The sequence below is a fragment of the Rhipicephalus microplus genome, chromosome X (assembly GCF_043290135.1).
Source record: "Rhipicephalus microplus isolate Deutch F79 chromosome X, USDA_Rmic, whole genome shotgun sequence".
NCBI classification, from domain to species: domain Eukaryota; kingdom Metazoa; phylum Arthropoda; class Arachnida; order Ixodida; family Ixodidae; genus Rhipicephalus; species Rhipicephalus microplus.
The window spans coordinates 296415476-296559654 of NC_134710.1; the positions used below are offsets into that span (position 1 = coordinate 296415476).

The following is a 144179-nucleotide window of genomic DNA, read 5'->3' on the forward strand; positions in this document are numbered from 1 at the left end:
CACTTTTAACGCGACACGGTTTTTGGTATCTGGTTCTACGTGCTTCAGCTAGCACCTTAATCACATAATATACCTAGCCAACGGAACGCTGTTCGAGGCATGTCGTGATAGCGTTGATCGTGCAAACAGAAACGTGACAGCCTTACTGCGGATAAGCACTTCGCGTGAAAACTGTAGCTGACAATGTGTGCTGCGCGGCGGTAGAAAACTGAGTAGCCTGTGCATAGCACGAAAAGCCGTTTCTGGCATAGCAATCCACTCGGCGGTAGATGGCGCACCACTAGGTGGTGCGGACAGGCCCTTTGGCACGCGCTCACGTGGTCCGCAATATTTTGTGGTTGACTGTACTGAACGGCACGCTGACGACAAATATGTATCCATTTGGTAAAGCAAATCCAATAGTTTTCGCTGCTAAGATGGTATTAGAGTAACTCATGAGAAACACGACGTGACGTATGAGAGAGGAGGATTTAGTGCTGAGCGTCATCTCCATCACAGAGTGTTGAACATGTCGAAACGCGGTGGCTGCATATCTGGCCAATCAACTTTGTGGGTATGAGCCAAAATATTTTAGGCGATTAACAAACAAACAAACAAACCCGAGTGTGACACAGCAAAGAGCTCTAGATGTAGATGTATATCCTAAACTCATGGCTCACACCCACTCTGGGGGATCGGCCAAGAATCGGGTAGCTTACCAAAAAGAACGAATATATATAATTAAATACTGGCGAAAAAAAAACAGTTCCTCGGCGTTGTGCAGACCAGAAAAAGAAGAAGAATTTTTAAACCGCAGCGCGTGAAGATATCACGAGAAAAAGGCGCGTTGGCATGGAAGAAGAAAGACGTTTTACGTTCGTTGACACTTTGAAGTGGTTCGAGTGTTTCTGTGTTGTATTGAATTCGTTTGATCGATAGACGGATTTTCAAGTATGGGAGACATCTCGCCCGGTAAGCATATTTGCCTACATTATAGTTAAGTCATAATGCCGATGGGTAGCTCCCGCTGATCCTATTTTGCTAGACACGTTTTTATAGTTGTGTAACGTCACTTACAAAACAAGTGTGATCAGTGTTATCAAATGTGTACGGAGCAAGGATCCGACCACTTTTTTTGCGCGAATGGTGTGGCTACTCTAGAGTAAAAATCTCGTTACTATACGACATCACTCATGTTACTGTAATAGCACTAAGCGCAGCAGCAGACAAAGTACGCGTGTTGTGTATTTGTTTTCTGCATGCTTATGCGTTAGTACTTGCGATGAAACGTCCAATATAGCTATATAGCAGCAACGGCAAAACAACTGGCTCACTGATAGCTTTTTCATGCTGTGCACGGAAATATTCCTGGTTACAGCTAAACGCAGCCAACGCATAGTAGTTCTGGCAGTAAAAGCTTACAGTTTAATTCTTTGAAATATTCCTCTCTTACCGAAAACAAAACGACTGTGCGCCGAACTTTTATTTGATTGTGTCGACGTATAGACGAATTAGTATTGTATTACGCATATGTTGAATAATTTTAGCTTTGTGTTGTGTATGCATTACGCTTGAATGGACAATTAAACGCCGAATAATAAATCATGTGTTGCTCAACGACCAGCTTTTACGTGAATATTTGCTGTTTAAAAAATTTTTCTGATATGTGTGAAGGAGCAATTTGTTGTCTTGACTAAATCGTCATAGGCAACTCATGCTATCTTTAAACAAATTTGCGTAAGTTATGAGTAAATGCTACACAATATGGTTGGTTTTAAGGGAATTCGAGAATACTGATGAGGTGCTGTTTACCGTTATGTCAGGTAATGAGTTCTAATTGTACAAATCATGAGCTGTTGAAACTTAACGGAAGCTTTCCTTTCTCACTATATTCCCGTGCTTTCCATCATCACGTCCTACAACGAACAACAAAGGGAGCCAAGAAAGTAAGTTCACTTTCTTCTTCTTCTAATGTGAACACGTTTACAACAGTCTTCACCCTGTCTTATAGAACAGAAGAAGAAGTCCTCATCGAAGGTTCTCACGACACTCTTCCCAAGGGTGAGCTCCCTACAAACGCCGTCACTCTGAAGTGTTGTAGTAAATCGTGAGCGATGACAAGCTGCAGCTGAGGATGGAATTCTTACAAGGATACAAGTAATATAAGTATACATAGAGCCTAATATTAACTTCATCTGACAATGGAACTAATTTCAGTTTGGGAGGAGCCTCGTTATACGACGCAGGAACCTAAGCTGACTAACATCTACCTAGCTAGTGAAAACATACACTAGAATGAGTGATTGAGTGGGTGAATAATAGAATCTTTTTTATAACGAATCTGATTAACTCTAGCGAAATTTTTACATCCTGTCCTATCCACTTTTTCTCCGTCTCTTATTTTTTTGCTCTCTGGGCAGCAAGTCAGTGAAGAAATTATTATAAACTCATTTCACACTCTTCTGAAGTCTGTTTTCAATTCTGTCAGCCAGCACGAGCTCACAGCATTAGCACGTGTATCATATCTTACTTTGTGCGTACGTCAAGTTTACAACAGATAAGGTGTTCTCCATGTGAGAAGCTCACAAATGTTTGAAAAAAAAAAGAAAGCGTGTCAATGCGTTAGGCAAAGAACGAATAGATTATAGTTATCCGCCGAAGTAAACCGATGTTTATGTGGGTCCAACCAGGTCTGAAACAGTATCTAGCGGCTGCATGAGAGCATAATCACTAGCGCAGAGCAAAGACAAAGCCTCTTTCTTGTGGGGCATGACACAATACAAAAGAGCGAGCGACAATTTTTTGAATTGGTGCATGGTAGTACGTTTGTTTGTTGCCTGCTGTGCGTTTATTGTTTGCGCAGCATTTGTTACCAGCTGTACGATCAAGATGTATATATATATATATTTTGCTTTGCATTCACTACTACACGTTGCTCACAAACACGTTGTTTCTCTACATAGGCTAATTTATACTGCTTGAACCTGGGGAAGCTGGTAATTCATGATGGTTTGAACAGTGCGGACATATTAGCAAAAGACAAGAAACACCGGTCATCGTCTGTGTTTTTTTCGTCGTCCTGGGCCGCTATGTTCCTGCTGTTACTACCATCGTGCTTATGCCTTCATTTAGAACGTATCTTTCACAGCGTAGAAATTGGCGTCAGACGAGCCCTCGGCACTCTAAGTAGTAAGAGGCTTCGTTATCATGACAAAAGAGAGTAACAACACATAAATTGTTTCGCGAACTCGGAAAATTCGAGAGCACCACCATATTCCCATGCAACGGGCCCGAAAATTAGGTGGTCATTAACTGCTGAGTTCAGGCTCGCCATTCACTGACACGTGCTCTGCAACAGCCCAAACATATAACGTAGTAGAATGAGTACTGAATCATGTAGTAGCCTCGCCAATTATTTACTATACGCCCATTGCAAACAATATTGTTGTTGATTAAACTGCATACATATTCGTAATGACCCTATTCTTTCATGAGCTCCGAGAGCAATGTCGGGGCAGCTTCGTTTCTTGATTAAGCTATGTGCTTTGCCCCTGTGCTATATATAGAAGGCTGCCATGTGACCTCCTCATTAGCCAGCCGGCCTAAAATACCCCAGACTAAAGGTCTCACACTCAAACTAACCGCCGAATTTCTCGGATTCTTGAGAGACTTCCGCCTATATAGACTCGTGCTTGCCATTTCGTAATCATGGCTGTTTACTCTGTTTAATTAATGGTGATTTAACTTCTATCATTCAGAATGAACAATAGCGAAGGCAAGTGAGAAGACAGTATTAGAGTTTCCGTCTTATGGTAATGCGAAATGACCTTTGCTTATCCAAAGTTCGACGTTCTTAATGCGCTGCCTTGTATACCGGTTTGTGTGCACTTTTGCAAGCCCAACAGTTTGCGGCTTCAAATGTTTGATACGCAAAACCTATAATCAATCACAATTGTGGTGCCTAAAATGTATTAGCTCACTGTGGACACAATAGAAAAAATGACATATGCCATTGGCTGCACATATTTTAAATTTGCGCTGAAAGCATGCCTATTGAATTCTACTGTGCAGATCCCGAAAGTAACAACAGTACTGCTTGAGTTCTTCGTGAAACGAGAAAGCAAAGTTTCCCTCTTCCGCGACCCCCTGTCACACTTCTGCCAGGAGCAAGTGGTTCTGGCGGCCCAAGACTGCTTACAGAAGTTGAACCGGCAAGTGATCACCTTCCAGGACATCCGCGACATGGTCGAGAACCTCATCGGCCTGCACAGTTTGGTGCGTGCATTGCCCCATGGCTCCACGGGTATTTGCTGTTATTTTGTAGGAAGTAAATGAAAAGTAAACGCAGTCGCAGGAAACCATTTCATAAAAATTTAGTGTGGGATCGAAGACCTCAGTGAAGAAAATTATGCCGCTTATGATAGTAACATGAATGAGTAGTGCAGACGCCGGTGCATTATTTTTTGCTTTTCTCTGGCCGAAAGAGGTATTTGAAAGATGAGTTGACATCAGGTAGAGTATTGCAATGTTAATGCGAGATATTAATATTTTAAATGCCCCAAAGTGCTTTTTTTTCTCACAATGACCTCTTATGAGCAAGTAAAAGCACCAAGGTCAAGCAAATAATGTGTCATTCGAATATGGTTGTTAGAGAAACTGAGAGTTTGGGGGGTCAATATCACCCGCTCAACACGTGTGCATACAAACTTCCAACGAAGAGCACTCTGTTTGTCGGAATCACGTTCTGAGACGCTTACTCTAAAGCAATCTATACTCTGCTTCAGAAGTTCCTTTCAGCACTGTGGAGGCTACAGGCCCCTCTGCTAACAGCAAGGGCGCTCAGCCCTTCTACATTTATTCATTCGTAACATGTGCTCTGCTCACCGTATAAACGCCGTCTGCTCACCGAATTGTAGGTATTATGGCTAGTTTATTACCTTTAAAATGCAGTAACGCTATTAAACAAGCAACTACACCGAGAACTTCAAGAAGCGTGAATTTTTTACTCTGCTCCAGATAGGTAGATGCTCATTCTGGCGAAGAACTTCACATTGTGGCTGTTTATTTCTGGCGTTATTCGTGGCTCTCGTATGTCGGTTTCTCCGTCGACGCGTTCCTTCGCGTGTCCCGTTGCAATGCTTCTTTTCTTCCTTTTTTGTTTGCACTGAAAAAGGATCCGACGCGCAAGGATGATGTGCGAGGTTGCTGGTCTGATATTTGGAGATGCAGCATTCTTGGTCTGACGACGCATTCTGAACACAGTTTTGGTGCGTTAGGCTTAGCTGGTGTGGCTAAGCAAGAAACATATCTCGCTAATACCGACAAAACGTACATGATGCTTTACTCTCCGAGTGAGATGAAACAAATTAATAGCTGATTTCACCATTTGTTTACTGCTGTCAGCGCAGTGGGCGTGTAGCAAGAGAGAGTCCAGATCGAAGCGGGAGGTCTCTTCTGGATAGCAGCTGCCAAGCTGATTTGTGAACACAGTGAACGGCGGTAACCGACACAAACATTTAAAGGTGTAAGAAATAAACACAAAGAAGAATAAAGATTTTATGTATAGACGTGGCTTAGAACACCAAAGAAACGCCAATTCTACCCAACCCTGTCAATTTCAAGGCACTTGTATGGGGGACTACGTTTCGCTATGCAATTGTGTGGCTTTCTTACGCTCTGTTGCTTTGGTAGTGCTGAACCAAAATGGTAGTACAGAGTATAGGGCTCTATAAAAGGCTTCCCCACGTCTATTTGGTAGAAATAGTCTCTTGGAAGTATATTCAAAATATTTTTATCGCTAAGTGGGCTCTGATAAGTATTTTGTAGATCTATAAATTTTATGTCACCTCAATCTTGTGACGCGGCGATACCATTGTTAGAGAATATCGGTGACAATAAGGCCGAGGACTCAGTTCAGTTACACACCCATGAATGTATACCAAAGCGTTCAGCTGTGGAGACATACAGGCTTACAGCAAAAGTGCGTTTACTTTATGAAGTAATTTAATTGATTTCGGCTGTCAGTACTAAAATACTGAGAAGATACATGACATTATTTTTTTCCATTTAAGCACTGTATGAAAACTCCACATGCGCCATGTTGTAAAAACGTAGCAAAAACAGATCGAATGCAACAAGAGATAACAGATATCAGGGTAAATACCAACTCAGCCCTTATAAGCTGTGCTGTCTCGTGTCACAGCCTCCACATATACCTATGTGGAGGCTGTGAAACGAGACAGCACAGCTGAATTGAAGATAGTGAAGCAGACGCATTTCTCTAAGTGATTTCGTGGAGCATTTGAACACTTACGCAAGATGTAGCGTTAATATTAAAAGCCAAATACTGAGATATCAAAGGCTCCACATAGCAGAGTGCACTAATATTGGTTAAAAAGTATTGTTATGTCTTTGTATCGGAGAAGACCTTGATGGTAAATTTAACGATTATAAAGTTTAACCGCGTTGTTGTTTGAGACCACAATTTAGTCATTACCCAGCAGACTGAGATAGTGCAAGCATTGCCACACTGATTGTGCGTGCGAAACGAGTTTGATTAGAGCAATACTATAGTGGATAAACCATGACTACGACCGTGCAGCTTGAACCCGGTTTACTAAACCCGGAACTACCCGAAACCCGGAAATACCGAACCCGAAACCGGTTTACAGAACCCGGAACTACTAAAAAAAGGGGGACCAAAAAGCTTTACTTGTGAATAACAAATGTAGTATGCTGTGACCGCGTGCCTCTACGCTGTTTGAGTGTCACTATGGTCGTGCACTGTGGGCCACTTGACTATTTGACAAAGCAGTATTAGTGTGGCTAACAAACCTCTGCTGTCATAGTACGTGCGGACCTGCTGGCAGTCGTACGTGGCTGTACAGCAACCCTCTCTCGCAGTGCATGAAACGGGCTCCGGAGACGGCGAAAGAGCTGGGAACCACAATACGCAAGCTGACCATTATCATTGGCGAGCTGGCGACTTCTCTAGAGAAGATCTGCGAAGTGAGCGTGACAGACTGGATGGCAATCGGTGACAGCGTGGTCAGCAAAACAGAAAAGGTGCGCATGTGAATACTTTCACAGGGGTTTTTGAATAGTAACCCAGGTTTGTCGTTCGAAAGTGTCTAAGGTATGAACGAAATGATGCGTGACACTGTACGTTTTCCTAATGATATTCTTTTATTTTCAATATACTGTTCTCGCAGTGTGAGGCACTTTAGGTGCCCATTTTTCTACACGTCTGGTTATTTCCAAATTTAGGAACTTAAGTGGTATTAGAAAGTACCGCGATTTCTATAACGCTACTTACGCTCGGCAACCTAGCATATTCCCAAATTTGAGGAAAATTCGGAAATGCGTTCATAATCAGTAAAACAAACTGTTTCCCCTCAGTTATACAAAAATAGTTTGCTCTTATCTAAAATACGAAGCACTTATTTATCCACCCATCCGTCCGTCCGTCCGTCCATCCGTCCGTCCATCCATCCATCCATGCATCCATCCATCCATCCATCCATCCATCCATCCATCCATCCATCCATCCATCCATCCATCCATCCATCCATCCATCCATCCATCCATCCATCCATCCATCCATCCATCCATCCATCCATCCATACATTCGTTCATCCGTCCACTCACTCACTCACTAATCCACCCAACCATCTGCCTACGTCTGGATGCTCTAATGATCATGTCTTTGGGTTGGTAGATGCCAAAAGTGGTATAAGAGGGCATCAGTGTATACATAACGAACATGATTAAGAGGTCATGACAAGAATAACGTGACTTGTTTGTGAAGTACGGCACAGAACCTTTTCCATCAGTCTCGCGTGCTACATATCGAGATGTGGCAGCCTTAGTTTACGGGTAGGCACCCCTGGTGGTTCAGTCTATATCCACCTTGACTTGTGACAGAGCTCGCATCAAAAAAAGTGTGATGCTCGAGCAGCCACTATTATTGATGGCTGAATTGTTCCGGTGAAGAATAAAACCGCCCCACCGCGGCGGTATAGTGTCAAAGGTATTCGGCTGCTGACCCGCGAAAACGCTGTAGGCACGTGTGCTCATAGTTGGGTGCACGTTATAAAACCCCAGGTGGTCAAAGTTTCAGGAGCCGTGCACTACGGCGGCTCTCATGATCATATGGTGGTTTTGAGACGTTAAACCCGACATAACATATATTGAAATAATAAAGGTCAAACTCTGCAGATATTTTTTTCATAAGGGGAACTGCTGTCGGCTCCTGGGAAGACGACTCGTAGAATTTTCAGTTTTTGAAAGGCCCCTACCAGCCTCTGAAAATACAAAAATCGAGCTTATAATTCTTCCCTGCATTTCTAGATTTTCTGATACACTTCGTGACGCATGAACATTTATTCATATGATGTAAATAAAGTACAATCTTTTGATTAGTCCATAAGCACAAAATATAAGTTACGAATTGCCTTCTCCTTTTCTTTCCATGCCGCTGCCCACCCGTTCTTTTTGTATCGCATGACTATTATGAGTGGTCAACTGATTTAATCTTATTTTGTGTGTTTTCGACTGCGCGAGCGGATATAAGAGCTTGCAGCCGACAAACGAGGAATATCGATAGGCTCCTCAGTTCTGGCATTGTACACGTGTTTTAAGAAATAGGTGGCGAGGAGGAGATACCACCTGTTTAAGAAGTGTAGTGAAGGCAAGAAAGTGACCAAACTGTCATCTTTGTGCTAGAGGTGCTGAGGGCGCCTTCAAGATACAGTTTGTGTTATAATGCTCTATGTATGCTTACAATGATGACGTCATGAGTATCCCACTGGCGTTAAATTGTCATGTTGCCGCATCTACACCTGACCAATGTGACATATTGGCAAAATACGTGTCAGTTTTCTCAAAATGAAGTGCTGATGATCCCTCCTTCTTGAGGGTCGATTAGTTACACAGCAGAAAGAAAAATATTATTTCGCATGCCTGACGAGTTTGCTCGAAACATCATTTACATGTTCGACTACTTTCCAGCGTCCACCACAGTGGTGTAACGATTACGGTGCTCGCCTGCTGACGCGAAGGCCGCCGGTTTGATTCCGGCCACGGTAGTCGCGTTTGGATGGAAGTGAAATGTTAGAGCCCCGTGTAATGTGCAGTGTCATTTCAAGTAAAAGAACAACATTTGCTCTAAAGCTTCTCTAGTCATACACTATGACGTCTCTCGTAATCTTATCGTGGTTATATTTTGTAAAACTCAGATAGAATTATTACGTTTTTCTTCTTGTGTGCTTGATATAAAGTACAAAACTTCCGAATCTCTCCACTACGGCGTCTCTCATAAGCTTATGGTGTTTTTGGGACGTTAAACCCTACATATCAATCAATCAAATTGATATGAGGTTCGTCGATTACGGCGCTAGAGTGAGCGTTTAAAAGAAAATATATCGCTTGTAATACGCAAAAAGTTATGACTCATGATGAAAAATGATCTTTAACCAGGATGAAAGTAATGGTACATACTCTTTTTTCCCCCTTTTCAGCTTAATGTGCAGGCCATTCCGCCTTACACCACTTTCATACCGAAGATGAAGGAATTCAGGCCCCTGAAGCTCCTTGGTGCTGGTGGATTCGGGTAATCAAATCATTGATTTTTATTTTCAATCCTGTTTCTACGTGTTAAATTATATATATATATATATATATATATATATATATATATATATATATATATATATATATATATATATATATATATATATTGTAGGCATCTATTATGCGCTTCATCCTCATTTGAACAGCAGTCAATCATCATCATATGTTCTGGCTGACAATCATCATCTGCTTGGCACGAGCGCTTCTTTGTCGGGTCCGTTGCGCTTGTTCGTTCCCGAGTTCACGGCCAATAAACCTCGCTACAACCGAGTCGTCATACGTGGTGGAGGTGGATTGACGTTCCCAGTACCTCTACTTACAACGCCTACTCGCTGGAGCTCCGTTCAGGCCGCCGCTTGGACCCTCAGTCCGCCAACATGTCTCAGAGTGAGTGGGTGGATGCCCTTTCGGCTCCCGTCTCTGCGCCGCAATTCGTCTCTGCGCCGCAAGCCCCTCCTCTTTACATCGTAAACCACCAGCGTGACCCTCCGATCTTCGCTGGTCTCCGCGGCGAAGATGTGGAGGACTGGCTCGATAACTACGAGCGGGTCAGCGCAACTAATCACTGGGACGACTCTAACAAGCTCCGCCGAGTATCACTTTATCTCACGGGCGTTGCCAAGACATGGTTCTTGAACCATGAGATCGACCTCACCGACTGGCCTGCCTTCAAGCAGCAGCTTCGCCAAGTATTCGGCACACCAGCCGTTCGATCTGCTCTAGCGAGGAGGGCACTAGATACTCGCCAACAACATCCCGGCGAGTCATACACATCTTATATCGAGGATGTCCTTGCGCTTTGCCGGCGCGTCAATTCTTCGATGTCCGAGTCGGACAAACTGCGCCACATCCTGAAGGGCATCGGAAGCATTGCCTACAATGCCCTTGTTGCCCAGAATCCTTCTACTGTCACGGACGTCGTCTCTACGTGTCAGCGTCTCGACGAACTTGATTCTGTTCGCCTTCAGTCGGGCAATAGTGAACACCGTACCGCAGACCGGGACCTGTGTGACATGATACGGGAGATCATACGAGAAGAACTTCAATCAACGGGTATCTCAAAACCTTCTCCATCTGTCACACAGCCTTCAAGCATGGCCCTCCGTGACATCGTAAGGGAGGAACTAACATCATTCACCGGTCCAGCCTACGTCCAGCCACCTCCGTCTAGCCCTCCAACGTACGCGCAAGTTGCGGCCGCGCCTCCTCGCAACGTAAACTCTACTTCACCGCTGCCATCATTCACGCCGGTTGCTGCTGCACCACCGGTCCACTTCCGGCCAATCCCACCCGAACCTCCGTCAGTCCACTTGAGTGCGCTATCTCCCGGTGTGCCGAACGCCCTCTACTACCCGCCTTGGCGCCCGTCTCGCCCAACATGCTTTTACTGTGGATATCGTGGCCATATATCGCGCTTCTGCCGCAAGCGCCAGCAGGACGAGCGTCGCGGGTACGACATGCGCGAACGGGACTTTTCCAGAGGGGACTCTTACGCTCGGAGTTATTCATCTGGACAGCAGCGGTCTCCATCTCCGCCCGCGTCGACTGAGACGCGGAACACTTACCGTTCAAGCCGACGCCGATCACCTTCGCCCTTCCGTCGCTCCTCCTCTCCTCTTCGGCCAGCCTCGTTTACTACTGATAACCGGTCGGAAAACTAAATGATGCAGTTTTCGGAGGAGAAACTGCATGTAACAGTAGGACTCATATTCCTCCAGCGCGCCCGTTCAACATGGTTTCTGTTACGGTGGAAGGAGTTCTCGTGGACGCTTTGGTGGACACCGGTGCTACAGTTTCTGTGATTAGGTATGATTTGTGCAAACGCCTGAAGAAAGTAATGACACCTTATAATGGACCCAATCTAGTCGAAGCCCAGGGGAACGCTATCCGCCCTTTTGCTCTTTGTACTGCTCGTGTGTTTATTGATGACATTTTGCATTACATCGAGTTCACTGTGCTTACCCGGTGCTCTCACCAGCTGATTCTAGGGTGGGACTTCCTATCTTCTTCTTCAGCCGCTATATGTTGTGGTGAACGGATTCTGCACCTAACTAATACGGACTCCATGTTCGACGAAGGCGTCTACAAGCCTCTACGCCTGTTCGCTCGCGAAGATCTCGAACTACCGCCACACCAAGAACGAATTGTGACCCTGATTTCTAAGGACATCGACCACGGTGACGTCTTGGTGTCCCCTTCGTCGACTTGCGTCGCAAAAGGCATAGCCCTTGCATCAGGTGTCGTACGCTTTCACCATGGCTCCGCGCTCGTCATTGCTACGAATGAAACGCCAGAGAAAGTTCTCCTGCCAGAGGGCACTGCAGTAGCCTGTGTTGTGGATGCTGAGCCTGTCAGCGTCACGCCACTTAACCCTGCCTCTACCAACGACCGTTCTATGAGTAAGCCTGCCTCATCCTCTCCCTTCACAGCTCTTATCAGTGATGACTTAACAGCTATGCAGGCGCAGCAGTTGCTTGCGTTATTAACGAAACACGCCGATTCTTTCGACACCTGCTCCTCAACGTTGGGCCGAACTACCACTGCAGCGCATCGCATTCAGACGGAGGGAACATCTATTGTACATCGCCGCCCGTACCGCGTGTCTCTCGCTGAGCGAAAAATCATCGAGGAAAACGTCGCTGACATGCTCCAACGAGAAATAATTCGTCCATCAACTAGCCCTTGGTCATCCCCTGTTGTTTTGGTACGGAAAAAAGATGGCTCCGTGCGCTTTTGCGTTGATTACCGGGCACTTAACAACATCACACGCAAGGACGTATACCCCATGCCACGCATCGACGACGCCCTTGATTCACTGCAAGGCGCCGAATACTTTTCAAGCCTTGATTTGCGTTCGGGATATTGTCAAATTCCCATGCACGATGACGACAAAGAAAAAACGGCATTTGCAACCCCCGATGGCCTATACGAATTTAACGTGATGCCTTTCGGGCTCTGCAATGCGCCCGCGACGTTTGAACGCATGATCGACATCGTCCTTCGTGGTCTGAAATGGAAGACGTGTCTCTGCTACCTTGATGACATTATCATCTTTTCATCAACGTTTTCTCAGCACCTGAGCCGCTTGGATGACGTCCTAACATGCCTCGCCGGTGCGGGTCGGCAGCTCAACACTAAGAAGTGCCGTTTCGCCACCAAATCCATCAAGGTTCTCGGTCATGTCGTCAGCAAGGACGGTATTCGCCCTGACCCCGAAAAGATCGCTGCCGTCCTTCGATTTCCATGCCCCCCAAGACTTAAGGATTTGCGAAGTTTTCTTGGCCTCGCATCATATTTTCGTCGCTTCATACAAAATTTCGGTTCAATAGCTGCGCCACTTCACAAACTACTTGCATCTAATGCACCCTTTGTGTGGTCCGAGGAATGTCAGTCGGCGTTTCACCTACTGAAGAAAGCTTTGACGTCAGAGCCTGTACTCTGCCATTTTGATGACACCGCCCCAACACTCCTGCATACCGACGCCAGCGGCTGCGGTATAGGTGCTGTTCTCCTCCAACGCGATAACTCTGGACGGGAAAGGGTCATCGCATATGCTAGCCGAGTGCTAACTTCTACCGAAAAAAACTATACCATCACTGAGCAGGAGTGCCTCGCTGTGGTTTGGTCCATACAAAAGTTCTGTCCTTATCTGTACGGCCGTCAATTCACCATCGTAACGGACCACCACGCCTTATGCTGGCTTTCTACAATGAAGAACTTGTCCGGACGCTTGGGTCGTTGGATTTTACGCCTGCAGGAGTATCAGTTTGAGATTATTTATAAATCGGGCAAAAAACATCAAGACGCCGACGCTCTTTCTCGTTGCCCACTACCTACAGCGTCGTTCGACACTCCAGCTGCCACCTCCAACGACACCAGTGCGGACGTGACTCCCACTTCTGTTGCCTTGCTCGCCTCGCTGTACCAACCGCCAATCGACGATGAACAACCCTTCAGTTCTCACCAGCAGGCTGACCCGTATTGTCGGCGCATTATAGACCACCTTTCAGGAGCTACGCGTCCACCCAATGCACGCCTTCGTCGACAACTCGAGCACTTCAAGTTTCAGGACGGTGTGCTGTATCGTCACATATATCATCCTGACGGCACACGCTGGGTACCTGTTCTGCCACGCGCTCTTCAACATCATGTACTTAACGCCTTTCATGACGATTTAACTGCTGGCCACCTAGGCTTTCAAAAAACCTACGACCGCATTCGAAGCCGCTTTTATTGGCCTGGGATTTCTACCAGCGTAGCAAAGTACGTGGGTTCCTGCTCTCCATGCCAACTTCGCAAACTTCCGACATCTCCCCCAGCTGGTCAGTTACAGCCAATGACGTGCCCTACAACACCTTTCGAGGTCGTCGGTCTCGATCTTTATGGACCCCTTCCTGTTACTGGTGCTGGAAATAGATGGATAGTCACCGCAGTAGACCATATGACACGCTACGCCGAGACAACTTCAGTAGCTACTGGTTCAGCATCGGAAGTTGCTGGCTTCGTCCTTCAGGCCATAATTCTACGTCATGGTGCACCTCGTGTACTTCTGAGTGACCGTGGAAAGGTGTTCTTATCACAGCTTTTAGGTGAATTTCTTCGCGTTTCTGGTACCACACACAAGATGGCGTCTAGCTACCATCCTCAAACAAATGGTCTGACCGAGAGATTTCATCGAACCCTTGCCGACATGATCGCCGTATACATTCAACCGGATCACAGAAACTGGGATAAACTTCTACCGTTCCTCACTTTCGCCTACAACACCGCTGTTCAGCGCACAACAGGCTACTCACCGTTTTATCTCGTTTACGGACGTTCACCTACTTTCTTTATCGATGTTTCCTTCTTCACAAGCAATGGCCCTACATCACCATCTTCTTGCGAAGAATATATTTCTCGCCTTGCCCAGTGCCGCCAGCGCGCTCGTATGAACACGGAAGCTACGCAACAAGCAAGGAAGGCCGTCTACGACACCTCTCATCGTGTGGTATCATTCCGACCGGGTGACGAGGTGCTGCTATTGACACCAATTCGCACACCTGGTCTCTGCGACAAGTTCCAGCCTCGATTCATCGGCCCATATGTTGTTTTAGAGCAGACTTCACCTGTCAACTATCGTGTGACGCCTCTTGTCGTGCCAACTGTATATATATATATATATATATATATATATATATATATATATATATATATATATATATATATATATATATATATATATATATATATATATTTATATATATATATGAATAATTCTGATGGTATCTTTTTAACCATCGTCTTTGGACGAAGTAGAAGAATGAATCCCGCGTAGTTCGTAAAAAGTCATCTTAGTAGATTAAAAGTCGAGTCGCAAAATGCTTGAAATCCCTTGACGCTGCCCTGAGAAATAGCATATGAAACGCGCATCCAAATAAATGTCGACTTAAGGTGTCCCTAACTCTCAGAAGCTATAGAACACTATAAAGGACCTTTCAAGACCTTTCGGGACTTTTCCATAGCATAGTATGACGTTGATGGCTCACGAAGCTTCAAGACACCTGCTGCTTGTCACATCACATCACTGTTATGTTTCCGCAGCCATCGGCAGCAATGCTGCTGCTAAAATTCAGCATTCGGAACTTAATATTTAGAGCTTTACATATGTGCAAATGGCTCGCATAAAATGACAAGTCATACTTTAGCGTTTGTGAATTTAATACAAGTACATCTACCGGCGTCTTTTTGTACATCTGCAGTGTTCCAAGAAACGAGGCACTCCGACATGCATTTATGTTCACAAGTACAGCTAACTGAATGATGAAAAAAGTAAACTCACCCTGACACTGGACGCAGACACTAGGATTCGGGCGCGGTGGTCCCCGATTCCATGGCGGCCAGAAAATAATTTCATTTAGTGTATACGTGGCCAGTTCATTATAAAAGGGTGTCCCGATATAGTCTGATTTAGCCTTTCTATGTTGAGAAGTTTCAAGTACAGTCCGATGTAGTGCCACTCGTTGTTTATTGAGGGGTATCGGTTAAATAGCAGACCTAACGGCAGTCCTTTGTGCTATAAAATAGTTAACAGCATGACAGAATGCCTGTAAATCTCAATATTGTTTAAATATATGTTGTGTGAACCTCTTATTGGCTTCCAATATGCGTCATTGAAGGGCGCGTCTTGGGCTTGCCATCACACTTTGTAGAGATTCAGTAGAAGGGAAAGTAAACGAAGTATTCGACTCAAATTTCGCAATTTTACAGAACAGTTATTGCCCAAACTAGCAATCTGCTACGCCCCAGCTTTTAATTTTAGCCAATTCCGTTCACAATATCTAAATATTTATCAAAATCTTGGCATCCTACTCATTCAGTAGTTCTTTTAATAGAGATCGCCAATCATCGCATACCGCCTCATTCATTAGGTAATATCATGAGATATTATTCTTACCTATATCCTGATCCACAACAATTGTAGCAGGTTTTCAGTGCATAATAATGTTTTGCCTAAAATTAGAGTGAACTACGGGAGATTCACAGCTAGCTTTCATGGTGCTTGTCTTTGAAAACACACACCTCTTTGTGTTAATTCATCTCATTTTGGAATCTTTTAAATATAACATGAAAAAGATGCTGTTAAACGAACGGTTGGTTCATTTTCAGTGTATTTATATCATCAATACATTCTTTTTAAATCTTATGTGTGTTGTCTACTATTGTATAAGACTGGTATGGTAAATAAATCAATTTCGGTTTCTCTATACATTTCTCTGTATTAAAGGCATTTTTTGTTTTTCTTGTTCGCACTTCGAGCTTTTGCTGTTGCAGCTACTTATCTTACACGTACCCCACTAATGATTGGAGGTCCCCCTTACAGTCTCTTATTTTGAGACCTCCTGGTGGTTAATTTATCACGTAAGCTCATCTTTTGTACGTGCAGTAACAACGAATAAACTTGAAATTGATGAGCAGTACAACGAATAGATAGTCCCATACAGGCTCTTTATTATGGGCAGGCAAACTAAACTGCGTAGTGAAACTACGTATATCTGTACAACATTTGAGCTGAAGCTGCTTGGGTAGTCAAAGTGTGGAGACTAAATTTTCCAAAGCCTTCACGGCGTAATTTTAATCAGATGAGCCTATGGAAAACGTTGAACGTGATCAACAAATTTCGCGCAAGCTTTACAAAAAACGCTGAATACAGGGACGAAAAGAGAACAAAACACATTAGCGCTAACTAGCAGCTGTTCAGTACATGTATGAACATGTTATATACACACTGACGACACGCACGGCCTAGTTAGCGATGCCACCTAGCCTTGTTTACTAGCTCAATTTCCACTTGGCTGAATACTAACTACGGAGCGCTCACTTACTCGCCCCCTTTCAACAATTTTATAGCGTAGGCTTGACTCACCTCCTTTTCCATCTGCTTATTTGACATGTGCACAATTTGAGTTTCCTTCAAACACACATGCTGCAAATAGAGCTGAATAGCGAAGCTGGGTGGCATCGGTAGCAAGCGCAGCAATGCGCAAGCGTGTGGCCAATGTATATACGACATTCTTATCTATCGAACAGTCTTTAGTTTTCACTGATGTCTTGTACGTCTTCTGTCATTGTCTTCAGTTTCTTTCCTTAATAAAGTTTGCGCAAAAAAGTCTATTCTGGAACAGTTCGTGTAAATAATGACTAATATGGGAGCCGTATAGCGCTAAGAAAGGAACAGTCAGAGCATCTAAGCAATGCAAGCAAAACTTTGCTACACTGGTAGGAGTGACAACAACAATAACAAATTGTCAAGGCACATTTTCGATGGACACGAAAATGCTTGAAGCCCGTATGCTTAGATTTAGGTGCAGTTAGAACCCCAGGTAGTGAAAATTTCCGGAGCCCTTCACTACGGCGTCTCTCATTACAAACGGTGGCTTTGAGACGTTGAATCCCGACGACGACGACGACGACGACGACGACGACAACAACAACAACAACAACAACAACAACGACAACAACAACAACAACAACAACAACAACAACAACAACAATAATAATAATAATAATAATAATAATAATAATAATAATAATAATAATAATAATAATAATAATAATAATATAGCTATAATTCAAAAATATCTGATAGGACAGCCAGCTGGTCGTACTTTCTCACATTCCTGCTGTGGAGGGGAAAATATTCCGAGGTTCGGAAGTGTGATTAGCCGGAAATGAGTTAGCACGTTTGACAGCAAACAAGTCGACATTTCAAAGGAACTATAAACATTTAAACACACACACAAAGACACACACACACACACACACACACACACACACACACACACACACACACACACACACACACACACACACTTACGCACGCATGCAGGCGTGCACGCGCGTGTACGGCTTTGTTTGGGTTTTTTTGCAGCGTCCCGTAAAACCGCAATCTCTTGATCACATAATAAACCTCGAGCATAAAAGACTTTTAACACAGTCAGAAGTGTGAGCTAGTCTTATTCCATTTGTGCCTTGGATTTCGCGCGCCCATCTTCAATGTTGAAATATCAAGAAACTGTGACAAAGTTATTTAAATGTGACATATGCCCGCGAAAAGTAGCAGCATTGAAGTGCAGTGTGAGATAACTGGAACGTTTTGCAGTTAATGCATGGATCAAAAACAAGTTTGTTCTTATTGATAAAAATAAGCCCTACTGCAGATACACACTTAGTCATTTACTTACAGGTGTTCGAAGTATTAAAGTGACATTTTCATAACTTAGTGAATAATGTCGTAACCAAATAATCAGAGCATAAAAATAATGCATTTTCATTTTTACGGTGTTATTTGCATTTCATTTAAATAAGGTTATAGTGAGTTACTATGGTTGAATTCGAAACATTTCAACTCAACATAACTGTGTCATTCCCTCGGGAGTGGGCAGAAGTGGAGAGTCTCAATTGTCAGCTCCTTCCACTGCATAATAAAATTATAAAGACATACATGCATGAAGAGAATCGGCCTATCTATATAAGTATGACTACTAATTATTTTAAGGGTGCTCCTACAGGAGGTTTGTCCACTAGTATAGATAAAATTCTTAGTGTATCTTCCAGAGATTCTGACTTTTGTGACTACCGTGGCATCAACTTGCTGTGTTTTAGTGCCAAAACGAAAGTAGAAGAAGCAATATGGGACTTGCATCTTACTTACAAGTTGCAAATGTGTACAGTTCTGATTGCGAACACGCTTTTACTGCAGGGCGGTGTACAAAGCGGTGTACACGCCGGCCAACTACGTCTGCACCGTCAAGTTGGTTGCCATGGATCGATTCACGCGTCATAAGCAGGCCTGCATAGACAAGGTGGTCGCGTCCGTCATACGAAGCCCATTCCTGGTTAAATACTACTGCTGCTTCTGCGCCAAGGCAAGCACACCTCGCATTTCATGTGCGTTTAGTTTTACATCGAAGCTGTGAATACTAGGGTGTTGTAGCAGTGTAGTTTATCATACGGTAAGTATGAAAACACCTTATAGCGTCATGCGCGGCACCCCATTTTTAAAAACGTTTAGGACACGTGTGTTGGTCACTGCGCGAAGTAATGCGGTGATTTGATTGATGGGGCTAGAAAAACTCTTGCGAGCTAAAAAAAGCTTTGCGCTGACAGCGATGGTACGGTATTTCCGTTCTTACCATACAGTACATTGGCACAGCTAAAAGACCCAACTGTAATAAAATCAGTAATTAGCCTGTCACGAAAAGCTTTCGGAAAAAAAAAGGAAGGAGGGGGGGCGTGCAAAAGAAGCTTCAGTGGCTCTCAGTCGGCCACATAGAGTATGGCCCCGCCGCGGTGGTCTAGTGGCTAAGGTACTCGGCTGCTCACCCGCAGGGCGTGGGATCAAATCCCGGCAGTGGTAGCTGCATTTCCGAAGGAGGTGGGAAAGTTGTAGGCCCATGTGTTCAGATTTGGGTGCACGTTAAAGAACCCCAGGTGGTGGAAATTTTCGGAGCCTTCGACTACGGCGTCTCTCATATTCATATGGTGGTTTTGGGACGTTAATCCCCACAAATCACATCGAGTATGCGAGGGCATACAAAAAATGCCATCTATGATACGCATGAAGTGTTGAATATATAGGATAAATGCGGTGGTCACAAAAAACTATCAATGTCTTTATCGCTCAGTTTAAGAGTAAATTCCAGGATGTTTGAGACAACTGCTGTAAAAGCATTGAAAGCGAAATTAACCAAATAATACAGCAAAGCCACGATTCAAATTTTGTAGCGTAAGCTACATTGGTGGAGATTAAGGAGTTTCACGTGGCTAACGCAGAGCTGTTAGTTCTATGTTAGTTCTATGCGCAGTTAGTTCTATGCGATGAGCAGTGACGTCACATTGCCCACGGCTGGCACGCCACTTTTAGACTGGCGATTTACTCCCGTGAAAACGCTCGCTCGCTAGTCTGTCCGTCCGTCCTTGCATCTGTGGTTCGTCCATCCGTCCATCCATGTTTTGATTGTCAGTCGTTCATCTGTGCGTCCGTACGTCCATGGTTCGTACGTACGTAGCTGACGCTACGTGTATCGACTGCTAATTCTCAGATACGTGAATTACAGAGATTTCAAATCAATTTGGCCGACTCAAGACTTACAAATCTGCACCCTAACACGCAACGGAATTTCAAGTTCCTGTATGCCACCATTATTGAAACAACTCCGATGAAACTGAGATATTGCATGCAAGTTTATGCTCGAATCACAATGCCCCTATCATAGTGGGTATCAGTATTTAGAATGACACTGAAGCAGTTCAATTATGTTGTGCGAATAGACCTCCAAAATGACAAAATTCGCACTAATCGAAGCATGCTGCGCAAATAACTGTTGTACCAAAATAATAGCCAATTCGAGTGCTACACTGTAATAATAGCAAGAATTTGAAGCATGTTGGTTAGAAGGAGAATGATACTTAATTTTCAGTGAGTCACAGTTTTGTCGCAAGGACGCTGCAATCAGTGCAACAGAAACACCTTTAAATTTCGTATGAGATAAAGCTAGCAAGTCACTCGGCATGATACCTCGTATCACTGAAAACAAGCGCTGAATGCTGCCCAGTTAAGAGGGCCAATGCTTCCCAATCTTGCTGTATTGAATGCTAGGTCATCGTCCCTTCTCCTTGTGCAAGCACACGCGGCCACCACCGCGAGTGAGGCGACCTTCGTGCCGTATTTGGCGTCAGCCGAAAGTTTGCGACGAGAACACGTATATGAAGGTACGCGCCATTGCTCTATCTCCTGTGAATATACTGTGCGCAAGGAGCGGCGACTGGTGGCGAAGGCTCCATGAATATAAACTCATACGTTCAGAAAATCACGGCTAATGAGCTGCTCATGGGGCTTAGCGCCATCTCGGTGACGAGGGAGCACATCCGTCGGAACAAAAAATAAAGCGGATGTGAGGCAATAGCTGGTAAGCAAGTGATGTCATTTTGTGTGCACCAGCACAAATTTTGATCTCAAATTACTGTTCATGGGCCCTGATCGCTAAGTGCTCGCACTAAGGCGATTGCCGGCGAGTCATACACCAGTGCACTCAAAGTCAACGCCAGCTTATCTATTACGAACTCAAGACTAACTAGTGATGTTAAAGTTTACTACCATTCACCTTGCCGCAGTTTCACAAGGAAACTTATTCTTCGAAATTTTGTTCACCGTTCGTGGCATGTTCCACCGATGGAATAAGGCAATCAACAGCGTAGCAGCGTGTCAGATTTGGGTGCACGTTAAAGAACCCCAGCTGGTCGAAATTTCCGGAGCCCTCCACTATGGCGTCTCTCATAATCATATGGTGGTTTTGGGACGTTAAACCCCACAAATCAATCAAATCAGCGTAGCAGCGTGTACATCTGATACCTGTAGCGTGAGTTATTTGTTTCACACATACGCTGATTTTGTAGCGAGCAGAATGCTTGTGATCTTCTGTTTTAACAAGCAGAAATGATGCCTAGTCACGCCAAAATTATAAAATTTTAATTTTATTTAATGATTGCAAAAACTTATTAAACTGCACAAAATGGTATTAACAACAAGTCTGCGGACACACCCTTCGTTATGCTTTTGTTTTTTACATTAAGCTCTGATAAAAACCGCTACATACCGCTACACCGCATCGCACGAAAAATCGCATGCCTGTCTCGCACTTTAAGTGCGAGACAGGCATGCGATTTTCCGTGCGATGCGGTGTGGGGCGTCGCATGGTGCTGCGTGCCGCATGCGACGTTTTGGGACACACGAGGGCAAGGAGCTATCAGCGGCAGGCTCCGCCCCCATGCGGCGCCTCGACATGAAGGGTCGAACGTCTTGGTATCCTCGCAATGAGGCTCAAAACAAACAACACTGCACAGCCACGCTTCGTTCTATAAATATAACTATTTAATCGCATTCCTGAACGACAAGCACGTCGTAACCACGGCAACAGCTGATTATTCACGACTCCGACAGGTAGGCCTAGCATCGCGGGAGCCTGCCGGCGCTTATGCCATTTACACACGAGCTCGTCATCGAGCGCTTGTTTTTGACAACACTATTAAGCATTGCACTCGTATGTAATCCGTTAGCATACACTATTACTTTATCGATGCTATCAATGTGAAGAGCAAAGGTGAAAGCGAAGTGAGCCAGCGCAGAGACGCGTAGCCGTGTTTACCTGCGAAATGACCTTGCATCGCTGCTCACGATCTCCGATCTCACTAGCGGTTTCAAAACGGGCGTTGTCGTGCAGAAAAGACACTTCAATCATCGCTTTATTAAATCCGAAATAGTATCACCTCACCAGGGAAATGTACTCGATATATGTCACGCCACCGCAGTCGGCGATGTCAGCAAATCCACGCTCGCACCGCTCCATCGACTCGCTTAAACTGGTCTGGATCACGGGTGATGGGAGCGGCAACAGGAAGATGGCTCCACTAGCAGCGTGACGTCTCTGCTCGTGTTCTGATTGGCTGCTGCAATGCGGCGGTGCGATACGGCGACGAAAATATCTGGCCGGTTTGATGCCCGCCGCACCGGCTATGCGGTGTTGCGATGCGATAAAACGTCACGAAACGTCACCACTCCAGCAGTCTCATCGTCGCACCACACGCCGAATCGCAGAGAAAATCGCTCGTCTGTCTCGCGCTTAAAACACGTGAGGGGGTGTGTCTTCGCAAACGAATGTTACGAGTGGGCCAAGCAGGCCTTGCCATGTAGACCTATATAGTGCAAGGGCTGAACTGAATAATAATAGCTGGGCAGAGGGCGCTAGAAAAAAGTTTTTTGTAATATCAAAACCGTCGTTAATTCTTTGTTATTTACACCCACATAATAGTATTGAGGACACAAAATCTCAGTTGTAAAACCTAGTGATTGCTTCGAATTTGAATCAAACTTGTTTTTTTTTTTCACTATTAGTGATTGTTCACTCCACACACAATCGCTTTTCAATTTCAGCTCTCATAACTCCCCATGCTGATGTTGCTGGCAATGGCTTCTGAACCCCTTTTCGCCTGAGGCTTCGCGAGCTATTTGAATAGACCTTACGACGCGCGCCACTGTGGTAGACCATGGCAGGCTATCAATGAGCTTTTCCGTTGTTTTTTCCTGCGGCCATAGTGGCAACTCTTTCGTCCCCATCCTCTACCCTCCAGCCCCTCTTTTCGAGGTATTCGCGATTATTTGCGCAGTTCCTGAAACGCCGTAGTGGCAATACTGCAGAGAGATGTGCATGGAAAGCTAACATAGCTAATGACATTTCTGTGATAGTACTAAATAAAACAGTGCGCAAAGTATAATCAAAACAACAAATACTAAAATAGGAGCAGACAATTAAAATTTTAGTACAACATGGCACATAGATAGCATACAGGCATAAAATCTGTAATATAAATGTCACATTGCGCAACAATGGGGAAAAGCACTGTTGTCACTCAAGTTTACTATAATTCCGTAAGTTAAACTGACTTTCTAATTATCTTTAAAAGGTTTGGCAAAACAAGCAGTGTTGAATGAGTACTCTTTGGTTTTACTTGCGTGTCGTTTCAAATGATATGTCGTGCTAAAAGGTATTCCAATTTTTCATGTCCTGCTAGGATATGACACATTCTATGCAAAAATTTTGATCGACGTTTGCGTCTTCTTGACTGTCGGTTTCGAGATTAATGTGGTCTTTAATCTGAGATACTAGCCAACGGGTTGTAGTTATTGCTGATGAATGGGGATGCTAGGTGGAGTCAAGAATCGGGATGCTTGGAGCTCAGAGGTGTCGAGAGTATGCAGCAGACTATCCAAACCAGCATGATCTTTTTCGATTGTAGCCACGTCATTACTAATCGTTTTAGGAAATAGTATGGGTGAGTTATCCACCTTTTTAAACAATGACTCAAAATACGCGTCAAATGCTTCAGCTTTCTCCAAGTCGTTTGTTATAGTTTTTTTTTTCACATTTAGAAGGTCAGGGACACCTTGGTCATCCTTGCTGTTGTTCTCGATGATCTTTCAAATGATTTTTGGATGACGCTTCAGGTCTGTGTTTAGCTTGTCAAAAAGACATGCTTTGCCTGTTTACTTAAGCTGTTTTTTGTACTTTTCAGCATTCTTTCATTTACTGCTGTTTTGTTTTTGATGAACATTTTGTGGACATCAGCTGCTTTTCTGACAAGCTTGCGTATCTGAGAGTTATACTAAGGTTTCTGCTGCGTTATGCATCTTAGACACCCTCAAGGTACGCGCATCTTCACGAGCTCTGTAACCATGTAACAGAAAACTGACTGAAGTTCTACTATCTCACATGACTCTAATATCACAAAACAGTTGGATAAGGCAAGACCGTCTCTTTGTAAATATCGCTGAAGTCCTCTATTTTGTACATGAAAACGTTGTGATAAGCTTCCCTACATGCAGGTATTTCTTCTAGAAGCGTTTATTCTGCAACAACAAAACTATGGTCACTAATTGAAGTATAATGTTATTCCTGGACATAAATTTGTGTGGACAATAAGTTTCATTATTGCGTAGTAAAATATCTAGTATAGCCTTAAGCCTTGTTGGCTCGTTCACATATTGCTGTGAGCTAAACATACTCATTAGCTCTGAAAACATAGAACAACTTTGAAGTTCTGTGGGACTATGCCACTAAAATCCCATTTCATCTTTGGCAGATAGAAACACAATCCCAGTATTACGCAATCAGATATTTACGGTAACATGTTGAAAAGCTGTATTATCAATGCATTGCTGGCTTCAAGTGTGTGATCAAAAATGATCCAAAAACGTTGTTGTTACCCTAGAGAAATTGGACGCTCCACCACACTGATTATTTTTTTATAATCGAAAATGACTTCTTTTATGGGAACGCTACTTGGAAATAAAGGAAACACGCCACCGTCGTGTTTGTTTCTACAATTCCGGTACACTGTAAAACGTAGTGGAAGTAGTTTTACATCTGAAACTGTGTCTTCAAGCCATGACTCGATAACAATAACAATTTGTGCTTTCACTGTTTCAACTACAAATATAAATTCATCTAATTGGTTTTTTAAACTTCAACAAATGACAATTGACAATAGCGACAAATTTTTCTTGATGGTATCTTTGTCATCCGTTCTTAAGGTAGAACGTTCACGTCATTCACTCCCAGATGTCTACACATGTGTCCGAGCAGAATCTGGTAGGTGCATATCAGTATTCCAAGCAAACGCTTGCCATTGGCTGTCAGTTCGTCTTAATTTAAATGCACTTAGTTTTTTTGTGCAGTTGTGAAGTGACCAGCGTTTTTTTATTGTGTTGCTGTAATCATCTGACACTCTATAACATGCCTTTGAACTTGAATACGTTTTGCAGAACAGAATCACTTATCATCCAGCCAGAAATAGGTGGATGACGCCTCTGCTTGAGCCGCGTTCGTCGACATCGCTCGCTTAATTTTTCTCAAACATAGAACACACAACACATGACGTCCGATGTTATAGAATTTGGCTATAAAAGAAACATGATAGTAACACCAACGACGACGGCAGAAATGTGTCTGTAGCATCCAAAGAATTGGTATCGCAAAAAATTAATGCGGTTTTGGTAAAACGTCCCATATGAGAGATTGCAAGCTGTAGCTGTGACCCCTCTAAATAATATTTTGATCTCTATTTTCGCTCAACTATGGAAATATACCTCTTAAAAACAACCCCTTCAAATAATTGAATATTTATGCGAAAAAAAGAGAAATATTTGATTCCAGTCTTGAGTCAGCCCGAAGCGATGTTAGAAGCAGATACATAGGAGGACCAGAAAGAAATGTTATGTCAGCAGCGTCTATCGCGCAAAGTAATAAGTACGTGACGTCTGAGATTGGCATGATAGCGTCAATGCCCTTCAATGAATGATAGTGAAGAGTCGCATCAATCTATATTACTTTGCAAAAAATTTAAGTGCCAAACACAATATAGTATGTTTCTGTCATGCGTAACACACGGAACTCATCATGTATTTAGATGGTAACTAGAGACAAAAGACGTTGAGTTAAAGCACAATAGTTTAAACTAACACGTATCACAATCTAAGCCCCTGTTTTGATTCAATACAATCTCTGAAACTTAGCCGAGCTTCATTTCATTTTTACAGCCGTTTTCTGCGAAATCTGCACGCGACTATCTAGGGTTCGTTCACTCCGCATTTATTTCGCTCATTGCAAGCTATGACATACACTTCACAATTCTTTCATCAACCTCATATTTACTTTGTTACACTGTTGTTCACGCGTAGCTAATCTCATGCGTTTGTTCAGTAAGTGCAAACAAGCTCGCATGACGCCCACCATGGTTTGAAAATATATGAAAGAAGCACCCACAACACTTAATAACCATGTTAGGCTGTTCAGGAGTGTCGCCCCTTCCCCTATTCATCGTGTTCTGTTTCGCTGCATATGCATAGGACTCGTACGTGACCATGATGGAGTACATCTCGGGCGTGGACCTGATGCGCGTGGTGACCAAGGCTACGTACCTCAATATCGACCACGTGCAAATTGTCATAGCGCAACTAATTTTGGCGCTGGAGCACCTTCATTTACGAGGCTTCTTGCATCGAGACGTGAAGGTGTCCAAGTAAGTCAGTACACCGTAGCTGCGTGAGCCGTATAGAAACGTCTTAATTAAGCGAATTGCAGCATGCTCATCATTCCTGGCGGCCGAGTCAAGCTGATCGACTTCGACACCAACAAGGTCTGCCTCGGCCACTGTGAGTATTCTTGAATTACACGAGAGGTCACTGCGCAAGCCTGCTTAACTATTTCTATCTTTATAGAAGGTAGAGTACCTTCACAGGTTTTGCTTTGAGGTGCCGAGATAGCAGGTACAATTGAGATGTTTAAAATTGTGCGGCAAGTATTGACGTAAGCGTTGTAAGAAGTCCCGTGTAAAATCTTCGTAGCTCAGCTTTGTACAAACGCATTAGGATTCTCATACTGGTATATGGTCATGCGTTACAAAAACGTAGTGGTGGTAGGTCACAATGGTGGATCACTGGCTACGGTGCCCGGCAGATGTCGCGAACATGACGGGTCGATCTCGGCTGCGGTGATTGCCATTTGGTGGAGGTGAAATGGTAGACGCTATTGTACTGTGCGATGTTAGCTAACGTTAAAAACATCAGATGGTAAAAAAGTTTTGGAGCCCTCTACTATGCCATCTTCTAATCATGACGTGGGTTTGTGGCGTAACACCCTAGATAATATTATTTAACAGCCGTGGGGTAACAATGCAAAGAAATGCGCAAAAACAAAGTGGACTGGAAGGAACTCTGCCCAGCCTTGTAGGTTTACCATTTAGCATAACATGAGCCCACTAGCCTAACATGTTTTCACAAGTGCAACAACAAAGCTCTTGAGAATGCAGGTGCACAGCGTACTTATAGCCACTTCGTTTTTAACGTTCACCTTTAGTCACATGTGGCGACATATATATGCACAGTTCCCCAGCTACTTCAAGCCACAATAAAGAACTTGTTGACACACTCAATAACGACGCGACCGGATGCATGTTGCCAACTGTTGTCCGGAGTAAGTGAGACTACGTTTTCTGTCCTAATCAATTGTTTTCAGGCCTCTTTTATTACAAACTTTTGAGGCAATGAAGCTTGGAAAAAATGCAAAAGATAAAGATCTATATCATGCTGCAAAATGTCCCGTGAAACAGTTTTTAATTTCTGTTAGAGTTTTCAAGTATTAATGTTCTTCTGTGAACTACGGATTCCAGCGAAGTACAAAAAAGTACCACGTGACATGCCCGCTTGCACGCTACACGCACATTGGTTCTGGTGCTCCTTAACGTTTTGCTTATAAAGGACATGCTTTCCTCGCACTGGTTTATGAAAGTGATAAGCAGTCTCAGTGGTTATTGCCTGGGTGGCCGCTACAAAAACGTGTTTCTCGCAGAGCCACCCCCATCGTCACTTCACTGTCGAGACAACAAAATCGAGCAAACGATGCGGTCATTCGCATGTTGAACGCTAGGTATCGCAAGAATCATCGCGTGCTCTGGTGCGTGAGCGTTCAAGTCAAATGTTTTTTTTGTGTAATTTGTTTGCATTTGTTGAAAGGAGAGAAACAAAAACAAGCCATATAGAAAAAGTTGGCATCTTTATAACCAGACACTTTTCAAGCAAATCTAAAATTTTGTCAATGTATTTGTTTCGCGCATCTTCGTGGGTTCAAAAGTTAGTTATATGAAGCGGCATAATTACGCAATTCATCAGAACACAATAAACAGTGCTACACACTCCAGACAACAGTGGACAACATGAATTTGGTCGTGCTGTTATTGAGTGCATCGGATTGATTTTTAGCTCGGGCTCATGACAGTTGGGGCACCCTCTATGTTCGTATACTATAGCTGTATAAGTATCTAACGCTGTGGTCTATTGAACAGTTTCGAAACGACTCGTAAAGGCATTCTTCGCCAGGACAGCGTTTGAATTTCATGACGGCGAATCGGCGGGAACGATACCGTACATGGCTCCCGAGATCCTTAAACGGCGGCCGTACGGTAAGTGCACTGCACAAATTCCTGCCTGCTATAACTTTGCTGACTCCTGCATGTGTTTCTTGCGTAGGAAGAGCCTGCGACTGGTGGTCTTCAGGCATTGTATTTTACAAGTTAATGACTGGCCGAGTACCCTTCAGAGGAAGGACGAAGCAGCTACTGCGAGATCGCATCATTGGAGGTAAAGCAAGATGTGGCTTAACCATGGGGCTGCGATGTAAATCCACTGCCCTTGTTTTACAGGCAAGCTAACCGCTGTTAGGACCAACCACGGTTGAGTGCGTTGAACCGAGCTCACTGCCAACCACGGTTTACCAATGTTACACAGTGCAAAATCGTCATCGGTTATGGCTGCTAACCCATTCTTATGGATGCCACAATTTCCTCGGTGAACTGCCAAACCTACGATGCCAAGATCGGTTTTTTAAAACCGCGGTTAGCGGCTTCACCGCTGTTTAGCGTATTGTGTAACATAAGCGAATCACTGTTACACATTACTGCGTTTACGTTAAGCGCAGTTGTGGCTGCCTTTTAACAAGGGTATAAACTCTGTGTGTTGTCGGCGTACGAACTCAATGCGCTCTCCGACGATGCCAGGTTTCCTGAACAAGAACTTAACGAGGTGATGTCATTTTACCGCAAATATACAGATAGTCCATATGCGTTTTTGTCGATGACGTTCGCCGCTGTGACCACTTTTTTTAGCGTTTTATCTTATCAGGAAAAACCACATGCTAAAGGCGCGAGCAGCTTGCGTTACTTCGTATAGCGTCCTAATTTTGTACTATCACATTCATTGCTTCATTCTTGACGTGACTGAATTTTTTTTGCTTATCTTGATGACGTGCAATCAGCAGTCTGCGATAGCAAAAACCAGTACTTATAGGTATACCGCATATATTACCGAGAACGAAAGAAGTAGCGAATAATCTTATACATACTTTAGCGATGTACGGGGGAATAAACTCAACAACTTGTCATCGCAACTTTTAATGGACACTAAAAAAAAACGTTGCAATATTGTAATTAATTTGTTACTTTCAGACAGCTCTTCTTCATTCATATGGCAGTAAAAGATTTGTAGGAAAGATCAAAATTTCCTTGTAGTATTGAAAAAATTTCGAAGCATTACATTGTGATCGCTAATTTTTTTCTAGTCATGAATTTTTTTCACTTTTGTTTTTGCAAATGTTCCCGACTGTCGCTCGGTTTATCGTTTAGTTCAGTTACATAACAGTGCGTCGGATCCACCGAAGAGTACAGTCTCCGGAAAACTCCACTACTAACTGTACAACGGGGCCGCCACATGCATGCGCGTGCATGTGCATGTATGTATGTATGTATGTATGTATGTATGTATGTATGTATGTATGTATGTATGTATGTATGTATGTATGTATGTATGTATGTATGTATGTATGTATGTATGTATGTATGTATGTATGTATGTATGTATGTATGTATGTATGTATGTATGTATGCATGCATGCATGTATGCATGTATGCATGTATGTATGTATGTATGTATGTATGTATGTATGTATGTATGTGCGCGTGCGTGCGCGCGCTAGTGAATGTGTCTTATCTATAAAGCATGCCTTTGGCTGCAACACTCTTGCACTTTTGTTTTTGCAGCACCCCTGAAGTGGCCCAAGACCGAGGAGCACCCGCACTCGGCAACGCCAGAAGCTAAGGACATGGTGTTTAAGCTTTTGCGGAAAAATCCCATAGAAAGGCTCGCCTCTCGTCATTACCAGGACCTCAAGAACCACCCTTTCTTTAGCGGCTTCAACTGGAAGGTGCTGAGTGCTAACAAAATTGTATGTGAAATACCAGCCATCGCAGAAGCGATGGGTGGTGCTGCCGCCTCTTTGCCCGTCGCTGACGAGGGAGGCGGCCGCGAGGGCTCTAAGAAGCCCCGGTCGTCCAAGCCTCCTTCGAGAGGGGAGTCTCCGCCCGATAGAAAGGAGGAGCAGCAGCTTTGTGAGTGGCCACTTTAGGATTGATGCATCTGCCATCCTTCGTCAAGTCCTGCAAACAAAACTTCTGAGTAATAGGCTATTTCAAAGGAATTGGATGTATAAAAAATTACCTTAGGCAAATTATCTAACGCAGCCACACCAAACTTTCGTAAATTCACACGGCAGATTTGTTGTATCCATTATCGCAATTTCGATGACCAAGGTACTCACCATAAATCAGTCGGTAGATAGAAGATGAGCGCTCAAGGTCATGCTGGTCATAGGAAATAAGAAGTCTTTAGGGCTCGCTTTCAAAAAAAGCACTTACGCTAGAATTGAGTGTAAGATAAAATATTAGGCAATCCTACATATACTCATAGCAACCAGTCAATGAAAAATTCAGTTATGGGAGAATAGCTTTGTCTATTTGACTGCTTGGCGCGCATGCTCAAAAATGGCTGGCGCTAAATATTTTGTCAGATGGTGGTGTAGCCAGTCACAATACGGAACATATTCCTCAAATCATGACCATAAAATGTTATTTCATTCTTCTTGCACGTATTTTAATTTGGAGGCATACGTTTTCTCTTTACCCAAGTGACTGTTAATTCAAATAATAATAATAATAATAATAATAATAATAATAATAATAATAATAATAATAATAATAATAATAATAATAATAATATGACTATTATCTGGAGTGTGACTTACCACGCCATGACTTCCTAAAAAAATTTACTCAATGGGTATATTGAGTGCAAGTTAATAAATACAAAGCACCTTCCCGTCCAGTAATACCTCTGCAACAGGGACGACAACATTATTAAAGAATGAACAAAATGAGACACAAATTAGATAAGCTGGGTTATTGACTTGTAAGTGCGATTTCAAAAAAGAAGATTTTTAAATGTGGCGCTTTAACCTTGTATTTCAAGTGCTATCAACTTAAGAACCAGTTCAGTCTTGCTGTTGCGGTCTGCTACCTACTTTATGCTTCTATTCAGGCAACTTCATTTATTTATATTTATGCTTTGTGCAATTACCCAGAGCCTCCTTTCATGTGCTTGCAGTAGGTTTACTGTATAGATCTTCTAATCTGTAATTCCAAATGTGTAATCACTTAAACACGCGATCACTTCGTTGGCGAAGAGTATGTCGATGCTAAAACTTTTGTAGCTTATAAGTGGGTGCGTCAAGCTGAGCTGAGATAAGCCTCAGGTGAAAATCAACTGAGGTTACTCGTAAGATTCAAGTTGGTACTAATTAGTGCACAAATCTTCCAGCACAGACCTGATATATTTCAACCTTGCAACTAGTCTAAGAGCGAGCACTCATAATCGTGTCCTTAATTATCAGTTGAGATGAATAGTGCGGGGGCTGTGGGATTTGTTAAGCCACAACACTGGCGGCCAGCATGCGATAGGAAAAGTTTAGATGCAATTCTGGTCGTCAATTCGAGATGACTAGCAGCACTACTCATAGGTGGCTGCCCGCTGCAAGCGGTGAAAATTCTGGGACCACATTCACAACTAAGTCTTACGCCAACAATTTTTTTCGTAAATATTTCAGCCAACCACAATTCCGGTCATAACATCAGCGAGGTTGGTTAACCTATGGGAAATCGAACTTCAGACAGTAATATTGTGAACCATGTCTCTGGCCTGGATGCAATAAATCGTGTTCGCAGCAAGGCATATTGATTTTTTTTTTTGCAAACCACTCAACTCAGAGGAAGTGACGAAAAAAGGATAGGCCGGTAGAGTGATAAATACAGGGTAGCTATCAACCGACAAAGCAATCCCTTTACTGCGAAACACTCGCCTTCCACATGACATAAAGCATGAAATAACCACCGATGCCTTTTCACTTACAAAGTGGCTCGAGCCCTCATGACACTAAATGCGGTAACGTGACATAACTATTCGATATCAAAAATGATATTGCACTAAAGAAACGTCGCTCTCAGTAAGGTGTCAAAAGTACCGAGATTTTGACTAGTTTAGCATAGTAGTGCTGCCAAGAAGACATTTTTGAACGGTCACATCCAAATACGTTTTTGTGGATGCCAGGAGATCCGTACATGCTTTGAGCTCAAAGAACGTTGAACGCAATTATGAAGCAAAATCATAACACATTTGTTCTTTGTGGACTTGATACAAGAGACGTCTCCTTTGGATGTGTCTACGAGGCTCCCATTTGCAAAGATTGTATGGACGAGGCAAGAAAAGAATGGTAAATTTTAGGAGATCGTCTTTGTTAGACGCAATAATATTCAGAACTGAGAGACAATAATCCCAATATAGTTATAGATATCAATAGATAAAATTGTAATGTAAACATAAGGAAAGAAAAGTGGACGAAAGGACGACTAGCCGAGAGCAGTGACCTAACCTGCAACCTTTGATTAACGCATCCAATGTGCTACCAATTAAGCTACACGCGAGCCCGTCCACTTTATAGGGTATCCGCGTATATGTGCATTGAATGGTAGACGCCCGCACACCGTGCGATGTCTGTGCACGTTGGAGAACACCAGATTATATAAATTTCCTGAGCTCTACTCTACGGCGCTTTTTATATTCATATCGCGATTTAGAGACGCAAAACTCCGGATAATATTAATAAACATGGGACCGTCAGTCAGTGCCACCTGTTTCCATTAGAGCGAGTGTGAAACTCTATTTTCCTGTCTGTTGGCCTCACGCGCACGTGACACGTAGCTTGTGACGATCATCAGACGCACAAATAGAAGGTCGCAGGTTGGGTCTCTGACCGCGGCAAATGGTATGTCGTCCTCTTTTTTTTCACATACTATACAGTATATTTAATACTGATAACGTTTATTACACTTTCCGTGGCGTTATTTCTGATTAGTTCTCACTACTATTGTGTCCATGAAATTTGATGCAGCAGTTCAACTTACTTGCACCAAAAAATAAAAGAAGTTTTAATAGATTATTGTACACTGCTCTAGGCTCCAAGAAAAGAAGAAACACTGTAATAGACAGCACAAACAGCCGAAGCCTCATCTATACCGAGCGGGAACTGATTAATACTGCCTAACTAAGGGTGGCTGTTTGGGCTTGTTTGTTTCGTGTGATACAGGTTGAAAGCGCTTAAGACGAAGACAGAGAAGAGACTTCACACTTACGGGTGCCTGTGTCTTCGTTGCTTTCATCTTATGCGCTTTCACCTTGTGTCGTTATTACTACGTTACTCGCTTCGCAGTTATTTCTGCCAGCATCCATATAGTGATCCAAATGAACATCATAAGAAGTATTACATGGTGATTGTTTTCACAGCCGCTGGTGCCACGACGAACACAAAGAAGCGAAAGCTGCAAAAGATCGAAGATATGATCGACATGGAGCCCGACCTGCAAAAAGCGCTCTACACGTACTCCTCATCCAGCTTCAAGAAGCTGGTCCTTACGGTGAGCTGAAACAATCTGACGTGTCACATGTTGCCACTCGAAATTTCATCTAATTAGTTACGGACACACCGTCCGGTTAGTATGTACCATTCTGATTTATATATCTCACAATTTTACTTAATTATGAAAAGAGGTTGATAACTTCTCTTCTGGACTGTACAGTTCATCAATCAGCCACCTAATGTAGATTTATTGCAACATTGAAGAGAATACCGATGTTCCATCTGTAACTGTGGATGAGGTTAGAAATACTTGAACACATGTCTGGTGTAATGGAACTTAACAAAAAAGCACAGTACAGGATTTGAGAAATTTTAAGAATAACTTGTAGTTTTATTTGCTCTCTTCTTTCTTTGTTATTACTTGCTGCATAATTATACCTCGTACCTGTTTACAAACGTTTCCGTGCTGCGGCTCTTTTTTTCTAATGCTGTGTGTGATTAATGTGAATAGCGCAATTTGAAGCCGAGGCAAGCGATCCAAATCAGCGCCTTTCACCTCCTGAATCATGACACTCAATCATTCTCAAACATATGAACAAGCACAAAATAAAAACAATAATAAACAAAGAAATAAACATAACAATTTTGAGAAACTAGTTTTTTCAGCCAAGCTCGAGCTAGATCACACTGGTGATGATATATAATGATGTACAGGTGATGACGGTAACTAAAGAGAGTGAAGAGTCATTCGCTTGTCACGCTCACACTAATTCCTCCGTGCGGTGAAAGCGACCGCCTGGTCGCCTGAGAGTATTATGAAATGCGTAGCGCATAAGGCTTCAAACCAGATACGTGCACTATTTCTGTCCCTCGGCAAGGATGATCAGGATTATTGCTAAGAGGATAAACGCGGCAATTGACAGTAGATGTCTGTTCTACCACCGTGTAAGGCCCAATGAAGCGACTGATGAATTTGTCGCATAGGCCGAGGACGCGCAGTGGAGTCCATAGAAGAACTTCGTCACCAGGGCAAAAACTCACAACACGGTGAGACAAGTCGTAGCGAGATTTTCGAGTGTCTTGAGAGAGGCTGGTATTGACGCGGGCCAGGTGACGGCAGTGTGCGAGAAGAGATAAAAATTCTTCAGAAGAAGGAGCCGTCGAAGGTGCATGGGCCAAAAGGAAAGAGACGTCCAGAGCAAATCTTGGCGAGTGACCATGAGTGAGAAAAAATTGAGAAAAGCTGGTAGTGCGTTGAGCAGCCGTAATATAATATAATATATAGCCGTAAGAAGGAATTCGGCCCGGCCGAATTCCTTCTTTGCTGACGAAGTGGCCGAGAGCTTTGATCGTCTTGCTAGCAAGGAAACATTTCTTGGTGTTAAGCTGCAGACCGGCTTTTGCAAGGCATTTGAGGACTTCGTCAAGACTTTGTAGATGCTGCGAGAACGTGGATGAAAACACTACTATGTCATCGACACAGCACTGACGCGTTTTCCATATCAAACCATGCACTTCGCCGTCTCTTATGCGTTCGAAGGTGGCTAGCGCATTACAGAGTCCAAAAGGCATCACAATAAACTCGTACAACCTATCTGGCGTTGAAAAGGCGGTCTTCTCTTTATCAGACTCCGACATTGGCATCTGCCAGTAGCCTGACCTAAGGTCGGGGCTAGGAAAATGCTCGGCGTCCTGTAACAAATGTAGTGCGTCGTTGATCCGGGGGAGAGGATAAACATCCTTGCGAGTTTTTTTTGTTTAGCTCCAGTAATCGACACAGAAACGCACTTTCCCATCTATCTCTTGAACTGGAACAACTGGCGATGACCAGGAACTCGAGGAAGGACGTATGAAGTTGCCTCATAGCATATCTGAGACGTTTTCGTCGATGAGTTTGCGTTATGTTTGAGACAAGCGATATGGACGCTGATGTACAATACGAGAGCCATCAGTATGAATGCTTTAGGTAGCGGTGGTAGTCATGCTGAGGACGGGCGAGTTCACGTCAAATAGAGAATGATGTCTATTCAATAGGGTGAGCAAATCTTCAGTTTCAGCAGCTGTTAAATCAGTGCTTATGGTTGCCTACAAAGGTGCGGAAGAGGCATTAAATGGCTGTCATTGTGACTTTGGGACATCGTTGTAGTTGATCGGAAGAGCAACAATCGCAACAGGCTGACTGTCGACCATGCAAAAGCGCGGTCGACAGTGAGCCTGTTGCGATTGTTGTTGAGCCACAGGGGAGCAGTACACACTCCGGCGTTTGTTTAGGGCGGTTAGGTAGCTAGACCCATCGAAGAAGCGAATAAGCCTTGGTGTGATCACAATACCCCTAGGTAGGGTATGCCCATAAGAGAGAATTAGTACGTCACCATTCACAATGTTGGTGAAATTAACACTTATAATTTCTTCGATGTATGACCCAAGTACATAATCTGACGTGATGAGAAGGCGGATGCGTCCATCGTGTTCAAGCGGCGAAGAGTTAGAGGCATTTATATGCAGGAGGCGCTGATGACATGATATGAAACAGACGCAGAAGACAAGAAATCTCACCCCAGAATGAGAGCATGGGTGCACTCGCGAAACACCGCGAAAAGGATGTGATGAGGAATGCCTTCTATGCAGACACGAACACTGCAACACGAACAGTGAACAGTGCACTGTGCAAGTGCACGAATGGGAGCATTGGTTGCTGTCCGGAGAGGTGGACCGCCATAAGGCGTGGTGACTTTTCGAAGGCTGGAACAAAAATCAGCATGAACAATAAAAACGGCAGCGCCAGTGTCAACAAGAGCCTTAACGCATACACCTTCTAAAAACGCTTCTATCTAAATTGATAGCCGCTCTGGAGGAATTGTTATCTGTCCCGTGGATGCAGTTTCCCCTCCTAAAACTGCATCAGGGAGTTTTCCGCGTGGGCGTTCGTGAAATGGGAGGCGGGCCGCAGAGGCGACACTGAACGGCGAGCTGGCGAAGGCGACCTGCGGCGATACGTACGGGAATTCTCAGGCATGCATATGGTAGGTAGGAGACGGTGAACGGTAATAAGACGAGCGGGAGGGTGGTCGTAGGTAGTTCATGGTCGGACGGAAGCTTCAATGTTCTTCAGGACCCTAGCCTCACTGCTCGTCTTGTCGGCGCCTTCGACAAAACCGAGCGATATGTCCTCGATAGCCCCAGTAGTAACAGATTGGCCGAGGAGGGCGCTGAGGTGCGTAGTAAGGCGGTGCACAACATGGCGGCGACAACGAAGCCACAGGTTTATGGTCTGCTGGTGTGGGCACAGAAACGTTGGGTGAGGCAGAGAGCGCAGCAACGTCGGCGTACGTGGGCGTCTGGCGCACGCAGAGACCGTCAGAACACGTCGGACGCGATATCTTGTTTAATCAGGTCTCGCAAGCTATCTTTTGTAGAAAGGAGAGTAATTTCCACAGCGCAGGAAGAGCAGCACCCGTGAAGCTCTTCACAAACGATGTCGCGTATAAGCGCACGCAAGTCGAGGGGTGCAGGTAAGTGAATGTCGGTGGCATCGTAGCAAAGGCGAAGAGACTTAAGCTCATCAAGTCGCTGCAGATAGTTATCACGTACTGGGTGGTGGCAGGATTTTGCGTGGCGAGGGCGTTAAAGGCGACGGTGTTGGTGCCTTTAATAAAGTGGCGTATTTGGTCGTTCTGAGACATGATGAAGTTGACACGCTTGCACAGTTTAAGGACATCCTTACATACGAGGTGTAAGATTTACCTCGCAGCTGCATGCGTTAAGTGAGCTTTTTTTTCGCTGCCTCAGCGCGAACTGTAGGGGCACCGCAAGTTTGACAAAGTTGCTGCTCAAAAGTGGAAGTCGGGAATATCCGTGTGGTGGTGCCAGAGCCTAGTTTTAGCAACATCGGACAAGTAATACCAGTGTCAATTGGGTACTTTTGATCGCGGTCAGAGTGATCAGGATAAGTTTTCTTGATCGAGATAAACTCTATGACCACTGCTACACGGCCCAAGCTAATCCTGTTCGAGCTTAGGCCAGATTAAATGCCCCAGGTTGCATTTTCGTGCTGGAAAACATGCCACTGACAAAACTTGGCGTGCGGTATATCTATAGAGCCCTTTATCAGCAGTGTTATTTGTGCAAGAACCACTCGAACGTCAAAAACTTCGCATGCCACTACAATAGTTATTTCATAAATCTATCATTCGATAAAATTTTCCTAGCACCTAATTGTATTGCTGTGTGAGCTTCTTAACCTTCGATTTTATTTCTGATGGCCTCCACTCGTAGCCGTGTAGTCTCAGCGAAACGTCAATCTCATTGTACGCTCCAGTGTTTCACTTCTGGCTTCTCGAGTCTGTTTCAGTCGCTCCTACCAGCGGTCAATCACTGTAAAGGTATTTTCATTCTACTACGAAGTGCGCGTTCGTTGCGACGTAGTCGAAAAGCTTGCGACAGTCATAATCAGTTTGCTTCAAGGTGCTTCAACAGCTATGACGGGGCCAGAACTAAGCGCCTAAGGCAACAATCGACTGCTGGTCGTCTGCTTGTCGTCTGCTTCTCCCGTAAGTATACATGCGGTCGATTTCAATCTTAAAATATGCAATACTTAAGATATTGTGCCAATTTAAACGATTTGGAATTACTTTTATGAGCACTTAACTGTTTTAAAGTGTTTTGATTCAACTATCATCGATTTTCTTGTTTATTGTGCTTTCAACAAGCTCAGATAGGGGTGCAGACAGCAGCGAAATCGTGATCTCTCAGGCACATCGCAATGCACAAATCGCGATAGTTGTCACGGGTCCCGTTAATTAGGGAGGCGATCGCCGGGCTAATTATTTCCAAGGGCCGAAGTATCGGCCCCCCAAACCGCACCATGAAATCGTGGACAATTTAGAAGTGGTCCTATTTGGCGCGCCAGCAGACGCCGGCTGTGGCCCAATGAACAAGTCAGAGCCGAGAGTTGATAAACAAAACAAAATTATATTCTCAAACATGGCAGATCAAAACAATAAACAAGTATGCACACACCACAATAGTTGAATACAATGTCACCAATCAAACAACGTACTACACAATACAATCAGCCACACTCGAAACAACGGACACATACAACAATACGCACTAATATGCAGTCGCATACCTCGAACAACCAAGACACTTAAAGACTGAAGAGTTAGAAAACTTATTCAGTCCAAAGTTCGTGGAACAAAAGTCTGAATGATACTCTTCCGAGAATCACTCACTTAGAGTCCAGCGTTGTTGTCGTTCCGCTGCCCCCGAAATTTCTTTTCCAGGAAAGCTCGCATCTTCAATTGGCTGCTCTCCAATCTCCAAACTTCTCCGGTAACACGTCGGCTTCCCACACGCAGCTTGTCCACGGGTCTTCGCTCGCTGGCAGTAGACACACAATCTTGCCTGTAGTTTGAGTCTTCACCCCTCAGGTGGAAATCCTCTTCTCCTCCTTTGTCACTGAGGACAAAAGGCTTCGCCGACAAGGCGGAACACCCTACACACTCTGGCGCAATATTCTTCTCCTGCTTTGTCACTGAGGACAAAACCTTCGCCGATGACACGGCAGAACACCCTACGCACTCTGGCGCATACTTTCTTCTCCTGCTTTGTCACGAAGGACAAAACCTTCACCGACAGACGCGGCAGAAGGACCCTCACGCACACTGGCGCTAACTTCCTTCTCCTGATCTCCCGTCTCTGCTGCTCGGTCAAATACCTTCCACGCGAGATTCTAGAAAGTTCTCATCATTTCGTCGGCGCGATACGCAGCGAAGGCTAGGGAAAGCGCGAGACGGTTCGAGGGCCGTCCGCCACAGAAGACGCAACCCTGCATCACCACGCCCCTTTCCATCGAGAACTTTTCAGGGCTTGCTCGGCCGCCAATGTGAGAAGGTTCGTTGGCGAACTTACGCTTTCGAGGGAGAGAGACGCGTGCCCGGGGAGTGTTTGGATGTTTGTTTTCTTTTTTATCGTTGACCTCGACGCCTCTCTCCGGCGCTTCATCGCGAGAATTTGGCGGGGTGCCCTTTTTGAGCGCTCGTTTTGTGACACTGCCCTCCACTTTAAGAATATTATCTCATAATATTCAAAACCACACAAACGAGTGCGAACACTCCCCACACTCTAAAAGACTGTAACATAGTCTATCGCTTATGACACGTCACATTCACAATAGATCACTCAATACAATTGCACATTGCAATTCAATCTCTCAACACATAAAATATGGCCACAGGTACATGAATACAACACTCCATCACATACTTCAAGCAATACAAATGTACAGAGGTCTGTCTTTACAACAATCGTAGAATCCTATACATCACATCACTGCAACAAACACCTTGACTTGCTTGACATACAATTGTGACACAAGATAGCAACAACATTAACACAACATAATGCACTCAGCACTGTCAAACACATTCCGATTCGCAGTCAACATCTATCATGTGTACGTTGAGTGGCGCTTGCGCCCTTTCTTGCGGTGTTTGCTCGATCTCTTCTTGTTTTTCCTCGTTCTTTTTCAGCGAGTTCTTTCCAACGATGGTATCTGAGGTGGCGTCTCAGCCATCGTTGTCACTTCCGACATTTTTAACGGGTCATAACGCTCAACCAATCCTGTTCGGGTATTCACCCGCTTGTTCATGTCACGACATTGGGCCTGGCTGCCCGTCTCCGTCATCTTTTCATTGTCGGTCGGTTGAGGTCGTGCCGACGTAAGTCCAGCTGCCCAGCACGTGAACTCATTCAACACGATCATCTCCTCTTTCACTGTCTCTTGCACCCAGGTTTCACCTTGGGCTCGAGTGAAATCCTTCATGTGATTTTGCTCCACTGTATCTCGCGGTCCCTGTGTCGGCGGGGGCTCCATCTTCGGGTCTTCCCCCAAACGTTCTTGGTCATTCGGCCCTCGCGCCCCATCGATGTTTTCGATGACGAGGTCGTACAGGGGGGTCGTTATGCATAGCGCAGTAACCTTCCCGCTGAAGTACGGGGTTTCAACCTCAATTTCTGCTTCGGGAAGCATTCAAACCGCACTTTCATTTAGGCAAACTGGTTTCGCTTTGCCTGTAACTCACTTTCGCGTACCAAATTTCTCCGCACGATAACCGTGGAGCTAGCGGTGTCTCTTAACACCGTAGTCTTCTTGCCCGCAACTTTTCCAGGCAGCGTTAGCATTCCCTTCGTAACACCGTTTGGCCGTTTTTTCATTACAGCACTCACAATAGGAAGTTTCTCTCCATTTTTCCAACTCTAAGAATCCGTCGGTGACGGTATCACCATCAGATTTTGGTGCTGCTAGCACACAGGATACCTGGTGAGTGTGACTCGCTCCGTTACGACATGCGTCTGCTTTGTGCCCAGTCTGACCACACTTGAAATATTTTACGACCGTAGGGTTCATAAAGATCGTTCGACAGCTGTTCGCGCGACGACCCACTCGGTTACACAGAAAACATCGCGGAACACTGTCCAGTGCACGCTTCTTTTGTTCGGGTGCCAAATTTTTCGAATCTTCGGGACACTCCTTCTTGACCTTGGCCAAATTAGTTTTATCTTGTGCTTCCGAAAATTGGTCAGCCAAATCAAGCATGCCGTCAAGTGACTCAGCCTTCCTGTCTTTAAGGTACAGCGATAGGTATGGGTGGCAACTAGTAAGAACTTGTTCTCTAATTTGGAGCTCTCTAAGCTCATCGTACTCCTGCGCGGTCCCTGAAAGTTCAATCCATCTGTCGAAATAATGGAAAAGTCGGGCGGCATACTACGTAGCCGTCTCACCATCAGCTGGCTTTCCTGTCCGAAATCTGTCCCGGAAACCTTCCACAGTAATTCTAAATCGCTTCAGCAAAGCAGCTTTCACCTTTGCATATTTGGCTGCATCGGTCGGCGTTAGCCTACCGTACACACTGAGCGCTTCCCCACTCAAGGAAGTACTCAAAGCAGTTGCCCATTGATGTTCCGGCCAATTCTGGCTCTTCGCTATCGTCTCAAATCGGTGAAGGTACGCGTCAAGGTCGTCCTTCCTTTCATCAAACGCTACGAGCAGCTTGCTTAGGTTCAAGCGGAAGCTGTGCTTCACCCGTTCGCTGCTTTAAACTCTAGCTCGGACCGGAGTTTCACTTCGCTGTTGCAAACGGGGCCGCTCAAGTTCCATCTCGTGCTGTCGCTGCCGTTTTCTTTCCTCCCTTTCTTCTTTCGCCCTCTCAGCTGCCAGTCTTTCTCTCTGCAGCTACAACTTCAATTGCTGCTCTCTTTCTTCTCTCGCCCTTTCGGCTGCCAACGTTTCTCTCTTCACCGCCTCTTTCTCCTTCTGGCTTACCCACTTCCGTAGTTCGGCACCAGAAAGACCCACCTTCTCACCAAGAGCTACTAACTTTTCGAGATCCATGGTGTCTCGCAATTAAAGTCTTACCGCGTGCAAAAAGTATCTGCCCAAATCAGTATATCGGAACACTCCCCTGCACTCGTTAACGAGAACACTGAGCAACACACAAAATCGTTCCGATAGCGGTATCAACAACTCGAAGCTCTTTCTCACTACTTTGGACACACTGTGCACCAAAAGGTCCTGTCGCGGACGCCAGAATACTTGTCACGGGTCCCGTTAATTAGGGAGGCGATCGCCTTGCTAATTCCAAGGGCCGAAGTATCGGCCCCCCAAACCGCACCATGAAAACGTGGACAATTTAGAAGTGGTCCTGTTTGGCGCGCCAGCGGACGCCGGCTGTGGCCCAAAGAACAACTCCGAGCCGAGAGTTGACAAACAAAACAAAATTGTATTCTCAATTATGGCAGATCAAAACAATACACAAGTATGCACACTCCACAATAGGTAAATACAATATGTCACCAATCAAACAACGTACTACAAAGTACAATCAGCCACACTCGAAACAACGGACACAGACAACAATACACGCTACAATGCAGTCGCACGCATCGAACAACCAAGAGACTTAAAGACTAAAGAGTTAGAAAACTTATTCAGTCCAAAGTTCTTGGAAAAAAAGTCTGAATGATACTCTTCCGAGAATCACTCACTCAAAGTCCAGCGTTGTCGTTCCACTGCCCCCGAAGTTTCTTTTCCAGGAAACCTCGCGTCTTCAATTGGCTGCTCTCTCTCCAAGCACCAAACTTCTTCGCCGGTAACACGTCAGCTTCCCACACGCAGCTGTTGCCACGCGTCTTCGCTCGCTGGCGGCAGACACACACTCTTGCCTGTAGGTCGAGTCTTCACCCCTCAGGTGGGAATTCTCTTCTTCTCCTCCTTTGTCACTGAGGACAAAAGGCTTCGCCGACAAGGCGGAACACCCTACGCACTCTGGCGCATACTTTCTTTTTCTCCTGCTTTGGCACTAAGGAAAAAACCTTCACCGGCAGACGTGGCGGAATGACCCTCACGCACACTGGCGCTAACTTTCTTCTTCTCCTGATCTCCCATCTCTGCTGCTTTGTTAAATACCTTCCGCGCGAGATTCCAGAAAGTTCCCATCATTTCGTCGGCGCGATACGCAGCCAAGGCTAGGGAAAGCGCGAGACGGTTCGAGGGCTGTCCGTGACAGATGACGCAACCCTGCATCACCACTCCTCTTTCCATCGAGAACTTTCTAGGGCTTGCTCTGCCGCCGATATGAGGAGGTTTGTTGGCGAACCTACGCTTCCGAGGGAGAGAGACGTGCGCCCGGGGAGTCTTTGGATGTTCGTTTTCTTTTTTTATCGTTGACCTCGAGGCGTCTCTCCGGCGCTTCGTCGCGAGAATTTGGCGGTGCGCCCTTTTTGAGCGCTCGTTTTGTGTCAATAGTCTTGATCCCAAACACGCCTGATTGTGATTAAAAGTGAACTTGTAGCAGCATCTAATCCCGATCATGCTTAATCCGGATCGGCACTGATCGCGATTAAAAGTGCCCGTGTGACAACCGTATAAAATGGGGCGCTGTACAACTTCTGTGGATCGCCCCACCTGTTCAAACCGCTGACGAAGTTGCATGTAAAAAAAAGTCAGTTTTCCCGCCAGGCATCGGCCATGCATGTAAAAAAAGTCACGGTTTTCCGCGCGGCCGAAGCAATCAATGTGAGAACAACTTGGAGTGTAATGCTGAGAACGGCAAGAATATTAAAACGTGCCGCGCACTGCTCACGCACAAATGACGCACAAAAACAACACACACGAGACGAGAGCCAGCTAACAACGTTTACAGCTCGACACTTAACGTGCTGTTTAATGAAAAACAACGCACGAGACGTAATCACAGCTAAAGATATAAGTGCAAACTAACAAGTGTCCCCATTCTTACTTCGCTGTGTTCTAAACACGCGCGCTTTTCGCAAACGGAGCCTGGCCGGCGAGCGAATCGATCTTTGTGCACCAGGCAACTAAACGCAATCGTTCCGATGAAAGCCGAAAGCACGCGATTCTTCCCTCGCACAGGATAAGTGGGCAGATGAGGCCCCTTTTCTCCATAGAGCAAAGCACGCATGGCAGTTGAGCGCGCATCGGCGCATCGCGACGAGCTGCGCGTGCGCAACGCGCCATCTCACTTTTAATATTGAAAACATGCTATTTCCCCATGGTCGATATTGTCACGTTACTCTCGACAAACTTGATAAAAAATCGGCTCGTTTAGTCGACTACTCAAGCAGCGGCTCAGAGAGATCGTCTTTGTCTTCTTTCACTCTTCGATCTCACCCAAGCAAACCATGTGGCAATAGTCCCCCCCTTTGAAAGCATCGACTCGATGCTCGTAAATAAACAAAAATGAAGGTATACACACGCAGATATAGAGAACCAAAAGAGGGAGAGTGCCACTACTCGCAGCGCAAATGAGGAAGTTTCGCCAACGCTTCCGCCAAGCGCAAAAAGAAAGGGCACAAAAACACACGAGAACACAAACAGCAGCGGCAACGCAATGTCACGGCATGTCGTTGCACGTGAAACCACAAGGGCTACTGTGTGAGGTAGGGCTTCAGCCGAAGGACATGCACGGTTTCAGGCCGAAGCTGTCGACGAGAAGACGCTGCGCCGTCTGGAAATACCTCGTAGGTAAGATCTGTGATTCGTCTAAGAACCTTGTACGGTCCAAAATAACGGCTTAGGAGTTTTTCGGATAAGCCTGGTCGCCGGACAGGGATCCACACCCACACTCGGTCCCCAGGGTGGTAGGTGACATTTCGATGGCGGAGGTTGTAACGTCGCGCGTCTGCATCTTGTTGGTGCCTGGTGTTTATGCGAGCTAGCTAACGAGCTTCTTCGGCGTATTGAGTATATTGCTCAGCATCTTGAGCAAGTTCATTGCTTTCGTCGCACGGAAGCATAGCATCGAGCATGGTTCGCACGTTGCGTCCGTAAACAAGCCGGAAAGGCGGAAATCGCGTTGTTTCTTGCGTTGCCGTATTATAAGCAAACGTGATGTATGGAAGAATCTCGTCCCAGGTTTTATGTTGTACGTCCACGTACATTGACAGCATGTCCGCTATGGTCTTGTTAAGCCTCTCTGTCAGTCCATTGGATTGCGGATGATAAGCCGTTGTTTTTCGATGACTTGTGCAGCTCAGTTTAAAAATGTCCTCCATCATTCGTGCTGTAAACGACGTCCCTCTGTCCGTAATCACGCATGACGGGGCACCATGCCGTAGGACGATTTGGTGCACGAAGAACTGCGCGACTTCAGAGGCCATGCACCGTCAGTCGCGTTGCCACATGGTTTGCTTGGGTGAGATCGAAGAGTGAAAGAAGACAAAGACGATCTCTCTGAGCCGCTGCTTGAGTAGTCGACTGAACGAGCCCATTTTTTATCAAGTTTGTCGAGAGTAACGTGACAAGACTGGTGGAGTTGCTGGGTACAACGTCTCGCAATCCACCCGATGCCCAAGACCCCGTCCAGCAGCTGGAACACAAGCCCTGCACCCGTGGACACTCCTGTTCATAGAGTAAGCCGCCGCCAACGAGGCCTACCGCCTGAGACACCAACCACTGACGCAGCGACTATGACTTCGACACAAGATCCCATGCAAGCTCCGACACCTTCCACGCCGATCTACTGCACCGTCCAGAACCCGCTCATGCCTAGCCCCTTTCACGGAGCGCAGCATGAAGATGTTGACGACTGGCTGAGTGAGTTCGAACGTGTCGCAGCGATCAATTACTGGGATGATGCCGCGAAGCTCCGGAACGTGTACACGTGCCTAAAAGACGGTGCCAAGACGTGGTTTTTGAACAGGGATGATGTTCAGACATCTTGGCGCGAGTTCCAGCGTCGCCTCCTGGAGACCTACAGGAGTCCCGACCGCCGCGAACGGGCGGAGCGTGCACTTCAATCACGCATCCAGATGCCCAACGAGACCGTCTCGATGTACGTCGAGGACATGACACGGCTTTTCAAGCGAGCGGATCCTGCTATGGCAGAAGAAAAAAAGTTGCGCCACCTCATGCGTGGTGTGAAGGAACAACTTTTTGCTGGTTTGGTGCGTAGTCCCTCAAAAGTGTTGCTGAGTTCCTTACTGAAGCGGCAACAATGGAGCGAGTACTGCACCAACGGTCTGCCCAGTTTGACCGTCAAGTGAATGCTGCCTCAACTCCCGAGATTTTCGCCACCCCTGGGAGCAAGAGCCCCGAATGGATTCGCGAGATCATTCGATCTGTCGTCCGGGAAGAAATGGAAAAGATGTACGGGACAAGGCAAATCGATGTTGGGTCTATCACCAGTGTCATCCGCGACGAGGTCCAGCAGGTGCTGCACGCCCATCGTTTTCCGCCCACGTCGGTTGATCTGGAAACGGCTCCTGTGTCTACTGACAGTCGCCGTCGTACGTACGCGGAAGCCTTGCGATCTGCCACTCCTCTTTCGGGTCGAGGAGTCCCGATCCAGCCAGTGCCGCACGTCCCGATCCAGACAGTGCCGCACGTCCCGATCCAGACAATGCCATACGTCCCGATCCAGACAATGATGCCGTCAGTCGCGATTCAGTCAGCGCACGCTGATTTGGACATCGATAGTCGCCGTACACCGACGCGCAAGTCTGATCTCTGGCGTACGCCAGACAGACGACCCCTCTGCTATCATTGCGGTGAGGCTGGTCACATTTACCGCGAATGCCCATACCGGCAACTTGGACTGCGCGGATTTTCCGTCAGTTCCCCTCGTCCCCGAATTGGTCAAAGGCCAAGGGATATCGAAGAATATCTCGCGCAACAGCGTGCACCCTTTACACGACGGCAATCGCGGTCACCATCACCGAGGAGACCCGCAGCCACTGGGCCACGTTTTGGGGTGACGGCACGGGAACGCTCCCCGAGCCCTCGTCGGGAAAACTGAAGGACGCGGCCTTCGGGGGCAAGGTCGCTGGGACTCAAAGTGCGGAAGACCTCCCATCGATGCTTGCACGCAACGCCGAAGGCATTTCGTCAGAGAATAATCGCAGTGCCGAAGAAACACCGACATCCGCATCTGAACTTAGTGACCGCGTGTCGCTCGACATACCTGTGCTGGTTGACGGTCTTCAGGTCAGTGCATTGGTAGACACTGGTGCAGACTATTCGATCATCAGCGGGAGGCTAGCGAAAGATCTCAGAAAAGTGATCACGCCGTGGAATGGAACGCGAATTCGAACAGCTGGAGGACACGTTGTAACACCGCTGGGTCGCTGTACCGCAAGAGTGAAAATTCGTGCGTCAACGTTTGTGCTCAGCTGCCTCGTTCTCCCCGACTGTTCGCGTCAGCTGATTATCGGCATGGACTTCCTTCGGGAATACGGTGCCATCATAAATCTCCGTGAGCGCATCGTGACCTTCTCGACTCAAGGCGCAACAGATCGAGACGCCGATAACTGCCGTAGACTTGCGCTGCGTGTTGCTGACGACAGTGTGACGCTGCCACCTCGAGCAACTGTTCCCATCGAAGTCACTTGTGAAGACTTCCAAGACGGCGACGTGGTGGCTGAAAGCAACTTATCACTTCTGCTGCTCCAAGGTGTATGCGCCGCCCGAAGTGTAGTGTGCGTCCGTGACGGACAGTCAACGATACTAGCTACGTACTTCAATTACGAGCACCGGCATCTTTTCCGTGGAACCACCCTAGCCTATGGAGAACCTGTTGCCGACGTCACGGAGTGCTTCGCGTCCGAGGAAACGCATGAGGATAAGGAATTTCTAGACCACATCGACATCAATTCGACGCTGTCAGACGAGAGAAAGGCTGCACTTCACGACCTTATAAGGGAGTTTAGATCTTGCTTCGCCTCTTCTTCTAAAGTCCGTCAAACTCACCTCACGAAGCATCGAATTATTACCGACGATGACGTCCGCCCCATCCGGCAGCAGCCTTATTGCGTTTCTGCCAAAGAACGCGAGGCTATTCAGACACAAGTAAAAGAGATGCTCGATGACGGGATTATTCAACCATCCAGCAGCGCTTGGTCCTCGCCAGTCGTTCTAGTAAAGAAAAAAGACAGAACGCTGCGATTCTATATTGACTACAGGAAGCTTAATACCGTCACAAAAAAGGACGTCTACCCGCTTCCACGAGTAGACGACTCCCTCGACAGGTTACGACGTGCGAAGTATTTTTCGTCCATCGATCTAAAGAGTGGCTATTGGCTAATTGAAGTGGATGAACGAGACCGAGAAAAAACCGCGTTTGTGACTCCAGACGGACTTTACGAATTCCGAGTTCTTCCCTTCAGCCTCTGTTCTGCACCAGCCACTTTTCAGAGGATGATGGACACAGTTCTCGCTGGCTTGAAGTGGCAAAGCTGCCTTGTCTACCTCGATGATGTGGTCATCTTTTCCGAGAGCTTTGAAGAACATCTGAAGCGTCTGAGAAAGGTTCTGGAAGCCATTCGCACAGCTGAACTTACGCTGAAACCCCAAAAATTCCATTTCGGCTATGAAGAGCTGAAATTTCTGGGACATGTCATTAGTGCAGATGGAGTGCGACCTGATCCACACAAAACTGCTACTGTCGCCGCCTTCCCTGTCCCATCAGATAAAAGAGCAGCACGCCGTTTCCTCGGCTTGTGCGCGTATTATCGCCGATTTATCGCCAACTTCTCTAAGATAGCTGAACCTCTTACGTGACTCACCCGAGATGACGTACCCTTTACTTGGGGCGTAGAACAAGATACAGCGTTCACAGAGTTACGACAGAGAATGCAAACAGCCCCTGTTCTTGCCTATTTTGATGAGGACGCTGCTACAGAAATTCATACAGATGCCAGCAACGTCGGACTTGGCGCTGTCCTTGTACAACGACACGGCGGCGTTGAGCATGTGATGGCTTACGCCAGTCGTACTCTTTCTCGAGCTGAGACCAACTATTCTACGTCAGAAAAAGAATGCCTCGCAGTCGTGTGGGCGACGACCAAATTTCGGCCTTACCTCTACGGTCGTCCCTTCAAAGTGGTGACTGACCACCACTCGCTCTGCTGGCTGGCAAATCTCAGAGATCCATCCGGCCGTCTCGCACGGTGGAGTTTGCGTTTGCAGGAGTTTGACATTACGATTGTGTACAGGTCAGGGCGCAAACACGAAGACGCCGACGCGCTTTCTCGAGCACCTGTGGGGAACGCTGTCAGGGGCTCCGAAGATGAAGATGCCTTTCTCGGAGCAGTTAGTGACTCCGAATTTATGTCAAAGCAGCGGCTCAGAGAGATCGTCTTTGTCTTCTTTCACTCTTCGATCTCACCCAAGCAAACCATATGGCAATATAAATAGCTTGTGGTTTGAACGTTCAGAGAGGTGCTGCTTCGTGACTCAGTGGTTTACGCCGCGCGCTCTCTAACGAAAGATCAGACGTTTCACTCCGCTCCGGAGTTTTTTAGCAGCTCTTTGACTAGCCTGTGTAAGGCTGTCCCTTCGTCGCAGGTGTTGGAGCGGTACCAAGTAGCTCAAGCCCTCCTAGAAGTTCGCGGTGACGTCTCTCTTCCTAGTCTGCCGCGCGCTCAACGCGTGTTCGCTATCTCTCGCTTCACCCTCTTCACTACTTGCCACGCTCGAACACACTCCTTTCGTGGGCATCATATAAACCGCGCCACGTTTCTCTATCTGTCGGCGAGAAAAAGCCGCGAGTTGGCAGGTGCGTGCGCTGCGCATGCTTCATGAATCTCGTGGCACCGACAATGTGGACAGCGCACCGATGCTTGCTGCGTGATCGTGGGGACGGGTGGGACATCGTCGCAGCATGCTTCCCGCTAGAGTCAGCGTTCCTTTCCCGCCTGTTACTGGCGTTGCGAGGGTTAGTGAAGATAATCGCGTTCGCGAATGGCGACGTCAACTCCGACGAGGTGCCAGCCAGAGAAGTCGAATTCAATCGTCGGCAGTGGAAGGCCAGCGGCACTGACGGGGTGCGAGCCAAGAACACTGATCACGTTCGAGAATACAGACGGCATGCGGGTAACACCGACGAGACAAGAGCCAAGGAAGCAGAGCGCAAGTGTCTTCAACGCACCCTGCCTTCCAAGTATTCGCTTTTAAACAAACGTTTACTCGAGTAAATATACACCGAGTTTCGCTTTCAACCGTTTTTCCAGCACCCACGTCAACTCCCGTTTCACCCGTGTCGGCGTCGTGTACAACACTGCTGCTTCGAATCCCATCTTTCAGGGAGATGGTCCAAGGTGTTTTTAAGATTATTTTTGTGTCTTCGCATTTTCAAATATATATAGGTACGTACGCATATATGGTGAATGACTGCAACGACGACACCGGCAGAATCATATGGAGCCGAGAGTCTCCATATAACTTCTATCGCAATAAAAAAATCTGTGAATGCCGGTGAACCCTTTAGCATGGTTTTCATACATTACGGAAAAGGTGTTCCAAATCTGCAGAGGTACAGGCAGTATCGAGATATTCAGTCATCTGGTTTGTATGACTGGAACTAGAATTAGGCTTCTCTACTAGCCGTGCATTGGGCGGACCCCATCAATACGAATGTTGAACACAATTGAAAATAATATTTATTAAAATACACAAGTACACAATTACTTCTCGTATTTCTCAGCACCAAGTTCACGCAGAGGCCCATCAATCGAATTAAAATAAATCAACCTTATGCGGAAAAAGAAGTGGATTCGATCAATTTCAAATTTATCTAAAGCACGTAATAATTTAGGGCTCAAACGGGTAGATACGACTTGCGGAAAATGCAACGAAAGATATGTGGGCTATAGCCCTTGAACCAGTGTGAACTATTGTATGCATAAGGATGACACGGTCACAAGTGCGACGATGTTCCAGGGAGTGGGGCGATAAAACACAAGCTTGACATTTAGGCGAGAATAGCCTGTCATAGCAAAAAAATATGAATCTTATTCCTTCTCATTAACCAATTTTGACATATCAACGTCATGTTTGTGAAGAGGCGACCAAGTAACCAATGCATGTGCAACTGTGGGCTTGTCTAAATTCTTTTAGGCTGTCAGCTTGCATTCTTTTGTCGAGTATCTCAACATGAGTCAAAGACATCAAAGTTTCCGAAGAGCCCTGTTGCATATACTGTAGACGTGCCAGTGCCAGTTCAAATATACTGTTAGAGTATTCGTTCGACGCTGTTCGACTAATTGTGATCATTTCCCGCGAGCTTAGCTTACAACTTTTTATGTGGTTATGCTCTGGCATGCCCTCAGGATGAATCAGTTTTTGAATGCAGCTACGTGAAAGAAGTGTAATACGGGCTCCCATTTATGAAACTATATATATCTGTCTCACACATTCTACATAAGATAATACAGCCTCAGTTTTTTGAAAATATTGCGGCATACTTCAGCATTTGAATAAGATCGAGTAGTGCTCATGAAAAGTTGCACATCTGCATCTTCCTTTTCATTGTATGCAGCTGAAAGCCAAAAAGGCCATCGACGTGGATGACCACTTCATGAACACGTCTGGTATGGAATCTTCCGAAATCGACTACAGGAAAGTTTCTGTCGGTGACAGCATGATTGGAGCTGGAGCGATGTCCGGTGAGTTAGACATTGTCACCCTGTTCGATAAATGGAAACAAAATGAAACCAAGTGGCATTCACTTCAAGACAGGAAACTTCAATAGAATAAAAAAGTACCATACATCACTGAAATCATATATTCGATGCATTCACGCAGACGGGCAAAAGGAGACGTCGGTCATTAGAGGGTTGTGAAACCAGGCATTCAGCCTTGAGCTTTTGAAGAACCGTCTGAAGATTATTATCAAAGTGTTAGACTAAAAGCAAAACTTGAGAAAGCGGTTCTAAAATAGTTAGGCACAAAAATTATTCAGTTTTACTCATAATACTTTGGAAACCTTTGCGCATATTGGTCGCACTCAACGCATAAATTCCTGAGACGTTGTTCATTCGCATGTGCAATCACTGTACACTCTAAGTCAAATCCTGGCTAGACTGCACGCCCGCAGGCAGGAAATAAGGTCAAATTATCGCCGCTTCTAGGCGGCTTCGTAGCCGTGTTGCAGAGAAACCAGCCCGATTTGAAGTGGCCTTCAGAGTAGCCGGGATTTTAGGTCAAATTTTTCCTCGCAATATACAGCCTGCGGTTAAAAGTAACTTTCTGTAGGCGGCCCGGCCTTGATGCAGGGGCGGAAAGAAAGTACTATTTTACGTTTTTAGAGAAGTTTCTCGCCAAGAATGCGGCGCATAATACGACTACAGTTAATCAGAAAACGATAGTTATCACAATTACCTATACTTGCGAGATTATCATGCAAAGCACATCCCTGGAATGAAACTCGGGACCGCATGCACGTGAAGCAGATGTTTTGCCCATTGCACCACAACGCCACCGCATGACGGGGGAGTCTTTTTTCGCGTATATATCTACCAAGTGAGTTTTTGAAAACCGTCTTTGGAACATTGAACTGTTTTTGTGCCATGTGCATGCATTTGATCAGTGAATAGTTTGTACGGCTTCATAAATTTTTGACAACCACGATGAGCGCTTTCGGCTCCGGCTTAGGTTTATGGTGCGCCATTCCGCCAGAACGTTAACGTGTGTTTCTGTGTCGTTTTAGTGCTTTCCCGTGAACTGCGGGTGTTACGCTCACCAAAATTTGGAGACGAGGCTGTGTTCAGCTGTCGCAACCTGCGTATATTTCTCGCACGTGTAAGTGCTGTGAAAAATATCGCTCATTTGTTGCGGGAGGTACACGCGTGTCAGTGACAGCAGCCTATTCTCAGCTGTTTGAAGACAATGCGCTTTAGCACGTAAACGTTGCATGGGTATTTTAGCGTGCCTGCTCTAACATTTGCATTTCGTACGCGCGAACTGCCGCGGGCTGCACGCTGGGGCAGCAGAACCTTTTTAGCATTTCAACGATTACTTATTTCTGCAATTTGAATTTACGCGCATTATTTCGCTATATAGAGTGCTTTTTACTCATTTTCAGTCTTTAACTGATCTTATTTATGGGAAGTGGCTACTCGTGCCTTTATTGAGCATCACATCGCTGTTCAAGTGAATGCCAAAACGTGCGCCAAGGTCAAGTATGACGTACACAAATTAGCGACGGACAGGTCGGTCTCCCTCCAAATAAGTAGTGCTTCTGCGTATCTCTTTTTTGAACGTCAGCGTGCAGTTGGGGTCAAGAATTGGTGCAGAACGAACCTCAAAATATTTATTCTTACTGCTAGCAGTTGCTCTTTAGAAACTGGGGATTTTTATAGCTGGTACATTACTTCCACAGCAGTACACTGGTTGTCTTGCTCGTGGTTCACTGTTACAAATTTATGCTGGAATATGAGAAGTGTACTTAATATTCAAAACGTAAGCAAATATCGGTGAAATATGCTCTCATGCTGACTTCGATTGATTGATTGATTGACGTGTGGGGTTTAACGCCCTGAAACCACCCTATGATTATAAAAGACGCTGTAGTGAAGGGCTCCGGAATTTCGACCACTTTGCCTTCTTTAACGTGCACCCATATCTGAGCACACGGGCCTACAATATTTCCGCCTTCATCGGAAATGCAGCCGCCGCAGCCGGGATTCGAACCCGCAACCTGCGGGTCAGCAACCGAGTACCTTAGCCACTAGACCACCGCGGCGGGGCTCTCATGCGGACTTCTGCCTCTGACTTCTGATTTATGTACTTGATGTTCATCATCAAATTAGACAACCATTAATCAAAGATCGACCAATACATTTTCAATTTTGATGTTTTTCTGTCTAGCGGCCTTCGATTTGTTTCTTTTTTGCCACGCTTTACTAAAGTCATCAGTTCAACTTGTTTGGTAGAACATGAGCATCAACATACATAGGCCAGTGTTTCAGAAAGCTGTCACGCATGTACTAGTACTCTTTTATTTAGTGCATGACACAGCGTCATACCTCGGCAACAGATAAACGGAAGGTTTTCTGTACTCTTTTATTGAAGTCAAAAGAGTAACAATGGGACAGCACATCCTAGTGTATGTCCAAATGCAGAGAGATGTATGATATCTTTAATGAAATGTGCCATATAGTATTGGAAAATGTTCCCGTCTCAGACCATCTTGTAGAAAAACGACCATCACAAGACAGCGGGACGAAACGGCGACGCACAAATGCCACGGCATGCAGGCGATTGGGAACGTTACGGTGGTACCGGGTGCCCAGCTTCCGTGGCCACGGCAAAGGGGGAAGGGGGCATGTCTTTCTTTTTTTCCGCGCACACGCTTGTGGCTGAACGGTTCTGCGTCAGTCGATGACGGCTCCTGGTGCCAGGCTGGCGCGACGGAGATGGCGGCGCACCCTCCTTTTTTTTACTCTTGCGCCTGCTCTTACTGGCTGTATGCGTGACTTCCGTGCCACGCGGATGTCAAGGGTATTTTTTATTGCTGTGCTCCCAATTGACAGAATTTTAGTCAGTATGCAGGAGTGCACCACCTATGTGCCGTTTCTTATCTGGCACCTGACTCTGAGTGTAGAGTATAAATATGAAGTCACGGATATTGATCAGAATCCCGCGCACACTACTTAGCGTGTAAGCCACATAACGCGATTCCACGGCCACGGCAGTGGTTAATTCATAAATTTTTGACTACAAACCTTGGTAGCAAGAGCGAGCACTGCACGCAGTATCATTTGCTCCTTCACGTATTTTGGCTTACTATTAGCGCAGGATCAGCTTCACATCAACACCAATACAGCCTCAATATTGGGAGATAATCATATTTGTTCTCTCGCAATGCTTGAGTTGGCACGGAACCAAAAGGGATCACATATGCATTATGTAGCTATTCTGCATCATTGTGACGTAAATGCATCCAGACTAAACATGTGGCTTAAACATTGTCCCCGAAACTTTTCACCCCTATAGCAAAATAATATTAGGTATACTAATAATTTGAGCATACCAAAAGTAACAAGGAAACCAGTTAGGGCTACTATTTTTTATTCAGGAATTTTTGTTTTAAGTTTGATACGAGGCGGCGCTATCATGTAGATCGATGTTTTGAAGCCAGAAAATCTGAGAACAAAATAAGATTCGAGAAGAGGCTAGGGAATATGAAAGAAACTAGTTGGGCAAAGAAGGTGTTCTGCTTGTTTGTATAGAAACAGCTTTGTCAGGCCGTGGAGAGAGACAGCTAGAAGACCCACCAGCAGTTATACTGGTAAAAGCGATATTTCAGCAAGAGCGGTGTGTGAAAACCATTCGCTTCTCTGCAGACAGGGGCGAGGATTTAATTTGATGGCAGCGATGAAGAGAAAAAACAACAACAATGTGGTTATGCTTCCATCATAAGGATAGCTGTCACAAGAGAGACAAATCGTTACAGAACAATTTGAATGTTTACTGCACATTGATATAAGAAAGCTAGCTTTAACAATGTCTCTTATTAAGTCATAGTATCAACCAATATTTGACAGTCTGAGGTAATAAACGCGCACCTAAATATAGGTATACATGGGCCTATACCTTTTAACAATGTCTCTTGACAGGTATAGCATTGTTTAGCGTGAATGCACCCATGCTGAAACTCGGTGATAAATCTCTATTCCGACGGCTGACGTCTGCGATCAATGAATGCGCAAACCCTTGTGGTCATGGATGCTTGTGGTAACTGTTGTTAACGGTGAGAGCTGAGTCGGATAAAGCAATGCGAGTGCAAGGAGAGCATCGCAGAATAGACGCTGAACTTGGTTTGAGGTCGCCTACTCGCCGCATGTTAATGTATTGTACTGAATGCCAGTACCTGGTGTTCCAGATGTATTGTTTCAAGTGTATTTGTGGGCAGGAGCCTACATGAAGCCTTGCGTTTTTGGGAGAACTATGAAAGGCTGAACATTCCCGCAATAAAAATACGTTAAAGATGGCTATAGTATTCGCAGCAGAAAAATAATGAAAAGCGGCTGAAATAAATTGTGAGAGAACTATGAACCATTTGCCGAAAAAGCCGGGCAGTGGACTCTGATTTTCTTCTTTTGTAGTAGAGATAATATAATAATAACTGATGGTGGCGAAATTCGCAAAGCTATGATACGATTATAAGATACGCCGATGTGCAGGGCTGCGAAATTTTTGACCACCTGTGGTATTAAACGTGCACATAAATCTAAGTACACCGGCTTATACATTTTCGCTTCCATCAGAAAGTGTAGCCATCTTGGTTGGGACTTGACTCCGCGACTTTCAGGTTAGCAGTCGACAACCTTATTTACTAGACCACCACGGCGGGTCTATTGAAGATATATATTTTTGAAATAGATCTTATCCATTTTGAAGAAACGAATTATTGTGTCGAGCCTGGTGGTACAAATCACCACCCCGTTACGAGAGGACGCTTATATCATCTATTAAGCCATTGATACATACCTGTTGCTACACAACGTTAGATTTTGAATTGAGCTTCCATGCACTAATTATGTTGCATGGGTCTTAGCGCACAGTTTTTGTTACTTTCCGTAACAGTAGCATTATTTCATCTGTATAGGTATGAGTGAATCACAAACAGCGCGATCATCAGAGAAGCTGGACGTGATTCTTTTTCGGAGAAGGAGCCTAGGAAAGTTCTGGAGCTTTGGTGTTAACCTGGAAAGAGTCAAGGGCGAAGGGGACAAATTCTACTACATGGTCGAGGTAAGGGACCATTTTCAGCAAACTTTTAGCATAGAACGTAGTTACAGAAGCTAGATTGGGAAATGACCAAGAGTGAAGAGCATGAAGGCAGAAAAGAGAACATCACAGTTATGCACTCATTGGGTGATACCAGAATGAAAACGCAAGTTCAAACTGCTTTTAGTTCACTGAAAAACGCTTCAGGTTTAAAAAAGGCACCTGTAACCTTCCTTCATTTCACTAATCATTTATTACGAAATATATGGTGACTCTAGATTGCCATCTGGTGACTTTTGACTCGACAGCGTTCATGCATTGACGGTCAATGCCAAACCAATCCATGATTGTCGGTATCGATGAATGTTAATTACTAAAAGCCAAAATAAAAGAAGTGTGGAGTAGTAGCAAACCTATTCCTATCCTGTGGTTATCATCGTAGGGGCTCGTTTTTATATTTTTGCTTTTAGACCAAGATTTATTAAAATATTTCTTCATACTTTTTTGCTGCGTTTTTGTTTCACGTGCCTTTGTACCCTAGAACAAAAACTGTACTTATTCAATTTTAGTACTAAGAGAATGTCCCGTCGTTCCTGACAAAGTGCTGCGATGTGGACAGTGGTGTAGTTCAGCTCCCGAGATGGTGGGCTTTTTTCTCGCTTCCCGGATAAGCGCAGAGCGTGAAGCGGGGAAGCCCAGCCCAGCGGTCACAGCTGCTCCAGGGGGACGTGGTGGTGGCCGTCAATGGGACGTCCATCGGCAAGATGCCCTTGCCACAGGTCAAGAAGCTGCTCAACGCGTCCGGCGATCAAGTCATCATTACTGTGCTCTCCTCGAGCGCATACCGCATTCTCAACACGAGGTAAGCGAGTGAGTCGACTAGTGTTTACTATCGCTTAGCAAAATTTTAGAGCTTCCTCAGACTCGCTCATGAAATACACTTGGTCATTAGACTCATTTTCACTCACACTCCTTAATGTTTTCGTCGAGCGTACTCACTCCGAATCATACTCACTAACATTATCCTGCATCTGATTCCCTCAGGCTCAACCAATATATTGCTCATTAGGACTCACTCGTACTCAGACTCAAAGCTCTACCTGAATCTGAGAGTATCGGAGGGAATCAGCTCATGAGTCCGCAGGGGTATTATCGGCTGCTTTGTGCTATGTGTCAGTGCTTTGTAACATCAACATATCACATAATCTGGATTCTACCCGGCGTCTCCACTTCGTACCTTTAAATACAAGTAATAAGCGGCCTTAGGGTCTCACGCGGAGTGTTCGTCAACCGGACTCACTCAGACAGAAACACAGTAATATGTTTCTCCACCGGACTCAGTATTATGTTTTTCCACCGTCCCGAAAATTTCCTCACGCAGACTCACTCATGCTCAGACTTATGTCTCAATATTCGTCTGAGTGAGTATGCGTGAGTCGTCTCATGAGTGAATTTGCATGCTGACCTGCAGACTGTGCGCAACAAAACAGCACCGGCTTGTTCACTTCAGACAGACGCAGTGCGTGGAACACGGGTTGACGATAGCGTAGTACAACAGTGTTCCAACATGGGTGTCTCCAATTCATGTAATTCGATTGGATTCTGAGGAATAAGAACTTGCCACAATTCCATTCCTTTCTATTCTCAGAATATGAAAACTTTGCTCATTCCCACTCTGAAACTGACCAGTCGATTCCATTCCATTCCTGTCATTCCTCAACATAGAAAATACATCTTGACGGTATTATCGAGTTAAGAATAAACGCCCCATAAAGGTGATGTCATCAGATGCTTAGTAGCACTTTGCGCAGAACAAAGACAGACAAAGAAAGGAAATACACGCGCAAGCGCAATCTAACAATTGTTATATTGCGCTTGTCCGTGTGTCTCTGTTTTTTTTGTCCCCATTTGTGCCGTGTGAACTATTTCTATGAATTCATTCCCACTAGACCGGCTAGCAGTTTCGCCATGGAATGTATTAAAAACTGAAAAAGTAAGCAAAACACGTTAACGAGGTTGGAGTATAGAAGCTTGGTGTCATATATCGTGCACTACAACCTCCCTACTGCTTCCCAGAGGAGCAGCTCTACCGCTACTTATAGTATTTGCACGGTCATCATGTTTGAACAAATGGTGAGGGTTTAATATCATTTAGCTTAAATTTGTTAATGCTAAAATGACGATCAAGCGAATCGTTGTTTTTTTTGCATGTGTGCCTCACATGCACACATGGGGAGGGGGGTCCTACATGGCGGGGAAGGAAGGGGTAGGCCGCGACCGAGTTTGCAGGACGAATACCGAAGGCATAGTGCAGCGGCTAGGAAAAGAATAGAAACAAACTTCATTATATGAGCCTATATAACGGCAGAATTGTAGTACGCACGTGATTTATAAACTTAGCGTGGTTATAACCAGGCAAGTAATTTTAAAACTGCTTTATACTTCGATTTGAGGTTATGGCTACGTAATTATTCAAGTTTGAAGAGCAGCGCGGAAAGAAAAAGACAATTTATTTCCAAAAAATTGTAATGCCATTTTTATTTTATTTTGTTCAGAAAGCGCCTGACTCCATCCCCTTTGCATTCCTCCAAGCGTTCTCCCCACTCAATTATCATTCCATTTGAGGGTCACGAGAATTGGGAATAAGTACGGAGTCATTCCAATTGCGGAGTGGTAACTCCACAACACTGTATAACACAGACAGCTGAAGTGTATGAAAAGGAAAGCCGTCGCGTCTTTTTCGAATTCATTGCTGGTCTCGCCCTGCCGTGGTGGTCTAGTGGCTAAGGTACTCGGCTGCTGACCCGCAGGTCGCGGGATCAAATCTTGGCTGTGGCGGCTGCTTTTCAGATGGAGACGGAAGTGCTGTAGGCCCGTGTGCTTAGATTTGGGTGCACGTTAAAGAACCCCAGGTGGTCGAAATCTCCGGAGCCCTTCACTACAGTGTCACTCATAATCATATTGTCACGGGGTCGTGACGTTGACGAAGAAGCAGAGAGTACGTTGAAGATTAAACTGTTTATTTGGATGAATCTGTGCCCGTTAAACGGAAAGTCGGATCATAATAGCAGGCTTGCACGGATAGCTGCGAACGGAGCGTCGGCCGTCGATAAAAAACTGATGAGTGGCAAAGCGCATCGGTATTTATACACTTGCCGTCGAACGTTCCAGCGCAAGCACCAGCGGCGACGTAGGTTCCAAAATTATCTGTTCAGTTCGCGGAGTGGGCGTGATTCTATCAAAATGACCTACTACAGTCCCGAAGCTTCTCGAAGGCTGCAGGCATGGTTTGTGCTTAGAAATACATAGTGTATTGGGGCGATAACACTACTTGAGAACAAGAACTTGGCATTGCCCCCCTCAGAAAGTGGCTTCGTCCTGATACTCTAACGGAAGATCAAAGTACAACAATAATGCAATAAATTACGATACAGCAATAATACAAAACAAAACACTGTTTCAGTTTGTTAACGCGCATGTAACGGCTTGAGGCGCGCGACATGGACGACTTCAAGTCACGTTCGGCGTCGTTGAGAATTCGTGATGCCGTCGGAACAACTTCGTAATCAAATGGGCCGAGACGTCGAACCACCCTGTACGGTCAAAAGTACCATCGCAGAAGCTCACGTCGGCGTAGCAGAAGTCCACGTCGGCGTATCGGCGTCCACACCCGAACACGTTAACGGGCTGGTATTCCACGGAGCGTCGCCGAAGATTGTAACGGCGGCTGTCGGTTGTCTGTTGATTCTTAATACGGTGGTGCCCGAGTTGTCGAGCTTCTTCGGCGCGTTGAAGATACTCGCTCACATCGAGGTTTTCTTTTTCGGTGACGTTGGGTAACATGGCATTGAGCGTCGTTGCCGGGCTCCTTCCGTAGACCAATTTGTATAAAGATATATGCGTCGTCTCCCGTACCACCGCGTTGTATGCGAAGGTCACGTACGGAAGAATGGCGTCTCATGTCTTGTGTTCGACATCGACGTACATTGCCAGCATGTCGGTGATTGTCTTGCTAAGCCGCTTGGTGACGCCGTTGGCCTGTTGTTCGTACGCTGGCGTCCGATGGTGGTTTGTCCGGCTGTATGCCAATATTGCTTGAGTTAGGTGAGCAGTAAATGCCGTTCGTCTGTCGGTGATGAGGACCTCCGGGGCGCCGTGACGTAGGACGATATTTTCGACGAAGAACTTAGCTACCTCGGATTCACTGCCTTTGGGCAGGGCTTTTGTCTCGGCGAAGCGGGTGAGGTAGTCAGTAGCTACCACGATCCACTTGCTTCCGAAAGCCGAGGTCGACAATGGCCCCAGTAGGTCCATACCAATCTGCTGGAATGGTCAGCGAGGTGGTTCAATTGGCTGCAGAAGTCCCGCTGGCCTTGTTGGCGGTGTCTTGCGGCGCTGACAGTCCTGGCATGTCCTCACATAACGAGTGACATCAGTGGTAAGACGTGGCCAGTAGTACCTTTCTTGTATCCTCGCAAGCGCGCGGGAAACACCATGGTGCCCTGCCGTCGGATCGTTGTGCAGGGTCTGCAGGAGTTCAGGTCGCAGTTCTGGAGTCACCCCAAGGAGACACTTGGCTCGAAGCGGTGAAATGTTTTTCTTTTTGAGAAGACCGTTTCGCAGGAAGAACGACGCAAATGCGCGCTTGAATACCTTCGGGACTTTTGCGGTCCTGCCTTCGAGGTATTCTATTAGGGCCTTAGGTTCCGGGTCGGCCCACTGCCGCTCAGCGAAGTCGTCGGCAGTTATCGTTCCTAAAAAGTAGTCGTCATCCACGTCATCGGGCGGTGGTTAGTCGACAGGCGCACGAGAGAGACAGTCGGCATCGGAGTGTTTCTTGCCGGACTTGTTAACGATGGTAATGTCATATTCATGAAGTCTCAGGCTTCATCGTGTGAGGCGACCTGAAGGGTTCTTCATGGTAGCTAGCTAACACAAGGCGTGGTGGTCACTCACAACTTTGAAGGGCCTGCCGTAGAGGTACGGGCGAAATTTCGACGGGGCCCAGATGATGGCGAGGCACTCCTTTTCTGTTGTGGAGTAATTGGCTTCTGCTTTGGATAGCGATCAGCTGGTGTAACTAATAACCCTTTCAAGTCCGTCAGCCGTCTGCACAAAAACGGCGCCGAGACCTACGCTGCCCGCGTCAGTGTGTATTTTTGTTTCGGCGAATTCGTCGAAATGCGCAAGTAACGGAGGCGTCTAGAGGAGATGTTTAAGCTCCTGGAAAGCGTGTTCCGGCGGCGTTTCCCACTTGAATTCCACGTCGGCCTTGGTAAGGTTAGTGAGAGGATCGGCGATGCGGGCGAAGTTTTTCACGAGCCGCCTATAATAGGCGCACAGGCCCAGAAATCGGCGCACGGCCTTCTTGTCAGTGGGCGGCGGGAAGTCGGCGATGGCGGCTGTTTTCTGTGGATCGGGACGAACTCCAGACTTGCTAATCACGTGCCCAAAGAACAAGAGCTCTTCGTACACAAATCTGCACTTTTCTGGCTTCAGAGTGAGTCCGGACGTTTTGATGGCTTGAAGTACAGCTTCAAGGCACAGAAGATGCTCGTTGAAACTGGAGGAAAACACGACGACGTCGTCCAAGTACACAAGGCCAGTATTCCACTTCAATTCTCTCAGTACTGTATCCATAACGCGTTGAAAAGTCGCAGGCGCTGAGCAAAGACCGAAGGGCATCTCCTTAAACTCAAAGTGGCCGTCCAGTGTTATAAATTCTGTCTTCTCTCGATCTCTTTTTTCAACTTCGATTTGCCTATAGCCAGTTTTGAGGTCCATTGACAAAAAGTACTTGGCGTTATGGAGCCGATCTACTGCGTCGTCTATTCATGGGAGAGAATACACGTCCTTTTTTGTGATTTTGTTCAGTTAGTGATAATTGACGCAAAAACGTAGGGTTCAATCATTTTTCTTCACTAACACCATGAGGGACGCTCATGGACTCCTTGACGGCTGGATGATGTCGTCCCGTAGCATTTCATCAACTTGTGTCATTACGGCCTCGCGTTTTTGCGTCAAAACCCTGTACGGACACTGACGGAGTGGTCTGGCATTTTCCTCGCTTATGATGCAATGTTTAGTAATTGGCGTCAGCCGAATTGTTGACGACGACGAAAAGCAATCTTAGTATTGCAGTAGGAGGGTCTTGAGCTGTTCTTGCTGATGGTTCGGAAGGCTGGGACTGACGTCGAAAGCTGAGGGAGAGGCTTGGTTTCTTTTAGCAGGTTCCACAGAATTGGCGAAGGCAAAAGCATTGGTGGCTTTCACGATTTCTTCGATGTATGCGACCATCGTTCCTTTCTTCACGTGTTTGTACTCATTGCTGAAATTCGTGAGCATAATCGTTGCTTTGCCTTCTCGCAGCTCTGCGATTCCTGTTGCGACGCAAATATTGCGAGTGACCACAGATGCTGACTGCCTTCAACGACACCTTCGAAGTCAGGTGATATAGGAGCGCCGACTGAAATAATGTCGCTGCAGCGAGGCGGAATGATGACTTGTTCTTCCAGCACATTCAAGGAATGGTTTCCTGAGGTTGTGCGCGGTGGTAGTGTTTTTCTGTGGATAACGTTATCGACTTTGTTCTTAGGTTGATGACAGCACCATGGAGCCATTACAGGTCCATGCCAAGGATGAGATCTCTCGAGCAACGCTGTAGGACTACGAAGTCTGCCGGATAAATACGGCCGTTAATGCTGACTTTCGCTGTGCAGATTCCTACAGGCGTTACGAGACGACCTCCGGCTGTGTGGATTTCAGGGCCTTCCCAAGCTGTCCTAACTTTCTTCAACTTCACGGTGAACAGCCCACTGATGACGGAATAGTCAGCTCCAGTATCAACGAAAGCGGTCACACTGTGGCCGTCGTTAAGAACGTCGAGGTCGCTAGTTCGCCGTCTCGCGTTACAGTTAGGGTGTGGCGTCAGGCCACGGCTGCGTCGGCTTGTTCCGCTGCTTCCATGTTTATTCGTCAGGTCACCTTCGGTAAATGAGGTTTCGCCGTCAGGACTTTGCCTGGTTGGCGTCTTGTTCGGAAAGCTCCGTCGCGGCGTCGTCGTTGTCGGAGGATCTTCGGTAGTTCGTAGCACAGCAACCGCACCTCTATCGGTTGCTGCCCTTAGTTTCCCGCATACGGGCTAGAAGACCAACCCTGCGTTGGGCCAGAGTACTGCTGGTGGTGCGGTGACATGCGGTGGCTGGGCGACGGCGAACGGGAAGGATTTCGTGGTATCCACCGAGTTCCTGTCAGGTAGTCGGCGATGTCACGTGGCCGTTCCCTTGGCTGCGGACGTAGTGCATTGACGCCGAAGCCAGGCAATCCCCTATGTCGGTACTGGCAATGGTGGTAAGTGCGCCCAGCCTCGCCGCAGTGGTAGCAGAGCGGGCGGTTGTCAGGTGCACGCCAAACGTCGGTTTTCTTCGGTACACTGCACTGGCCCGCTGGCGAATGGTAAGACGCCGGTGAGGGTGGCGGCGGCGGTGGCGTCTGGTGACGGAAGTATGATGGAGTGGCGTTTTGGCGTGCGCGTAGAGGAGGGGCGTGGCGGCGGGCTGCAGTGGTGTAGCTTATTGCTCCCGGTTCAAGCTGGAGTGCTTCTGCGATTCCAAGCGACTGCCGAACTTCTTCGCGGACAATGGCAGTGATCGAATTTGCTTAAGGCAGCGTTGAAGGCAACGACTCCCTGAGCTCCTCCCGTACGATCGCTCGAATTGTCTCGCGCAGGTCGTCGGTACTGAAGGCATCAGTGCAGTTCAATGAGGCGCGGTGGTTGTATTGCGTTGTGTGCATCTCAAGCGCCTTTTCTATAGTTGTGGCCTCGGCAAGAAATTCGCTGACAGTCTTGGGCGGGTTACGGACAAGTCCCGCAAACAGCTTGTGCTGGACTCCGCGCATGAGGAACCGGAGCTTCTTTTTCTCAGCCATGTTGGATTCGGCGTGTCGAAATAGCCGGGTAATCTCTTCGATGAAGAGGGTTACGCGTTCATTAGGAAGTTTCACTCTGGTTTCCAGCAATGTGGCAGCTTTTTCCTTGTGGACGAAGCTCGTGAACGTGCGCAGGATTGTCATCGGGAAGAGTTCCCAGGTTCGTAGTGAGGATTCGTGCTTTTCATACCACGTCTTCGCTGCGTCTTCTAAGTAGAATTAGACGCGGCGTAATTTTCCTCGGGGTCCCAGTTGTCGTATAAAATCACTGCAGCACGTGTGGCTGCCGGCCAATATTTTCAGTGTTCTATTGTTGCTAGATGCAGGGATTGTACCACACGCGAGATCATAGAAGCAGAAAAAATTTGCTCATTGAAAGATGCTTGTGTTAGCACTCCTTCTGTTGTGCTCACCGATAAGGAAAAGTTTTTCTTTTTCTTGTCAATGTGATGTACTTATGCATTGTCATTGTGTTTCGCGCATGACTAGTGCGACTGGTAACTGTATAAAAGCGAATACTTTCACAAGAAATAAATTGTTGGCAGTTCAGCGCTCTGTCTCGTCTCTTCTCCTGTCCCCTTCTGCCCTGTCGTTCGCGCTGGTAAGCACCCTTTATAAAAGCCAGAAAAAAGTATTTTTCATATAGCAATAATACCACAATGTTAAATAAACACGCGTGAAGAAAACAACCTGACGCCTGTGATAGCTGAACTGAGTAAAGGTCTGTACTTAGCTAGAGGGAAAAATAAACATTTATCAGCGGATGCATATTCAGCAGGCTTTCTGGGTGAAGGCCCTCTCTTTAGGGCGTGATAGGAATGCGCGACCCTGCGAGCCCAGTCCGCTGTTTGAGGCAAGTTGTATTGCGACATCAATTAAATGGACACACTCCGCTGGATTTTGCCGCTGGTGTCAGCGTCGACCTCGGAATCACTCACCGTATATGTATAGGTATCTATGCGTATGAAAATGAAGAAAAAAACAGAAAAAGACTCCGGCGCACGGAATCAAACTTCGGTCGTCTGAATCGTGATTACGAGGCGTTAATCACTGCACTACCAAAAACACGTCTTTCAACGTTTAAACGGCAAGCTATTTATATCTACCATTTACCGTTGCTGACGGGCATCTCAGGGAGGAGAGATGTGTTTTCAGCATTACCAGCAAGATGGCGTAAAGACGGCGTGTCGCCTAAAACATCGTGATCTTGGGAAAGTACTACCATTCACTGTACTCGCCGCCGCATGCTCGACCTCCTCTCTCCCTCATCGCATCCCTTCGTGTCATCCCGGTCTTCGACACTTTTTCTGCACGATGATTTTTCTCCTTCGTGGTTACCCTTATTGACGCGTGGATCTTGCGCTTTGCTAGGGTTTTTCTTTTTCACTCGCCCCATTTTTTGCTGACGCTCCGCATAACAAACGTATTGCGCGCTTTGTTTTCTGTGCTTTGTGCGGGTGCTATGCAATGCTGTGGCACCTATGACTGCAACAACCAGAGTGAAAATATTTACGCAGTTTTTATGATACCCCAAGGTGAAACGATGACTTGCGCAAGCAGCTGTGGCCGCACAAAATCGACCGATAAAACTTCCTACAAAGAACAGTGTTCTTTGTTAGCTAAGGCAACTTTCTTATTGCCCGTACCAAAGCATATTGTTCCGGCCTGCTTATCAACATACGTGTTTTTCAGGGGCGAAGCTTCTAACGCCATGGGTCGTATGTCCCGTGTCGTCGTAGTACCCAGTTGCATTGCTTTGAATGTCAATAACAATGGTGTCACAGCACTTCCACGGAGTGAAAGATGATGAGGAGGACGAAGCGTCCATCAGTCTGTCCATGCGTGCGTGCCTCCGTCCGTCCGTACGCACGTTTCACCCCACTCGTCATCATTCACCTCATTGAAATGCTGTAACTTTTTCTTGGTTATTTGTGCATAGCTTCAAACTGGAGTTGTCATCAATATGCGGCATTCCTTTGTTAGAACCAAGAAGAAAGATGAATCATTTACCGTTCTATACAAAATTATGTCAGGGAAAGTTGCCTTAAATGCACCTTGTTGCGTTCAGCCAGCCACTGCTAGGAATACACGCCGTAAACGTGATCGATCCTTGGCACTCACATTTGCACGAACTAAAAGTGCTTACCAATACACTTATTTTCCCAGAACAGTTGATAAATAGAATTCACTGCCTCGTGAGATTTTTTTTGGCTGACGATTTTGCTATAACGCTGAAAAGTTATCTGCTTGAAGACTAGAGTGTGGAATTGTGTTATACATTTTGTTACTGTTTCACAGACAAGTGAATTTCGAGAGCATATAGATACATGTTTGTTTTTGCTGTTATGAATCACTCAATGTTTCTTATGCACCTCATGCCTAGAGCAAAACGCTGGTCTGCAGTATGTCTAAATAAATAAATAAAATAAACAAAATATCGAGCTCATACTTCATCATCTGCATGAACCTCGGCAATTGTTGAAAATGAGCAACTGTAGTCTGCTTTCGCTGTGAACAATTACGTGGGATGACACAGCTTCTCGATCAAGTTTTTTGTGACTGTTAGGATTCGTTTACGAGAAAGGTTGTTCGAGAAAACAAATGAATCAATGAAAAGAGATGACGCTAATTGGCGCTTGTTGCTGTTAGGGCATTTATTTTGTTTTGAGGGGTATTATTACACAAAAATAAAATTCTGAAAGAGATGCGGTTCATGAATAGAAGGAAAGAAACACAGAGGTGCAACAAAAAAAACGCTGTAGCACAGTAATAGGGAAAATGAGTCATTTTCTAGGAGACCATGGCTGCAATCATTTTAGTCACGCCTGCATGTTGTCCATTCACCAATAAAAAACTATATTTTTTATACCAGTGTCACATGTGTACTTGTAACCGGGATCAATCAGTCTGGATAGAAATTTTCAGCCGCTATTGACGCACAAATTATGACGACCTTCCTGATGCACAGTTGCTCCTCTCACAGGTAATTCGATAACTAGTTTCTCAGACAAAAACGTCAAAACACAGTTCCAATTATTTAATTTCTTGTGCTTCTTTTATTGTGGAAGACGAGTCACTGCTGGTGATACTTAGTCGTATTGACATTGCTCAAAGCACTTCTTGAATTCGGAGACCACTGCGCATTGTTACTTTCACGCTGAGCAGATGAACACAAGGCTAAACGATCCACCATTCACGAAGTCATTGTAATATGTGACGCTGTAAGTACCTGTGTCGTATATTGGCGCACAAGCACAAAACAATCTGAACGCAGGCGCACATGCCACAAGCGGAACTGTATCACATGCAAGCTTACAGCATGTTATTGTGCGGCAAAAAACATCCGTATCGTAGAACTCATCATAAAACTTTTTATTTAGTTAGCATGCCCCACTTATACAACATTTGAAACAAGCTAATAATTCATTCAAGGGCTGCTCAGTTTTTTAGCTTTATTATCACTTTTTAGAAAAAATTCAGCCCTTCTATGGAGCGCAAGATGCTGCAAATAACCCGCCTTCATTGAATTCCGCGGTGCGCCCGCGGGAGTGTCGGCAAAATATTGCGCCGCACGCTACGCGTAGGGCAAGCGGGCGAGGAGAATTGAGGACAAAACGCGCGCGCGGAGGAGAGTGTCGTTACTTTCCCTAGATCAAGCGGCTTTAGCGTCACCACATCGCGCGTTGGCGCGCGCTCTAATCTCCCACACGTACTTTGCCCCGTTTAGAGAAAGAGAGCGACGCTCCCTGGCGCATCTTTATCTCGCGGTGGGGAGGAGGGGAGGATCGTACGTCTTGGCTGGCCTCGGGCTTTACCTTTAACAATTCTGTTGTAGGTACCGGGTACACAAAGTTCACTGCTATCATTGCAGTCTCCGTTTGCGAAAAACGCGCGCTTTTCGCACACAGCGAAGTAACAACTGAGACTAATATTCACGCACATCTGTAACTATGAGTACGTTTCGTGCGTCATTTGTGTATGAAAAACGCGGGACATATTTTGATCTGCTTTCCATTCTGCACGTGAGCTTCCAATTTGTTGCTATCGCATTTATTACTTTGTCTTTGCGGCAAAGCTGTGACTTTCTTCAACGACCGCTGCTTGGAACACCCTAAATGTGTTGTGTTCAAACTGATACGCCAAGAGAGGAGATATCAAAGAAATGCTTGTTCTCTACTTGATTTCATGAGGCTACTATTTGTGAAGAATTGAAGTAGCTTACCAATGGTGATAACACACTGCTGCCCAAACACCTCACTCGTCTGCATGCCACTATAAGCAAACAAACAAAAAAAAGAAGCGGCCCTTTCTGGTGTCATGCTATCCATCTTAATTTCTGTAATATATACACGTCCAATAACATAGTAGATTGCCTATGCCACACAATGTCATCATTAAAGAAGGTGATCTCTGCATACAGAGACACAACCGCAGAAAAGAAGACACGCAAATGGTGATGGTTCACAGAAAAGGCGCACAACAATGAAAAAAAATCGCAGCGTATTCACGGAGTGAATGATGCTGAGTGGGGCACAACGTCCGTTAGTGTTTTCTTGCTTCCGTCCATCCGCGCGTTCATCCGTGCGCCCATCTTTCCATCCGTGCGTCCGTTCATCCGTACATCAGTTCCTGCATCCCCCCTTGCATCCATTCATCCGTGTATTCAGACGTCTTTGCGTTCGTTCGCGCATAAATCCGTCCAGCCGTACGTCCGTGCGTCCGTTCTTTCGTCTGCGCGTCCATCCGTCCGTCCGTGCAACGAACAGACAGACGGACAGACAGACAGACGCGACTAGCGGATGATTCACGGCTTGCCGATAAAACCGTCCGAAGCTTTTCCCCACTCATCATCAATCACCCCGTAGATATGTTACGAGGTGTTTACTAGATACATGAATGATACCGGTGACGACTGACTCACGCCTTAAGGAGCTTCGCTCCTCAAAAAAAAGAAACACAAAATAACTTATCAGCGCATGTCCAACTATGTTTTTGTGTATACTTTATGGGACTGTTTTACTATACACTTAGCACTGCACTACATTCGGCACTATATACGTGCAAGTACCATTGTCCCTTCAGCACAACAAGATTCCATAATACAATGAAATAGCGCGTGCCGAATGTCGTCAGATTATCGCCTTGATACGGCGAAGAGGTAGTGTGTTAGATTAAGTGCCCGTATATGTCAGAATGAAAAATGTTTGGAATAACAAGGCTAGGTTGCTGAGATAAGGAGGCAGTGTGTGCGTGTGTGTGTGTGTGTGTGTGTGTTTGTGTGTGCACGCGTGTGAGTGTGTGTGCACAAAAAAATAATTCTTGTGCCCCTAAGCTGCTGGGATTTCAAACGCTTGCTATCTTTCTATACTGTGTGTCAAAGAAAAGGCTGCTAATAAAATTCAAAAGAACGCAAAAACTTGAAGTCTTATTAGAATCCAGATTGATACTCTCGACTTTATTTAATCCTAAAGCAAGCACAAACCATTCACGTCGTTTATTTTGTAGATACAATACGCCATCTACGAGACAATGGTGGAAATACTGGATTGGCGGTATTTTTGTTTGTTTTTGAATACTAATGATGTAGGTTGAAGACTCTTGAAGTCTAGATATTTCGCAGTATCTACTCTATGTGCGGCTGAATTCGGGGAGATTTTAGACTCGTATTTTGCATCGACGCTGTCTGAGACCACATCCGACGCTCATGTCTCCGTTAATGCTCTTTGCGTTCACCCATTCACAGGGCGGCCTGTCCTGATAATTGGTGGTGGCAACACATTTATCTAATGCCCACTCATATATCGAACATTTTTACGCAACGTCTGACTTCACGAGTCGTTATGGGTTAGAAATCAAATTAAATTGAATTAGTTGAAATATTTGGCACCAATCGCTTTTACAAAGTTTCACCAGGCATCTGGCATTTTTAAACGCCAAGCATTTTTCAGCGAACTCCGGCGAGTTTAACCATATCTATCTATCTATCTATCTATCTATCTATCTATCTATCTATCTATCTATCTATCTATCTATCTATCTATCTATCTATCTATCTATCTATCTATCTATCTATCTATCTATCTATCTATCTATCTATCTATCTATCTATCTATCTATCTATCTATCTATCTATCTATCTATCTATCTATCTATCTATCTATCTATCTATCTATCTATCTATCTATCTATCTATCTATCTATCTATCTATCTATCTATCTGTCTATCTATCTATCTATCTATCTATCTATCTATCTATCTGTCTGTCTATCTATCTATCTATCTATCTATCTAAATATCCGCTTAGTACTTTTAGTTCCTCGGGCCGCTAGGATAATGGGATATCCATACCGAAACTGGTATGGCTTAACATGATTGTTTGACAAACACAAGTGACTAGTCATAATATGAAAAGCATGACTTGTATGTCCCGAATATCATGATTTACATGTCATGGTCTTGCTACTCCTGCGGTGGTTTCATTCACATGATATATTGCAAAACTGCTATGCTTTGGCAAGACTGCAAGGCGAACATAAGTGACAGGCCCTCACGTAGAAATCTTCACAAACATGTCATGTAAGTCATCACTACACGCCATGTTCATGGTGCGCTCGTGGTAGTTTTGCTAGATGCACATATACAATATTTTGTATTACGTGACGTGAATAAATTACAATGATATATTACTGGTGCTAATAAACAAGACATGCATATCATGTAAGAACATGACTACATGCCACACTCATGATGCAATCGCGGTAGTCTCGCTAGCTTCACATATGCTAAATTTGGAGTTACGTGAGGTGAATCGATAATAAAAGTATATGACTTGTGCGAACATGATAATAATGACATCCATGTCGTCTAGGAACTTCTGTTCATGCCATGCTCATGATTCACCCGTGGTCATTTTGCTAACATATATACTAAATTATGGGTTACGTGAAGTGAATGGATGGCGAAATTGTAGCACTGCTGCAAACATCAAAATCACGACATGCGTGTCATGTAAAAACATGGATACAGCCACGCTCATTATTCGCTCGCGGTCGTCTCACTGCCTTCAAATACACCAAATTTGGTGTTACGTGACGTGAAAGGATGACAAAGGTGTAGGACTGCTGCAAACATGAAAATCATGACATGCGTGTCATGTAAGAGCAAGACGACATGTTACGCTAATCATGCACTAGCGGTCGTTTTGCTAGCTTCACATATACCAACTTTTGTGTTAGGCTACGTGTTGTGTATTGTAAGAACAAGACTGCATGCCACGCTCATAATGCACTTGCGATCATTTTGCTAGCTGCATATACACCAATTTTAGTATTACGTGGCGTCAATGAATGACAAAGGTGTATGACTGCCGCAAACATGATGATTATGACATTCGTGTCATGTAAAAACTTGACTAATTGTTACGCTAATCATGCACTCGCGGTCGTTTCGCTAGCTTCACATATACAAACTTTTGTGTTAGGCTACGTGTAGTGTAATGCAAGAACATGACTGCATGCCACGCTCATAATGCGCTCGCGATCATTTCGCTAGCTGCACATATACCAATTTTAGTGTGACGTGAAGTCCAAGGATGACAAAGGTGTATGACTGCTGCAAACATGATAATCGTTAGATGCCTGTCATGTAAGAACATGACTACATGCCACGCCTATTTTCGCTAAGGCTCGTTTCACAAGCTTCAATTACACGAAAACTTGACGTGAAAATTACGTGACGTGAATGGTAGATGAAGGTGTAAGACTGGTGCAAACATAATCATTGATTGATTGATACGTGGCACTTAATGCCCCAAAATCACCATATGATTCTGAGAGACATTGTAGTGGAGGACTCCAAAAATTTTGACCACCTGGGGTTTTCTAACGTGCACTCAAATCTGAGCACATGGACCTACAGCATTTTCTCCTCCAAGGAAAATGCAGCCGCCGCAGTGGGGATTCAATCCCGCGACCTGCGGGTCAGCAGCCGAGTACCTTAGCCACTAGACCACCACGGGCGGGGGGGCAACATGATAATCATGACTTGCGTGCCATGTAAGAAAATAACTACATGCCACGCTCTTGATGCGCTGGCGGTCGTTTCGCTAGCTTCACATATAGCAATTTGGATGTCACGCAATGCGAATGAATGATGAGCATCTATGCCAGAAGCAAAGATAATAATCAGGCATAGAAGTTATTTACGGTACCATTGAGGTCCGCATCGTAACGTTGTGCTGATTTGAATGTGACAATTCTAACTTCCTCATTCAGGCTTCGCATATAATCGATTCTCACTGTACGTGAGATCTACAATTTTTTTTTGTTTTGTAGAGGCGTCATCATTGGCGCAAGATGAAGAAAATGATTTACTCTTAACATACGAACATCTGCGCTCAAGACTGTGGTTATTTGTGTAGGCACATTAGCGGTAGTTATGCTTGGATTCTCTATGAAGGACATCATTTCACTAGTAAAGCAGAGAGAATGCACTTTTTGCCAATCCAATGCAAAGCTGATAAAGGTTCAGTCGGAAAGAAGCCGTCAACACCACAGTATAGTGCCAGTTCAGAAAGTCACACAACCATCTTATGTACTGTAATGACGATCACAAAAATCAAACAACGCGTTTTGGTCAGCGTTTCCGAATAGAAAATTGCGACGCTCCTTCGTGACATGCACGTGCGTTTCATCTACTATAGTTTTTCTGGGATAATAGCTGCGTCCCTGTTATAATTTCGCGTCAGTAACGCGATAGTTTAAGTGTACCTAATTACTGTTAGCGTTGCCGAGCAAAAAAAAGAAATAATAATGAATGCTATGCATAAAACATTTACTAGATAATATTATTTCCATTCAAGCCACAAAATGAATTTTATAGATTGTGAGAGTCTAATAAACTGAGAAAGCTGCTAAGAGACGTGTACACAAGAAGAGAGGACGACACACACAGGCTGGAACTTGCAACCGGTTTGATAAAACAATCACACATAAAGTTCTCATGAAAACCAATCGCGCATGCGCCATACGGAGAAACACGTGATGCACTATAGAATAACATTAGTACCCACATTTTTGTAAATAAGGAATATTTTTCTTTAATAGAGATAGTGAACGTACACTCATACGTTTTTAGCCCTGCTGCCAATACCATACGCTTCAAAGAATTCACATTCGTATTGCTGGTTCTTTTACCTATTATTTGCGTACCTTTCACGTCAGGAGAACAGCCGCACACCCCGTATTGAGCAGGCAAATGCATTGAATGCATTAGTATATGGAGCAGGCAAATGCAAAAAAAATGCATTAGTGTACCTTCGATATCACTATCAAAGAAAGAGATTGCGCGTTTGAAAAATTGTGGGTAATAATGTCATTCTCTTTTCAAGTGTATCACGTGTTTTTTTGTACGACGCATGTGCAATTGCTTTTCCTGAAAACTTTATGTGTGAATATTTTATTACACCTGTTGTAAGTTCCTGCGTGTGTTTGTCGTCTTCTCTTTTTGTATACGGGTCCCTAAGCTGGGTTCTTCGTTTCTTCAATGGGCCCTGCAACATTTTTTCATCATTGTCAGGGAGCACTGCCGATCGGTAGTGTATAAAAGCTCCCGACAACACGTAACCTAAGTATTTTAGTGCAGCACGCGGCCTTGATTTCATGTTAAATTACCAAAGTCAGTGATAAATTGCTTTCTCTTCTTCCGACAAATCCTGGAATAAGCCCAAAAATCACACGTAGTATGCTCATCTATCAGCTGTTGGCTGATTTGATCAAGGCGCGCTTAGTCGTTACAGAAATTGCCACTGGAGGCTGCGTTTTGTCCCCGCGTGCGCACACGATCACACTGAAAAAGCTGCGCATTCGAAGAAAAAAGTGCTCAAGGTCACGAGGCTCGCATGACGTTTTCCTTTGCCCTTGCCATCCCTCCCCGCTTAGCTTACAGCGCTTTCGTCAGGACGACAGAAGAGAAAATGCAATCACAGCATGCAAGAAATCTTTGTATCTCCACTCGCACTGGGCGGATTTTAAAAATTTTTGCACCGTTTCATTTGTGAGGCAATATGTTCTTGCAGAGAGTTCATTCTATGGTTACTTGAGAAAGTGTTTAGGGCCCCTTTGAAGTATGTACCAAAAGGCCCAGCAACAGATACTCCTAAGAGTATAAAAATAAAGGTAACAAGAAAACACATATGGGGACGTTTTGCTAGTAATGTTAATTATTTTGGAATGTCGGAATTACTAATACAGAGATAAGTTTGCACTGAATGAACTCATTAATTAGGATGAGGCTCTTCAGCAGGAATCCCATGCATTCACGGTGTCTGGTGCACCGGATATTGACACTAGCTACCAAAACAGCCCTTAATCATTCACAGTACAATATGAGTACGGTGCAATACCACCACCCTCTGCTATGGCGTATAACGTAAAAGAGTTGACATGGTTGAGCAGGGAACCTTTACTACTGATCACGTTGTAGCACAACCATGGTTCACGATTTTACGCAGACAACATTCGTGAAGGAAGCACTGACGCATACGATCAATGCTTGATTTTTTTAGGGGCGAAGCTCTTTAAAGTGTGTTGGCTAGTCCAGCATTAATGTTGTAGCCACGGCTAGTACTCAAAACGTTCAGTAGAGATCGCTCCAAAGCGATGGCGCCTAAAGCCCTCTGACCTTGCGAAAGTACCGCAATGTACTCGCCGCTACGCACTCGACCACCTCTCTCCCTCCTCGCCTTCTCATCCTTCCACTCTCTGCAATTTTTTCCTTATGATGATTCGTTATCTGCGCGGTTGCCCTTAGAGACGAGTGGATCTTGCGGCGTGCTAGAGATTTCTTTTCGCTCACGCCAGCTTTCGCATCGGCTCCGTGTTGCTAACATTGCGTCCTTTGTTTCCTTCACTGTTTACTGGCGCTGTCCCACGCTGCTGCGTTAACAATTGTAACAATAAGACTGAAAATGGTTATAGACTGAAGTGAAATTGCGATTCAGCAGAGTTGGAGCGTATCTATGTTGAAAATTTTGCGCAGGCCCCCGGAGACACAGAAGAGACACAACAACAGTTTGAATGTGTCTTCTGCGCCTTTGTGTGTTTGGGCAAGTATTTCACGATGGTCATACACTGTTTATGGCTCCCCAATGTATGCGCGATGAATTGCGCCAAAAGCAATTGCTGCAGAACTTCAGCTTAAATGACTGTTCTCACACGGCAAAAGCGCTGCTTTTAAATGCTTCAAGATCGCGTTTGTTGTGACTGTTAGTGTTCGTTTATTGTCAATGTTTGATGGAGAAAACAAAGCACTAGGCTAATAGTGGCTGTTACGGGAGCTGGTTTTCAAGCGGTGTTTTTAAAAGTGAAGTTATTTAGGCTGTTTGTTACGTTGGGCGGTGCAAACAATTATTGCCATCATCTTAAACCCTTTCGCACTTGCTTCGTCCTCTTGAATTTATGTGTTACTTTCACTACACGTGCGCCAATTTTTCTAGCATGTAATGATTTCGTCTCGGGGGTGCGAGATTGAATGAAATAAATATATTTACAAAATATGCAGGGAGACTCAGAGGCAGCTGCAGCCAAGATGTAGGAACAACAGCAACAACATGAGTGTGATCGCATTCATTGTCTTCGTCATCAACCTGATGCTCTCTCATCCCCGATATCGTGTAACATATAACCCCGCGCCACTGTAGCGCCATCTTGGCGCCCAAAGGAGATTGATTTTATTGATTGATTCATATGCGAGGTTCAACGCCCCCCAAACCACCTTATAATTGTCGTGGTAGAGGGCTCCGGAAATTTCGACCACCTAGAGTTCTTTAACGTGCACACAAACGCCATGGTAGAGGGCTCCGGAAATTTCGATCCTCTGAGGTTCTTTAATGTGCACCCAAATCTGAGCACACGGGCCTACAACATTTTCGCCTCCACTGGAAATGCAGCCGCCGTAGCCGGAATTTAATCCCGCGATCTGCGGGTTAGCAGCCGAGTACCTTAGGGTCATTCCAAGCGCTTTCCGCACAGCCGCAACGCACGTGCCGGGACCCCTACTGTAGGCAAGCGAGGGACAAATAAGCCAATTGGCGACGCTCTTTCACCCTCCGCAGCGTCGCAAATTGGCTTATTGGTCCCCCACTTGCATGCGGCAGGGGTCTCGGCACGTGCGTCACGGCTGTGCGGGAAGCGCGTGGAAATGCCCTTAGCCACTAGACCACTGCGTCGGGGTGCGGCTAAAGGAGAGTAGGATCATATGCGGAGATGTACGGTTTCAGACGGGACACGTGGACGACGTCAGTGGCGGGTGCGGTTGACGACGACTGACTGTCGAACAGAGCGATCTCATATGTGACCTCAATAAGGTGGCGTAAAACCTTGTAAGGCCCCGAGTAGCGAGCTAGAAACTTCGAAGAGAGGCCAAACATGGCGACATGATGTCTAGAGGAGGACCAATGAACCTGTAAAGTAGAAAACTATGTGATAGCTATCGTAGCGGGCCTTCTGAGAGAGCTGCGAGCCAAGAAGACGTTCCTGTGCGATTTTGCGGGCCACTTGAGTCTGAATAGTGGCATCCTGGGTGTACTCTGTAACCGTTTGCGTAGTTTGTGGGAGAATAGTCTCTAAGGGTAACGCTGAATGGCGGCTGAACAATAGGTGCAAAGAGGAGAAGCCAGCGGTGTCATGGCGTGACGAAATGTATGCGAATATCACATAAGGCAAAGTACTATTCCAATCAAGGTGATTTTTAGAAACGTACCTGGAGAGAATTGTTGCCAGGGTTCAATTTAGGCGCTCAGTAAGACCATTTGTTTGCGGTTGGTAGGCAGTAGTGAGCTTGTGACGCGTCGAACACGAGCGAAGGATGTCGCTTATGGCATCTGAAAGAAATGAGGGACCATGATCGGTCAGCAGCTGTTCAGGAGTGCCATGGTGAAGAATAACGTCATGAAGCAAAAAGTCCGCGACGTCAGTGGCACAGCTTGTCGGCAGTGCTTGCTTGATAGCTTATCCTGTGGCGTAGTCAGTGGCTACGGCTACCTACTCGTTTCCAGTCAGAAAAGTAGCAAATGGTCCAACGAGATCGAGACCAACACGGTAGAAGGGGACGGTCGGTATGTCTGTTGGTTGGGATGGACCAGGTGGTGGCAAGGTGGAATGTTTGAAGTGCTGGCAGGATTCACAAGCAGAAATGTATCTGCGCACAGAATGGCAAAGGCCTGGCCAGAAGAATCTAAGCCGCACGCGATCGTAGGTGCGCGTGACCCCAAAATGTTCAGCGGTTGGGGCATCGCGAAGCTGTTCAAGAACAGCGGAACGGAGTGACGCAAGAACTACGAGTAGTAGCTATGGTCCCTCGGCACTGGTGTTGCGTCAGTGAAGAATGCCATTGCGTACAGCGAACAAGTGTAGTGACGGGTCTACGTGGGCCAAACGTAGACTGCGCATGATAGACTACAAGTGAAAATTGCAGAGCTATACCTTGCCTATGTCGGGGAAAGCATACATGGCGAAAACATAAGGGTGAGAATCTTGTGCTGAAAGAAGGGGTGGGTCCACGGGGTGACGGTATAGACAGTCGGCCTCCTGGTGCATTGAGCCAGATTTGTACGCTGTGTCAAAGCTGTATTTTGGGAGTTTTAAGGCCCAACGGCCAAGTCGTCCAGTTGAATCTTAAGGGGACGACAGCCAGCACAGGGCATGATGATTCGTGATTGCCGAAAAAATTCGGTCAAACAAGTATGGTTGAAACTTTCCCACTGCCCAGACTAGTGTGAGGCACTCACGCTCTGTGATGAAAAACTTGCTCTCCGATGAAGAAAGGAGGCAACTGGCATAAGCGATGACACGATCCTGTCCTTGTTGCCGCTGGGCGAGATCAGCACCGATTCTATGTCCGCTGGCATTGGTACAAACTTCAGTATGAACTGACGCGTCAAAATGGGCTAAGATGGGTGGAGAAGTAAGTAATGTTGTAAGGTTGCTGCAGGCATTTGCTCTGTCAGAGCCCCAATAAAAAGGGATGACCTTCTTCAGTAGTTCGATAAGTGGTCAGAAAATGTCAGTGAAATTCTTCAAAAAAGTTGAAAGTAAGAACACAGGCCGATAAAACTCCGTAAATCTTTTGTAGAATGTGGTACTGAAAAATATTTTACATCTCAAAATTTGTCAGGATCAGGTTGCACGCCTCGAGCACGGAGAAGTTGGCCCAACACAGTGATTTCTCAATGGCCAAAGGGACATTTGGAAGAGTTAAGCTGAAATCCTGCTGTCTGGAAAACCCCAAGAACAGCAAATAGACGGCTAAGGGGGCTATCAATTGTAGGTGAAAATACGATGACATCATTGAGATAGCACACACATATGGACCACTTGTATCCACGCAGGAGTGAGTTCGTCATCATTTCTAATGTAGCTGGGGCATTGCACAGTCCGAATGGCATAACCTTGAACTGGAAAAGCTCATCCGGTGTAATGAATGCGGTTTTATCACGGTCTCGATGAACGAAAGAAATATAGCTGTATCCCGATCGTAAGTCGATAGATGAAGAGTAGGCAGACCCATATAGTCAGTCGAGAGCATCGTCAATCCGTAACACTGAATACACGTCCTTACGTGTTACTTTATTTAAGTGGCGGTAGTTTATGCAGAAGCAGCAGCTGCCATCCTTATTCTGAACTAGCACGACTGGCGATGCCCATGGACTGCAGGATGGTTCGATGACGTTTTTTGTTGGAATTTTTCAACTTCATACTGGATAACTTGTCGCTCGATAAGGACGTCGTCGAATGGGGCTGGCGTCTCTATTGTTGATTCTTTCAGTTACGAAGGACGTTTGACCCAAAGAGTGGTCATCAAAATCAAAGATGTCACAGTGCCGGATATCAGCTGTCTGTGCTGGAAGAAGGTCAGGGTCAATCATCTTCTCGATGGTGGCATCCACTGCGCTCTGCGAGGAGGAAAATAGAGCCGAAGACAAAGAAGATTCGGCAACAAACGCCGAAATCACAGCCAATGACAGCGTCGATAGAAAAAAACTTTTGTCAAAGTCATACCATCTGGGATAGCTTGAGTGCACCAGCTGAAGTTTATAATCGGAAAAGATTCTGTATTTCCCGGGACTGTCAGGAGTGTGAGAGGCACGGCAAAATTTTGGCTGGCAGAACGTCAGCAATAGTCAACATCAACATGTACTCACCCTCGGGAACAGGAGGGACAGACCTCAGGTTCACGTAGATAATGACTCGAGGCGCTAGACGAACGTGATCTACAGAACACAGACTTGGTTTAGGTGCTGTTGGGTCGTCATGTAACACGGTAAATCAAGTTGAAGCATGCCGGTTCCACAATCTATAAGAGCAGCGTGGGCGTATAAAAAGTCTATGCCAAGTACAAGTCCTTGAGAACATTTCTCAAGCACAGTAAATAGCACTGTCGTGGAGAGATCGGCAACACTTATACGCGTGGAGCACATTCCAAGCACGGGAAACGTGCCACCGTCGGCGACCTAGATGAGTGGTACTGTGGGTGGCGTTAAAACGTTCCTAAGGCGACAACGAAGTTCTGATTTCTTCATGGATATATGAGCCCCTGTGCCCACAAGTGCAACAACATGTGTGTCGTCTCCTTCAACGTCAATAAGGTTGCTTCGAGTCGGCAGCATGGTCAGAGGATTTGGCAGGCAAGTGGTCGATGCAGCATTACCTGCGGGAACTGCATCATCCAGTTTTCCCGTGGCTGGTGGTGAGTTGGCGATGGTGGTCACCGAAATTGGGGCGAGCGAGACGACGGGCGACGGGAGAGTGGTGAACAGGACTGGTGAGCATGCGGAGATGGAGAATGACGACAATATGGCGGCATAGAAAGAACGTCTTCACTGGTGGCCTGAGGTGATTTCCGATAAGGTTTAATGCGTCCATCATTCCTCTCTCGGTGATGGGTGTACCCTACTCATAGGATGCCTGATGCCAATACCACCGCGTGTTACAATGGCGGGCCTCGTGTCTGATAGGGCGGCAGTTGAAACAAATTGGACGATAGTCAGCAGTTCTCCTCCACTCAGCTGGATTGCGAGGGCGTATCAGAAGGTTTTGGCTTTGGGCATACGAAACTGGGGTCGACAACGGTCGATCGGCTGAGAGGGAGCTGTAGTGCACTCTGAGGCCAGTTCAGCGTGGGAAAGCTCTTGTCGCACAATGGCATGTACCAGTGGCACCGTCTGAGGGCTAGGGTCACAAACATGGGAGCACGTGGACGCAGGAGTCAGAGCTTCAAGTTCATGTCTGATGATCTTGGTCACATTCTCTACAGTTAACGGCGTCTGCAGTGCAGGCACGTCTTCGCGCGACGAGGTTGCTGCTGTGTTTGGTAGTCGAGTAAAGTGGTGGGCGATGCGTCGACTTTTTGCGTCCTCAAAACGCTGGCACTCCTTGATGATGGCATCGACTGTGTTGCAGTCCTTGCATATGAAAAGGTTGATCGCATCATCTGCAATACCTTTCAGTATGTGTGCTACTTTCTCGGTTTCTTCCGTGCCATTGTCTTTTTTTTGGCAAAGGGCGAGCAAGTCCTGTATGTAAGTCACGTAGGACTCTGCTGACGTTTGTGCTCAAGATGCCAACTCCTTCTTGGCCGCTGCCTTTCTACCCACAGACTTGCCGAAAGGGGTGTGCATCTTTTCCTTGCACGCATCCCAGCTTTCGAAATTTCTTCGTGGTTCTAGAACCACACTTTTGCTGTTCTTTTCAAGTAGAACAAGATGTTGGCCAACATAAAAGTTTGATCTCATCGGTAGTTCTTACTTGTACGTTCGTACAACAGGAACTATTCTTTAATGCCGACAGAAAGGCCACATAGCGTGCCAGGACCTTTTAGCTGCGGAAGGACAACAGTTGTGGCTGTAGTCGCCTCAGTGGAAGTCCCTGGTTTGCCAGGGTGGAAAAATCAAAACATCGGACACTGCGGAGCTCTGTTATAACGAGTTGTACCCCGCACTACCACCAAATGTCACGGGGTGAGAGAATGAATGAAATAAATATATTTACAAAATATACAGGGACAGTCGGATACAGCTGCAGCCAAGATGGAGGAACAACAGCAACAACAATACGAGCGCAATCACATTCATCGTCTTCGTCGTCTACCTGATGCTCTCTCGTTAGCGATGCCATGTTACAATATAACTATGTTGCGCGAGATTGTTACGCGACTAAAAGGCAGCTAATTGCACGTGACAACTAATGATGTGACTAAAACACGTGACAATTAGTCACATGGCTCAAATCAAGGAATTAACAAGAATTCGTTAATTCTCGTTAACATCAGAATAAATTATGCATCTAAAATCACGCACACAAAATAACGAAGCTTGTAATCACGGGACTAAAACCATACATACCCCAACAGCCACTGCCGTCACAACTTCCCGCCATAAACCACGTAATAACTAATCATGCGACTGAAACCTCGTAACATCCCATAATAGCTCATCGCGGTACGTGTGCTCGCAAAAGCGATGTAACTGCGAGCTACGTGACCTGTTTCTGCGAAAACCATGTAACACCTAGTCACGTGACTAACCCCCGTATTCTAGAACGCCCCTTTACTCAATGGTCCAACTTCACTTGAGAAAGCCGATGGGAGCGCCATCTCGAGACAGGGCAAGTCCCTGCATATCAGTGATAATCGGCTGCTATTCTTGGGGAGCGCAGCGTCATTTTCAGCCGAGCTGCGGCGCAGTGCTCAACTCTGTGAAGTGAAGAGTGAAAGTCGAGTCGAGGAGCGTTCGTGAATACGGGGGTAAAATACTTAACACGTATCACATCATTGTTAAACACGTGATTGAAAGGCGTGACATCACACAACAGCTAATCAAATCACATGTTCCCGTTGTAAACTACGTAAAAGCATATCACGTGAATGAAATTGCGTAACCGGCACGTAATGGCTAATCACGTGACAAGGTCCCACTAAAAAACAAAGTAGCTCCTCGTCACGCGAATAAAAGCACATGATTTGCGCAACGCCAAATAATAACTAGTCACATTATCCAAATAAGTAACATCACGTATAGCTATTTACGTGATATGCCCCAGCCAAGTGACGTAAAGGCTAGTTACGCGACACGTCCTTAGTTTCGAGAACCAGCGAGAGCCGGATAACAGCCGAGTCTAGCCATACTCATTCCTACTAGCAACAACCTACCATCTTTAGCAAAAGCTTGGCATTACTAGTATAATTGAGCTTCGTCAAACACCCACTCCGCTGTTGGTTCTAGCCTTGAGTAACTAGTGCATGCGACGAACATTTCCCCCAGGGCTTCTGGTATTGTTGGAGATGAGTCGTTGGCTCAACTTGATTGATCTGACATGCCCAGCTGTCTTGCTCTGTTTGGAGGCCACCTCACAGAGGTACTGTCAGAGTAGAATATAACCTACACAGCGGCAAACCTTTGCAATCGTATAGTGCACGCCGTCCTGTTATAACGATTGACAGGCGCGGGCATTCTATTTGCCAGCTTTGCGCCTATTTGTGTGCCTGTGTATGGTGATAAGTGGACGGTGCCCACTCTGCTATCACAAAGACTTGCCGCTGTACAGATTTCATTTGATGCAGATAGTACTTTTATGTTCAGACCATAAACACAAACGTTTATGTAGTACTGTTTACAAAGTATTTACTCGGAACGATGCTGAAAGTAGTTGTGTTTCACATGCGTGGCACACGCAGGTAAAAAATAAATAGACACCGCATATGCTATCACATTAGATGCAAATGTAGAGCATCTTCTCAAATCCAAGAAAATTATCCGCTCGGAATGACAGAGAGGTGAGGTATTTTGTGTGTATTAGGGTTAAAAAACCAGCTCGCAAGCACCGAAACACGAGAGAAGTGAATACACCATGCATAAAGCTTTTTTTCAGTTAGCATGCCCCAATTACACAGCTTTTGAAAAAAAAATGTTTTTTTTCTCGAGAAACGTTCATTTAGGGGTTCTCAATCTTATGTTATAATTTTCAGTCTTTAAGCACTCGGGTACGCAAATCACCCGAAATCACGCATCTTCATTCTATTCTGCTACGCGTCCGCAGAAGCCACGGCGAAAAATGACACCGTGCCAGAGGAGAATTGAGGCGAAAATTCGCGCGCGGAGGAGAGTATCCTTAGTTTTATAGATTAAGGGCCTTTAATGGCGCTTTAAAGGCGCTCCACTTCAATGCATGCCCTAGTGTGATGGAAGACCGAGAGAAGCGCACCTGATCTCGCTCTCATTGAAGTGGCTCAGATGCGTGCTAGTGTGATAAGACGAGGTCAGACAAGCAGACGCATCTTTCTTGGCTCTGCTAACCAAGCTCGGAAACACAAGAGCACTCGCGAGCTTTGTATATGCTTTTCACACGTGTTGACACGTCTTACCATGATCAAGTGGGCAATATACGGGGGTGAGTGATCCGCAGGAGCTTCGATTACTTACCAACATTCACTTTTGATATTTTTTCTGTAATTTCTTGTAGAGTGCTGCGGTCCATCTGGTACTGTACGTCAACTTTCCGAGTAATAGGAAAAGAAGAGATGATGACATGTGGGGTTTAAGGTCCGAAAACGACCATATAATTATGAGAGACGCCGTAGTGTAGGTTTCCGGAAATTTTGACCACCTAGGGCTCTTTGACCGGCACCTAAATATGAGCTCACGGGCCTACAGCATTTCCGCCTCCATCTGAAATGCAGCCGCCACAGCAGGGATTCGATCCCGCGACTTGCGGGTCAGCAGCCGAGTACCTTAGCCACTAGACCACCACGGTGGGGCGGGAGAAGAGCGCGGCTCGGATGTTTTTCCTGAGATTAATTTTGGACACATTGAAGTCGTGCTTATTCTATGTAATACTCATCAATAACATACAGAGTTCACTCTTGTAGACATGAAACGCACTGTAGGACGAGGGCAAAAAGTGAAATGGACCTTTGGGTCAATCTGCAGGAGAGATATACAGGCGATCCTGAGCTCGTGTCGCCGAGATACAATTACGCTTCGTGCGGTGCGTGGAGGATGCACGGGGAGCGGCAACGGTTACGGCTTCAAGACGATGGAAGTGAAGACGTACAACGAGCAGCAGAAGAGCCACAACAGGTACCACATCGTCCAGGTAACACGCGCGCCTCACTTCATCAATAAGAATTACATTGAATCTATGCATTGGAGAGGCTGCAGATTAGCGCGACAGTACTCTTCTCGGGATGTCAGCAGGAAAAGCGTGAAAAAAGCGTATCAGTAATTCAACGGAAATAAGAGACTGTAGTAAAACTAATGTTAGCTCATACATATTGTCGCGTTACTCTCGACAAACTTGATAAAAAAATGAGCTCGTTTAGTCGACTACTCAAGCAGCGGATCAGAGAGATCGTCTTTGTCTTCTTTTAATCTTCGATCTCACCCAAGCAAACCATGTGGCAATAGTCCCCCCCCATCGAAAGCATCGACTCGATGCTCGTAAATAAAAAAAAATGAAGGTATACACACGCAGATATAGAGAACCAAAAGAGGGAGAGTGCCACTACTCGCAGCGCAAATGAGGAAGTTTCGCCAACGCTTCCGCCAAGCGCAAAAAGAAAGGGCACAAAAACACACGAGAACACAAACAGCAGCGGCAACGCAATGTCACAGCATGTCGTAGCACGTGAAACCACAAGGGCTACTGTGTGAAGTAGGGCTTCAGCCGAACGACATGCACGGTTTCGGGCCGAAGCTGTCGACGAGAAGACGCTGCGCCGTCTGGAAATACCTCGTAGGTAAGATCTGTGATTCGTCTAAGAACCTTGTACGGTCCAAAATAACGGCTTAGAAGTTTTTCGGATAAGCCTGGTCGCCGGACAGGGATCCACACCCACACTTGGTCCCCAGGGTGGTAGGTGACATTTCGATGGCGGAGGTTGTAACGTCGTGCGTCTGCATCTTGTTGGTGACTGGTGTTTATGCGAGCTAGCTGACGAGCTTCTTCGGCGTATTGAGTGTATTGCTCAGCATCTTGAGCAAGTTCATTGCTTTGGTCACACGGAAGCATAGCATCGAGCATGGTTCGCATGTTGCGTCCGTAAACAAGTCGGAAAGGCGGAAATCGCGTTGTTTCTTGCGTTGCCGTATTACAAGCAAACGTGATGTATGAAAGAATCTCGTCCCATGTTTTATGTTGTACGTCCACGTACATTGACAGCATGTCCGCTGTGGTCTTGTTAAGCCTCTCTGTCAGTCCATTGGATTGCGGATGATAAGCCGTTGTTTTTCGATGACTTGTGCAGCTCAGTTTAAAAATGTCCTCCATCATTCGTGCTGTAAACTACGTCCCTCTGTCCGTAATCACGCATGACGGGGCACCATGCCGTAGGACGATTTGGTGCACGAAGAACTGCGCGACTTCAGAGGCCGTGCCATGGGGTAACGCTTTTGTTTCAGCGTAACGCGTAAGATAATCTGTCGCAACTATAATGGATTTGTTCCCAGAGGACGACAAAGGGAAGGGCCCGAGAAGGTCCATTCCCACGAGGTCAAACGGTGTCCGTGGTGGTGCGATCGGCTGGAGCAGGCCCGCGGGTCTCACAGGTGGAGTCTTGCGGCGCTGGCACTCACGGTAGCCTTTCACATATCGACGTACACTAGTTGATAGTCGCGGCCAGTAATACTGTTGGCGTACTCGGGCGAGAGTTCGCGAATAGCCCAAATGTCCGGACGTGGGCTCGTCGTGGCACGCAAGGAGGATTTCATCACGCATGTTGGTAGGAACAACGAGTAGGAAGGCTTTGTCGCTACCACGGGCGTTTTTCTTGTAAAGAATGCCTCTTCTTAGACAAAAAGAGGACAGTTCGCGAGCAATGTGTTGAGGGACCTGAGAGTTGCGGCCTTCCAGGGAATCAATGACTGGGCGTAATTCATCGTCTGCCCGCTGCTTTGACATAAATTCGGAGTCACTAACTGCTCCGAAAAAGGTATCTTCATCTTCGGAGCCCCTGACAGCGTTCCCCACAGGTGCTCGAGAAAGCGCGTCGGCATCTTCGTGTTTGCGCCCTGACCTGTACACAATCGTAATATCAAACTCCTGCAAACGCAAACTCCACCGTGCGAGACGGCCGGATGGATCTCTGAGATTTGCCAGCCAGCAGAGCGAGTGGTGGTCAGTCACCACTTTGAAGGGACGACCGTAGAGGTAAGGCCGAAATTTGGTCGTCACCCACACGACTGCGAGACAATCTTTTTCTGACGTAGAATAGTTGGTCTCAGCTCGAGAAAGAGTACGACTGGCGTAAGCTATCACGTGCTCAACGCCGCCGTGTCGTTGTACAAGGACAGCGCCAAGTCCGACGTTGCTGGCATCTGTATGAATTTCTGTAGCAGCGTCCTCATCAAAATGGGCAAGAACAGGGGCTGTTTGCATTCTCTGTCGTAACTCTGTGAACGCTGTATCTTGTTCTGCGCCCCAAGTAAAGGGTACGTCATCTCGGGTGAGTCGCGTAAGAGGTTCAGCTATCTTAGAGAAGTTGGCGATAAATCGGCGATAATACGCGCACAAACCGAGGAAACGGCGTACTGCTCTTTTATCTGATGGGACAGGGAAAGCGGCGACAGCAGCAGTTTTGTCTGGATCAGGTCGCACTCCATCTGCACTAATGACATGTCCCAGAAATTTTAGCTCTTCATAGCCGAAATGGCATTTTTGGGGTTTCAGCGTAAGTTCAGCTGTGCGAATGGCTTCCAGAACTTTCTCAGACGCTTCAGATGTTCTTCAAAGCTCTCGGAAAAGATGACCACATCATCGAGGTAGACAAGGCAGCTTTGCCACTTCAAGCCAGCGAGGACTGTGTCCATCATCCTCTGAAAAGTGGCTGGTGCAGAACAGAGGCCGAAGGGAAGAACTCGGAGTTCGTAAAGTCCGTCTGGAGTCACAAACGCGGTTTTTTTTCTCGGTCTCGTTCATCCACTTCAATTTGCCAATAGCCGCTCTTTAGATCGATGGACGAAAAATACTTCGCTCGTCGTAACCTGTCGAGGGAGTCGTCTACCCGTGGAAGCGGGTAGACGTCCTTTTTTGTGACGCTATTAGGCTTCCTGTAGTCAATACAGAATCGCAGCGTTCCGTCTTTTTTCTTTACTAGAACGACTGGCGAGGACCAAGCGCTGCTGGATGGTTGAATAATCCCGTCATCGAGCATCTCTTTTACTTGTGTCTGAATAGCCTCGCGTTCTTTGGCAGAAACGCGATAAGGCTGCTGCCGGATGGGGCGGACGTCATCATCGGTAATAATTCGATGCTTCGTGAGGTGTGTTTGACGGACTTTAGAAGAAGAGGCGAAGCAAGATCTAAACTCCCTTAAAAGGTCGTGAAGTGCAGCCTTTCTCTCGTCTGACAGCGTCGAATTCATGTCGATATGGTCTAGAAACTCCGTATCTTCATGCGTTTCCTCGGACGCGAAGCACTCCGTGACGTCGGCAACAGGTTCTCCAAAAGCTAGCGTGGTTCCACGGAAAAGATGCCGGTGCTCGTAATTGAAGTTCGTGGCTAGTATCGTTGACTGTCCGTCACGGACGCGCACAACACTTCGGGCGGCGCATACACCTTGGAGCAGCAGAAGTGGTAAGTTGCTTTCAGCCACCACGTCGCCGTCTTGGAAGTCTTCACAAGTGACTTCGATGGGAACAGTTGCTCGAGGTGGCAGCGTCACACTGTCGTCAGCAACACGCAGCGCAAGTCTACGGCAGTTATCAGCGTCTCGATCTGTTGCGCCTTGAGTCGAGAAGGTCACGATGCGCTCACGGAGATTTATGATGGCACCGTATTCCCGAAGGAAGTCCATGCCGATAATCAGCTGACGTGAAAAGTCGGGAAGAACGAGGCAGCTGAGCACAAACGTTGACGCACGAATTTTCACTCTTGCGGTACAACGACCCAGCGGTGTTACAACGTGTCCTCCAGCTGTTCGAATTCGCGTTCCATTCCACGGCGTGATCACTTTCCTGAGATCTTTCGCTAGCCTCCCGCTGATGATCGAATAGTCTGCACCAGTGTCTACCAATGCACTGACCTGAAGACCGTCAACCAGCACAGGTATGTCGAGCGACACGCGGTCACTAAGTTCAGATGCGGATGTCGACGTTTCTTCGGCACTGCGATTATTCTCTGACGAAATGCCTTCGGCGTTGCGTGCAAGCATCGATGGGAGGTCTTCCGCACTTTGAGTCCCAGCGACCTTGCCCCCGAAGGCCGCTGCCTTCAGTTTTCCCGACGAGGGCTCGGGGAGCGTTCCCGTGCCGTCACCCCAAAACGGGGCCCAGTGGCTGCGGGTCTCCTCGGAGATGGTGACCGCGATTGCCGTCGTGTAAAGGGTGCACGCTGTTGCGCGAGATATTCTTCGATATCCCTTGGCCTTTGACATATTCGGGGACGAGGGGAATTGGCGGAAAATCCGCGCAGTCCAAGTTGCCGGTATGGGCATTCGCGGTAAATGTGACCAGCCTCACCGCAATGATAGCAGAGGGGTCGTCTGTCTGGCGTACGCCAGAGATCAGACTTGCGCGTCGGTGTACGGCGACTATCGATGTCCAAATCAGCGTGCGCTGACTGAATCGCGACTGACGGCATCATTGTCTGGATCGGGACGTATGGCATTGTCTGAGATTGGGACGTGCGGCATTGTCTGGATTGGGACGTGCGGCACTGGCTGGATCGGGACGTGCGGCACTGGCTGGATCGGGACTCCTTGACCCGAAAGAGAAGTGGCAGATCGCAAGGCTTCCGCGTACGTACGACGGCGACTGTCAGTACACACAAGAGCCGTTTCCGGATCAACCGACGTGGGCGGAAAACGATGGGCATGCAGCATCTGCTGGACCTCGTCGCGGATGACACTGGTGATCGAACCAACATCGATTTGCCTTGTCCCGTACATCTTTTCCATTTCTTCCCGGACGACAGATCGAATGATCTCGCGAATCCATTCGGGGCTCTTGCTCCCAGGGGTGGCGAAAATTTCGGGAGTTGAGGCAGCATTCACTTGACGGTCAAACTGGGCAGACCGTTGGTGCAGTACTCGCTCCATTGTTGCTGCTTCAGTAAGGAACTCAGCAACACTTTTGGGGGGACTACGCACCAAAGCAGCAAAAAGTTGTTCCTTCACACCACGCATGAGGTGGCGCAACTTTTTTTTTCTGCCATAGCAGGATCCGCTCGCTTGAAAAGCCGTGTCATATCCTCGACGTACATCGAGACGGTCTCGTTGGGCATCTGGATGCGTGATTGAAGTGCACGCTGCGCCCGTTCGCGGCGGTCGGGACTCCTGTAGGTCTCCAGGAGGCGACGCTGGAACTCGCGCCAAGATGTCAGAACATCATCCTTGTTCAAAAACCACGTCTCGGCACCGTCTTTTAGGCACGTGTACACGTTCCGGAGCTTCGCGGCATCATCCCAGTAATTGATCGCTGCGACACGTTCGAACTCACTCAGCTCAGCCAGTCGTCAACATCTTCATGCTGCTCTCCGTGAAAGGGGCTAGGCATGAGCGGTTCTGGACGGTGCAGTAGATCGGCGTGGAAGGTGTCGGAGCTTGCATGGGATCTTGTGTCGAAGTCATAGTCGCTGCGTCAGTGGTTGGTGTCTCAGGCGGTAGGCCTCGTTGGCGGCGGCTTACTCTATGAACAGGAGTGTCCACGGGTGCAGGGCTTGTGTTCCGGCTGCTGGACGGGGTCTTGGGCATCGGGTGAATTGCGAGACGTTGTACCCAGCAACTCCACCAGTCTTGTCGCGTTACTCTCGACAAACTTGATAAAAAAATGAGCTCGTTTAGTCGACTACTCAAGCAGCGGCTCAGAGAAATCGTCTTTGTCTTCTTTCACTCTTCGATCTCACCCAAGCAAACCATGTGGCAATATATACTCGAACTAGCTCTAACGATGTTCCTATAATATAAAAGATCCGTTCTGAAGGACATTCACAAGAAAACACCTACAGAGCATTCACTGTTTCAACAAGTTACATTAGAATGTTAAGGAGAATTGTCTAAAAAACAAATGTGTTGGAATCGACATTAGGCACAGTATAGAAGTTGATCATGAATATGAAATCTTATTTATTATATATACATGACCTAAACTACTGTGCTTGAAGGGCCAGAAAACAGGCTCCGATATTTCTTTTTTACACCTCCAAATAAGCTCGCTGACTCGTTAAGTACACAGTCACGAGCATATTTTGCAAATATAGCAGGAGTGCACCCCGCCAAATTACCATTTTAAAAAAAATAATTCCCTCGCTTTTTTGGTACTACTGACCAGTCCTCATATTAAACGCTGTGAGGAAATTTCGCCCACAGGCAACTTGACATACCACCGAGTTGGTCGATTGGTCCTTGCACTACATGAAACAGCGCGCTGGCCCTTGGCCCCACACTCCACGTTTTCATTTTTCTTTGATGCCCTGCCGTTTTCTAGAGCACGAGAGTACCGAAATCGCTGTGCTGCCTGAACGGAAGGCCTCGAGATCAAGAAGCGTTTCACTACCTTACCCTTGCGCACATGGTAGAAGCCTTGCTCGGTCGTTGGCTGCGCAACGACGACTTATTGCTGACGTAGAATTACGTTGGTTATGTGGGCGTAGTTGCGTCTAATGACTTAGCCTAACCCTCTGCTTTGCGATAAAGAGGCCGGAAGGGCAACTGAGAAACCGAAATCAACCATTTTATTATTATTTTATATTGAACTATGGAATTACAGACAGGGGTTACATACAAAAATTATAGCAAGCAAACACACTCACAAAGCGCGGTAAAGTGCATCATTGTCCAAAATGTTCACAATGTCAAGCGATAGAGCATTTCCTTCTCTTATGGCTTAAGGAAAAAAGGAATGCCTAAAGACGCTACCCTTAAAAGGCAATCGCGAACATTCAGTGCATGGTGGCATCTAGAAGAGACGTACGGGGTAACTTAATATACCCTTTTCGCTCATTGCGAGATTTAAAATGGTATACAGCTTGAAAAAATTTCAGTCTAAAGCTTTTCCGCTGATCTTGCAAAGCCTGACATGATAACTTACGTTTGCTTTCCGTCATGCGGGTAGTTTGAGCCCTTTAACTTTTTTATTACAGCAGTTTTTCGCAAAGTCCTTCCAGCAGCATGTTCATATTGCGCAAGTGCTTATTTATTTCACGATTAGAAATTTTGGACAAGAAGATTCTTTAGGCCCTTTAAATTTTAATATTAATTCCCTCATTTGATTTTCTAGTAGAAGCCGTTATACGGATAAAGAGTGACTCCAAATGAAGACACTTGCTCTAATTGAGTGAGAGCAAATGCTGCTTTGCTGGCTGATTTGAGCACCACGAACTGCATTGTTAGCGTGGCCACCGCGAGATGAGTCACGGGCTCGCGATTACACTGAAAGCAAGCCACGCATTAAAAAAAAATTGAAACTAGCTCAAGGTCATGATGTGTGATGATGCAGGGAAAATCTTCGTGTCCCCTTGTCCTCCCCCTCACTAAGTAACTATCTTCATGCTCACTGGTACAAATGGAAGAAGAAATCACTTAAAGCCTTCAGCTAATTTCTATAACTCCACTCGTACTCGACAGATTCCAAATATTCTCGTGGCACCGTGTTAGTGAAGCAATACGATGTTTTACTGAAGACGATTACTCTCAAAGTGTGGCAGGGCCACACGAAATACCTTATTTGGTCTCAAGTCTGCGTGGGTATTACAATGAAGCTGCACCCGGAGCACACAAGATTTATACATGTTTCGACTGCATTTTAGTGCATGCTTGTACCCAACTATTCCTGTTTTAGAACTGAAGGGGTGGAGTGGATATGGGCTGTATTTTCCATCTTTCATTCGGCAATTGCATATATGGGTCACGAGCTCAACATGTTTATTCCAGACTTGCGAATTGTTCCAGTCGCAAGAATGACGCAAACAGCAGGATCGCATACACAATGCATCATACACGAGACGGACCAAATCACGATTCAACCTGTGGGGTCTCGATCTTGACAGCGCCACGCTGTTGAAGTGAACGGACACAGCATACGTGGTCGAAACGAACCAAACACGATAACTTATTTAACTACTTTTAGATCGATGATATTGTCAGCCAAGTTGATATACATAATTTGTGATCAACACGCTAAAACACCCTAAAATTATTCCACAACACTCATCAACATGACAAACACAAGGTGGCGTCGCCAATGCTCGCCTCATTGCGAGGGCCTACAGCAGATCACCCGCGGTGCCGTCTACCGCAGACCTGCGGCAAGAGCAGCTCACTCGCTGCAACCGTCTTGCGCCAAAAAGAGACCCGTTCATCGCTCTTCTGCCGCTACTCAAACTTTCTACCAGGCGTCACTGCTGGCGCCACCATACTAACCATGATGATGGTGGTGGTAACAAATGCTCGCGAGCACAACGCCACCTACCACTCGATAGTTGTGACTATAAATGCTTCCTCTTCGCAAAACACGTGCGCCACGAAGCGCAAACAACTTTACAGGGAGGTGTTAGCACCCCCCTCCCCAACCTAATTTCAATCACATGCCCCCCAAAATTAGCATGAAAGAAAACAGCTACACAAGCTCTAACAAAACATGACAACACTTGTTTCTACATAATGTCCATGTACCACAACAACTCCCCCCCCCCCCCCCCACCCGAACGACACAGCTGAACTATGCAGCTCGACGACTTCACCTCAGTACCGGTCCCACAACAGCAATCATTGCGGTCGGCGCGAGCAACGATCACTCGCCCCGACACGTCATTTGAATGTGACCTGCACTCATGAGGGCACCGGACTGCAAGCAGTGGCGCACGTCCCAGGCATGTCCATCACCTGATCTCACGACCACATTCCTGGCCAAAGGCGAAGACGATGTCCAAAAGACAACCAGCTGCCGGATACATCACTCCCGCTGCGTACATTCAAAACACTGGAGGGAGTGATGCAGTAAGGCATAGGGAAGAGAACTTTGGACTCCTCGCCCACGTGGTACGATGGTCAGTATTGCTAGCAAATACATCGGCGGTGACCGAGACATCCAGCTAAATTAAAACAACGGCCGCTTTTCCTAAGTCATGCACTCCAAGAATTAAAAAAAAGGTGAGAGAAAGCGAGGGCAACACCTCAACGCCGTGATCCTTCTAACTGTAAATGTGGCCTATGCGTGAATCATGTGCGCCACAAGCCGCAAACAAATTTACAGGCGAGTGGCAGCACCCCCAGAAACCCTAGCTGGCAGATTGCGAATTACTTCACGATGCCTCCAGAGTTCTCACCCTCCGACTTCTACCCAGGTGGAGCAATTCGTTGAACGACGGAGACAGAAGTGGCAGTTTGGGTCCTCGGAGAGATATTCCGAAATCCTCGCTTTTAGCGTGACTTTTCTTTGGTCCTGCAAGTGGTGGCTGTGGAAAAATCCGAATCACATCACTTCTAACGTGACAGGTTTATTCATGATCACGCATATATAATCGTTTGAACACGTTTGAACTTAAATTTACAGTGTCTATCATGCGATGCGGTGGAGCACGAAGTACAATGTTCGCACCAGAACACAGAATACGCAATAAAAATTCTTTAATCACTTAGTATGCATTTGTTTACTTCCCTCGCCGCAAAAAAAAAAAAACTTCAGTTGCCCGTAAGCGCTTTGGCTGTTGTGTGTGTGCCTTGTTTGGGTAGCGCGTGTGCCAGGAAGACGCGCTCACGGCTGAATCTGCGCAGAACTGATAGACGAAGTGGACAAGGCGATGTTAGTTAATGCAACATTTCATGTACAGTACAAACAGAGGAGTCACAGTGGCCGACAGCCTAAGGAGCTCGCACTGAGCTGCTACGATGAGCCGGCATTTCTACGGTTGCTCTATTTCTCTCTCTCTCTTCCCGCGCCGCTTGATTAATATATACATCCTGGCGATCTCTAGAATCAGCCAGTAGTTCGAAGCCTCCATTCAGGAACCGCCGCTGGTTGCTGGCTGGAATCAGACCCGTAAGAGAGGGTGGGGATGGGCTTGCCTTGCGTGGCGTAAGACGCGCATCGCAAGAGATGCCTGATTGCATCAGCCTGGCTTGCTCACTAGATTCGACACCGGTTGCATCAGCCAGTATATCGATGTCGACGCCATTCGCATCAAACGATACGAGCATGAATACTTTATAGAAGCAATGAAGTTCGGTTTGGACTCCTAGGCATAACAACCCCGCCGCCACAACAGTGCGCTGGACAGACGAGCTACTTACACGTGTCTAGGATGCTTGGCGTGCTCGTTTGCTAGGTCTCTCCAGATTTGCCTCTAGTGACATGGGGAGAATGTGTCTCAAGGCTCAATTTCCATTCGTAAAGAAGAATCTAAGCTCCACTGGTTTGTTCCTAAAATTTGTCGACTAGCGTCGCTCGTCTCTTCTGACGATTTTTTGGTTTCTGCTCTCGTTGATGGTTCTGCAACTTGTCAAGGACAGTTCAACACCAGAAAACACACGACACAAGCAAGTGTCCTCGCTCATTCGAGAGAACAACAGGCACAATATAGCATAATGTATTCTTTGCTATGTGCCTCAATATTTTGTTTCCTCCACATGTAAAGGTACATGTAAGACGCAAAACTTTAAATCAGAACTCAAAACTTTACACGTGCAATATACGCAAAGTAGAAGATTGGAACACAAAGTTGGCCCCTTGAGATAACTCAGGATGGAAGCGCTCAGCTGAAGCTGCGGTGAAGACAAAATTTTGCCCCGACTCACCAGCGAGAGACCAAAAAGAAAGCCGAAGACGGTACTGACTGAAAAGCATGGCTCAATGCGCCTGCGTTAGCATTTAGCTTTCCTTACATGTAACGACTTATCCATGTAGGGGGTAGTGGCCAGATACTGCACGAGGGTGGCCAATCCTTCTCTGGTGAGGGAGTGCGTTACCGACGGTGGTCACCGGTGAGGCCACACCCTAGGCCTCTTAACGCAGCTCCATTGAAACGTAGATTGTTTTTGGAACCTTAACTTGGCAACCTTTAACACTAGAACCTTATCTAGGGCGGCAAGTCTAGCTGTACTATTCGAGGAGCTAGGGTGTAAAATGCGATATAATAGGGCTCAGTGAAGTTAGGAGGACAGATGAGGCCTATATGGTGCTACAGAATGGGCACGTCCTTTGCTATCGGGGCTTGTCTGACAAGATTACTGGGAGTGGGGTTCCTTATTCACGGAAACATAGCTGGCAACATAGAAGAATACTATAGCATTAATGAAAGGGTGGTAGGTATTGTAAACAAACTCAATATGAGATACAAGATGAATGTGGTACAGGCTTATGCGCCTGCATCCAGCCATGATGACGCTTCAGTTGAAAGTTTCTATGAAGATGTGGAATCGGCAAAGAGTAAGGTAAAAACACAGTATACTATACTGATAAGAGACTTTATTGCGAAGATAGGGGAGAAGCAGGCTGGAAACCAGGCGGTGCGAGATTATAGCATTGGTACTCGAAATGCCAGAGGAAAGCCACTAGTCAAATTCGTAGAACGCAATAATTTGTGGATTGAGAATACCTTCTACTCAAAACGAGGAAACCGTAAGTGGACATGGAGGAGCCCTAGTGGCAAAAATAAGAACGAAACAGACTTTACGATGAGTGCACACACACGCATCGTGCAGGATGTGGAACTGATTGGCAAGGTACGATGCAGTGTCCATAAAATGGTACGGTCTCGAATTCGCCTAAACTTGAAAAAGGAATGACAAAAACTGATACGCAAGAAGCCAATCAATGAGCTAGCCCTGAGAGGGAATGTAGAGGAATTTAGAGTCTCACTTCAGAACAGGTACTCGGCTCTTATTGAGGAAACGAGCCTTAGCGTTGACGCAGTGAATGATTATCTGACGAGTATCATTACGGAGTGTGCAGTGGGAGAAAAAGTTACGGTACTTAGACAGGACACTGCCAAGCTGTCCCAGGAGACGAAGTACCTCATTAAAAAGTGTCAAAGCATAAAGGTACAAGTACAAGAGACAAAATAAAACTGGCAAAGCTTTCGAAGCTGTTTATTAGGCGTAAGGTATTCGATGTAAGAAGGTATAACATTTTAGAGAATTGAATACGCTCTGAAAAACGGAGGAAGCGTCAAAGCAGTGAATATGAAACTTGGGATAGACAGAAATCGGATGTATGCACTAAGGAACAAAGAAGGCAAAATAACTACCAATATGTATGAGATAGTTGAAATAGCTGAAGTTTCACACAGATCTGTACAGTAGCCGGGACAACCTCGATCCTAATAGTATAAGAACTAGCAGTAACCCAGATGACACCCCACTAGTATTAATAGAAAAAGTCAGAAAAGCCTTGGAGAGCATGCAAAGAGGTAAAGCTGCTGATTAGGGCCAGGTAATATACGATCTGCTGAAAGATGGAGGACAGAGTGTGTTAGAAAAACTAGCCACCCTGTTTACGAGGTGCCTCCTCACGGGAAGAGTACTGGAGTCTTGGAAGAATGTTAACATCATCTTAATACATAAGAAAGGATATGAGAAGCAATTGAAGAATTACAGGCCTATCAGCTTGCTCTCCATAGTATACAAGCTGTGTACAAAATTAATTGATAACAGAGTAAAGAAAGCATGAGAATTCCATCAACCAAAAGAAAAAGCAGGATTTCGAACAGGCTGCTCAACAATCAAACACATTCATACTATCAATGAGGTAATAAAGAAATGCTCAGAATATAGCCAACCACTATACATACCGTTCATAAAATACGAGAAGGCGTTTGATTCAGTAGAAATATCAGCAGTCATGCAGACACTGCGGGATCAGGGTGTCGATGAAGTATATATGAACATCCTGGAAGAAATATACAGGGGATCAACTGCTACCTAATTGCTTCATAAAGAAAGCAACACAATACCAATCAAGACGGGTGTAAGGCAGGGGTATACAATCTCCCCAACACTACTTACCGCATGTTTACAGGAGGTTTTCAAAGGCTTAGAATGGGAACAGTTAGGGGTAAAAGTTAATGAAGAGTACCTTAGTAACGTGCGCTTTGCTGATGACATTGCATTGCTGAGTAACTCAGAGGACGAATTGCAACTCATGATTATAGAGTTAGACAAGAGGAGCAAAAAGATGGGTCTTAAAATTAATCTGCAGAAAACGAAAGTAATATACAACAAGCTCAGAAAGGAGCATCGCTTTGAGATAGGTAATAGTGCACTTGAAGTTTTAAAATACTATGTGTATTTAGGACAGGTAATAACCGAGGAGCCGAACCACGAGACTTAAGTATATAGTAGAATAAGAATAGGGTGGAGCACATTTGGCGAGCACTTTCCAATCATGACAGATAGATTGCCACTATCCGTCAAGAGGAAGGTATATAACAGCTGCATCTTGCCGGTACTTTGCTATGGAGCAGAAATCTGGAGACTTATAGAGAGGGTTCAGCTTAAATTGAGGATGACGCAGCAAGCGATAGAGAGGAAAATGATAGGCGTAACCTTATTAGACGAGAAAACAGCAGAGTGGATTAGGGAACAAACCGGAGTCGAGGATATCATAGTTGAAATCAAGAAAAGGAAATGGACATGAGCAGCGCATGTAGCGCGTAGACAGGATAACCGCTGGTAATTGAGGGGGACTAACTCTATTCCGAGAGAAGGCAAGCGGGTTAGGTGAAGACAGAAGGTTAGGTGGGCAGATGAGATTTAGAAGTTTGCGGGCATATATTGACAGCAGCAAGCACAGGACCAAGTTGACTGGTGGAACATGGGAGAGGTCTTTGTCCTGCAGTGGACGTAGTTAGGCTGATGATGATGATTATGATGATGATGATGAAGACAGGTAACGAACGTCTAAATTGTGCTGTTGGAGTATGATGCTCCACTTCAGTAACTGTTCACTTTTAGGCGACTTGTTATTTACCCAGGCAAGATGACAGTGGTCCGTTTCGACCACAATCTTCGAACAGGAAACATAACAAGCCAGCCTTTGAACGGCCGACACGAGGCAGGCGCATACTTTTTCAGAGATACCATACGCCTCTATCCTGGTGCTCAGTTTTCGGCTTAAATACAAAACTGGCCTTACGTTACCAGCGCTGTCAACCTGGCACAATATAGCTTCCATGCCAAGATCACTCACGTAGCATTGAATGATGAAGCCCTTAGAGAAGTCGGGTGCCACGAGAACGGGCTTTTCACTTAAGGCTTGATTCAGCTTGCAAAATACATTCTCTTTTTTTCTTAGTACCACGTTAATAAAACCCACTCGAACTTTCAGAATTGGTGTGTGATAGGGCTGGCAATGGTGATGTAGTTTTGAACGGAATGCTGATAGTAACCAGCCAGGCCTAAGAAAGCCCTTCTGTCCGATTTTGTGGTTGGTCATGGATATATAGTCATGGATCGTTGACCACAGCCTCAACGTTAGTGTCGGAAGGTCTATGCCGGCCACGCCACACAACGTGTCCCACGTAAGACACCTCGCCACACTTTTGGTGACATTTAGCCGGTTTCACGGTAAGACCAGCTTCTTTCAGCCTGTTCAGCACAATTCGTGAATGATCCACATGTTATTCCCAGCTGTTTGAGAAGATGGTGATATTGTCAATATATGACAGTGAAAACTCAAAAGGCCATTAAGAACGCGGTTCATTAGGCCTGAAAAACAAGAGTGCATTTTTCAGTTCAAAACTCAGCATAAGTGAACGATACGTTCCGAATGGAGAAACAAATGTGGCGTAGCGGCTGGCACGCTCCATAAGGGAGACTTGCCAATACCCACGAACTAGGTATAACGTGGAAATATAATTAGACTGTGACACTGTTTCTACCGTCTCCTCTGATTGGGCACCACGTAAGTCTGATCTATTGTCACAGCGTTAAGACAGTGATAATCAATGCATGGCCTAGGATCTTTTCCCAGCATTTTAAACAATATTGGAGGGGATGTATACTCACTCTCACCCGGTAGTATGACTCTGGCCAACTCAGACATTCTAGTGTTCTCCCCTTTCATGATGTGGTTTTGCACAGGGGGACATCGAGACAGCTGGCTACAGTTAGCTCCACAGGTTAGCTCAATATTGTATTTGATCACCTTCGTTTTTCCAGAATGGTCCGGAAACACGTCTTTACATTTGGAAACGATCATCTTCAAGTTCTTCTTCTGAACTTCACTAGCCTTGGCTCTAAATTCAAGAGCTCCAAGATTACCTCTGATCCCATATAGGTTACAACACTAGAGGGCAAAATTTCTTTCTGTTTTTCTGAAGCATTATATTTATTTGCTCCCAATTTTACGCTTTTCGTTGGTGATTTGAGAGGTCTTCATGCTGCTCTCGAATGAGCATTTCTCAATAAATTCTCGACGGCTCACACCAACTTTCACCTACAGGCTAAAGCGTTGTGCCTGTCTCGCCCAACAGCGCCACTTCGGTTACTCCGCCGACACAGACGACGCTACCCAGTTTGGTTAAGGGCGGCTCGAGGAACACAACTGGAGTGTTTGCAGTCGAAGGCTCGGTCAATTCGCCGCCAAGGTTACGTAGCTCGGCCGTCTTTGCCGGTGGTGTTTTATTACATTGAACGAGAGCAAGATCCTGCGAAAACTTCTTCTCTCATGATCACGTGAGGGCCATGTACACCAAGTTGGAAAAGAATGATTTACCCTGCTCTTAGAGAAGCTGCTCAAAGTTATTCAAAAAAAGGTAAGAAAAACAATCGAGAAACGCAGCAGACACAGCCGCTTCGGTTCGAAGCTTACAGAAAGAGCCTTCAGTGACCACCATAGCGATCTGTATGCAAGCACTCTGCTCCTCAGCGACTTGCCTGATGAACGCGCACTCTCCCCTAAACTCGTTCGGAGATACAAACGAAGAATGGACAATGTCCAACATTGCCGCTGAGTCTCGCAGAGCTCGCCACCTTTTCCCAATTATACTAATTTTCGGAAGATATTGTTCTATCAACCGCATGTTTTTTTGAAACTCTCGGATTTTTGCAAAAGCAAACTTTTTTTACAATTTAACGCAATTAGCCCTTGTTTATTGCAGTTATAGCAGATAAGCTGTTTCTGTGACACAAACACCCGTGTGGTATGAGTGCGGTGTTTAGGAACCTCACTTGATTTCCGAACTTCGGTTTGCTCTTCCCGTACAGTATACTTCGTAAGAGACGGTATCTTTCATAATTTACGGTGTGGAATGTGTTTTCTTTATCAGGTTTCCTTGAAAATCCCTCTTTTTAATGACCCTTTTCAACGCGCACTGCCCTACTCAGGAAATATTGGCGAGTATAATACTCCTCAGCTAACCCAGCTGCCTTGTTCAGCTGTACCTCGCCAAGATTATCCTTGCAGCCGAAGCTTGATGTTATCGTCGATGTAACGGTAGACTTGCCCCAATGCAATGGATTCTACTTTATTGCGATTGTCATAGACATTTTCGCCGTTGAGCCATTCAACAAATCAGCTGTAAGATGAAACTCGAAGTCAGCGTGTGACTCATTGTCAAATTTTGCATACCGGCACATTTTCCGGAAAGCCTCGGTGGACAGCTTATAACGTCTCGAATATGCTTCCAGAACCTCGTCATATCTCTTAAACGCTTCCCTTGACAAGCACAGTATCACTTCGGATATTTCTGTTAGAAGTAGAGCTATCAGGTTCTGCGTCCAAAGAGACCACTCGATTGCATTCCGCTCACAGACGTGTTAGAACTTCGCGAGATACTTCACCATGTCCTCGTTTATTACGAACGGTGGCAGTTCGTCCCAAATTTTCTGACCATGAACCTGAACCGTCGCATAAACTACTATAAGTGCTTGCAAATACTGTAGAAACCCCAATTATATTGTTTTCAACTCGAGCGCTCTGGTCGTTTGGCTTCCTCACGCTTGTGGAGTTCTCGCGTTTCTGTCTTCTCGAGCTGTTCTCTTTTTTTTTGGCCTCTTCGCTGCATTCTTTGATATACACCCAGGCCTCATGGAATTTCTCCCTCGTTACTTCTTTCTTTTTAATGACCACAAGGATCGCTGGCTTTTGTTTTCAATGGCCCAGAGTAAGGCCTAGCTCCTCACAAGTTGCGAGGAGCTCCTACACTTTAGCCCCTTCATCGTTCAAACTAGGCTCTTGCTGTTTACCCCAGCTGTATAGAATGTACTTGACGTACCCACTATATGTCTACAAAGTAAAAATTTTTACACCCAGAAGGGTGTAATTGAGCTTGTCCCTTGGACGACACCCTAAGGGTGTTAATTCAGAACCATCCAAAAAGGTGCTTTTCCATGCACCCTTAGAATAGGGTGTGCACGTAAAAAACTGTAGGGTGTTACAAAAACACCTTTAAAGAAGGGTGCCTTCAATGTCCTTCATTTTTTAGCACCCACTGAGGAGGGTGCGAGAAGGGTGCACAAGGGTGTTGAGTGCCCATGGCAGGGGTGCCAGTATTCTTTTAGACTGTACTAATAGATATCAGCCTGCACTGATTACAGACTACTTGAAGAAAGTGGTCCTGATTATCATTGGTGCGCCACCTGTCGAGTTCAATTCATTGCGTGTGGGCAAAAATATAAACACGTACAATCGTGTATGAACTTCAGCTGGATCTATATATACCTCACAGTATATGCATAGTGCGCGTTACAGAAAACTAAGCCTTCCTGCCCTTGCATATTGCATTTATTTAATAGGCAAATTAAACTTATAAACTTTTCTTCTGCCACACAACTTTGTCACCAGATGTGTAACATGTTCACGTATACGTACACTACACACGCAACACCTCAAATGTTTATTTTTTAGGTTTCACTTTATTGACAATTCTTTGAAACATACAAATACACTGGTTTCAGTTTATTATACTGCTTCAAGTACGTAGACACTACAAATGAAATACACGATAATATATCCCTATAATTCTTTCAAGTATCTACAATCACAGTGGTTTTCAGTTTAATACTCTTTCATGTACACAATCGGTTAATAGGAATGAAATACAGGCAAATATATACTTATAATTCTTTCAAATATATACTATTACCTTGACTTGATTTAACAATATACGCCTTCATGTACACAATTGTTCCCTAGAAGTGGTGCACATGAAAATATATACCGATAGTGTTTTCAAATGTATATAATCACAGTGGTTTAAGTTTTGTATTCCTGGATGTATAACAATTGGTTATGAGAAATGATGTACATGCAAACATATATGTGTTTTCGCACATATAACTTAAGAGAATACTTAAAAAACCAATACAACGATCAGAAATAGAATAAACTAAAAAAAACACAAAACTGAGTCAGGACACACAAAAACAAAAAAGGTAATGCCTAATTATGGCTAATGACAACAGCTGGGTCATTTTATGCCAAATGTCCCAGCCATTTTGGCAACCATCTCAAATGTATTTGAAAAAGTCGTGCTGCATTGAAAATAGTGAACTTATAGAATATTTAGGAGAGGAAGAATATTTGGTCACGTGGCTGCCTTCTGAACTTCCTGGAATTCCGTCTAGGTGTTGTATGTGAAAAATTTTATTTCAAAAGCAGCGCTGCTTCTTTCTATACAAACCTCGGTCTACGTGTTACGTAACAAGAGTTTATTTAGGCGAGTCGGTTCATCGTGGTTGTGTGCTAGTCACAGCGCGACAACTTCAGGAAGAGACAGAAAGTAGAGGAAAGAGAACCGACTGTCAACCTAATTTAATGAATTGGCTACGAGCGCTTTTATACGGAGTACAAGAACGGTGCTCATGCGCGACGACACGTGTGACCACTGCAAAATAATCCTAACTGAGAAAAGAATACTCCCTCCTGAAAAGGATAAGCGAACGTGTAGTGATGCACTGCTCATTGGTCTTCCTGATAAAAAATACTTCTACAAACTTTAAATTGGCATTAGGTAAACATATTCTCGTGACAAATGGTGCAAGATTGACTATTCCTGTTGCTGTTTAGTAAACACACTTTTGCGAGTTTGCAAGGGGTGGAAATCAACACGTTAATATCATATCTGCTGGCTATACTTTTAATTGTGAGACACTTTATGTGGTATAACATGCAAAGGTTTTGGTCATTGTTTTTTTGTTGGTCCTGTCTTCTTTAACTGTACTTTCTACAGGAGGGTTTCGCAAAGGGGTGTGATGATTCTGTTGGGATATCCAACAGAATCATCACACCCATTTAGTTTTTTAACTGGTTTTTAAGCCTTACCTCACCCTTGCGCTAACATGAGTTCTGAAGGGTGGCTGAATACATGTGGTGTCAATTCCTCTTTTTACTAATTTTAAATGGCCACTATAAAAAGGCAGAACATGCTTAGCACTACTGGGCTGATAGCACCAGCCAATACCCCAACAGGATCATCACAGTCGTTTCCCAAACCCTCCTGCAGAAAGTAAAGTTAAAAGAAACAGGACCAAAAGAAAAACAGAATGACCAATGACCTTTGCATGTTACACGGTACTACGTACATAAGGTGTCTCACAATTTTAGGGAAGGAGCCAGCAGATATGACATTGCTGTTTTCCACTACTTGCAAGCTTTCAAAAGTGCATGTACTTACAGCAACAAGAATAGTCAATCTTGCACCAGTCGTCACTAGAGTAGGTTTACTGATTGCCAATTTGGTGTGTTTGAGAACCGCTAACATGTGGAAAAGTAAACATAGGACAAACTGGGCAATGCTTCAATGATCGAGCAAGAGAGCATGCTTTTAATGTTAAGAAGGGCTATAGAAGTCTCATGGTCGGACACCGTAAAGAACATAGGTGCACTCCTAGGTTTCATAAAACAAGGTTTTTGAAAAAAAAGCTAGCAGATAAAATGAGAGATTTTAGAACATTTTATCAGGAAGGCCAAGGATCAATGCATTAGTACACCTTCACTTATCTTTTCCGAAAAAGAGTATTCTTTTCTCGATTAAAATTACTTTTTCATGGTCACACATGTGTTTTTGCAGATGAGCCCTGTTCTTGTGCTCAGTATAAAAACGCTCGTAGCACCTTCAATAGAATTCAGTTGACAGCGCTCTTTCCTGTCCTTTTTGTGATAAGATTTTTATTATAGAAAGAATTTTATTTTCTTGCAATTTAGGTAAATGATGAATTTTCATTGTATCACAACATGGAGCAAATTGCATCTCAATACGAACAAAATCACGATTTTGTGATATTTGTGATATTTTCTCGTATATTTCAGCAGCTTGAGAGGTCTAAAGATATTTTTCACTCAAAATATACCTTCTGTGAAGTAAGTATTCACTGCTCAGTTATTCATACAAAGTGCAATATTGCAATAAAAAATGCAAACATAACACATTTTGGCTTTATTCTTGGAAGCGAATGTGGCAAAAGAATTGCACTATTATTATTGAGCTTCAAATACCTTACAGAAGCACATTTACTTAACAGGTAGACCGAATTTGCTTTAGAAAAAATAAGCGGTAGTTTTAAAACGAAATTTTCCACAAACAGCACACAGACGGCATTATGCCAGGAAGTTATAAGCCAGCCACATGAACAAAACTTTTTTTATCGCTGAATTATTCTAGCAGTTCACTGTTTTCAACGCAGTAAGTAAGCACATTTTTTTTCAAATACAATTAAGATGGTCGCCAAAGTGGCTGGGACGTTTGGCATGGAATGGTCCAGCTATATTAAGCAAAATAACTTACACAAATAACAATATTTGTTCCTCTACCATGACCACACTAGAAAACGTTGTTCAGGCATTGTGACACTAAAATTTTCAGCGTCGTACTGCCTGAACAACTTCTTTGATAAACTCCAAACTCACGCCGAGAAAAAGCCCCTCAATCACGGTGGTTGTTAAAGGCCTTGCGGCCGTAGACAATGTTCAAAATAAAAAAAATCAACTCATCAGTGCTGTCACTCCTTCTTCGTCATTACTGACACGGAAGATTTTTCGGTTATCCATGTGGAGGTTCAGGAAGTAGGCTTGCTCTAGGCTGGGGCCAGGGTAGACTACGCAGGACGTCAGCGGCACCCTCTCGTCCTGTAATAAGGGTAAATATGACTTCTCGTAAGATGGTGTTCGTGCTGTTCCGGCAGCACTATATATGAAGAATGTGTAGTTTGTATCCTTTGAAATGCCGTGTAATTGACATTACACTGAACTCAAAGCATACAACCCATACATTCCAATAATTTCGTATGATAAAGGTAAGATAGTTTTCCAGCATGCAGAAAGTTCCTGAATTGAGGTGAAGGGTAAGACTACAGCTCAAAAACGGCACTTGCGAAAGCCTGAACTCACCTAAGAATCAAATTCTTTATAGGGTAGTGAGCCAGCGTGAAAAACAATTCTTAAACTACAAGGTTAAGAACATGTAGCATTGTAGCATTAATCAAAACGCACAAGAAATTTACCTCTTCATGTTCAAACAGTGAAGGCATCTCTGCTTTCTCTTTTCATGAGAACAAATGACCTTGGGCATGGCACTAGCGAAGAGGTCTGCAAAAAAGTAAAAGATTTACTGACTTTAGTCGCGCCTCTAACAATTTGAGGAATTGTGAGAATTCAGCAATCAGTGCAATTCTGACTAAAGCATTAAAAATGAACAATTTTCTCGTTCTTTCTATCCTCACAAGAAGCTCCGTCCATGGCATCTAATGCAAATTTAACGCTGTGCTTCCTATGTGCCTGCTTTCTAGACGTAGGGCTGCGAACATGTATTTTGTGCACCGAATCTAGCACAGAAATTCGTCATCTATAATTCAATAATCCTAATTCATTGTATTATGATAAAAGATGTGATAGCTCGTCCAGTTAATAAAAAGTTGTGGGCCTGAAATAGGCACTGCCTAGCACGTAAGAAAGTAGTTGTTTTTTTAAAAAAAATCTTTAAAGCTTGCTTTCAGTAAAAGCGCCCGGCATATTTCGACAACCAAGCCCATCCTCTGATGGCATTCAAGGGCACGCTATTAGCGAATAGAGACCACGAGATTCACAAACGCAACCCGTGCCTAAATACTCAGTTAAACACAATCAATCAAGTAGGAGTGCTCGAACGACACAGACGCGCGCGGACGCCGTCTACGTTGCAGCAGTCATGGCTTATGGTGGTGGTAGTGGTTAGAACATGAGAAAAGGCACCTAATTTCTGCAACCCGGTCGGGAGCACGGCGCAGTGCCTACTAGAGCTACCGCACATAGCTCCCACAGTGACGTATACTCTTTCGATTCTGTTATATTGCCGAAAGTTATCGCAGATGAAAGCAAAGCACGAAAACAGAAATCAGAAATGAGGGGAAACAACGCACGGCGATGGCCACAACAACGCGCCTTTGGAAGTCTACTAGATCTTTCCCTGTTGTTGGTGACACGTGTCCTCAATATTTTAAAAGACCGACGCACAGGTACTCGGAGCATCACGGCATATCAGCACCTCAAACTATACTGTCTTTAAGCGAAAAAAAGCCATTTCGTAGAGTGCGCCTCTGTACATGATTTTTTCTTTTTCTTTCTTTTTTACGATTGCACCTAAAGAAGCACGTTGCACATTTGAGTATCAATAGAAATGTTATTACGATGTAGCCTAAAGCGCATCTTGAAACAATATCAATCACTTTGAGCAGTGTAGAGACAATGTGCGATCAGCAACGAATCGCGCCCTTGTTAAGTGATCACATCACTCACTGTATGAGTGATGCAGGCACTTACACAACATCGCACATAGCAGTGTGAACGCGTTAAGTCACACGTTTATTCGGGCATCTGCAACAGGCCCGTGAACGCATGCTGTTGTAAATGGCTGGCAGCCTACTTCGTCAAAGGTGCTGCGGGTGCCCAGCTAGCGCTGTATGATTACTACCTACGAAAACAGTACACTCACCGTTAACAGGCCCACGTTGTCTGTGTCCGCCGCTCCATCAATATTCCTTATTCCAAGCGTCACTACGAACACGGTGTCATGCGTGACCACCATTGATGATGCGTCTGTTCGCTAGAACTCACACAGCGACCAAGAACCCAGACCAACGCAACGCATTTGAAAGACGGATGAGACAGAGAGAGCAACGTTGAGAGAGAGAAGGAGGCACTGGCGGCGGCGCTGCAGCTGTCGATGCAGGTGTTCTTTGACGCAACTATTCGCTTATCTACACCACCGTTGCGGAGGCAAGGCTAGTCCGGGTGAGCGGGGTGAGCGGGAAACCCGCCAGTAGGGCGCCGAAAGGCAAACACTATGCTATGGCGCATTCAGCAGGCGGCGGTTCTACACAGAAGGCAATCGAATTGCGCTTCAAGAACGACTCCTTGTAAATGGCAACTCGCCTTCCACCCAGCTGCACTGCAGCGCAGATCATTTACCAGCCTCGGATTCTTTGAGTATTTTCACAGAATGCGACTGCAGTGGGCGAAAAAAAGTGAAGCAAAACTTGCGGAAAACAAAGTGCACCCTGGAATGGCCAGAAACAATAATTCTCTCGTCCTCGCTGGTATTAGCGGGAGAACATCGCTACACCTCTTTTCAGAGGAATTTCTTTTCGCGTTGTCCGTGTCTGGCGATTCCGCGTATGGTGCCGCAAACACTGAATGCGTAGTCGAAGCTGGAACAAATTAATTCACAGTCGCGGATGTTTAGAAGGCTTGTCACGTACCACGAAACGCACTGAGGTTCTTATAAGAAACTTCTTGCAGACCACATGATCAGCACATAATTCTATATGGTTGTCGATTGAGCTAGCTAAGCACCTGTAACAAAGGCAGGGCACGTTCTTGTTAAATGGTAATATAAACGATGGTTGTGCATAAGTGCAGTGACAGCTTTCCGTGTGAATTGGTCATAACCAACGTTTTCGAGCGTGGAAGCGCCTCAACGTACCTAATCAGCTACCACAGCAAGTTCGTAAGCAACGTTGAGGTACAAAATGTGCAGCTGTTTTCCATGTACTGAATAGTACGTGTACAGTGCGTTGACCACCCCCATTCCTTAAGCCGCCTCCCACATAGACTTCCAGTCTGAACAGGTGTGGGACCTTAAACCCTAAGAAGGAGTGCCTCCCCCGCACACACAAACACATGAAATTCAAGAGCGCACGGGCTGATAAACACGCATACTTATTCATAGGCGTACGCACATACACGTATACACACATACGGCCACACACACACACGTGACCTTAAACGCACGCATGCATGGGCGTACACATGCGCACAGGCACGCTTAACACAAGCACGGACTCGCACATACACGCGCACGCACACATGCACGGGTGTACACACAATCGCGCTTACACACGAACACATGCGCAGGCTCACGCACACACACCCATACTCGGGCGAACATTATGTTCCTGTATATAATCCATAGCAAACATATAGCTTATAACCAACGCTAAAGAAAGCTTTCGTAACATGGATTGCAGTTATTTGCCATTATAGATAAAACGCAATTTGCTTCTGCTAGCATTCTGCTGTATCCGAAGAGCACCTTCCCACATTCTAAGTCAATTAGGCTGTCATTTAAAGCAAGGTCCACATATTCGTGCAGTAGCTACGCTGCTCGGACGCCAATCCGAAGGTTGTGGGTTCGATGCCGGCCGTGGCAGTCGAATTAGGATGCCGGAGGCGAAAAGTTAGAAGCCTGTGCACTGTGCGATATCAGCGCTCATTAAAGAACACCATATGGTCAAAATCTCTGGAGCTTTCCACTACGACCACCCTCATAATCACATCGAGGTTTTTGAGACGTAAAACCCCAAATAATATAACTATGTGTTGTTATCTTGCTGCATATTCCATCTGATGAATCGTCACCTACACCCTTCTCAGGCACAAAAACACCCTTAGAGCCTATTTTAGGGTGCTATCGAGGCAAACACCCGAACAAAGGGGTGTTTTTTTTCAATCGACCATTTATGGGTGTTGAAGAGTGTTGCAAAGGGTGTTTTTGTAAAAGCACCCTTTTTACACTCTTTTGGCTGTAACGTTTTTTACTGTGTACCAGCAAGACGCGCAAGCAATTTTCAACACTTCCGTGTTTACACCCTCCACAATAATTTTGGTTTCAAATCGCTCCTTCTTGGTTTGAAACAATTCATGCTCACTCCAATACTTCACACAGTTCTTCCCTAAACTACAATAACTTGTCGTAGAGCAGTATGGTGAACTGTGGGTCAAATATCAGACAGTCACCGAATCGAGGTATAGCTGACGCTGGCTGATCCTGCTGCTGCCATCCATGGTTGAGTATCGCGTGCTTAAGTTCGCGGCTGCATCTGCGCAGAGCTGATAGACGGAGCGGACATGGTTACGGTGAGTTAATGCAACATTCATGTATAGTATAAACAGAAGCGTTAAATATTCGGCACTTGGGCTGACAGCTTAAAAATCTCGCACTGAGGTGCGACGATGAGCCGGGATTTCTTTGCTCATTCTGTCTTAGCGCGGCTTGGTTCTTTTATACGCCCTGGGAATTCTTCGCATAAGCCAGCAGTTCAAAGCCTCGAAGCAGAAACCACCGCTGGTCACTGACTGGAATCATACCCGCGGGAGAGGGAGGGGAGAAGGGGAGGGCGGCTTGCCGCGGGTGGTGTTAGACGCACCGCAAGAGATGCCGCAAATTGCTTCAGTCTGGGTGGTATCGGACCCGTGGGTGAGGAGGCTTGCCGCGCATTGCGTAAGAAGATCGCAAGAGATGCTGTAGATTGCATCAGCCTGGCTAGCTCGTTAGTTTAGACGTCAGCTGCGTCAGCCAGGCAATCGATGTTGACGCCATTTGCATCAGACGATAACAACTTCTGTGCTTTGTAGAAGCAATGAAGTTCTGTTTGGACTCTCAGGCATAATTACCTCTGCTGTCCTCGTTGGTCACGCTGTTTTGCTGTTTTCTTAAGGTGTGTTGAACCAACAAGCCGGCAAGTTGACCAATCAAGAGTAATTTGACCGTAACGTGGAAAAAAAAATTGGCCCCATATCTGCATGGTAACCTGTAAATGTCGTCGAAAGACGATAGTCTTGCGTGTGAAGAGAGTGAACAAAACATTTATTTGATGTTCTGCGCAACAAAATTGGTGAATGGTATTCTGGGGGCGCTGCGGTAGAGTGCCTCGAGCGTGCAGCGGAGGTGAGCAAGCGCATCAAGTCACGTCACAGTTGAGACATGAGTGCCATATGGCAGTTTTCTTGAAAAATGAAGTGCGTAGCTCTGAGACGGGTATGCGCACCCGTCTCAAAGGTGATAAGGTGTAGAACGCAAGGCGACGGGTAAGTGCCACCACCATCTCGTCTTAGCAAAGCGTTAGAAACACTCACCTTTTCGTGCAAGCGCTGTATTATCAGCGCAGCGTGATAAGCGCTACGGTCCTTATAACTACTTATATATGTCGTTTCTAGTAAAAGACGCACATGCAGAATGTATACGTGTTGTTATGGTGCCACAACATGCGCAATAATTGCTTTTTATTTGACAATTGCACAAGTATGAGCGCTGAATATTGAGCAACATTAGTGGGTGCGGCGGATGGGGTTGGCCGTTTCAAGTACCCGGTGCCGTTAACAATGGACAAACAGCCAATTCTACAGAAAGACAGACCAAACATTTTTGCAGCGAAGGTCTTTAAAAAAGACTTTAAAATCTCCGCCTTCGTGTCTGAACGTTTTATTGTTCTACCGACAGTGAAAGATATCAAAAGTGAGAGCAGGAGAAGGCTTTTTCCTCACCACACTTTTGAGATAAGAGGGTCGAAAATGGCCTTCACCTTTTCGATAAGGGGGCGCGTTCACACTGAGCTTTCCGGCCGCCGAAAGTGTGCCGAATCTGGTTCAGTGGCAGCGAAATCCACCGAGAGGAACCTCTCCGTGCGAATCGTTCTCGGACGAATTTGTGCTGCGTCTGCCAACGAATCGGTCGCCGTGAGCCAACAAGAGTGCTATCTGAGAATTTTAAACTTGGCGGGCAAGCCAAACTCAGTTGTCATGTCGCAGTGAACGTGACTGAATGTTGCAACCAAAGGGCATTTAACCCTTTGTAAGCCTACTTCACGTCCCTGTTTTGTGGAAGAGGTGACCAAGCTGGTCGTTGGCGTGACCGAGCATTTCGTGGTCTTGCAGAGCAAGACAAATCCACCAACGCCGCTGGCATTGGCGGGTTTTTCTGCTCTTCATGCACTACAAGACAGCGATTTGCCAGCAAAGTAAGCAATACGGCTACTTGTTGCTGCCTGTTGCTTCCTGCGTACAAGACTCATCGAAGTTTAGACTACCGAATAATGTAGTGGCGTTTGCGAGCCGCGACGACAACCAGGTGGCAGCGCATCTAGCCCACGTTCGCGTCGTGGTAGATGACATATTCGGAGGCGCGGGGCGCGTTCCGGGCAAAGGGCTTTGCGTTTCGCTGGCAGGAGAATTTCACTCGCTATAGAAAGCGGATGCTTCAGGGTGAACTAAAGGTAACAGCGCATTATTTTTTTCCTTTTCTTTATTGGCGTGCAAAAGTTTGACCCAAAACAAGTAGCGCAGCAAGACATGCATTCGTCACCTCATTTATTAGGATTTACGTTGGGCCAAACGGGCGAGCTGAACTGCCCTAGGGGGCTCTTGCCTACACGTCGACACAAAAACGGCAATGGCGAGACTCTGAGAAAAAAGGCAATGGTGGTGTACAAACTGAACCAACGTCACAGTATTGATGCAATCTGATTTTTTATTTCTAAAATTTTTTTTCTACAAAAACTTGATTATTGTGTTGGGGACCAAAAGCTATGTTGTGAAAAAAATCGCTAAAATGTAGTGCACAGATCACCTTGAAGTATCTTCGTTGCACAGAACGTCACCATGCTGTGATGTTTAGGGTGTACATATTTGCTGATTCTGGCCAAACACGAATAATTTTTACAAATGTTTACGAGTTTCATAGAGACAATACATTACGTACACCTTTAATCATATCGTTGGTCACAAATGTGGGAAAGTGTACTGAAAACATTGAGTAAGTAGTTTGCAGGGGGTGAAGGTATGAAGCTGTTTTCAAAAGCCTATTTCGTAATCTTAAGGCTCATACAGATTAGTGAAGTGATCAATACCCAAAATGTAACATTTAATGACAGAAATGCAACCCTGCCGGCAAGAACATTCATTGAACTCTTACTCTGCTGATTTCAGGAAACACTCTGATTGCGAGCAATATTCTGTGTCTTGATAGTGTTGTCAGAAAGATCGATGCGTGTGGTCAATTCACTCTGTATAGAAGAAGTAGTGGGTCATGCAAAGCTATTATCTGGTCTATAATAACAGTTCTGGCTGTCTCAGTTTTTTATTAAAACTCTCACTCTTTCCCCCATTGTCATCTTAACTTGGCGCAGAAAGTGGACAACCTGAATGTGAGCTCACCCGGCAAAACCATCTTCCCGGGGGACATCGTGACGCACGTGGACGACATACCTGTGGAGTCACTCACGCAAGCCATGATGAAGACGACGTTGACCAAGACGAAGGCCGAGGTGAAAATAACCATCGCAGCCATCTCTCCGCTGCGAAAACGACGGCCATCGTACACGCGGCTGCACGAAACCGTCATGACGGACACAAACGTCGACACACCTTCGTCAGACGCTTTCGTCAATGAGGGCAAAACAGAATGACCCTGTTTCACCCCTCACACGTCATCAGCTGTACAATATGTTCATTACACTGTATATTGCAATCACTTAAACGCACTGCTCTTCGCGAGTGAAGCGCATTTGTAATCTCACTATTGTCTATTGTGTTCACGTCTTTACTTTCATAAATATGACGTAAAAAAAGACGCACGAGCAGCGTCGCAGCACCCCATATGAGAAGTATAGCGGGCGTATCCAATGCGGAAACTGCTCTTAGCACGCCGTCAGTTGGGCCACATCATGCTTAGCGCTGCTAAAAACAAAATTCAACTCGAATTTCATGACATCTTGCTCTTGGCATAATTGCCACACTGAGCTTATAACATACCATTGGGCAGCAACATCAATGTTCTTCCTACTTTCACCACAGACAGCAAGCATACTAAGCATCAGATTACAGGCATCACTCAGACGTGATCCATCTTAGTCGGCGTACAGCGCCAGAGCTGTGCGTGGTTCCACATCACAATATCCTGACTGGCATTGCATGCGCAGCAAGGATCCATCACTGATTGATACCTCTGTGCTATAGATCTCAAGGTGTAATCTCCTCTGTTCTCTGTTGTCTCATTTGTCGCTTGTAAATATTTGGATTCTGAGGATACAGCCGTCTATATATGTATATATATATATATATATATATATATATATATATATTGCGGAATAGACCAATTGTAATGTAAATGTGAAGAAAGAAAAGTGGGTGAAAATATAAATTGCCGTGGGCCAGAAACAGACCTGCGGCCTTCGAATAACGCGTTCGATACTCTACAACGGAGCTACAACGATGGCCATTCTCCCAGCCACTTTATTGGTTTTATATATTAATTTCAACGTGGGAGTGTAAGTCAGCACCACCAGTCGCCATGGCAACGAGTGTGGCAGACTCTTTATAAGCCTGTGTGGCGTTTTTCCCCAGCGCAGGCAGTGACATGTAAGACGAAGCAGTCCCTTTCCCGCGCTCTGCGCCCGGGCACGCAGTGATCCTGGGCAGCTAAGCTTGTCTGAGCGACGAGACTTCGTGTGTCGGTGCGCTCTGAGACCGGCTAGATGCGGTTTAACGCTAGCTACGGCCCTCTACTGAACATGCGCGCGCTGCTTTTTTTTCTTTTTTTCTTGCGGCAGTGATCTGTTGCGTTATACTCGTTGTGTAACAGTGCATCTGAATCGCAGTGAACATTGTGGCGGTGCTGTGCGGCCAGCACGAGCCACTAATCAGAACGCGCATTTGTAATTTTTAGGAGCAATATTTAGCGCATTTTATCGACCAAATGTAGTGAATACTGGTAAAAAAGCTAAGCTGATGCTCTTTGCTTAGCTCTATGGGTCTTTATGGACTGCACATTCAGGGCGACGCAAGCGATATTATATCGTAACTTTCATTTCGGTAAAGACATTGCAAAATTGCATGCATCGGCCGTCACACTATTTGATGAGAACATATTGCCACGTGCGTACTGCTATGAAAACGAAGACGACAGCGCATACGTGCATCTGCACGCTTTTATGCAGCAAGCATTACCAAGAAAGAAGAGGAACGCTCTGGCGTCAGTAAATAAAAATACTGACCAGCTGCCACTTTCTCAACCTGTTAATCACTACTTTTGTCTTCACGTTGCGACAATACACTTGTACTTAGCTTGCAGTGCTTGGAACACGACCGCGGTTGAAAATATTTCATAAATATTGTTTTCTTACTACCTTCAAAGTCGAGGCTTTGACCGAAGCACGGCTACTGGGGAAGCTACATAAATTCAAAGAAGGCGATATACGAAAAAAAAAAAAACGGAGAGAGAGAGAGAGAACTGGAGAATGCGTTTCGGCTCGCCTGAGGAGAGCTTTCTCCGCAATTTAGTCAAGAAGGCTCCCCTCATTGTAAGCAAGGCTGCGTCAAGGTCACCGAAATGTCCTTATTTTGCATTTTTTTTTATGGTCGGTATCCTCTTCCTTATTTCTATGACGCAAATTTACATGACGCACTTTTAAGGATACATGAAGAGGAACATTTGCTACAGTAATTAAATAAAATGTGCCTGCTAAAAATACATGACGTCAATGTTCGTTTTTAAGGGACCTGGTAGTCTGCTGACGTGTTGGTTATGGGTGAACAATTGTGTATTGTTTTTATTTTTGCAGGTGATGGACTTTTTATCTTCAGCTTTAAAAGCTTCAATCTTATGGGGGCCGGGGGGAGGGGGGAGTGTTTTATGCATGGCTACACCAATGTGCTCAACATTACCTTGTTCAGGCAAATCAGTGCAGTTTGTAAGTCTTGACTATTCACGCAAATGACACAGATGAAAGAAACATATACAGGAGAATCGTCCTTTATTTCATTGAACAAGTGGCGCTCCTATTGTATCTTCCGTCTTATAGTAGTTTGCGTGCTTTATCGAATAAAACTGCGTTTCGGTCACATTACTTCTTGCTTTGATCCGTTACTAGACCCGCAAGCAGCTAGTAGTAGGAGCCTTGCTGGTATCAAGATTGTTAATGTATACTAACAGTATAAACAAAACTGCCCGAAAATGCCGTGCATTTTTAGCCTTGTAGGCACGTGTACTCATATTTGGGTTCACAATAAAGAACGCCACGTGGTCGAAATTTTTGGAGCCCTCCACTACAGCGTCTCTCATAATCATATAGTGTTTTTGGGACATTAAACCCAACCAACATATCAATAAATGATTTGTAGTCTTGTTCATAACGCCCCAAATATAAGGGTGTGAATGGGGTGTTCTGGGGGTGTTTTATTCAGGAACACCTCAAATTTAAAAATTGAGTGTAAGCAAGGTGTTCATATGGGTGCTTTTAATGCGTACACAAGTTTTCTACCTTTAGGGTGTCAATTTTTCTAGAGTGTTGATTTGATTGATTGATTGATATGTGGGGTTTAACGTCCCAAAACCACTATATGATTATGAGAGACGCCGTAGTGGAGGGCTCCGGAAATTTAGACCACCTGGGGTTCTTTAACGTGCACCCAAATCTGAGCACACGGGATTTTTCTAGAGTGTATGCTGACTGTTCAGATAAACTCCGATTAACAAGGGATGTTTCCCGGCCAGTTGATGAAACGTCCGGAAGAGCGAATCCAATGAGGCCATTGGTTGGGACGGTGGGTGGTAGATGTTACCGATAAACATGGATGAGAGGATATGTGTGTGGTGAATCGTTTCGGTTATCACGCAGGGTGTTTGTGAACTTATGTAGTGGGTCTTATACGCCAGACTCTGGTGGACAAGGGTAGCCGCACCCAGCGTGTCTGTGGCGCCAGAGTGTGTGTAGTTTTAACCAAGCAGTGTGACCTGTAAGCAGTATCTGGGAAAAGAAGAACCTGGGGCGTAGGGGAGAGCGTAGGAAATAAAAGCTGCAGTGGGGCGCGCTTGCCTCGAATTCTACGGCAGTTAAATATTATCGTAAGTAGTGAAATATTATTGCCCCGTCCCCTGCCATAATGAAGCGTATAAAGATGGATAAGAGGTACTAAACTTTAGTTACTGGAGATCTGGAGATCCGCACCGAAAGGTGGTGCTGTGAGGGGAAAGGCAGCAGCAAGTCAAGGCAGCTGTGTCAGGCGTGTCTCTAAAAGGCCAACCATTCTCTGGAGAATGACTTTCATCTATTGTTCTACGCGTGGCTCTAATTTTGTTCTTGCCCCGCCACAGTGTTCTAGTGGCCAATGTACTTGGCTACTGGTCCGCAGGCTGTGGGATTGAATCCCGGCTGCAGGGGCTGCGTTTCTGATGGAGGCGGTGTGTTTTTGGCCCGTGTACTCAGATTTGGGTGCACGTTAAAGAACCCCAGGTGGTCAAAATTGCCGAACCCTCCACTACGACGTCTCTCATAATCATATACTGGTTTTGGGACGTTAAATCTCACATATCACCCAATTTTGATCTCACGTTGGTGATAATAGTGTTCAACTTAGTTTCAATGGGGCCTTCTAGTTCTTGGAGTTTCCTGCTGAACTGGTCGGACAGATTTTTGGTTTTCTATTGATGTCGATCAAACTAGAAGTGGGGGGGGTATCCGTGCGTTGTTCTTCACGCATTTTAGGCTCTAAGTGAAATGCAACTGTCGCGGCCGGCGTTCAATCTCCGGAGCTGCGAGCCAAAAGTAGAGTGCCTCAGCCACTAAACCACGGTTTTTGGCGTAACTTTGATGCAGTGAGTCACACAAAGAGCTCCTACAGCTTCGTTTTCTAAAAGCATGAGCCTGCATGGAAGCCTCGCTACCAAGAGTGCCACATTTACTTCCTTGTAGATGCCGCTTTTTGCGCTGTGGGTTTAACGAGAATGACGCTGAAACTAACACCACGCGTAGGACGTTACATGGCACTCAGCAACATAAAAAATTTGGGACGCATAAAAGGGCTTTCTCTTTTTTATATATCTAAGCTGCCCCACGTAATACGGTGTTACAGAATAACGAAATTAAGTGCTTTTCGATGTCATGGTTGGAAAGCTGATTCACGTCTTTTTCAGAAAAAAATACCACAGTTTTGTCCAGGTGCTCATCTTCAAATTTTAAACATTAGTAATTTTTTGCATCTTATTGAACATTAAAGCAGTAATTCGAAAAAGCCTTGTGTCATTCTTTATAAACAACACACCTGCTACAGTACTGCCCATATAGAGTCTGTTGGTTTGTTGAAAGTTTGTCTCTATTCTCGTAACCAGGGCTCTATGCCGTTAGTATCCGTCTTGTAAACTGTATAGGCGTCCTCCTTTCACCCTTACATACCTTGTGAGTTCTTTCCCTTTCGGTGGTGCCCAAAACGCCTGTCACAATGAGTGTATAGGGGTGAGTGACTGTGAGCAACTATGACAATGAGGGTATCTATCTATCTATCTATCTATCTATCTATCTATCTATCTATCTATCTATCTATCTATCTATCTATCTATCTATCTATCTATCTATCTATCTATCTATCTATCTCTCTATCTATGTATCTATCTATCTATCTATCTATCTATCTATCTATCTATGTATCTCTCTCTCACAATATATATATATATATATATATATATATATATATGTATATATATTGTAACGCAACGTTTTGGCTGCAAGACACTTCTTTTACTTGACGAGCCTCTGCCCCACAACACAGGGTAGACTGATGATGATGGCTATGTACATATAGGATGACGCGTATGAATAATGCTCACACTAGTTTTCCCCTCACGCGTAAGCTGCTAGACCAGACGCGTCTTATACGGAAACGAATCGTCGAACGAATGGCTTCAGACGCGATACGTAGACAATCTCGGAACCACGACAGCGACGATCCGAAGAAAGGTTGGTGGGAGTGATACGATAGTTCACTAGGGACGTTTGTTCATTGATTGTATATGGTCCAATGAAGCGTGGCTGAAACATGTCACACAATCCTGGAGTACGAATAGGCGTCCAAAGCAACACTTCGTCCCCCGGACTGTAGAAGATGCCGGGATGAGAGCTGTCGTAGCGTTGCTTGCGATATTGCTGATTGGCTTCTGTATTAAGGCGAGCCCGTTGCCGACATTTTTCGAGCCTTGTGATGAACTGCTCTGATACGTTTGCCGAGGCGTCGGTTGGCACATTTAGGAAAGAGACGTCGATGGTGAATGTCAGTGAACGGCCGTACACGAGGTAGAAAGGCGAGTAGCCAGTAGTTCTTTGAACAGCGGTGTTATGGTCAAACGTCACAAAAGGCAAAATCGTATCCCAGTTGTCGTGGTTTGGTGCGATGTACATCGACAGCATGTCTGTTAGTGTCCGATGAAATCTCTCTGTCAGCCCATTAGTTTGGGTATGGTAGGCTTACGTCATCTTATGTACTGTGCGACAGGTTGTGAGCAGGGTTTTGAATATGGTAGACAGGAAAGTCTTGCCGCGATCACTCAGGAAGACGCGAGGTGCACCGTGACGCAATACAATAGCGTTGAGAAAGAAGTCTGCGACGTCTGAAGCAGAACTTGTGCGTAGTGCAGGAGTCTCTGCGTACCGTATCAGGTGGTGGACAGCAGTCACAATCCAACGATTACCTGCTGGCGTAATAGAGAGAAGTCTGAGTAGGTCTATGTCAACGATGGCAAATGGAGTCTTGGGACACAGAATAGGTTGCACAAGGAATGCAGGAGACGAAGTTGGTCGCTTCCGCCATTGACACAGATGGCAAGATGCAATGTACTTGGCCACAAAGGTAGAGATGCCCGGCCATAAGAAACGGTTACTGATACGGCTTTGTGTTTTGTGAAATCCCAAGTGTCCTGCCCATGGGTCGTCGGGAAAGGCTTCAAGGACTTGATCACACAAAGAACGCGGAAGTACTGGAACCCAGCGGTGTCCATCAGTAGTGTAAACGTAACAATGGAGCACATTGCTATCGAGCTTAAATTGCCGCAGTTGTCGGCGTAATCTAATCTAGCTAGCACGGTGACAGAAACAGTATGCAGCATTAGTTCCACTTGATATCTCTATAGCCTACGATAATGGCCAACATCCAATTTTACTGAGAAGGATGAGAGAGATTGACTTGCCTGACTTTTTTTATTACGTGGGGGACTGAGTTCTTGCTGGACAGGGAGTTTTACTGTGTACAGGGTGGGATATCAACAGAGAAATTCAGACAGACATGAGGTGTTCGCAAAGAAATGGTTTTGTCCCCACTACCATTTATTATCTAGCTTAGCTCCATTCCTCGTCATCAAAGAGTGAACACGAATGCTTACGTGGATGACGTAGCATTCTTTGCACCTGCGGATTACGTTCGATCACTTAGTACCCTTTTAGAAGTATACTTATCTCATTTGGAAACTTGATTAGACAGCCTGAATCCTACTGTACAGAAATGTGCAGTTCTAGCATTCTTCCCGCGAGAAAATATAAATATATCACTCTCATTCTACCAATCAGATATTCCGCAAGTGCAAACACTGAAGCACCTCGGTATCACCTATGAAGGAAAGCTCCACCGGCGAATACGTATTGAACATACAGTGAAGAAAGCGTCACGTTCGTTATGCCTACTCAGAAGGATTAGTCACAGTCGATAGGGCATGAGGACTGACACCTTAATAATGATTTGCCGGATGTACATAGGCCTTATACAAAAGTATGGGTGTGCCTTATTTTCTGGCATACCAGCATGGAAGATACGTCTGTTACTTCTAATTGAGTGCCAAGCACTTCGCTGGGGCCTGGGGTTACTCAAATTGGTAGCAAACTGTTCCAAATCAGGAATCAAGAATTCCATCTTTACCTGCTAGTTTCAAATTAATAACAATACGAACGTTCTTAACAGTCTATAGGTCGCCAATAAGACAAGAAGAATATATATTTATCAGTGATCCAGTTCTGTTTTTATATCACATGGCAACGGTTTCATAACCCTCAGGTAATCATTACCCAGAAACTGCTGGACCCATTACATATAAGTCCTAATGACATAGTGCCTATGGGTAGCAGGTTCAGTGAATTAGCCATATTTTATGACGGTATGTTCTCTAACCATACCAAATTACTACCTAGTATTCTTCTGAATGGTATTTTTCAAGAGCACAAATCAAATTGATTTTTTGAATGTTATAACAACTGATGCTTCGCAGTGTGAAGAAGAAGCCGGGGTTGAATTTTTTTACACAACTAGACTGGTCGTTTTTTGTTAGGCTTTCTCATTTTACCCGAATATTTTTGATTCAGTTGTTAACTGTTATATTAGCCGTTCGTTTAGTTTTTTTAACCATAACTTTTGTGGCTAAAGCGACAGAATCGTTGTCGTTTTGTTTGGAGCTAACTGCTTCATCAAATTCGGATATTCTAAGATTACTGCGATTACTTGTTTCTAATCATGTGCGATTCCTGCGATTAATTTGGCTGCCGGACACAAAGAAATTGTACTGAATGAAGTTGCAGACTCTCTGACGGAAGTTTCTTGGGCAGGTCCAGTTATCCCTCTTCTTCCTGATACGGCGTTTGTTTGCTGTGGCACGGTTCAGAAAGTATGCATTATCTGTATTTGCTCAAAGTCTCGATTCATCACCGGACTTTTGCGCCTACAGTTTTCTTTGAGCAGGAAATGGTGTGCAGCAAAACGAGCTGATGTTGTAATAACCAGAATGCTTTGTAGAATTGCAAGTCTAGATTTTTGCAACCACAGAACGGGTTCAGCAATCTCCGCTTTTTGCTCCTATTGCAATGAACTCGCAACCATCCAGCGCTTTTTGTTAAGCTACCCACGCTTTTCTTTACACAGAAAGGCTATTATCAAAACTATATTGCGGCAATGTGGTCTACTGGTTACATTGGCCGTTCTATTATCATTTGAGGCCTTTACGCTGGGACGTTCGGAGAGGAATATTTTCAAAGCTGTCGAAAACTTTATATGCGACTCGAATATATTCGGTAAGTGTATCAATTACTAACAAATATTTATTCATCCTTCCTAGTCAAAAGATCTTCAGTCCCTGGGAGATTACACAAAAAAGTGCCACCTAATATTACAACTATTCATAGTTACCATTACAATAAAAATTCTCTCAAAATATATTTTAGCGCTTACTAAATATTAGACATAGATCCTGTACGTATGATGCGCCCGACTCATTGCCGATTCCCCAAAGTGGGCAGGTGCCAATGATCCATGGAGCATCCTCATCATCACCATCATCAATTATCAACATCATCAATAACGCTATAATAGTTTGTCAGCCCCGGTGGTCGTCGGCCTGTGTACGTTGACCTGTGCAGCTGAGCAGGGCCGTCTGGCTTAAGAATTTCAACGTCTGCACCACTAAACGCCATGAGGATGCACTGACTGTTAAAGAATTGATTGATTTGTATGCGGGGTTTAACGTTCCAAAACCACCACATGATGATGAGAGACGCCGTAGAGGAGGGCTCCGAAATTTCGACCACCTGGGGCTCTTTAACGTGCTCACAAATGTGAGCACACTGGCCTACAACGTTTTTGCCTCCATCGGAAAAGCAGCCACTGCCACCGGGATTTGATCCCGCGACATGCGGGTCAGCAGCCGAGTACCTTAGCTCCTAGTGACTATTAAAGAAAGTGATGGAGGAACGCCACAAGCTTTTCCGCTGTACTCTCTCCGTTTGGGCGGCTATAGAGTTTACGGTATTACTCCTTCCTCCGATACTACTCGCTGCCAGCGCTAAATTTAGACTAAGAAAACTTGCCAACATCGGTGTCTTGTTATATCGCCTGTAACAGATAACGGGGGAGACAAGCTATGAAGCTGTCTCTTGGCAGACTATGCGTCTAACCTACCAAGGTGCATTGGTAGGTCGATGTAAGAATGGCATTTAATTATTGATGTAGTCTAAGGTTTCTTATATACTTATAACCCCGGGGACATTTAGCCATTTCGCAGACTGCATAACGCAAGCTGTCAGCGGTCATAATTCTCCTCCGTTTATTGATCGTGTCGGGGCAATTTGTTGTGTCAATATAAGCATCTCGGCGTCCCACCCCGGATAACTACATGAACATAATACGGTTGGAGGTTGGTTTGTCCCGAAAGTTCTGCACGACGCCGTGGTTCTGTCGTACATGCCACTTGTATGTATGTATGTATGTATGTATGTATGTATGTATGTATGTATGTATGTATGTATGTATGTATGTATGTATGTATGTATGTATGTATGTATGTATGTATGTATGTATTATGTGTGTATGTATGTATGTACGTATGTATACTGAATTGAAGCTAAAGTGCAGTTGTGCTGGCGTGGAATTAAAATGCATCACTTCAACATTTCCCAGGAATCCACCAACAACAGCGACACCAGCAACAGCAGCAACAGCACAGTGGCCGTCTGTCCGGCAAGCTGTCCACAACCCTACCCAAATTGTGAAGGTCACGGGCCAAGTCTCAGTCCAGGGTATCCACGCTCAGCGTCTGCAGCTGGACCCCCGAGGTACCATCCCACTTTGCACGATCAGTGACGGCAGTTCAGAGACCACGAGACATAAGGAGAATCCTATAATATTAAAGCTGCTTCGGCGTGCAGCCGTAAACTTGGGCTTTCAGCTCTCTGCAAAACGCGCAAACATGTACAGTGCCATGCGAGTGAATGGACTCATGAATCACCGGAAGCTTCCATGTTTTGACATGGTGGCCTCCAAACATCTGACGCCAACTGTACAACCCTTATTTTATATCACAGGGTAGACCCCAGGGGCGTAGCCAGGGGGGTAGCGTGGGAGAATAAACTCTTTTCTTCCAATTTTTTTCATTTTGTATTTTGTTTGTTTATATGAATACACACATACAAACGTACGCACGAACATAAAATAAAAAACATTTTCTTGCTACGCTTCCGCTACACACGCAATCACCCAAGCAAAAACGCAGCGTGTGTTCTGCAGTCATTTGTAGGTTTGATCCATTGAAATTTGCGAAGATTTTGTAAGATAGATACGTTCGGTTGGTGCGTGTAGGACTGCTGTCGTTGGCATTCCCGGACCGGAGACAGGCTGACACTACGGCCGACGATGCTGGTGGCGCTCTCCGAGACAGAGGCTATGGGCTTCCGGGAACTGGCTTTATATAGGCTCAAAAGCATCGGCTTCGGCTGCAAGATAGACGTACCCAGAGGGGGGTGCATGGCCTGTATCTGAATTTCAGGCCACCAATTGAATAAGCCGCTTGAATGAGACCTGCCTTACTGGGCAGGCCACGGTAATTGTACACCTAGTCTATCCAACGAGGACAACGCGGAACGACGAGGAACGCAGTTATGTTTGCGGCATGTGAAAGATGGCTAGTCGGTAGACGGCGCCTGATGAAAAGGGAAGTTAATGAAAAGAGGCTGCCCAGACGAGGACTAAACTGTCCTCTTCGAAACGCGTCTTCGTCATCAAATCGTGTGAGCACCCGCCACGGCGGTCTTGTGGTTAAGGTACTCGGCTGCTGATCCGAAGGTCGCGGGATCAAAATCCCAGCTGTGGCGGCTGCATTTCCGATGGAGGCGGAAATGTTGTAGGCCCACCTACTCTAATTTGGGTGCACGTTAAAGAACCCCAGGTGGTCGAAATTTCCGGAGCACTCACTACGGCGGCTTTCTTAATAATTTGGTGGTTTTGGGACGTTAAACACCACAAATCAATAAATCAAATCCCGTGAGCCTTTGTTCACCGCACTTTGTGCTGGCGAGTCACACGCACTGCGGTAGCGCTCTCACGGTGAGCCAGACTAAGAAATAAGTGATCGCTGTCGCGACACGGTGTAGATATACGACAGAATCGTGTCTACTAACGCCAGATAGCCGACCTGCCGTTTACACAGGCTTGTCGCACGAAGGTATCTTTCAAGTTGTACGTCGACGAAATGACGGAGTTCTTAGCCGATGCTCCGAAAATTGCAGTGTGGGAACGCAGAGGCAGAGACCAATCTCTGAGGAAAGGACAGTTGTTTGCTCCATTGGCGGAGCATCAATTAGGGGTTCATCCCAGGAGGCTGTTTCAGATGAGACAGGAGGTATTTAATGAAGAGAAATAGAGAGAAATAGAACTTGGGGCTGGAGAACGAGATCGGGAAGAGGAGACAGAGGTTGTGTTTAGCGCACACTCTGATCCGAGGTTGATACTACGTTGAGGGGGACAGAGGTCGTGCTTAGCGCCGACTCTGATCCAAGAATGATAATACATTGAGAAGTTGGTGTCGATGTGTAGAATATAAGAAGGGATCGGCAAGCAACGCCGACGTTGATATTAATTCAGCCCAGTGCTTACTGTGTGGTCGGTTTAGTGGCCACCCCGGCATTTGTTTGTAAATAAGTGTCAGTTTGTAAATAAACTGAAGTCTGTCAGGAGGTGAGCAAGCAGTCCAGTCCTTCAACGTTGTCGTGATCATCTGAGCCATCGAGATTACATCTAACATCCCAATTTTATCTTGCGCAGTCGAGCAGGATGTCACGGCGGCTTTCCGAAGGACAATGACACATCCTGCCTTCCTGACACACACACACACACACACACACACACACACACACACACACACACACACGCACGCACACGCACGCACGCACGCACGCACCAAAAGCCAAAGGCGGTGAAAAAAGGGTCATCAGGCGATGCCAGAGCAGGGAAGTAGATATGCAGTCAAGAAACCTGAACTCGGCGCAACACCGACTGGGACGACCAGCTGAGCCTGAATTGAGAGTGATGGCATCTTACGCTCGGACATCGGCCTCTCGCCCAGAGGAGTGAGAGGCCGATGTCCGGGCATTACGCATAGCGGCATTACGCATAGCGCGTAATGTCGTATGGGCTGCGAAACTCCACTGCGACTTTCCAGAGGATTAATAATGAGGTACTTGAAAGGCATAGAGGCTATTCGTGCGCTTACATAAATGGCATAGCAGTGTACTCGGAGAGTTGGGAATCGCATGTACGTCACTTGGATGCGGTGTTGAACGCTATAGCAGAGGTGGGTGTAACGATTAACCAGCAAGAGTGCCGGCTCGCACAATTGAAGGTTAAGTACTTGGGACGTTTGGTTGGTTCAGGGTCTCATTCTCCTAACCCTGATAAGGGTAGAGCGATAGCGCTGCTGAAAATACCACGCACAAAGCGAGATCTGTGGAGTGCGCTAGGACTTTTTTAATAATTCTCGAGAATACATCCCCGCGTATCAATCACCGCGTGCCTAACGCCATCCCGTGGAACGCAGAAAGCGAAAGCGCTTTCAATGCTATTAGCAGGCCTTGAAGGCTGTGCTTTCGTTGAGTGCTCCCCACCTGGACAAGAAGTTTTTGCTAACTACTGATGCTTCTGAAAGGGGTGTAAGATCTTGTTTGGCCCAGGAGACAGATGACGATCAGAATCCTATTGCCTTCCTCAGTATTAAGCTCACTCCTCAGCAGGCAAAGTGCTCTGCGATTGAAAGAGAGGCATTCGCTGTTCTGTTGGCGCTAGGTCGGTTGGACACCTGGCTATTTAGCGCCAGAGTAAAGGTGGTGACTGATCACAAGCAACTAACCTACCTGACCCGCTCTATGTCATCTAGTGCTCACCTGACCTGCTGGGCCTTGGCATTACAAAAGTCCGACATCTCATTTTCTCACATTAAGGTATCTCTTACTAAGTGCGCCGATGCCTTGTCGCGATTGGACAGCGGGGAACATAAGAGTCAGGCTAGGGAGACGGGTAGAAGGTTATTGTTTTTCTCCTTTTTTTGAATACTACTACAAAATGAGCACGTTGTGAAGTAGTAGTAAGGAAGTTTGTTAGATTTAGGCAGGTAGCAGGAGCATGACGTCTGAATGTTCATTCAGACGTCATGCGTCAGGGGAATGTACGGGACATTGTCCAATCTGCCACTTACGATCTGACCCTTGCGTGGCTGTGACTACTGAAGTACGTTTCTCTGCATTTTTTAAATTTTCAAATTTGTGCCCCTCCTCGTGGTCTCCTGCGTGACTTTGACGTTTGGGTGGCCACAGACATTTTTGGAAGGGAGACTTGTGTGATAGTGCTTTGTAATGATGTGATGACGTTAGACTGAATCACTTGTAACATGTTTTTGTTGTTGTTTTAGTTACTTTTGTATGATGTTTACGCACGACTAATAGTGTCAGCCGTGCGGCTAGTGTGACCCCCCTCTCCCCATAACGTTCTTGAAGGTGTATGTACAACAAGCGTACATACAACATTCTTGGGTTGGAAGGAGTTGTGTTTGGGGCAAGCGAAGGATGGCCAGTCGCTAGACGGAGCCCGACGAAAACGGAAGTTAATGAAAAGAGGCTTCCCAGACGCGGACTAACCCGTTCTCCTAGGAACGCATCTTTTTCGTCAAACCCCGTGAGCCTTTCTTCACCGCAATTTGTGCTGGCGAGTCACCGCACTGCGGTAGCACTCTCACGGTGAGCCAGACTGAGGAAAAAGTGGTTGCTGTTGCGATACAGCTCCCGAAAAGATCATGTGGGGCCAAGTTGTAACAATACGTGTGGAGATACGGCAGAACCATGTCTACTAACGCCAGACAGCCAACCGGCCTTGTGCATAGGCTTGTTGTCGCATGAAGGTATCTTTTGAGCGGTACGTCGACGAAATGACCAAGTTCTCTTCAGCCGATGCTCCAAGGATAGCAAAGTGTGGGAATGCAGAGGCGGAGAGCCATCTCTGAGGAAAGGGCAGTTGTTTGCTCCATTGGTGGAGGAACGATTAGGGGTTCGTCCCACGAGGTTGTCTTAAATCAGACGGGAGGTATTTAATAGAGAGAAATGGAGAGAAGGGGAGCTCGGTGCTCTAAAACAAGATCAGGAAGCGGGGATAGAGTCCGTGCTTAGTGGAGACTCTGATCCCAGGTTGATACTACGTTAAGGCGGAAAGAGTTTGTAGTTAGCGCAGACTCTGATCCAAGGATGATACTACATTGAGAAGTTGGTGTCAATGTGTGGAGTATGCGACGGGCTGAGCAAGCAACGCCGACGTTGATAATATTACAGCCCATTGCTTACTCCGTGGTCGGTTTAGCGGCTACCCCGGCCTTTGTTTGTAAATAAGTGTCAGTGTTTATATAAACTGAAGTCTGTCAAGAGGTGAGCAAGCAGCCCAGTCCTTCAACGTGTCGTCTTGATCATCTGAGCCATCGGGATTACATCCGTCATCGTAATCTTAACTAGCAAATTTGCATTGCAGTGCAGATTCTGAATCGTTGAGAAAGTAGAACTGTGAAATGGACCCAAGATGGGAGACACCGCCGAGGGGTGCTTCAATGCATCTCTGTAGTTTTCTCAGCTGCAAGTTGTCTGGAACCTTGCAGCTCATTCCACGTGGTCAAACGCACGTCTCAGTTCTCGGGCTCTGTTGACAGTTGTGTTGAATGATGTTGCTTGCTTCCTCGTATACCTGAAAAATGCAAACACGACTACCTGTAGTTGTTTTAACTAATACCATTCAGTGTGCAAGTAATTAGTCAGGTATAGATTAGAGTGCAACAATGTCTTTTGAGTTTTTTTTAACCCAAACGCTTGCAGACTGCTTGTCACCATGAGACAGAGGCATAGCAGAAAGCATAATTTAGCGCCCTCTTCAGAAACAGCTCTTACATGCCAATCCGGTTCGTGAAAACTGGCCGTTGCCTAAACATGGTGTAGGTGGAGAGTTATGGGTGAACGCGTGTCAGCGACGCCGAGCAGCTCTGACGTATCAAAGTCGTTGTGAATAAGCCTCATTGTTAAGCTCTGTGCAAGCTCTCACTTTCATTGTTACATTTTTTGCATTGTTTTGTGATTTAAAGGCTATCACCGTCACTTGCGTATGTCGTAGTGCTATCTCGTGTAAGCCAGGAACACACGCATGTGCCCTACACGAAGGCCACAGGAAGGTATTTTTCACCCTGCTCTGAAGACTTGAGCCACTTGTAACAAAGCGCGTGGATAACATAGGTTGCAGTGTAGACGCAAACATGTTAACTGAAGGAAAAATGCGAAACGGAAAAAAAATTATGAACGATCTCCCTGAACGGAACCCTGATGAAATGCGAAGCAGCATCGGGGCGCACAGCGTTGACCCGGTTGAAACGGATGATGACACGGGTGCTGGAAGAACAGTCTGAAGTGAAACGTGGTGTATTGTTTACTCAAGTGAACAATTATTCGAAATGCAAAGACACGGGATGCACGTTGGGTTTGCTGTAAGTTTCATTGCAGAAAGGCTGTTTGCTTGATGTGCGCTAGAACGTTGTGAGTGGTGGAGAGGGTGAAGCGAGAGAGATGACATGTGGTGAGCGGCAACCGGCAAGAGAGAGTGACGTCAACGTGCGTGCACTGCAAGGGAAGGCGTGGCCTATTTGGCACCACCACGACACCTGCGGCCAGTGGCGTGTGGTGCGGATGGTAGGACAGCATTACACAGGCTAGTCAAAGAGCTGATTCACATCTAAAAAACGCATCTGTTTGTCAAGTTGGTTGACTGATCGATAATTCTTGGGGTTTCATGTATCAAGCTTGACTGATCGGGTGTGTGTTTCTGTGTTTCGTAAACCTTGAGATTTGTGATATGCGCCTAACCGGAGCCAACTCGAGAGTCTACGAGTTCGTTGCTGGCTTGTAACGAGCGGGACCTCCAATAATTTCTAGGTTTTGGTTGGCTTCTTGAGAAAACATAAAGCGTTTCCATTCGGAGGGCATAGACGCAAACGTTTTCAGAACATGGAATTCGTGAAAACATTTTATTTATTCACGATCTCACTGAAAACCCCGCAGTTGGTTTGATCAGTGCTATATCAATGTGGCGCAATGAGCTATTCGCTGCACATACCGATTCGAGGGCGAATTTGGCAGAAAAGAGTTTTTTATTTATTCCTTGTTTTTCATCCTCTGTTCTGAAAGCTTTTGCTGTTGACATTGTACTGTCATGACGTAATACACAGATACATTGTAATTAAATGATGACGTACACAGTAAAAATTTTTACACCCAGAAGGATGCAAATGAGCTTGTCCCGTGGACGACACCCTAAGGATGTTATTTCAGCACCTTCCAAAAAGGGTGCTTTACCATGCACCCATAGAATAGGGTGTACATGTGAAAAAATTGTTGGGTGTTATAAAAACACCCTTAAGGAAGGGTGCCTTCGATGTCCATCACTTTTTTAGCACCCTCTGAGGAGGGTGCGAGAAGGGTGCACAAGGGTGTTGAGTGCCCATGGTAGGGGTGGCAGTATTCTTTTAGACTGCACTAATAGATCAGTATTCTTTTAGACTGCACTAATAGATATCAGCATGCACTGATTACACACTACTTGAAGAAAGTGGTCCTGATTATCGATGGTGCGCCACCTGTCGAGCTCCATTCATTGCTTGTGGGCAAAAATATAAACGCGTACAATCGTGTATGAACTTGTGCTTGATCTCTATATACTTCACAGTATATGCATAATGTGCGTTACAGAAAATGAAGCCTTGCTGCCCTTGCATATAGTGTTTATTTAATAGGCAAATGAAACATAAACTTTTCTTCTGCCACACAACTTTTTCACCAAATATACGTTCACGTATACGTACACTACTACACATGCAACACCTCAAATGTTCATTATATTTTTTCAGTTTCACTTTATTGACAATTACTTGCAACATACAATTACACTGGTTTCAGTTTAGTATACTGCTTCAAGTACATAGAGACTACAAATGAAATACTCGCTATTATATCCCTGTAATTCTTTCAAGTATCTACAATCCCAGTGGTTTCCAGTTTAATACTACTTCATGTACACAATCGGTTAATAGGAATGAAATACAGGCAAATATATACTCATGATTCTTTCAAATATATACAATAACCATGATTTCACTATATACACCTTCATGTACACAATCGTTCCCAAGAAGTGATGCACACAAAAATATATATGGATAGTGTTTTCAAATCTATACAATCACAGTGGTTTAAGCTTTGTATTCCTTGATGTATAACAATTAGTTATGAGAAATGATATACATGCAAACATATACGGGTTTTCGCACATATAACTTTAGCGAATACCTAAGAAACCAATACAATGATCAGAAACACAATAAGCTAAAAACGAACACAAAACTGAGTCAGGACACACAAAAAACAAAAGAGGTAATGTATAATTATGGCTAATGACACAACTGGGTCACTTTATGCAAAATGTCCCAGCCATTTTGGCAACCATCTCAAATGTATTCGAAAAACTTATTATTATTATTATTATTATTATTATTATTATTATTATTATTATTATTATTATTATTATTCAATAGTTTGGTGAAGGACCGCTGCAGGCAAAAGCTGCTCTCCAAGAGAGGCAGCTTGACAAAAGCCCGCAGCTACCTTTTAGCACGACAGCAGAGGCAAACAATCAGCAATGTGAAGTCAGCAACAATAACAACACCAAATAGATAAATAAATAAAATTGAATAAAGATAAAAATCGAGTCAAGATTCCGAAAATACAAATAGCAACCATAATAATACAGCATCTTCAAAGAAATCCTAAAACTAAACATGTGTATATCGCGCAATTGAATCTGCGTACAGTGTAAAAAAAATCTATGCCAGCTTTCACATATTTATTAAGTAAGGTAGGAACTATGTAGGATAACTCATCTGTGGAGTAGTTTGTTCTCGAAGTTTTTATTTTCCATGTTTTTTTTATTTAGTGTTTCAAACAATCTAATATCTAGCTGCAGTTTTGAGAGGTCATAAAAAATGTCGACTTTCTTTCAATTCATGCCTGATTTCCAATGCTAACCTAAAATTGTACTAAGTAGACATAGTTATTTACAACTTCAAGTATATCTATCTCGAAGCACTGCTCTCTTCCGAGGTGGTTGTTGTACGCACAACCCCAAATAGTGTTAAAACATTCCGTATTTACTTTCACGTTCTTAGTTTTGAGTGGATGATGATACGTGGGGTTTAACGTCCCAAAACCACCATATGATTATGAGAGACGCCGTAGTGGAGGGCTCCGGAAATTTTGCCCGTGCGGGGTTTTTTAACGTGCGCCCAAATTTGAGCACACGGTCCTACACCATTTCCGCCTCCGTCGGAAATGCAGCCGCCGCCACCGGCATTCGAACCCGCCACCTGCGGGTCAGCAGCCGAGTACCTTAGCCACTAGACCAATATGGCGGGGCAGTTTTGAGCTGATATTTACCAATGTAAGGTTTCACAAAGTTATTGCAATGCCGATCTTTTTGAAGAATGTTTTTTAAAAATCTCAGCTTTGCAGCAAAGGCGAAACAATGAACGTGATAGCAACAAATCGGAAGGTCACGCGCCGAATGGCAAGCAAATCAAAACGTGTCCCATTTTTCTCAAGCACAAATGACGCACGAAACGTAAACACAGGTACAGATGAACGCGAATAAGAGTGTCAGTTGTTCCTTCGCTGTGTCTGAAAAGTGCACCATTTTCGCAAACAGACACTGTGCAACGATCGCAGTGACCCTTTTGTGCCCGGTAATTACAACACAAACGTTATAGTGAAGGCCCAACGACAACCAAGAAGTACATACACACAGTGATGTTTCGTTTTACGCCGAAGAATTTCCAATAAAAGACAAAACAATTCTCCGTTTCGGGGAATTTTCTCAGCAAACTTTCACGAAATTCTGAGCTTATTTCCATCAGCAACAGTACCGATTTCCGCCGACATACAAACACATACTTAATATAAATACAAGTTTCTCACGGACTGGCGACTTTTGAAATAATGACTAGCCCCTCCTCTGGCGCACAACAAAAGCATGACTTTATTAATATATATATACCGTCAGTGCACTGCACATTGTGTACTTCAATTCTAACACCACAAGTGAACTAGAAAGTGCTCCACGTAAATATCAGAAACAAATACCAAAGGTCATGATTTCACGAAGCATGTGTCGAAACCGATTGGAGCTGATGAAGGCACACTGTGACCACTTACTATCGGTTGTCATAAAAGAACGTACTATTCTTGAATCTCCCTGCAATATCACGTAGATTCTCTTAGGCTCCAAATGACAGGTGAAATTTCCCCCAAAAATGACGAATTATCTTCGCGGAACATCACTGCATGCCCATGCTATGAGCGCCGCTGCCCCGCCACTATTCCGATACTCTTCAAAAAAATTACGCTGGCGGCCGCGGGGCGGCGTAACAGTATACGAAACTTTCGAATTGTATGTATAGGTCCGCAGGTGTGCAATACCATGCGTGCACTCTTTCTGAAGCGGCCTGCTTTGTGATCAAGAAGGTCATAGGTGGCTTTGCAAAACCTCATCTTGGGCTAGTTGGTTCGTGAATTCCGGGAGCATAAAAATGTAGCGGGAAACGACGCAAAGACAGACAGCTACACGAATTGGCGCTAACTTCCAGCTATTATTTATTGAAGAAACTAGCGGAGATATATACACCGCACAAATGCAGCCGAGGCTATAGCTCTCGCGATAATCGGACCCGAAACAATGGGATATATCTAGGAATGATACCTTACTGGCTCTTTGTTTCAGTGGGCAAGTTTTGAGGGTTTTGTATATGCTCTTCTGCCGTGTAAATTTTTGCGTATATATCTCTATTATTCTACAGTTGGAAGTTAGTGGCACTTTCATGTATTTCACTCTCCTCTTAACGTTTTTTTGTGCAAACACAAGGGGACGAATAAAGGATGCACACGGACAAGTTGGGCCATCTCTTCTTCGTGCCCGCGTGTTGTTGAGGCGAATTTTTTCATCTAGATCGAGTGGCAGTATTGTCTGCTCTCGTTTTATTCGGCGCTACAATCTTTTCGCGAGGAAGCCGTGTGTCGGTAAGTTTTATGGATAGAGTGTCCCGTTGCGTGCTCCTCTTTTATAGTCTTTCTAAGCTCCTGATAGGTGTATGCTTCTCACAGTGGGTCGTTGCGTTAACACTCAAGTGACCTTCGCGAAATGACCCCGAGCCCGAGCAAAAAGAGGCCGGCCAGCAAGCAGCTTACCTTCCGGTGCGGGCCTTGAAAAAAATTTTCCTCGCTGTCCTGCTCTGAGCGTGTCCGAGATCCTTTCTAGTCGAGAAAACGACGACGTCGCGGTAGTCCCGACGAGACGCATTTAGCCGCATTGGTTTTCTGTTTTCGTCGTCGTGCACGAAGTGTGACAAGACAATAGTGCCTCCGTAAACGTTTCGGTTCCCACGAAGCAACCCGCTCAGTGCCACGCGTAGCCTTTGAAGTTCCCTATATTAGCATCCCCCCCCCCCCTCAAGTTCTATCTCAACTTGAGCAGACGTTCTGTGCCATCTTCTCTTCAGCTCATTTCTTTACGTTCACTTACGGCGTGTCTGAAGTGAACTTGGAACACTGCCTGAGTGACCGATATGTGCTATCAACTTTTTGTGTGTTTGTTTCTGGCTTTGCAACGGTCTAGAAGATCCTCGTAAGAGCGAGTCTACAAAATAACGCCTGTTGGTGATCCATTGCTGACCATGCGCCCATTCTGTGCCATTACTAGTACCGGCGGTTTGTACGCTTTTTACTTGCGACTATAACTTTAACAAATAGAGTGTAGTAGAACGTTATGCTCCAGTGTCTGTGCTCACCCCGAGGTTATTTGAGCGCTCGTCCAGCCCGGTAATGATGGATAACGTCCGTATTATCACACGTGCCTTCAAAAAAAAACTAATAATAATAATAATATTATTAATAATAATATTATTATTATTATACTTGTAACTAGGGTTTTACGTCCCATAACCACCATGTGATTATGAGATATTTCGTGTAGTGGAAGACTCCTCAACCTCAAATTTAGAACATGTGGTGTTCTTTAACGAGCACTGACACCGCACAATGCATGGGCCTCAACCACTTCTCCTCCATCGAAATGCGACCGCCGCGACGGGGATCGAAATCGTTACTTTCAGGTCAGCAGCCGAGTGCCATAGCCACTGTTCCACTGAGGTTCAAATGACCTCACCCGTCGCGGTAGGATATATAGAGACTATGGTGCTTGACTGGTGAACTGAAGGTCATCTGACCGGCTGCTGGCTCCGGCCCGGCAGTCCAATTTTTATGAAGGCAAAATAATACAGGTGGTGTCATTAGACTTATGCGCACGGGAAAGAACTAGAGGTGGTAAAAATTTCTGGAGCCCTCCCCCATGGCGTCTTTCATAATCATATCGTGGTTATGGGACGTAAACCCCAACGGTGAATATTAGTCAAATGACCTCGGCAAGTTTATTTTCGTATCTTATAGAGGTGGTCAAAATTTGCGGAGCCCTCTCCTACGGCACCTTTCACGTAATATTGTGGTTAGGGGACGTAAATCCCAACGGTTATTATTAGTCCAACGACCTTGCAGAGTGATTGTAATATCATATAAGCGTTACTGAATTTCGAAGAGCACACAGAAAAGTTTTTTTTTGTCAGAACACGTGAGGATGACCTCTGCGTAGTATAACCCCTGTGATAGAACACTTGATTGTTCGTCTATTTATGTATTGACCTTTCTAGGGTTAAACGTAATAATGATCAAACAGACAGTAAACAAATAAATAATATAGATATGAGAGGCCTTATGTAGCTGCCATGAAAACATGGGAATAGTGAATGGATGTATGAAAAAAACTTTATTTAGGTCCAATAGGTTCTGCTAGTGTCCTAGTCCGAAGCGGGCCGCTTCACGCTGGTATCTTGAGACCTAGCCTTTCAGCCGCTTCGCGGGCCCGTTAAACTGCCCATAAGTGTCCGTCTAGTTTAGTACTGCGCAAAGCTGCGTCCCGTCGTTTTTCAGTAATTTGCTTGTCGCAACGTAACACGAAGCAATGCCCGAGCATATGAGCAAGGTCTGGTGTCGTGGCATTTATCGCATGTAGTAGGAACACACAACTCCGGATAAATCCTGTTAACAGCCGGTTCGCAGAGGTTCTTGTTTGTAATCACCTGTGTGTAAGGGCCTCAGCTCTGTTTAGTTTACTGCGTGGAGGAGGGATGTTTCTGCGTCCTAGATAGACATAATTCGTTAGCTCGTTGTACGAAATGAGGTGATCCTTGCATGCTGACACCTCAGCATCTTCTTGCCTTGCGATTGCGTGGTTGACAAGTCCTAGTGCAGGACTGTGTGCAGATTCGTTGAGGTTCGCTGGAGCACTTTTGATTTCTCTCATGTGAGCAGGAAACCAATTTATTGTGTGTGGCTTGATCACTTTTCTCTTGAGCATTGCCACAGCCTTCGTAGAGATAACTCATTTGACAAATGCTCGCAACGCTGCCCTAGAGTTGCTGTGGAACCTAGATCTATTTGGGTGCAAAAGTGCCAATGCAATGGCTAGTTGCTCGAAAATTTCTGACTCTGTGGTGTAAAATGAAGCCGAGTTGACTAGGTTATTGTTACCGTTCAGAAGCACTGTTGTGAAAGTTCGTTTATCGGACATAAAAGCCGCGTCGACAAACGAGCATTCCTCGGCAGCAGTTTTAGCTTTTTATAGCAGAGCTATGGCCCTAGCTTGCGCTCGGCTCACATTATAAATGAGGTGAACCTTCCTCGGAACAAGCATAGCTGTTGTTAACACGAACAAGCATAACTGTAGTTAACACCGGGACACTCGGTGATGATGCATGGGAGTGACAGTCAATGCGGGGACCAACGCTCTGCACGAGCTTCTCTTCTTCTTACGAAGAGGGCGACCCACTAGAAGGCGCTCTAGAGGACGGCCCACTGTTCGAAGCCTTCGCTACAACTACCCCGGGTACGCAAAGGGAGCCGCTTGGTTGCCTAACAGCTTGTTACTATGAGTGGGTCACGGTAGGCCTACAGGCGCTCCACGTTGACAACGTCGTGCCCTCTACTGCGCATGTACGAAGATGGTTCGATGGGTTCGATCAAGTAGTTTAAAGGGAAAGTGCGTTCAATGACACGGTAGGGGCTTTCGTATTCGGGCAATAGTTTTGAAGGTAGGAGAGTTGCAGTGGTAGGAATCGAGAGCCAGAGGAGCGCCCCAGGGAGCAACGTGGGCGCAGTAGTGCTGGCGTGAACACGAATGCATTTTTGTCGCTGTTGATCATGCGCAGTAAAGGTCTTTGCAAGCTCTCGACACTTTTCAGCAAGCTTGGCTGTAGCAGAAATAGGCGCACACTCAGACGGATCTGGCTTGTAAAGAAAATCGTATCGATAGTGTGTGCCGGGTGCCTTCCATATAAAAGAAAGGTGAAAAGCCAGTAGTGTTCTGAGGGGCGGTATTATATCCGTAGGTGACGAAGGGTAGAACGGCATCCCAATTTGTTTGATCGGCGGTGACGTACTTGAACAGCATGTCGCCGAGCATACGGTTGAAGCGTTTAGTGAAGTCATTCGTCGGCGGGTGGTAAGCAGGAGTTTTGCGGTGAACAACGTTGCACTCTTTGAAAATGGCTTTGACGACTTCGGACAGGAAGACACGTCCTCGATCACTGAGCAGTTCATGGAGTGGACCGTGTCAAATCTTGAATCGTTGGAGCAGGAAGGAAGCCACGTAGCTTGCTGTAGCCACGGGGAAAGCGGCAGTTTCCGCGTATCGCGTGAGGGGGTCTACAGTGGCGACTACCCAGTGGTTACCAGCCGACGTTGGTGGAAGTGGCGCATACAAATCGATGCCAACGCACCCAAACGGCCTGGCAGGGCAAGGTAGAAGTTACAGAATTACCGGCGACAAGTACGTTGAAGTTTTGCGGTGGTGACAATCGATGCTCCTGCATAGATGTCAGCATGTTGTTGTCAACATGTTGCTTTCTGAGTGAACGAAGTTCTGCACAAAGCGGTACATGCCACACCAAAAGTACTGTTGGCGAATGCGGTGGTTAGTCTTCGATACCCCGGAGTGCGCGCATTGCGGATCAGAATGAAAGAATTCGCATGTGTCAGAGCACAGACTGCAGGGTATGACTAGTTGCCACCGGCGGCCGTCACCGTTGTAATTGCGTCGGTGGAGGAAATCGTCGCGAACGGCGAAATGGTGGGCTTGACGAAGCGTGAGTGGATGGAGTGGATGGATCAGTCAGCAAGTCTATCAGTGAGGCAATCTATTGATCTTTGCGCTGTTCGGTAGCAATGGCATGAATTTTAATGGAAGAATTGGCAAAGTGAGACGATGAGTTGTTGGCATTGTCGTCAGGCAAGGGAGAGCACGACAGGGCGTCGGCGTCTGCATGTTGCCATCCATTGCGGTAAAGCCCGCGGATGTAGTAGCCTTGCAGGCAAAATGCCCACTGGGCCAGACGGCCTGAGGGATCTTTCAATTACGACAACAAGCATAGTGCGTGATGGTTAGTGACATCAAATTGGCGACCATACCAATAAGGTCAGAACTTTGTATGGGCCCAGACGATTGCAGACATTCTTTCAGAGTGACGGTGTAATTCGCCTCGGCTTTTGTAAGTGTACGGCTTGCATACGCCACGACACCTGGTTTGCGCTGCGCAAAGACAGCGCCGAGGCCGACACCACTTGCATGCTTGTGTACCTCTGTAGGGTCCGTAGGGTCGTAGTGGCGGAGTGTGGGAGGCGACATCAGCAAGTGACGGAGCGTTGTGAAAGCGTCGTCGCACTGTAATGACCACTAATGGAGAGGCCCGTTACTTCTGAGGAACTTTATAAGCGGCGATATGATAGTCGCGAGGTTTCGAATGAAGCGCCGAAAGTAGGAACACAGTCCCGCGAAACTGCGCAGTTCCTTGATGGATGTCGGCTTCAGGAACACTGTCACAGCTCGAAGCTTGGCTGGATCAGGGAGAATTCTGTCCTTGGACACGACGTGGCGGAGTATAGTCAACTGCGGAGCTGCAAATTGGCATTTCTTTTGGTTTACTTGCAGACTAGCGTAACTCAGACGCCTCAAAACATTCCACAGGCGTTGAAGATGCGTGGAGAGGTCAGGAGCGAAAACGACGACGTCATCAAGGTTGCACAGCCACGTATGCCATTTCAGGTCACGCAGAGCGGTATCCATCATGCGCTCAAAGGATGTGGGCGCATTGCACAGCCCAAACGACATGACGTTGAATTCGTACAAGCCATCGGGGGTGACAAAATTGGTCTTTGGTAGAGCGTCCTCAGCCATAGGTACTTGCCAGTACCCTGAGCGCAAATCAAGAGATGAAAAGGATTCTGCTCCTTTCAGGCTGTCAATCACGTCCTCTACCCACGATAGTGGATACGCGTCCTTACGAGGGATCTTGTTGAGGCGTCGATAGTCAACACAAAACCACACAAAACCGTTCTTATTCATGACGAAAACGACAGAGGGTCGAATAACATCACGGTGAAGCATGTCGTAGACTTGCTCGTTGATCACACGGCGTTCTGTGGGAGATACACGATATGTACGTTGCCACAGTGGTGGTTGTGTGCTTGTGTCGATGCGATGCGTAACGGTGGATGTGCGGGCGAGAGAAGGCTGAGCGACATCGAAAGAAGAGCGGAAGTCTTCCGACTGGCCCAGAAGCTGCGAACGCTAGCCCGGCGTAAGGTTGTCGAGAATGGAGGGACCGAAAACATTAGTGGATGATGAAGCAGATGTAGAAACAGCACTAAGCGCACTGGAACTTGCACAGTGCGTGTGATCAGTTTGATCCATAACTTCCGCGTCTTCGATGGGTTTTACGCTGCCGAGACATTCCCCTCGCACCAACGTAACACTGTACGGGGATGAGTTCAGAACAAAAATAGTGGTGCTACCGTGAGTGACTTGCATGGTCACGAAATGAGCCAGCAAGCTTTTCCTGATGAAAACATGATGAGATGATGAAAGGAGTGCAGCGGTGCCGGGATAACTTGCGCAGTAAACCGACAGCGCCGTGGACAAATTCGCAGGCGCTTGCGTGTCGTCTCTGACGAGTAACTTGCTTGTAGCAAATGGACTGTCGGCCGGCGTCAAAAAAGAAAATGGTGTGAGCTCTATTTCTGCTGGTGCGCAATGAATAACGGCATCATGGCGGGAGAGAAAATCCCATCCTAGGATGACATCGTGAGAGCTTGCAGGAATTATGATGAATTCGACGGTATACATCACATCCTGAATCGTGAGGCGAGCTGTGCACATAGCTGTAGGATGAAGGCTTTGGGCACTAGCTGTATGGAGGGAGAGCCCAAAAAGTGACGTGGTCACTTGCGCAGTAATCGGCTAAGTTTTGCGTCCTTGATGGGTATGGCGGCTCCAGTATTCACAAAGGCAGATGCACGAACACCATTTATAAGCACGTCTACCAAGTTCGATGGGCTTCCTGGAGGGCTTCCGCAGTTCGACCGCATCACAGCTCTTGTCTCATGGACGGCGATGACTAGTTTTTCTGGTTGCCCTCGAGTGGCCGCATCGACGACAATGAGTGACTTCGCAGAGATGGTGAACAGCAGGTAGATGGAGCGCGGCGGGACGACGATGACATAGACAGCGGTTGGTCATAATAAAAGTGGCTCGATTGGTCGGGAAAGGTGGAGGAAACCTGCGGTTGCTGCATGTGATTGCAATAGCGTACTACGTGACCGACGCAACCACAAGCAAAGCAGATGGGGCGATTGTCAGAAGTGCACCTTCAGTTCGTGGGTCCCATCCATGTCGCAGAACGCGATGGGCGAGCCGGCTGCTGATACGACTGCAAGGTGCGTGGCACTCGGGGCACGTGGATGAGGTCGGTGTATGTAGGGGGCACAGTTTCTCTGAAGGCCTGGGGCCTGGCGATAGTTTAGGTGTAACTAAGGGGGCCAGCCAGAGGAATTGGTGGGGGTTGCCTGGCGAAAACTTGGGCGTAGCTGAGTGGCCCAGATACAGGAGGCAGCTGGTGGTATTCAGGAACGAACTCCGCAATTTACTGCTCAATAGTTTGGTGGAGGGGAGGCAGAGTGTAGTTGACGGTTGTTGAGCATGTTCTGTGGGAGTAAAAATCAATAAAGAGACCTGGCGGGCAACTTCCTCACGCACAAACGACTTGATTTCAGCGAGCAACGTTGTATGATCAGAAACAAGGCAGAAAAATCAGCGTCACGTGATGATGGTCGACGGGTCATCAAGTGCTGCCACCTCAGTTCCTCGTAACTTTGGCATAGTGTAATTAACTCTGCCACAGTGTGACGGTTCTTGGCCAGGAGCACAGTGAAGGCTTCGTCGGAAATGGCTTTTAGAACGTGCGTGATTCTTTCAGCCCCTGACATGCTCGCGTCCACTTTCCTGCACAAGTCAAGGATATGCACGATGTAACTTGTGAAGGACTCGCCGGTTTGCTGTGCTCGTTCACGTAAACGCTGTTCGGCTTGCAGCTTACGAATGGCAGGATGGCCGAACACGTCAACGACAGCGGTTTTAAAAGCGGACCAAGTGGGCAAATCGAATGCGTGGTTAATTTACCACAATCCGGCCACACCAGCGAGGCAGAAAACCAGGTTGTCGAGTTTACCTGCCTTGTCTCAATGATTGGAGATGCTCACGCGTTCGTATGTGGCAACCCTGTCCTCGACGTTGGTGCCATCCGCGCCGGTGAGGACAGGATGGTCGCGGATGCGGAGGACACCAGGACATGGCGTCGGCGCAGGACGAAGCGTTTGTTGAGCGGCGTCTTGGTGCATGGTAGAAGGCATGGTACGGGATCGCAGCTCCAAAGACATCGAATGCGGACCGATGGTGTTTGAAGGACACAGCACTCTCCGCCAAATTGTTAGGACGTTTACTAGCGGACACTCCGCGATGATGCACGTGAGAGACAGTCTTTGCTTTGTTTGCTTTGCTTTGCTATCTTGGATACATGGCGCGTACTCACTTTGAGGCATTGGCCAAGAATGCAACCTACAGACTGGTAAATGTTGTTTTAGGTAAGGTACAAAATTTAAAACCAAAAAATAAAAAAATGAAATGGCAATTATACGTAAAATATTCAATTTAACTACAAGTATAATGCTTTTGAGCCTGTATTTCATACTGCCATAATAACCTGACGGGCATACTTTTGAAAACTCATGTTTTCACCTAACGAAATGACGAAGAACTTTAAATACCAGAAAAAAATATCACTCGTGCAATATTTATAATGAAATTACACATGGCATCAAAGGCATCTTTGTGGCAGTATCCCAAGCCTGAGGCACCAAAGCTTAAAACACTTTCCTGCAATAAAGTCAAGTGACAGTCAATGCGGGAACAGACTTGCTGCACGAGCTGCTCTTCTTCTTATGAAGAGGGTGGCCCAGTAAAGGCACTGGAGAGGATGCCCTCTGTTGGAACGCTTCGCTACCCTGCGATAATGTCCTTCAGTTTTTTGGGTATTTATTTGTGTTTTTCAACTATCGCTGTATTTGGTGCATCAATTCGCTTGAGGATGTGCTTTCCTGTGTGCGTTGTTGTGTGTCCAATGAACTGGGCTCTCTTTTGCGCCTGGGTGATTTCCTCTAATGTGTTGTGCATCCCAAACTGCACGAGGTTTTAAGTTTCGTTGTACATGGGTAGCCCAAGAGCTACCCTGATTATCTTCCACAGTAAAACACAAAGTTTGTCCCTTTCGGATCTCTGCCACTTGTGCATGGCTGCTACGTAGGTAAAGTGGCACAACAAAAAACAATTGAACTAGTCTGACAACTTTGTCTTCTCCAAGCTCTTGTTGGCGGTGAGTAACTCTTTTGATCAGCCAGATTGTGTTGCGCACTTTCTTAGTGATATGCTGAATAGCTTGTATTGGAGCCATTGGCTTCTATCAACATGTCCAGGACCCGGACAAAATTCATCCTTGGAATGGTGCATCCGCTCATTGTATAGAGCGTTATCTGATTCTCCTCTATTGAAATCCATCCCCTGGGTGAGCGGCCTTTCCTTTTAGGTCTGTTCAGCAGAAGTTCAGATTTTTTCGGTGAGCATCGGAGTCCCGTTAGAATGAGGTGCTCATCGGTTATATATACCACTTAGTGTATTTTTTTCTATTTCTCCGTCACTTCCTCTCATACACCATATCGTGACGTCATCTGCGTAAATAGTGTACTCTGTGCCTTCGATGTGTTCGAGTTTTTTGGCGAGACCCTTCATAAAGATATTGAAAAGTGTAGGTGAGATGACCGCTCTTTGAGGTGTGCCCCACTTGCCTAGCTTTACTGTATCTGATTTTAGGTCCCCAGCCATGAGCGCTGGCCTCCTTCCACTGAGAAATTTTTCGAAGTATTGATAAAAATACTACCCGAACCAAGGTTCGAAATGGTTTTCCAAATGAAGGTAGGATGAATATTATTGAAAGTTTTATCCATGTCTAATCCCACTATTGTTCGCGTGTCCCTGGTCTTGTGACTGATTATTTTGTTCTTGAGTAGGAGCATGGCGTCTTGCGTGGAAAGACCATGTCTGAAACATATCCTTGTGAGGGTAAAGGTTGTGCTCTTCCAGGTACCTAGATAATCTATATAGTATCACATGTTCAGCAACCTTTCTCACACACGATGTGAGGAAAATTGGTCGTAGATACTCGAGGGCATGAGGCTTGCTTGGTCTTTGGATTAAAATCGTGTTCTATTCGCCAAGAACTTCACCTTTTTTTACGTCTCATAATTTATCTGCGTTAAATATTCTATATATTCGTCTTCCGAATTGCGGAGCATGTTTCTTATCCTGTCGGGTCTAGGGGCAGATCTTCCGTTAAGCATGTATAAAGCCGCAATCACATCTGTTAACGCGAATTCAGCATCTAAAATGGGATTGCTTGGGCCTGTTTAGCCTAATCGAGAACGGGTGGCTACTGCGTGTCCTCAACGGATTGGTACCTATTCACTAGATGCACAATGACTTCTGACTTTGATGAATCGTTCTGTACCACGTGCTGAATTTTGCCTAACGTGTTGCGCTGATTTGATTTCTTGTGGCTTTCGTCTTATAGGTCTTTTCATAGATTCCAGGTTCCTCCTTTTCTCATTTCTGTATCTATAGAGTTGCAAACCTTATCCGACTGTTGATTGGAGTAGGTTTTGCAGTGCTTTCCTATCACTCGATTGAGTTCAGCAATTTTCAATCAGAGCCTACGGTTTAGCCTCTAGCCCTTCCATCGCTTAAAAAGGGAATGTTTAGCTTCCATGAGGTGCGCTAGTTGGTTGTAATTGTTTCGGTGGAGAG

At 45.6% G+C, this 144179-nt stretch overlaps 4 protein-coding genes across 4 annotated transcripts; all 4 read left to right on the forward strand.

Annotated features, from left to right (window-relative positions):
* Positions 1 to 932: 932 nt before the first annotated feature.
* Positions 933 to 7099, forward strand: LOC142775286 (uncharacterized). Its single transcript, XM_075876621.1, has 4 exons — positions 933 to 951; positions 1991 to 2040; positions 4051 to 4254; positions 6883 to 7099. Exons 1-4 carry the CDS (start codon positions 933 to 935, stop codon positions 7054 to 7056), a joined length of 447 nt encoding a protein of 148 aa, XP_075732736.1. The 3' UTR covers positions 7057 to 7099.
* Positions 7100 to 25583: 18484 nt separating this feature from the next.
* Positions 25584 to 29038, forward strand: LOC142776196 (microtubule-associated serine/threonine-protein kinase 3-like). Its single transcript, XM_075879411.1, has 3 exons — positions 25584 to 26724; positions 26787 to 26857; positions 28546 to 29038. Exons 1-3 carry the CDS (start codon positions 26567 to 26569, stop codon positions 28842 to 28844), a joined length of 528 nt encoding a protein of 175 aa, XP_075735526.1. The 5' UTR covers positions 25584 to 26566; the 3' UTR covers positions 28845 to 29038.
* A 1126-nt stretch (positions 29039 to 30164) lies between these two features.
* On the forward strand, positions 30165 to 57110 carry LOC142776195 (uncharacterized). The gene is made up of 4 exons (XM_075879408.1): positions 30165 to 30642; positions 33926 to 34056; positions 51836 to 51962; positions 56909 to 57110. The coding sequence occupies exons 1-4, from the start codon at positions 30234 to 30236 to the stop codon at positions 57106 to 57108; spliced, it is 867 nt and encodes a 288-aa protein (XP_075735523.1). The 5' UTR covers positions 30165 to 30233; the 3' UTR covers positions 57109 to 57110.
* Positions 57111 to 57760: 650 nt separating this feature from the next.
* On the forward strand, positions 57761 to 113715 carry LOC142761709 (uncharacterized). Its single transcript, XM_075879410.1, has 3 exons — positions 57761 to 57892; positions 84942 to 85107; positions 113321 to 113715. Exons 1-3 carry the CDS (start codon positions 57795 to 57797, stop codon positions 113597 to 113599), a joined length of 543 nt encoding a protein of 180 aa, XP_075735525.1. The 5' UTR covers positions 57761 to 57794; the 3' UTR covers positions 113600 to 113715.
* The last annotated feature ends 30464 nt before the right edge of the window (positions 113716 to 144179 follow it).

Coding starts and splice junctions, on each gene's coding strand:
- LOC142775286 (XM_075876621.1), top strand. Junction 2,041..4,050: donor TCACGACACTCTTCCCAAGG/GTGAGCTCCCTA, acceptor TCTACTGTGCAG/ATCCCGAAAGTAACAACAGT. Junction 4,255..6,882: donor TCATCGGCCTGCACAGTTTG/GTGCGTGCATTG, acceptor CCTCTCTCGCAG/TGCATGAAACGGGCTCCGGA.
- LOC142776196 (XM_075879411.1), top strand. CDS start 26,567: ATGATGGAGTACATCTCGGGCGTGGACCTGATGCGCGTGGTGACCAAG. Junction 26,725..26,786: donor CGAGACGTGAAGGTGTCCAA/GTAAGTCAGTAC, acceptor AGCGAATTGCAG/CATGCTCATCATTCCTGGCG. Junction 26,858..28,545: donor CAAGGTCTGCCTCGGCCACT/GTGAGTATTCTT, acceptor TCTATTGAACAG/TTTCGAAACGACTCGTAAAG.
- LOC142776195 (XM_075879408.1), top strand. CDS start 30,234: ATGTGTCTTATCTATAAAGCATGCCTTTGGCTGCAACACTCTTGCACT. Junction 30,643..33,925: donor AAAGGAGGAGCAGCAGCTTT/GTGAGTGGCCAC, acceptor TTGTTTTCACAG/CCGCTGGTGCCACGACGAAC. Junction 34,057..51,835: donor TCAAGAAGCTGGTCCTTACG/GTGAGCTGAAAC, acceptor CATTGTATGCAG/CTGAAAGCCAAAAAGGCCAT.
- LOC142761709 (XM_075879410.1), top strand. CDS start 57,795: ATGCCCTTGCCACAGGTCAAGAAGCTGCTCAACGCGTCCGGCGATCAA. Junction 57,893..84,941: donor TACCGCATTCTCAACACGAG/GTAAGCGAGTGA, acceptor GTCAATCTGCAG/GAGAGATATACAGGCGATCC. Junction 85,108..113,320: donor ACAGGTACCACATCGTCCAG/GTAACACGCGCG, acceptor AACTTGGCGCAG/AAAGTGGACAACCTGAATGT.